At 44.2% G+C, this 106,863-nt stretch overlaps 1 protein-coding gene across 1 annotated transcript; it reads left to right on the top strand.

The window, feature by feature from the left end:
* Window positions 1-36,586: 36,586 nt before the first annotated feature.
* Window positions 36,587-99,862, top strand: LOC310771155 (tudor domain-containing protein 1-like; the record flags this gene model as incomplete). Its single annotated transcript, XM_083663818.1, has 29 exons — window positions 36,587-36,739; window positions 40,432-40,521; window positions 40,652-40,834; window positions 40,980-41,123; window positions 41,388-41,556; window positions 41,696-41,779; window positions 44,444-44,620; window positions 45,441-45,548; window positions 47,055-47,225; window positions 47,758-48,003; window positions 50,654-50,887; window positions 54,881-55,012; window positions 56,133-56,240; window positions 56,360-56,572; window positions 57,939-58,055; window positions 58,162-58,290; window positions 66,565-66,732; window positions 68,133-68,403; window positions 70,140-70,206; window positions 70,421-70,520; window positions 72,220-72,287; window positions 85,515-85,643; window positions 85,988-86,078; window positions 96,078-96,232; window positions 96,335-96,412; window positions 96,517-96,606; window positions 96,692-96,784; window positions 99,514-99,582; window positions 99,740-99,862. 29 exons carry the CDS (start codon window positions 36,587-36,589, stop codon window positions 99,860-99,862), a joined length of 3,960 nt encoding a protein of 1,319 aa, XP_083519944.1.
* Between the last annotated feature and the right edge of the window lie 7,001 nt (window positions 99,863-106,863).

Genomic DNA, 106,863 nt, shown 5'->3' with positions numbered 1-106,863 from the left:
AGGTCACTGACCTAACGAACGCCATTTTCTCGCTCATTAACATGTTGCGGAATTTCTTCACATTTTGCTCAAACATCAAAGTCTGGACAGACATGGATGTCGACTGCTCACTTGTTGGTGGAGGCATATATGTGAGGTGCGGTCGTTCTAGTTACCACTGGGTCAGTACATCAAAGGACGTGTTTCAGCGACCGTTGCATATCTGTTCCATCTGTTGGTGCTGTGACCTTTGACCTCCTGATTGGTTGCCGGTAATCAGTGGTGGGTGCCTGAGGTAGGGTCAAGAAGACAGAGGTCCCAGTGAGGCCAGCACCATGGGCAGATCTTTGTCTGAACAGAGATGGAAAGTTTTTCAATCATGTCTAGATAGTTGTCTGCACACTGCCTGTGGACGTCAGATGAGAGGGGGGGTGACACCACTTTATCCAGCGTGAGACCCTGCCCCTCTAAGGGTCTCTGCACGCCCCTGAGCAAAAGCAATAGTAATGTAACGAGTAACATAGCTAATTACTTTTGATACCAAGTACAGTAATAAGTGAAGTAATTGTATTACTTTTTAAAGGAGTAATCTCTCTCTCTGTGTGTGTGTCTCTCTCTCATTCTGCATCTCTTTCTCTCCTGTGTTTGAAAAATGTCTTCAAATGTGCTTATCATGACAGAAATTATCTAGATTGACAACGTATTCACGAACGATAGAGTGAGTCAAATAATTAACAGATACTAGACAAACAATTGCACTGATTCTGCACATCAACAATTGCATAAAAGCAATTCAGTACATAGAGTTGAAGTCAATGTATAACGATACAGGGACACTGGGAGGGATGGGGGAGCACTTCTGACAAGACAACATTTGCCTGAGGTATAGGTCAAGACAGAGGTCCCAGTGAGGCCAGCACCATGGGCAGATCTTGTCTGAACAGAGATGGAAAGTTTTTCAATCTGTCTGCACACTGCCTGTGGGTGTCAGATGAGAGGGGGCGTGACACCACTTTATCCTGCTGTGGGACACAGCGAGTAAAGACCTGACCGCCCTGGAACTCTGCTGTCTGTCAGTTGATCCACCACCTCTGCTGATCTTGGGAGAGTTGTAGAGTAGCACACGCTTCCTCCGACACATGCGCAGTTGCCAGCCGCTTCTTTTCACCTGACAGTGAGGCGCATGGGAAGATCACGCTATTCCCCCCAGTTCCCCTCCCCCCGAACAGGCTAGCCCCGACCGACTAGAGGAGGCGCCAAGTGCAGCGACCAGGACTCACACCCCAATGGCTTCCCACCCGCAGACACGGCCAATTGTGTCTGTCGGGAACGTCTGAGCCGGAAGTAAGAATTGAACCGGGATCTCTGCGGTGGTGGGTGGGTAGGTGTCGGTGATGCGTCAGAGATTTTCGTGTTCTTTATTTGAATTAAAAGTTAACATTGTTACCAACACGAGGGTCGCATGTTGCCCCCAGCTTGGTCGGGCGTCCATAAAGGCACGATTGGCTGTGTCCGTGGGTTCGAAGCCGGATTATGGGTATTTGTCCTGGTCCTGGTTGGTCAGAGCACATGTTCAAAGCAGAAGGGAACTGGTGGGAATAGCGTGATCCTGAAAAGTCAAATGGAACTGGCAGCACTCACAGGTGAAGTTTCACAAAAAGCTTTAAATCCACATAGAGCAGTAAACAAAACAGACGCGTTTCAGCCTGTGGCCTTCCTCGGTGTAGACTTGAAGCTGTGAGTTCTGCCACTTCCATTTGACTTTTCATGTTTTGTTGGGCCGGCACTCAAAGTATTTAACACTGAGTTGAGCACACAATTTCTTGGACTTAATAGCGTGATCCTCCCACGTGCTACGTCCTGCCAGTGAAGCTCCCTGCTGTCAGGTGACAAGAAGCGGCTGGCAACCAGTGTTGGGGGGGTAACTCATTACAAAAGTAACATATTACATGTAATATATTACTTTTAGCAGTAACTCAGTAATATAACTTATTACTTATAGGATTTCAGTAATATTATACCAGTTACTTTGTCAAGTAACTCAAGTTACAAATTGAGTTACATTTGATAAAATCAAAGCACATATTTAAAAAAAGATAGTTATTTTCTAATCAAACTGTGTGTGTAGCGAAGCTTGTGGGCTTGCTGGGGGCGAAGCTTTTGGGCTTGCCTCGTGAAGTGTGCTGGATCGTAGATGAGGGCTCACGGGCCGTGATCGGTCAGAATCACAGATTAGTCGTGGCAAGGGTTGACATTATGAAGGAGAATAGGGAAGGAAGGGTACAGCGTCACAGAACGCTTTGTTTATATACCCCGTTGGTGATGTCACAACGTCCAAGGAGCTATGACATCATCGGTGACCCCGTAAAGTCCCGTCTGCCATCACAGTCAGCCTAGACGTCTGACATCGCCGATGACCTCACAGGTGAACTCTGACGTCATCATTGATGATGTCACGGCGGTGTCATCGTCATTACGTCGTTGGCGCGCCGGCTCCTGGGCATCGACTGCCCCAAGAACAGGCCTGACGGTGGGCCATTATGGACCCTTTTCTACAGTGTGTTTTTATGCAAACAACCACTATAGATGACAATAACAAAGGAAAATAATATCATTTAGAATTTTGGATTGTTTACACTGATTTCAAGGCGGTTGAAATTATTTTTCGGGATGGTTCCGGGGCGGTAATGTCATTCTGCTGCTGCTGTTGTTTTGGTGAAAGTAATACAAAAGTGAGACTCAGATGTATTTGATATAAGGGTTTACTTTGACTCGGTGTCTTCCTCCCGTTCTCTTCAGTTGACAATAAATCAGTGAAAAGAGTGAAAAGATAACATTATATAATGTCATCTCTGTTGGCGTTATCCGCAAAAAAACACATCTGTTTTGAAGAATGCAGAATAGTAAGCTTACTATCTCTCTGCCTGGCCCCGTTCATTTTTGAAACTCTCCAATGGGATTTTGAACAAGATTCAAGGATCCATCAGTCACATAGCTTCCTCGACACGTAGCCTTACAGTAGGGGTGTCACGGTACATGTATTCGTCCCGTGAATACATGTACCGGACAAGCATGTTTACCAACCGTTTGAACATTTAAATTGAAAGTAGTCGGCCGAAAACAACGAGAGTTTGACAGCATTTATTTGACAACACGCAAATTTAAACCTGGCGCCTTCCCGAAGTGGTACGCAGAAGTAAATGTTGCTTACATGGTGATGTCACGGTGATTTGGTCTATAGCACAGAGGTTTGCAAAGTGGGAGGCGGGCCTCCCCAGGGTGGCTCATTGAATGGAAGTGAAAAATATTGCCGTACGTTTTTACATTAGTTATCAAAAGGAGATCTCCTTTGGTTAAACAGATAGTTCAGAGACAGACAAACCGTAGTTTGGGAGGAATTTTAGAGTCAGAAACAAATAAATGCCTTCAGACAGACCTTTCTTATGCATTTGTTTTAGTCTGAGGTATTCCAAACAGCAATATCAGGCTATCTTGGCTCAATTGTTGAGTGTCTCTGGGGTAAAATAAAATAATAATAGGTACTGTCCAGTAATTAACTAAGCAAGTAAACTGGGGGGGGGGCACAGTCTTAGACTTTGAAACCCCCCATATATATATATATATATATATATATATATATATATATATATATATATATATATATATATATATATATATATATATATATATATATATATATATTGTAGCACAGTATACAAGCAACTGCAATGCTTCACTGAAAGCACATTGAGTGAGGGGCATTTTGTCTGGTGTGTTTCTTTGCATGTGTGTTTTTCTCTGGGTCTGTCCACCCATATCCATACAACTGCTGAAGATAGAGAAGCATGAAACTTAAAGAAGAAAATCAAAGATCAAATTGCAAGTTTACAAAATAATGATAGTTAACTGGTTCTTCTCACTAGTCCAAAACTAGACTCCTCCATCAAGGTTTTGGTGTGTGGTGAGATGCCTGATCAAAAATGTCCTGGTAAACATGCAGGGAGGTTCTTCTTGTCAGGGTTCAGGCAGATACCACACCGCTATATCTCCAAGGAAGAGGAGAGGGAATCAGAGGGCTGAGACAGGACCGGTTAAACACATTTAGAAAAGTATGCATGATGTGATCATGTATGCCTATTGCCTACTTCAACAACATAAACAAACAAAGGAAAGAGGACATTTGACTATCTAATGTCATTGATATCCGCCATATGTTCCTCTGAAACTCCCTTTCAGTTTAATCATTGATCCACTTATGAAAAACTCACCTTTAGAAAGACCTTGAATGGAATGTTTAAGTGTATTACTGAAATGTCATTCTGAGCATGTCGCAAGGGAGCGAGAACCAAACATATATAAGTTCAATTCTAGTTTTTTTGCTTTGTGACAGTCATCATCATGCATATGCGAGCTACAAGGCCAGCTTGGCGAGCTGCAGTGCGGGCGACGCGGCCGAACTAGCGAAGGAATCGAGCGCTAGTAATGCAAATCTCCTATTCCAAATTCCAAACAATAGCCAGGCCATCATCCACTTTTCTCTTGATAGTCTGATGCCGACTCTTCTAGTAAAAAGGCTTATTTTCAGTTGCTTTCATAAGTTTGAGAGGTGTTATTGGCTTAACTAGGAATGAGTAACAAACTGGCACATAAGCACCGCAGGCAGTCACAGTCACACGCAGCCCCAGAAATGGACTCAATCCAAAACAAAGTGAGTTGTTTTTCTCTCTGCTTCTCTAAAGGCAATCACACTTGAAAAATAAATGACCTCAAAATAATCAATATGAAGCTGTGCATTTGAACAACAACCCTGAAGACCCTCCTTCCATCAGCCTGCTTTATTTATCCCATGAACCATCAGGCAGCCTGATGCAATATACTGTATGTTCAAGGGCCATTTCTGATATTTCACTCAGATTATATTTAGAGCATTGTTTACCTTTTAAGCTGTGTTCATACCAAGATATTTATTTTTCTCTCTGTCGCTCGATTCAACCCTTTGGAGTCGCTCTGTTTAAATCGCTCGTCAACAGGCACAATAATTGACGGACACCTGGGGGCTATAACGTTACGCAATGTCATGATATTTGTCCACTACGAGCCACCGTAGTTGTTTACAAGCTAAGCCTATCAGCGTGCTCCTAACGCAAGCTCTATACCGGTAGTACAGACTTCACTTCATGTCAGCTGTCAATGCGGTTTGTTCCAAGCCAGTGTGATCCTTGACTCACTCTCACACGGCAGCCAATCAGCGTTGAACAGCGAGCGACTGATGCCAGTGAAATTTCGCTCGAGTTGAGATATTTCATCTCGGGTGACGAGCGAATTTTCGCCCTATCGCTCTCTCTCTGTCGCTCGGACGCCCAGCGATTTTTCTCCCGGGCGAATATACGCTCAATCGCTCGTTTGCATTGACTTTGTATGTAAACTCGATGCCAGCGAAAAACTTGAATAGGTCGGTGTGAACGCACCAGAAGGCTTAGCGGCGGCTGTAAAAATTCAGCCGCCGCTAAGCCTTCTGGGAAATATCCGATAAAGGGAGGGGAGGGGTGGATGGGAAGAGTCAGCTGTGTGGAGCCCTGAGGATGTTGTACACGCTGTTCTCCGTGTCCACTTGTTGCTGACGGTGGTAATAGAGGAGCATTATATTTTGCTGCAAGATCCCCAACAGGCTCAGTAGCTACTGCCATGATTGTTATTGTTGCTGGTGGAGAGAGGTGGGGCTATGGCGTCATCGTTTCAGGAAAGATGCGTATGGGTTGTAAACACGGAAATGCAAGGGTGGCGTCTTCAGATTTAATCACTCTGGGACCCGGTTTGAAAAATTAGCGTATACTCCCAGAACGTATAGTCCCAGAACGCGGTTCCATCTGGACGAAACGTCTATATGACAAAAAACTTTAGCGGATACACCTAAACTCGTCTCCGTGTGGACATGGCCTCAGTTGTCCTCGTTTTTCTTGTCTTGAAGCCTGATAATAAACCTCTTGGAGAAAGAGACAATCACAAGATAAACTAAATCCTTTCACCATTTTCATCCTCCGTGTCTGTAACGTCCCTCGTCTGTTCAAACAAAGCAATGAAAAGGAGAGCGAGCATGCAATCAGATGCAGATCAGTGCCACCATGTTCAGCTTCTTTTTCTCGCGATATGAGATTTCATCCCAACGATACATATTGTCACGTTTTGATATCGCGATATATCGTGGGACAATATATTGTGACATCCCCATGGGCAATATATCGATATTATATCATTATCGTAATATGAGACTAGATATGGTGGTAGATTTTGGATGTGCTAATAATGGTGATATGGCATACTGTAAGTGTTGTCTTTTCCTGGTTTTAAAGGCTGTATTACAGTAAAGTGATGTCATTTTCTGAACTTACCAGACTGTTTTAGCTGTTCTATTATTTGTCTTTACCTAGTCATTATATCCACATTACTGATGATTATCTATCAAAAAATCTCATTGTGCAAATATTTTGTGAAAGCACCAATAGTCATCCCTACAAGTATTTTTTTTTAGGGTTAGGGTTAGGGTTATTGTGGGCGTTCCTACAGCCTGTATGGGTGTTCCCAGACATGCCGACTGTCTCTATATTGCCCAGCCCTATCTTGTTACAATCAAAGTGCTTGTGACATCTTACATGTAGCTTTGACTTACAACTGAACATTTAGCATTTAACATTTAGCACTTGAAAATGCCTACTGTACGTACAATACAATTGTAGGTAGGTATTTGGAGATAACAGAGAAACTATGATCAGAACAGTCATTCTTCTACTTGTCAATTTTGCCGGGGACCTGATGGAGCCCTGGTGGTCCCCGGACCGCACAGTGAAAACCACTGGTAGAGCTGGGTCAGCTTACTGTGGTGTGGCTGGAGATCCATTCAGTAACCTTCTCAGTAAAAGTGAATAGTGTCATGATTTTCTTCTTCTAATCTTTTTTCATTCTCTCTCTCTCTCACACACACACACACACACGCACACACATGCACACACACACACACACACACACACACACACACACACACACACACACACACAGCTCAGACACAGAGAAAAGACATTGTTCAACACAGAAATGTCTACTGGCTGTGAAACCACATGTCATGACCAGGCTGCTGTGAGGAACAGCTGATTGGCTGGATGTGAAACCACATGTCATGACCAGGCTGCTGTGAGGAATCAGAATCAGAATCAGAATCAGAAAGACTTTAATGATCCCCGGGGGGAAATTGGGACAAGTTGCAGTTGCGCGCACTCAGGCATGAAATATCCACATAACACAACATAGCATAACGCAGTATCACACAGTATCGCCCTAAACGTAAAAAACAGTCAATACAATAAAATAAAATTGAATAAAATAAAATTGAATAAAATAGAATAAAATAAAATAAAGTCAATGGGATAGTAAAAGTAAGTAGAATTGTAGGACAGCATTCAATAAGTAGTTACAGTTACAATCTATGTACAGTACGTGTCAAATTGCAGTTATTGCACTCTGGAATTAAATTAAATCAAATTGCACATTACGTGTGACGTAACTAAGGCACAGCTATCCAATCGGCTGATTGGAACAGCTGATTGGCTGGATGTGTTGGAGAAGCAGGTTTAAATCCCGTTGCAGTAGGTGTTCTTTTAATTTGTGTTGCCTTGTGGAAAAATGCCACTGCCTAACTTTGGAGCGTTATTCAGTCCCTCCAGGACTGTTTTTTTCCAGGGGGTTTTTCTTATCTGAATTTTTTGCGCCAACATTGTGGGAACTGGCAAAAATTGCAAGATGAGGAAAAAAGTTTAAACAAAATCTTCTTCTAACTAATGACAAACCTAATGACAACTTTTCTCAAAAATTGCAATGGAATTTGCTAAGTTTTATGTTATTTTAACACGTTCACTGCCAACGACGTGTTAACACGTTTTCAGAATCCAGCTGTTGACTGCCAACGACGTAACAACACGTCGTCAGAATCGATTTTTTTTTTTTGACGGTGGGATGTGCATCTAACCCTTTTACATCTCTTATATAGGTATTGGACATGTACAACGTGTACAACCCATTCCACCGACCCACTAAGTGGTGACAGTGCTTTCCTGACTAGAGGAAGGCAAGCAAAAAGCAGTGTGACTGAAGCCATTCTCATGAAGGTGGATTGGCGAAGGCGCTTTCGTTTTCGCGCTGATTGCTGGCGGTGCGGGATTGCAGATTTGCATAGTGGATTGCGGGTGGGACACACTTTGAAACACGCAGCATAAATATGACCAGAATCGCAAAAGCTTTATCAAAGCTCTCAACCAAAACTCCAAGAAGCGAGCGAGTCCAACCAGACTTCCTCAAAGAGCGGCCGCACAGACAGGCTCACAGCCGCACAAAGCAGCAAAGCAATGAGACTGGTGACAAGCTTGTGGTGCAGCAGGCCATTTTGCCTTGCAAAATAGCACCAAATTGGAAACAGCCATAAAAGGCTTTTAGAATGGGATTTTCAACCCATTCTTTTTTGTTTCTTTTTCGCTATAATTTAGAGTAATTTAATTTCTATTCAGAAATTTATTTGAGAGGTCGAGAGTATGAGAAAGTGCATTTGCACAGGTAGGAAAGTGCTTGTGACACGGCGCTGCAGCCAAGAAGAACGCCCACGGAGGGAGGAGTTGGAAGCAGAGGGAAGTTTACTGCTGTTATGGAGGAAATTACTGTTCAAAACTATTGTTTAGGTCTTACTGATGCCAAAAATGAATGGTTAAAGTGACTGTTCTATCGAATTTCACAAAAAGCCGTTTATCTCTGAATATTTTTTCTGACGCTGAAACCATGCTGTATTCAACTGCTAATGCTTACATAACTACTAACTCTACAAACTAACTCTTTTAGACAGAGAAAGCACACATTCTATTAGTTCTTTTTAGATGATTGGTGTTCACGAAGTCCTAACAGAAAAGAATCCTCGGCTCTTGTAAAATGAGCCTAGAATCCTCAAAAAAAAAACTGGCAGAACCTACCTACAGCATTGAAAAAAGGCTGGCAGTCAATGTGTTAATACAGTAAAATTGCTTGAACTGGCAAAAATTGCAAGTTGATGAACGTGTTTTTGTGGAGGAATCGTGTGTATTTAGCATAGAATAAGCTAGCATGACATGTTTGGTAGCAATGGCCAGAAACTCACTCTTTTTAGTTAGGACTGGACAATATAGACGGTTTTAACTTGACAACAAAAACATTCTAAATTGAACCCCAGCTCACTTCCTGTTGCAGTGTTTGCTATGGACATAAAAAAAAAAAAAACATTCAAGTGCAGGACTGACCATTCCGTGAAAACCGTCTATACAGCTGAGCGGCGAAAACAAAAGTAACGATGTCGAGTGAATATTTCTGCAGTTTGCCGAATGCTGTGGGGTTGTGCTCTGGTGAAAACTGTCTATACTGTTCATAATTAAGCTCAAATCTATCCAGATCACTGTCCCTACTAGGTGTGCAGCCTAATCAAGGTTACATCAGAACTCTGTGAAGCCAAGTGAAGCATCCCGTGATGTTATACTGTGCTAAATATCATCACGACTGGAATGCCTCTTGTCCAAGCAAATTGCTCTGCCGGAACTAAGTGTTTTTATCAAATAAAAACAGAACAAGGTGAATGTAACTGTGCTGACTGTGGCTCTTCTCTGTAGGGTCCAGATGGAAGACGAAGGTCCGCAAGGCTGAAGGTACGCAATCAAATAACATACAGTCTACAATAACTACTCAGTCTACACACCCTGCCTTGTAACACACAACGTGACCGTGTGTGTGTGTGTGTGTGTTTCGCAGGGTGCGAGCAGACCACCAGGCGGTGGAGTCCCAGGGTCCTCAGGGTCCCAGGTAACTGTACAGGACGTCCTGCCACAGATAAACTGAGATCAACAAACAAACAGTACAAAGCATAAACTGTATGTTTACATGGACTGCAATATTCCGATATTATCCCGATTAAGACAATACTTTAAATAAAACACAGCTACTGTAGGTTAGGTTAGGTTATCTTTTATTTATCCCCATGGGGAAATTCATCCTCTGCATTTGACCCCTCCTCTACTAGGAACCTTCCTAGAACTAGGAGCAGTGGGCAGCCACAGTGCAGCACCCGGGGACCAACTCCAGTTCTTTTTGCCAGTACCTTGGTCAGGGGCACTGACAGGAGTATTAACCCTAACATACATGTCTTTGATGGTGGGAGGAAACCGGTGCACCCGGAGAAAACCCACACAAACACGGGGGGGAACATGTAAACTCCACATAGAAAGGACCTGGGACAGACCGGGGTTCCAACCCGGGACCTTCTTGCTGTGAGGCAACTTTGCAATGTACACACAGGTAGAAAAAGGCTTCTCTGTGCATCTCCCAGCAAAATGCAGCTGAATCAAGTGCTTCACAAGGAGAATTTCGGGTATTGTTTAACACTTGGTTTATGTTAAACTAGTCACCCACAACAGACATTTCTCAGATTGTCAGCAGTCAGGCAGCAGTGATGTCAGAGGGCTGTGGAGTCCCTCAGGGCTGGATGTGGAGCTCTGGAGATCTGGCTGCTCTGGGCAGTTTTGGGCAGTATTTTAGTTACTGTAGTACAGTATAATTTAATTAATTTCCCCACTAACTAGTAGGGGTGGGACAAAATATCGATACTCACGGTATCGCGATATTTCCACTTGTGATACGTTATCGATCCACTGGCACCAAGTATCGATATGTTTATTATTATTATTTTTTCTTTAATAAACAGGCTAAAATATTATGCTGTGTGTGGTAGTTAAAACATAGTTTCAAGTTGACGTTTATTTATGTTTGTAGTTGAAACAAAAACATAAATACTGTAGGCTACATGAATGGAAATGTTTGATCATTAATATCTACTTTCAGAAATTATATAGGTAGGTAGGTTATATAGGTTTTCTTGTTTTGATAATAATAATAAAAAGACTTAATGTGTAACTTTTCCTCCGTGGTATCGAAAATAGTATGAGTGAGTGAGTGAACTCTGAGAGAGTTCATGTCAATTCTGCTAATAAATACATAATACCTGCTTCTTGCCTTTTAGGGGTATTTTTTTCTCTTCAGTTACACAGATATCGTGATGTATCGTAGGTTAAATTTCTTCCAATATATCGATTATCGCAGAATCGCTGTATCGTGATAATATCGTTATCGAGGGCCAAGTATCGTGACCATATCGTATCGTGAGTTACTCCACGATTCCCACCCCTAGTAACTAGTAATGTAAGCAATTACAATTTCCAAAAAGTAATGATATTACAGTTACTAATCTAAGTACGGTAACTTCAAGTTATTGTATTACTTTCTTCAGCACTGGCACAGCGCTAAAATGAAGTGTGGACATAGGTCTGGCTATGCGAGAGTACTCCAGTTGCCAGAATAGTTTTTTTTGTCCTACTGTAGGTAGGCAAATAAATAAAAAGGTATATAGTTTGGCTGATTGTTGACTCCTCCTGTGAGGTTAATTATTGTTCCAATAAAGTGGATTCAGTTCTGAAAGGAGCTGGCTAAACATGTTTTAAAGTAATGTAGTAATATAACAAGTAACCTAACTAATTACTTTTGATACCAAGTAATAAGCAAAGTAATTTGATTACTTTGTATGCCTCCGCCGGCGATAGCCAGGCCGGAGGCATTATGGATCCGGGTTGTCCGTACGCCCGTACGTACGTACGTACGTCCGATGTTCGTTAACGCGATATCTGAGGAACGCCTTGACGGAATTTCATCAAATTTGGCTCAAACATCGACTTAGACTCGAGGATAATCTGATTAGATTTTGGTGGTCAAAGTTCAAAGGTCAAGGTCACTGTGACCTCTCGAACGCCATTTTCAAGCTTGTTAACGCGATATCTCAGGAATGCCTTGACGGAATTTCATCAGATTTGCCTCAAACATCAAGTTCAAGTTCAAGTTTATTCATATGCCCCAGAAGGGCACTTTGGGTTGCAGCAGAGCAAAAAACAAAACAGTCATAAAATCACACAAGACTCGAAATAAAAACATGAAAACAAAGTGCAGACACAAATAGACCATAAAACCATAAAAACCATAAAGGACCATAAAACCATAAAAACAAAATGGAGACACAATGGACCACGACATAGTGCAAAGTAAGTTCAGTTCAAAAGTGCCAGTGTAGTTTAAAGTGCATTAGAGGCCGATAAGTGCAAATACGATAAGTGCAAAATGCAAGGCAGTCTAAGAAGGAGACTTAGCCACACAGCGCTACATATTACAGAAAGTAAGTGCTACAATATAACTATTGTATAGGAGAACACAAATAAATAAAAACATCAAATAGATGTTACATTACTGTATATTCTCTTAAGTAGCATTTAAAGCTCGAATCGAAGCAGGCACAAAGGAATTCCTATATCTATTTTTCTTGGCCAAGGGAGCACGAAGACGAAGGCCAGATGGAAGCAGCTCATATTCAGAGCACAGCGGATGGGCATTGTCTGAGCAGATAGCCCTTGCTTTTTTCAGCAACTGCAAGTTGAAAATGTGGTCTAGGCTCCTAAAATGGATTCCGGCTATTTTAGAAGCCGTTTTCACGATTCTCCCTAGGGAGTTCCTATTCTTGATGTCGAGGCTGCCATACCAGCAAGCAATAGAGAAGGTGATAACAGATTCAATAAAAGCGCTGTAGAACAATTTCATCAAGGTATTGTCTACCTGGAATTTGGCAAGTTTCCGGAGACAAAAAAGGCGCTGCTGACCCTTTTTGCACAGCGACTCTGTGTTTAGATCGAACTTCAACCTGCTATCAATTACAGTGCCCAGATATTTATATTCAGTGACCAGGTCAACTATCTGACCATTAACAATACTACCTTTTGGAACAGGGGGGGAGCGTCTAAAATCAATGCAAATCTCTTTCGTTTTTGAAACATTGAGTTGCAGAAAGGCATCTTCACACCAGGATACAAAGTCATCAATGACTTGGCCATGGCCAATTTCATCATCGTCAAGCAGGCTGACGATAATCGAATCATCAGCATACTTGATAATGAATCTATCGGCATAGCGACTACGACAATCATTGGTATACAAAATGTACAGAAACGCAGATAAAACACAACCCTGAGGCGAGCCAGTCGAAGATAGTTCGACTATGTTCGAATATGTCTGAATACTGGGGTTCCTAAAGAGTCTTGGAATTGCATACATTGGGTATGAATGGAAAGCTGAGACTCTTGTTGATTCAATGAGCACAATTGTATTCTGTGTGATAATGATAGTCCCCATAGTAGCCATTTCATTGTCGTGAGAACATTTTTCGAAACTTGACCTCACTGTATAAAATGCCCTATGCTGTGACCTTTGACCACAGCATAGAACTCATGTGAACTCTACAACCACAAACTAGAGACCAATGGCATTGGCTTTCCTAGGGTCATTTTATCAATAATATTCTATAAATGATAGAATGAAACGATAAGGTACGAGAGGCCGTGGTATATCGCTATTATAACTAGGGATGCCTTTATCGATTAGTTTTCCTGTCGATTACCCTTAAATTCTGAAGACGATTAGTCGATTAGTCTATAAGCAAAAAAAAAAATTAATAATAATAATAATCAGGACGCCATCTAAATTGACCATAATTTAATCTATGTCAAAACATTCAACATGCAATTATTACATGTATTTATTTGCATTATCGTGCACACAGGCAACGACTTTCTCTTCCAGTTTCCAGTCACTGACTGCTTCTCGCAGGTGTGCTGCCAGATTTTCACCGCTATGCCTGTCCTCCATGGGGCGGGTTTGTAGAACACAGCTACAGAGCTGTCCACGTTCGTTGATGAAATGACAGGTTATTGTCACGTATGCTTCTGTTGCAATGGACGTCCAGATGTCTGACGTTATTGCCACACACTGTGCCTCCTCTAACTGCTGTTTAATGTACTCAGTCATTTTGCCATGGCTCACCTCCACTCTGGATGTTATCAAGGTGCGCCCCGGCACGGTGTATGCGGGCTCGACAAAGTTCATCAACTTGCGAAAGCCTTCGCCCTCGACAAAGCACAGTGGTAGCATATCGCGGGCAGTCATCTCAGCGAGGAGTTGTGTGATCGTTTCGGACCGGCGAGGGTCACATCGTCTGCGGGGTTCTGCAGTAAAAGCTGTGATACTGGTCTGCCTGCATCATCTCCTCCACGCAAGTTTACGTCGAGATGCTTGTTCTGAAGGTGGGTCCTCATTGCAGTGGTAGAGTGGTTATATGCAAGCTTGAGAGAACATAGCCGACACACAACCTTGTTGTCTCTTTCTTCATCAAAGTATTGCCAAACTTTGCTAGTTTTCTGTCGCGTGGCCATTGTTGCTCCTCCTTTGTGTACTTCTCAACTCCTGTCCTCTGTGTGCGGGGAGGGGGGCGGAGGGGCAGTTGCCTTCAGTGACCCTGGGAATTCTACTAGCGCATGGATGACTGACGGTGAAAGACGCAAAAAATAAAAATAAAATAGTAAAATAATTGTCGATTAGTAATTTTCACTCCGACTAGTGAGTGTGTCGACGATTAATCGATTATTTTGCGGCACCCCTAATTATAACTATAATGGCTATTGTCCAGTCAATGACAAGGACCACACTTATCCATTTCATATTGAGACTGAGAATTATAAATTCATTAAATTACAAATGGCTCATACAGTATGCCATTTTAATGTAGAAACTACTACACTACTAAATTAAATGTTGTGTGTTTGGGGCAGGGTTGTGGTTTGTTCTACCTCGTGTAGGGGTATTTGGACCTGAACTAATTGTGCCCTTCCCCCCCCTTCCACCACCACCTTTGAAATCAAACTCCCGCCCCTGTGCACAGCACATGGGGAACAGGGCTGAGTCAGGCAAGTGTAAAGGCTTCGGCTGCACGTGGGACTCAGAGACGAGCTATACCTCTTTGGAACGAGGAGACTCTTGGCTTTCGAAAGCCGTCTCGTTTGGAGAGAAAAGATTCACTCGCAAAAACAAATCACCACATAAACGCAGGCATGCAACGTTTTCTTGTTTTTGCTACATGGTGATATTGTTGCTTGGGGTTGGAATTATTTTTCGTTTGAATACAAATGCTTGTCAGAGTCTTGTAGCCACGTTTCTTCCTGACATTTTGGTGTGCTGTATGTCTCCCTGCCTGCTTCCTAAGCTGCTGTAGAGAGTCATTTGTGAGAGATGACAAGGGCTCAGCCCGCCGGCGGGCCCGCTAGGGGGGAAGAGGTTAAAAAAAGAAGAACCAATATGCTAACTGTTGTCAACCCTGTTACTTGTATAATATTCTAAATATAATTTAAAAAATGAAAAGACACATGTAAAATAAACAAATTTTATGCGTTAAGTAAAAAGTACCAGTAATCCACTCAAAGAAATTTGGGTATTATTAGTTTGTTTACATAACTTTTTCTTAAACAGAAGATGCTGTGAAAGTGCCAAATATAAATGGGCATATTCATCCATGGGAAAAAGTAAACTCCTCAATATTCTCACTTTACAAACACACTTAGTGTAACAAGGGAGACTTTATCTTTCATAATATATCAGATTTGTTCTAAATATGGATTTAAAACCTTTTCAAACAGTAATTGTTATGTCGGTAACAGGGTTGACAAAACACAGATATGCATCATGTTTATATGTGAAAAAATAAGATAGCCTGAGATGGCACGGCACATTTTCCTGAGAGGTAAGGATCCACTTAATCCAAAAAGGGGCTTAAATACTTTTAAAACAGTACTTTGAAAATCAAACATCAAGAATGCAAAATGCCAAGTTTTCCGATAAACACCCATGTGGGTGGACAATGCTAACACCATTAGCACCATGTTCTGGGACATGTACAGTAAAATAAAAACTGATTTGGGTGGTCTAACCTAACCTAATCAAAAGCGTCCGCTTGTAAAACAAAACAAAAACAAACAGGGGCCACACGGAGTGAGGTCGGGGGCCGCATGCATCCCGCAGGCTGCCAGTTGCCCACCCCCCGACTCTGAACCTTGTTCTCCTGTGACACACCATTGTTGGCGTGGCTGACGTACATTTGAAAATCATGACCCATCACTAATGTATGTGTATACCTAGAAGCACTATCCACCGGTCACTATTGTTGCCATCAACATGTTTACTCATTATATGACCACAGTGAACAAAGTTGAATAATTGCAAATGCATATACCAACACTAGACACCTTCAAGATTATGTGTGCCAAAAAATTGTTGTCCTATATTTATGTTAACATACTTTAATAACCTTTTGTTTGGGAGCGTTGATGCAGCCAAGCTCTTCGCCTGGTGCAACCAGGAAGTAAACAGCTCTGGTCATGTGACAATTTACACTAAACATGTGACACTGCACATATTTCATTAAGACCCTTTATTCTTTCAATAGGAGCTGTATGAAGGGGTTCACCAGTGGGAGGACAGCTGGAGACTCTTCCAGGAGCTGCAGGTGAGCACTCTTTCCAGCAGAAAAGGAAGCTTTTCCCCAACACCAAGTCAAGGCGAGTGTAGCGAAGCTTGTGGGCTTGCCTCGGGTGATGCGTGAAGTGGCCTGGGCCTGGCCTGGCTGGGTGTAAGGCAGCCAGTGACCAAGAGTGATCGGTCAGAATCGCAACCCATTTGTTGGGAAGCTTGTGGGCTTGCTGGGGGCGAAGCTTTTGGGCTTGCCTCGTGAAGTGTGCTGGATCGTGGATGAGGGCTCACTGGCTGTGATCGGTCAGAATCACGGAGATGGAGATGGGGACCGAGATGTCGGTCCTGGGACGCGGTTGAAATACCACTGGTGTCCTGGCTGGGTGTAATGCAGTCGGTCACCAGGGCCTGGCTGGTTGTAAGATAGCCAGGATTCAGTTCGGGTCCGGATTTGGTTGTGCTAATAGTTGACATTATGAAGGAGAATAGGGAAGGAAGGGAATACGAGATACAGCGTCACAGAACACTTTGTTTATATACCCCGTTGGTGACGTCACAACGTCCAAGGAGCTATGACATCATCGGTGTTATGTCTGACATCGCCGATGACCTCACAGGTGAACTCTGACGTCATCATTGATGTCACGGCGGTGTCATCGTCATTACGTCGTTGGCGCGCCGGTTCGTGGGCATTGACTGCCCCAAGAACAGGCCTGACGGTGGGCCATTATGGACCCTTTTCTACAGCGAGACCTCTCCTGAACTTACCCAATCCACAAGAAGTTGCAGTATTAAATTAGACAGGATATGGTACAGTATAACTGTTATGCTGCCATCTTTTATCTAATTTAATTGCCTCTAGTATTAACATAATATAGCTATTTTCAATTTGCTTAATCAAAATACTGGAAATTGCAAATGGAGAGGACTTGAAAAACATGGACATGCGTCAGTGTGCTCATTGAGTCATCATAATTGCTTAAAGTCGAGGTGAACCCATTCGTCACGTGCATCTGAGTCCGTTTCAGTCTGAAAACAAATTGAGAGGCGGACCATATACGGTGTCGATAATTTGATTGAACTGTAGATTGCTGTTATCAATGAAATCTTGAAAAATGAACTTTTGATGTGAAAAACGAAATTATATTTTCGTGATTTTTTTTTTGGCATACATTAAATGGGTGCACTGCATACCCAGGTATTTGAACTAAAAGAAAAGTCATTTTTGGGTTCAGCTCGACTTTAAATGACTGCATGTTATGAAAAAGTGTTTAACTAAGGTCTGGCTGTCTTTCTCATTCCCAGAACAAAGTAAAAGATCCTAAAAGATTGACAAACAGAGGAGCGAATCTGCTCAAAGAGGAGAAACAGGGGGCTGACCTGCTGAAAAGCTTGCCAAGGGTAAGATGTGATGGCCATCTATCTATTTATTTATTTGTATTCATTTGTTAAAAATATATCTAATAATATCACTTTATATGTTTTGTTTTGTTTTAGCTTCAGAAGAAACTGAAAGCGCAGATCGATGCCTGGGAGAGTGAGCAGGGACGGGAGTTTCGGCTCTTGGGCATTAACGTTATGCAGTATGTAAAGGAGCGGTGGGCTCTGCATCACAGTGAGAAGGAAGAGGAGAAACGAGTTAGGGTAAGCAGCATGTTGTTCTGTTTGATTTAATTGATCCTTTATTTAACCAGGGTAATCACATTGAGATTTCCATCTGTTTTTCAAGACAATTGTTCATCAAGAAGGAAACCTGGGTACTTAGAAGATGACACCGCCTCTATCATCTTGTTTTGCAGTGTAGTAATTTGAGGCATAGTAGCCCACTGGAAATTGGATTTAGAAAAAAAGCGGATGTAGAAAAAAAAAGCATCTTCAAACTGGGTATGTATGTTTTCTGAGACGTGATGCAGCCTCTCTTTTTTTACACATCCCAACAGCACGATAAGAGGAAGAAACAGCAGGAGGAGGACATGCTGTATGGGACAATGGTCCCCAAACGCAGACGCTACGACGCTCCCACGGCCAAGGTTCGCAATCACACTTCCTGTCTTCTTAACATAAACCCAAAGCATGGCTTACGTTTCTGCTAATAATCTTTTTTTTTTGTCTGCCTAAAAATGCCAGAGTGTACGCAAGCACTAAATCCTCCCTCTATCCTCTATCCATCTTTCAGTCCTTCAGCCACATTCTGCATCTACTGAATGTAAACGAGTAACAATGTTGTCCTCCCCAAAAATGATGCAGGCCAGGCGCGCCTTCGGCCAATATGCATCTTAATTAGATGCACCTTAATGAGATGCACCATTAGTTCAAGACCACCTCGTCCAGAACGAAAAAGACTTTTGAAATGATCATTGATTTCAGAACCAAACAATCAGTTAAAGCGACAGCTCACCCTGAAATCCAAAATACATATTTTCCCTCTCACCTGTAGTGCTATTTATCCATCTATATCGTTTTGGGATAGTTGCCTGAGTTTTGGAGATATCGCCCGCAGAGATGTCTGCCTTCTCTTGAATACAATGGAACTGGATGGCACTCGAATGCTCGAAAGCACCAAAAAAATACACTTGAAAAACTCGACAGCATTGTCTCTTTCCAGAAATCATGACCCGGTTACTCAAAATAATGCACAGACTTTGTTGTGAGCAGTTTCATGTAGGAACTATTTTCTTTTGCAGTTTTGCTTATATCTCAGCTTTCAGTCTCAGACGCTGAAACCATGCTGTACTCAACGGCTAATATCTACATAACTACTAACTCTACAAACTAACTCTTTTAGACAGAGAAAGCACACATTCTATTAGTACTTTTGTGAACTTTGTGTTCACAAAGTCCAAGCAGAAAATAATCCTCTGCTCTTGTAAAATGAGCCAGAATCCTCAAAAAAAAAACTCTGGCAGAACCTACCTACAGTAAAAAAAAAAAAAAAAGGCTGGCAGTGAATGTGTTAAGATGACTTCGAATTTAGCTTTTAGAGCTATGAGTTCTCCTTTTTATGCCTCCGCCGGCGAAGCCAGGCCGAAGGCATTATGGATCCGGGTTGTCTGTCCGTCCGTACGTACGTACGTACGGCCGGCCGTCCGTACGGATGTCCGTCCTTCCGTACGGATGTTTGTTAACGCGATATCTGAGGAACGCCTTGACGGAATTTCATCAGATTCGCCTTAAACATTCACTTAGGCTCAAGGATGATCTGATTAGATTTTGGTGGTCAAAGGTCAAAGGTCAAGGTCACTGTGACCTCTCGAACGCCATTTTCAAGCTTGTTAACGCGATATCTGAGGAACGCCTTGACGGAATTTCATCAGATTCGCCTTAAACATTCACTTAGGCTCAAGGATGATCTGATTAGATTTTGGTGGTCAAAGGTCAAAGGTCAAGGTCACTGTGACCTCTCGAACGCCATTTTCAAGCTTGTTAACGCGATATCTGAGGAACGCCTGGACGGAATTTCATCAGATTCGCCTTAAACATTCACTTAGGCTCAAGGATGATCTGATTAGATTTTGGTGGTCAAAGGTCAAAGGTCAAGGTCACTGTGACCTCTCGAACACCATTTTCAAGCTTGTTAACGCGATATCTGAGGAACGCCTGGACGGAATTTCATCAGATTCGCCTTAAACATTCACTTAGGCTCAAGGATGATCTGATTAGATTTTGGTGGTCAAAGGTCAAAGGTCAAGGTCACTGACCTCTCCAACGCCATTTTCAAGCTTGTTAACGCGATATCTGAGGAACGCCTGGACGGAATTTCATCACATTCACCTTAAACATCCAATTAGGCTCAAGGATGATCTGATTAGATTTTGGTGGTCAAAGGTCAAAGGTCAAGGTCACTGTGACCTCTCAAACGCCATTTTCAAGCTTGTTAACGTGATATCTGAGGAACAACTTGACAAAATTTCATCAGATTCGCCTTAAACATTCACTTAGGCCCAAGGATGATCTGATTAGATTTTGGTGGTCCAAGGTCAAAGGTCAAGGTCACCGTGACCTCTCGAACGCCATTTTCAAGCTTGTTAACGCGATATCTGAGGAACAACTTGACGAAATTTCATCAGATTCGCCTTAAACATTCACTTAGGCCCAAGGATGATCTGATTAGATTTTGGTGGTCCACACCCAATTTCCAAGCTATGTAATGCAACATCTCAGGAGCGCCTTGACGGAATTGCTTCCAATTTGCCTCAAATGGCAATTTGGACTCAAGAATGAACTAATGGCGGAGGCATAAGTCCGCGTTGCGGTCGTTCTAGTCTTTAATCTGGTAGAAGCATTTTTCAATCAAAGGTGAAACGACACAGATATGATGGTTTATAGTGAGACTTACCCTGCCCACCCCATTCACTTCAATAGAACTGGCCCCAATGCAAAATTCAAACGCTGTGACGTGAGTGTTGTCTTATCCTTCCTTTTTAGCATCCTTGGTTGTACTGTCTCTCTCCTTAGCTTAGTATTGACCCCTCTGCTCTCTCGTCTCCCTTCCCTCCTCCTCTCCCCTCTCCTCTCCTTCTTTCCTCTCTCCCATCCTCCTCTTCCCTGTCCTCCTTTCCTCTCTCCTCTCCTCCTATGCTCTCCTCTCCCCTGTCCTCCTTTCCTATCTCCTCCTCTCCTTTCCTCTCCTCCTCTTTCCTCAGGTATCAAACACGAGTGGCAGGTGAACGGTCTGGACGACATCCAGGACCGCACCACGTTGGCCGATAAGCTGGGCGGAAACGTGGTCGTTTCTCTGGAGGGCAAGCCGCTGTGAGCGAACCCTCAGCACCACCCCACAGCCCCCAACCCCACGATCCTCCAACCCCCCTAGCCCGCCCGCCGCCCAACCACCGTGCCATCCGGACCCACCGACCGAACCGCAGCTTCACCCCGCAGCTCGCTCTCTTTACCACCTGCAGGAGTAGCTCCTCAGGCCCTTTGTTTTCTTTGTTTTGTTCTTTGCTTTGTTTTGTGTGTGTGTGTGTGCGCATGGAGGGGAACCCACCATAGATATTCTGTTTCAATGTTTACCCCCCCCCCTGGCTGAAAGAAGCATTGATGGAGTGAATGTTCATGTCACATCTCTGCACTATGCACCACCCTCACCTGTCCCTGAGAGAGGATGGGCGGAGGAGAGACCACTTTGGGGGAGAGGAACCCTTTGGGTTGGGGGGGTGGGTGAAGGAGACGCCCCTCCCACCCCTTTCAAAAACACAGTCAGGCAACACCTCAGCCTCTCCCTCCGCCCCCCCGTGTGGTTGGAGGTAGAGGACCTTTTGAGGAGAGCAACCTTCCAGGACGTCACGACCCCAATTGGTGACAAAGGATGGATGTGGAGCACTTCAGCCAGCTCCTCAGGGTTTGTGTTGGAGGGACACGCTTAAACGGACACGACGGAGAGGAGCCCGCGGGTCGTCGGCTCACCTCTTTTCAGGTCCCCGATTGTGGCCCCACCCCCACGGTCACAGCGCCCCCTATCCCCGCGGAGGATCGGATCACAGACCTTTGTCGCGCCCTCCTGTCCGCTCCACGGATCGGAGCTCACGAATCACCGCCCCCCCCCCCCCCCCCCCCTGCTTCGTCTCAGAAAGGCTGCGGCCCGGGTCGTCGATTCTGAGTTAGACTTCGATCACCTTTTCGTTTTTGGAAATGACGGACGCAGGAAGTGTTCACAGGAAGCCTAGGATTAAGCATCACTCTCCAAGTCTTGAACGTTGCAAAGTGTTGCTCAAAAGAAAGGTGTGTTTATAAGAATGCGGCTTTGTTTGTCTGACAAAACAAGCGCTTTCTTCTTTGTCAAAATGTTCTGTCATCTTCTGTGATTTGAGTGGCCAAGGATTAATGTTGCGTTTGTTTTACCGAAACATACTTTTGGCTGTCTTTACTTCTTTTATAGTTAAGAGGGTTAAGTTCTACTACCTACAATAGTGTGTTGACAAGATCGACAGTATAATTGACGAGGAAACATTCGTAGATGGGTAACTTTCTATTACAGGTTTTTTTGGTTTAAGTACACTGTTCATCGCAAATTCATCGGAAACGTTTGTTTGGCAACAGAGGGAGTCGCTTGAGTCTTACCGGGCGCTCACTCGCCCCCCCCCCCCGGGGTGATTTTCGCAAAATCCGTGCAACGAGATTACATACAAAGTCAATGCAAACGCGCGAGTACCTGCGATTTCGCCTCGGGGTGGCGGGCGCGAGCGACGCGAATTTTCGCGGCGCGAAACGACACGATTTTCCGCCTCATCGCTCGTTCGCTCGAGTTGAAATTTTTCGACTTTGGCGAATATTTTGCACATGCGAAGTGAAGCTTTTTTTTTCCCCCACCTTGGTGTGAACGCACGGTTAATATCGCATTGAAATGTACAATGGGGGCATAGATGCTAAATTGACAGTTTATGACAACCGGGAGCGTTTTCAGCTTTCTTCATGAAGCAAATCTGAAGTATTTGGTGGAGATTAGGGTTCCTTCCTAATAGCACTTAGACCTCTGCTGCAGTCAGGCGCTGGAGGAGGCCGGCTCGTTACCGAGGCTTCTCGGATCATAGTTCTGGGCAAACGGAATCAGGATTCACCTTCCATCCTTTTGCCCCAGAGGAGTCGCTCATTGGGTCTTCTTCTTGGTCCCAAATAGAGTCAATGTCAGGAGTCCTCAGCAGCAACATGCAACACTAGGCTTCCACGTGTTTTTCTTTGTTAAATCATTTGAGATGTTCCGTTTAGTTTTCTTTGAGGAAAATCCTGTAATAACATTTGCTGCAGAGAAATAAAGAATAATATTGTTGAATATCTTTGTTTTCTGTGTCCCCCCCCCCCCCCTTTGATTGTGTCTTGTCGTGACATTGTTGATGTCTTTCTCCCACGGGTGTACAACTTGCATCACACCTACAGCAGTCTATTCCTACACCAGAGTTGGGCAAGTTACTTTCAAAATGTAATACACTACATATTACTAGTTACTTTAATTTAAAAGTAATACGTTACTTTACAATGTTTCTGTCTGTGTAGAGTAACTCGTTACTTATTACACTACTTTTGCATTACTTTCACCAAAACAACAGCAGCAGCAGAATGACATCGCTGCGCCGGGAACCATCCCGAAAAATAATTTCAAACCGCCTTGAAGTCAGTGTAAACAATCCAAAATTCTAAATGTTCTTCTTTTCCTTTGTTGTTGTCATCTATAGTGGTTATTTGCATGAAAACAGACAGTTTGATTAGGAAAAGATTATATCTTTATTTAAATATGTGCTTTGATTTTTAAAAATGTAACTAAATTTGTAACTTGAGTTACTTGACAAAGTAACTGGTATAATATTACTGAAATCCTATAAGTAATAAGTTATATTACTGAGTTACTGCTAAAAGTAATAGATTACATGTCATGTGTTACCTTTGTAATCAGTTACCCCCAACACTGCCTACAGCAGTCTATTCCGATGCTATGCTATGCTAACTAGGTTGGCACAGTGCAACAGAGGACGTCCCGGGCGGGGCTCTGGTATCCTTTCCCATTAATCAATGTCTTCTTCTTAACTCTGTTTTTGCTGACTATCAGCCAGGCTTTAAATATGAGCGCAGTACATCACAAGTGTGAGTATAGTAAGGGGATATCGCACAGCCCATACATACACTAATGAGGTGACCCAGCTTATCCTGGTTGCTGCTCCACCCTCTGCCGATCTGGGGAGAGCCAAAAACTGGCTCCATGCTTCCTCTGAGACATGGGCAGTTAGCCAGCCGCTTCTTTTCACCTGACAGGGGAAGCTTCACCGGTAGGACATAGCACGTGGGAGGATCACGCTATTCCAACGAGTTCCCCTCCCTCTGAACAGGCGCCCTTAACGACCAGAGGAGGCACCACATCAGCAACTAGGATATTGCATGTTTTTGGTGAAGGGGGTTCCTATATGAAGGAAAACCCCCGGGAGGGGACGGGGAGAACATGCAAACTCCACACAGAGAGGCCCTTTTGACGACATCCGGACGGGCACGCATTCCTTCAGCGTTCACAGCGTCCCAGGTGGGAATCGAACCCAGGACCTTCGAGCTGTGAGGCGACGGCGCTTACCACTGCACCACCGTACCCCCCGATTAGACACTGTTAATTTGAAAAATGTATGTCTTTCTTTATTTCCAAAACATTTGGAAAAGCCCAGAAATCATAGATTTACCGCAATGTTTCCTCTCAATGTGGAAATTTTGGCTCATACCGATAACCGATATTAACATTGCACATCGGGCCGGTGCCGATACCGATATTATTTACCGATATATTGCGCATCCCTAGTTTTGATGATAAAGCACATGGCTGACTGAGCCTGTCTAGCACGGGTGCAACATAGGGGTGAAACATTTAGAAGGTTCCAAGAGGCAATAGCTGCTGGATAAATATTTGCTAAAATAGTGTTTCTGTTGTGTTGATTTAAACAAATGTCCTTCAAAATAAACAACCATTTATACAGTGAAATTATCACATATCTCTGTGCCTAAAAATATACACAAGTTCTAACACCTGGTATGTAAACAACACTGTCCCCCGTGGTGGCGGGGGCCGCGGCCTTTCTGGTGTGTGGAAAATAATGGACTAGTGCCAAGTGTTTGACATCTGTGCCCCCCTATGGCCCAGTTCAGAATGGTTTAGCCCAGCCTGGCCTCTCTTTTCTGCAAGAGAAGCAACTCTGTCACATCATCAGGGACAGAAAACCATACAGCCACAAGAAAGGGTTACAAATAAGTACAACTGCCACCAGAAAAGATGAAATTGTTATTATTATTGTCCATGCTAGGTTAATTAGGTCAGAGACTATAAAGCTATCCGTGGCTAATGGGCCTCAGCTAAGGCTTCTTTCTCATCAGTATGATGTCCCTGCAGCAGGTTCACCACCACCTGAAGAAACAAGCTGCAGCAGCAACAGATGGAGAACAGCTCATTATGAAAACCCAAGAGATCAGAGATGAAATGTTGTGTCTCGCAGTAACATTTTCATATTAATAATAAGCCACACCTGTCCTGATCATGCATTAACTCATCCTCAAACTTTTTATGTAGGCACACAGTAATAAAAAATTTTTTAATTCTGCCCTCATGTAGGCCTATAGCCTAAAGAGCATCGTAATTGCCCTAATTACCTAATGATGTAATGTTACTTGAGCAATGATGTCATCAGTGATGATGTCATCCTTCCTGGCTGAGCAGACTGGGTGGGTGATGTCATAGTTGTTGCTGTGATGTCATACATGCCAAAGTATAATTAAGCAATTGTTCAGTCTATCTCTCTGCCCACTAGCTCCACTGTCCCTACTCTCTCTCTCCGCTTCTATGTTCAACTGCCACATACTTAACCTGCTGCCTTACTTCTGCCCCAGCCCTGTCATGAACGGGCAGTGTTCTAAGCAGACTGGATTGCATGCAGCATAACGATAGAAAGCTCATCCATAAGAGACTTGAGACTTGACTTGGACTTGTGACTAAACTTGAGGCGTGACTTGGACTAAAGCTAAAAGACTTGTTGAGACTTGACTTGGACTCTAGCTCAAAGACTTGAGACTTGACTTGGACTTGCAAAAAATCTCTGTCAGTGCCCGGCCACGACCCATTGCTGCGCAGCAGCTATAATTTTTATTATAATTATTATAGCCTAATTATAATTATTATTATTATTGTTGTTGTTACTGTTACTATTATTATTATTATTATTATTATTATTATTATTATTATTATTACATCATCGTCATCATACGCGTTTCCTGTTCCGGTTTGACGCTGTACGTCCCTATTGTGATATCCACAATAAACCTTGTGGATATCAACAACAGCGTTGGCTAGTTGTTGATATTTATAAAGATATTGCCCCTCTCAAATAAATTATTTTTGAGGCGGTAGGCAAACTGTGATGGCGTCCATTTCCGAAAAGAAATCTTGACTTGAACACAGCCAAAGAGTCTAGTATAGACAAGAGTATATGTCATTTCTGGGTTTTTTCCATAGGTATTTTCAAATCACTGTTCTGATACATATTTGGGGGGTTAGTCCCCCTTTAAGGTGCCCCGAGGGCTTGGGTGAAAAATATGATAAAAATTAAAAGTCTAAAATGAACTTGTGGGGTGTCTAACTAGGGGTTTTCAGGGGTGCTGAATCCATTCCAAACATTATTTTTGAGTAAAAATGTCTCCCTGACCATATGATATTGGTATATTGGTTATTGTTATGTAAAGCAGAGTGTATAATCACCAGGATTTTCCACGAGGATTTGGGTTTGCACTAATTGAGAGGTGATTCTAGACACCTATAAGAACACATTGGTGAAGAAAGCTATTGGTAGTAAATTTTTTCACAGATGGTCCAAGCATTTTGCTAAAATTCTCTAACTAACAGTACATGTCTCTGGGCGAGGAGTGGTACGAGTCAAACTGTAGCCAGGATTGTATTATTCTAAGATTGGCTGCTCAGTAATAAAGCCTCATTGCCCCACCGCACCATACGCCGGCTGACCAATGGTCAAAGTCCTGGTTTATTGCTTTATTAACTACAAATGAGTGCGCGTGTGATTTCCTAGTTATTTTAAATATTTGTCAGAAAACCTGAAACCCAGAGGCGATAAAAGGATAACATTTGTTTTTTCCTTTTCTTTCACAGATTGATCAGCTGGAACAGTTGATTCAGATGCAACTTTCTGTCATCAAGGAAATGAAGGCAAATGCAACAGCCTTCCATTGTTAAAACCCATCATCGCAATCTTCTTTTTTCGACGCCTTATTTTGACCTCAGCCAAGTTCACTGGGAATGTGCCCTCGAGGTGTTGCCACCCAGCTCTTAATAGTTTTATCTCCTTAGTTCTGATCCTGCATTCCTGTTTAGGGCTTTTAAGTTTTGTTTTTCTTAATTTTTACAAAAGTTACATTTGTATGAGTGAATTTGTGCTCATTCAAAGATTACTGTAGTGTGAAGGGCTCAAAAGACTTTAAAACAGGCCAGTTATTTGTTTATAATTAGGATTTCTTTGTTTCCCTTTCAATATACAGTAGAAGAAAAATAAAGCACATTTGTAATTTGTTGTGTGATTATAGTCTCTCAAAGTGCAATAATAGATGTTCAAACCTGAACAGCTTCTCTTCTGTACATTTGTTTAATAATGCATGCTGTAGTGCCATCTGTTTATTTGTTCACAACATCTGTTCAGGTGTGATTGCGTTGTGTTTTTACATTAAAAGAATGATGCGGTCATGTGATTTGATTTCCAACATTTATTTTCCACTGTTAAATAGCCCAATCTCCTAATCAACCTATGGCAATTATCCATTGTGAACATTTAGCCTACAACATAACATTACATGCCCACACTTTAATGTGCATTACACTTTTAAGCAGGTGTGCGATTTAGATTATTCAGCCTTGTCATCTTTAAATTAATTTGGCTGACTAAAAAGCAGCCGGATGACACGGATGTCACAAGCATCCCTGAAATGCACATTGTTGCAGTGATTAGTTACATGTTCATTGGAGAGTAATTTCAGTGGTTTAAGTCTTCACAATCACCATCTTTTCAAAACTGCTTTACTCACTTTTGGGTCAGGATCAGCCGGAACAACTTCTGGTGCGGCAGGTCCAGCTGGTCCCGGACAGTCTGGCTGGTGGACAGATAGTTCAGAGAACACACAGTGCACCTGAGTGTCTCTGTCACCATCAGGTAATAACTGGAGCAAAAAGGGAAATATTCATACTTTATTAAATAAACATTAAAAAGCGAACACCAGTTTTTTTCACTACATCAGGTAATACCTGTTGATGTCCAGGACCCTCCGAGCCCTCTTGTGGACACCATAGCCCGTCAGCTGCTTCCCACAAGCTGGGCAGGACACCCTCACCTTCTACAGGTGGTAAGGCATCCACACCATCAGCCGATGGGTAAAGAAACGGTCAGGTGTCGGCAGCTGGTGGTAGATGAGGGCTGGAACAGGGGGCTCGTACCAGAGCTTCAGATCTGGCCGCAGTTTGCCGGAGTGAAAGAGCGTGCTAGAAATCCACCTCTGGTCCTGCACAGGGATGTTCTTGCTCATCTCACTCTGCAACCAGAATGGAGCTGTAGCCACAGCAGTGGCTGGCTGATGAATGGAAGACGATAACAACAAAAAAGAATTGGTTTACTGCATAAATAATGGCTACACTAAAGATGACTTACAACAGAGCCAGACCAGTGAATAGACGCTGTACTCACAGAGGCTACTGCCAGGCTGGTGTCTGCAGCAGAGCTGGGGGTCCTCGCAGAGGATGGAGAAGGAGAAGGACTGGGGGTCCTCACAAAGGATGGAGGAGGAGGAGAAGGACTGGGGGTCCTCACAAAGGATGGAGGAGGAGAAGGACTGGGGGTCCTCACAAAGGGTGGAGGAGGAGAAGGGCTGGGGATCCTCACAAAGGGTGGAGGAGGAGAAGGGCTGGGGATCCTCACAGAGGATGGAGGAGAAGGACTGGGGGTCCTCACAAAGGATGGAGGAGGAGAAGGACTGGGGGTCCTCACAAAGGATGGAGGAGGAGAAGGACTGGGGGTCCTCACAAAGGATGGAGGAGAAGGACTGGGGGTCCTCACAAAGGATGGAGGAGGAGAAGGACTGGGGGTCCTCACAAAGGATGGAGGAGGAGGAGAAGGGCTGGGGGTCCTCACAAAGGGTGGAGGAGGAGAAGGGCTGGGGATCCTCACAGAGGATGGAGGAGGAGAAGGGCTGGGGATCCTCACAGAGGATGGAGGAGAAGGACTGGGGGTCCTCACAAAGGATGGAGGAGGAGAAGGACTGGGGGTCCTCACAAAGGATGGAGGAGGAGAAGGACTGGGGGTCCTCACAAAGGATGGAGGAGGAGGAGAAGGCCTGGGGGTCCTCACAAAGGATGGAGGAGGAGAAGGACTGGGGGTCCTCACAAAGGGTGGAGGAGGAGAAGGACTGGGGCTCCTCCTAGCCACTAAATTGGGCTTCAGCAAGGCAGAGTGTGACCCACCAAAGCGTGATTTAGTGAACTGAAAGGAGAAACAGAGAGTTAATTTTACAATTCAACACATACAAAATGATTCATACAAAACATTAATTAGTTACTAAGAACATATTCACCATTGACAAACTTGGAGAGAGCCGCAGGAAAGACTGCGGGGCTGCAGTAGTCGCACCAGGGGCCGAGTCTGAGGCCACGGACTGCGGGGCTGCAGCAGTCACAGCAGGGGCCGAGACGAGTCTGAGGCCACGGACTGCAGGGCTGCACCAGGAGACTGAGTGGCAGGCTGCTAAAACAACACCATTACGACATGTGATGTAACAGACATGCAATGTAAGATTAACAATTATGAGATGGAATTTTTAAATAGATCACCTTAACAGCGTGGAATCCACAATTACAGTCCGTGGACCCTCCAAAGAGGGCGGTCTGTCCACGGGCCTGCATGGGGCAGTGCAGAATCTGAAACGATCAGAATTGTTATTTAGCCTGGAGTCACCCAGTGTACAGTCCATTGTCTGGTTGATATTATCTGCACCATCGTATTGCCATTCATTCATTCATTCATTTCATCAAGTGACCTGCATACTAATGACCGTAATAAGTAATAGGTACATATTTTGTTATACTTTACCTTCTGATAGACTGCAAACCACTTTCCCTGCCTTGGGGCTGGTCTATTGCCAGAAGGCCAAAGCCCAGAGCTGGCAAAAGCCCTCAGCCTCTGCATCCACTCCCCGGCTCCCATGGCCTTGTGGCTCTTAGGTTTAGTGCTCATCTAAAAGATAACATGGAAATAAAAACAATAACAATAGTTACAACTATGTATCACAGCATAAACATGAGTGCATACTTATGAGTACGGTCACATAACATAGTTAACCCAACTACACTTGTGACAGTCCCCTGTTTATTATTTATGTTTCACATTCCCACTGCACCTTCCCTTTGCTTTATGTAGTTTGTTTATATGCTTTGATTCTTATCTTGTCTTCTGTTTTGCTCTCAGGACTCTGGGAGGGCAGATTGGCTGATCAGCTAATTGGAGTGCACCTGGGCCTGCCTGGTGCTCACTCCAGCTTTAAAACTCTGCCCTCCTGGCTGAGGCTGTAGATTTGATTTCATTCCTTTCTTCTCCCCACCCTGCACTCATCTCAACATTTTGGTTTATCCATGCAACACCCTTCACACACTACACTCATCCACACATGCCTTACACCACTGACTTTACTGATTCTGACATGTCATGGTTTATTTAGTTTGGTTTGGTTTGGGTTAATAAATAAATATATTATCTTTTGAAGTTACACCGACGTTTCCCTTGTCTTTTGTTATGCCTCTTGGTTCCCCTAGGCCAGGGTCATAACACTGTGAAATGGGCACTTTTTTATTGTAATCGGTTCTAGCAGTTGCCTGTAAATGACACTGTAGGTGAAAGGTAGTAAATGCCTATCAGTGGCAGTAGGTATGTAAAACTCACGTCCCTGGGTGGGCTTGAACCACCAACCTTTCGGTTAACGCCGGCGGGGGCTCAGGCTCGTCTGGGCAAGTAGTGGGTACATGGTCTTTGTAGTTCTTTTCACTCGTCAACATGGCTGCCGCCGTGGAAGTCACGCGTGATTTCTAACCCCACATAGGATAGGCAATAACCACGCCCTGTGCCCGCCTACGCAGCAGTCAAGCGCCGGGATTGGCCGCTCACGTGAGCCAATGGGACGATGATTACTTGACAAGCTCCTGGTGCGTGACAAGCAGACTGACAAGGCTGCATGCAGCTCAGCGTGCTGCTACAACATGATTTCGGTAAAAGGGTAAATTAACAATGTTTTAACTAATTTTTCTCCATCAAAACTTCTTAGCAAAACTAACACAGTTAGATTGTTCTTATAGCACAACTTTTTTCATCTCGTCTTAATCTGATATTTGAATAAACTCGTTACGGCGCCACTGCTTCTGTGTTCATCAGTGACATGATATACCTACAATAAATAGAGGTTGTTATTTTGAATTTTGATATTTATGCCAGGAAGAATTATCAAATTATACTTCCTAAAAATAATTGGTTTTCTAGCTTGAACCTCTAGCTTGGGACAGACATTGCTCTAGCTGAAAGAATATGGCAGGTGGTCTAGGCCCGCCGCACCCCATTACGCAGAGTACGCAGACTGCGTAGGGCATCATGTGACTGAGGGCACCAAAATTTTTTTTTTTTTTTTTTTTTTTTTTTTTTTTTTTGTGCCCTCAGTCAGGCCACTCACTGAACAGCAGGCCAGGCGCCGCCTACTGGTTTACTAGTGGTTTTATTACTTTATTCAGGGTTAAAGTGGGTGCATCTCATTGTAAAATTGGACTCGGCCCAAATTGGGCTTCAAACGGCCCAAATCTGGCTTCAACCGGCCCAAATCTGGCTTCAACTGGCCCAAATTGGGCTTCAAACGGCCCAAATCTGTCTTCAACCGGCCCAAATCTGGCTTCAACTGGCCCAAATCTGGCTTCAAACGACCCAAATCGGGCTTCAAACGGCCCAAATCTGGCTTCAAACAGCCCAAATCTGGCTTCAAACGGCCCAAATTGGGCTTCAAACGGCCCAAATTGGGCTTCAAACAGCCCAAATCTGGCTTCAAACGGCCCAAATTGGGCTTCAAACAGCCCAAATTTTTCGCCACCGCCCTTCGGACGCCGGCACGCACGTCGGCCCGTATCGGCCTGGCCTGCTTGGTATCTAATGCCCGGCCTGAATTATGATCCCAGTCCGCCCCTGCTTGCATGTACAGTTTAACAATCGCTTGTTTGCTGACATGTACAGTAATTCTAACAATTGTTTGTTTGCCACATGTAATGTAATGTGAGATACACTAGTATCGTTCATAATTAATGATTTTGCAGTCTTTCGTTTGACAGTTATTGAAAGTTTTGCGGGGGGGGGGGGGGCACCACAAAACAATTACGCTTAGGGCACCCAAATGGCCAGCAGCGGCCCTGTGACATGCTGGAGCTGATTTCTCCCTGGCTGGGAACAAGTGGAAGGGTGATAATAGTGACATAGTAAATAATAAAATAATAATAATAGATGGGACTTATATAGCGCTTTTCCAGGGCTCAAAGACGCTTTACAGTAGGCTAAACAAAACTAAACACTGGGGGGGCGGGGGGAGACGTTAGTGAACATATAACGACAGAGATGACACTAAACACTGAGTACTATGTGGGGGGGGGGCGATAGTGGTGGGACAAGACAGTAGACAGAGACAGCACACAAGCAAGGATGGGGGGAGGGAGCAGAGGGACTAAGAGAAGGCGGTGGAAAAGAGATGGGTTTTGAGGCGGGAGTGGAAGACTGTGAGGGACTCTGATGTTCTGATTTCTTGGGGGAGGGCGTTCCAGAGTCTGGGAGCTGCCCGAGAGAGTACTACTAATACAAGGACAAGGTGAATGAGCGCCGCCCGCAGGCAGGATTGATGCGTGCGGTGTGTGCGCCATGGTGGGCTCAAGGTAGGCAGCCGATGGTTCACTGGCCAGCCATTAGATCCACTGTGCTGCCTCACACTGGCATCTACTTGGATTTAGATTGAGATTTTAATCACTTTTAAAGCAATAAATTGCTTTGTCCATTTGACATTATTTTCAATATGTGAGTTCATCTTAGACCAACAGTTAATAATTGATTGGATTCTAAAGACTTTCTCAATTAAAGACAAAAGGTGATTGAATATTTGTGGAAATACCTTTCAAAATGCAAACATGAGTTTTTCCACCTTTATTTTATTCCTTTATTTATTAGCTATTATTATTAGTATTATTATTATTATTATGGTGTTTATAGTTTAAATAAGAAGTAGTAAGATTACAGGATGGAATAAGAAGCAGTAGCAGAAATATGAGGAAAAGGTATGTTGCTATTCATGGTCATAGGTACTTGATTGTCCCCGTGAGGAAACTCCTTTTCGGTGAAATTCAGTTTAATTCCTTTAAATTCATGAAGCATAATTTCTGCTAGACAGTTTTCATGGCAGGTAGGTATTACAACACATTAGAATAAAAACACGTGCTGCACAAACAGCTACTTCTACATAGCAGGAATGGGATGTCATCCTTGACACTGAAGCAATCAATGGAACTCTGAGCATTGTGCAATGGCCAACATGCATTTCATATTTCATCATTAACAAACTGATCAAGACCTGGAAACATACCAACTTCTCTATCCATAAAATGACTATGCAGACCTGTGCAGGAACCTGGGAGAGAAGGAGAGATTCCTGACTCATGTTGAAGAAAGTGGGGAGAGGGAGAGGCACATGACTGACCCCCTCTGGACAAAGGTAGGTAACTCTTGCAATTTAAACTTTCAAATCCCAGTCCATATTTACACAAGGGTATCATCCTCCTCTAGTCTCTTCAGACAGTTATATTGAAACGTAGTTCACCTTGGCAGAGTGATCTTTATGTTTTTGCGGTATTGAATATTGTGAAACGACCAACTACCCCGCCCCCCACCACCACCACAGTATCGTATATCGCAATATTTTGGTGGGAGAGTATTGTGATACACCCTCCACTTAATACTTAGTAAAAAGCACATTTTATTTGATACCAGCAGTAAGTCCATTTGGAAAAGTTTCTACTGTAACTACTATCTGGATTTAGGGATTTTCTTCCATTTGTCTTTGGAGAAGACAAAAACTGTATGAAAACTGTATAATTTGAAAGGGAGTGTTGACTTTTGATGTCCACAATATACAGCATTATGTTGTTAAACGACACCTAGTCCCCTTCCCCTACCTTATCTGCTCAGTGCTCTAGTCGTGTGCGTTGCAGCAGTGAATCCACTCATCGATCACCTCCCTCTCTTTCAGTCTGTCTCCCTCATCATCATGCATCGAGCCAGCCGCTCAGTGGGCGAGAGGGGACAGAAAGCACAGACAGTCATCTGCCCATCCTCACCCTCCCTTTTCACTGTGTCTCCTCAGACCCTCCATCCAAGATTTCCTTTTCAATAGAGACTTGAGAACAAACAACATTACTAAAAAGGCCAAAGAAAACACACAATACAATAATACTGTGCAATTGTGTCCCATTCCAGCAGTCGGATAGTTAGCTCTGACCTCTTAACCTTGTGGGGTAGCTGGATTCGCACATGTGAAACAAACCATCTGGCAGCATCAGGTTACTGACCTCTACCCAACGGAGAATGTTGGCTCGTGCAACTTGAACACCTTGGAAGTCCAGTTTTTTGTATCAATGCTCATGTTGTTACTTTAACCGAAATATGACCTGGTTCTCTGTGAGCATGGAGGCAATTGAAGGCTTATAAAAACTTTCATCCCCATTGTATAATTTCAAAACCGGCATTGTCTTCCTGAAAAATAAAGCATTTTTTAAAATCACGCCCACAGCGTCCCAGGCGAGAATCGAACTCAGGACCTTCTAGCTGTGAGGCGACAGCGCTACCGACTGCGCCGCCGTACCCACTAAGTCTCTGTTCACTCAGCTTTTTTATTTGGAGAATAGAGTTTACTCCTACAAAAGCGCTCGCTCTCGTCTTCTTTGTACAAGATCATGACATACAGCACTCATTTATTGATGAGAAAAATGTCTTGTTTGCCCTGACCCTTCACATCTGAGCAGATAGTCAAGTCAAGTCAAGTCAAGTTTATTTATATAGCCCTAATTCACAAGCATGTCTCAGAGGGCTTCACAGAAAGTATGTCTAGCTGATTCTAGCTAACACACAGTAACAAGAATATACAGAATAAAGATAACATTTGAACATTTGAAGAAAGCAGGAGAGTGGAGGAGGGAGGGAGAGGGAGGAGGGAGGAGAGGGGGGAGGTGGGGAGAAAATAGGAAATGTGGAGGAGGAGAGAACAGAGGAGGAGAGATGAGGGTGCAGGGGAGGGAGAGCCAGGGTAGGGGTAGGGTCTAGGGTTGGGGGAGGGGAGGGAGTAGGATACGGGCCCGGATTAGGGCGAGGGTGGGGAGAAATGGGAAATGTGGAGGAGGAGAGAACAGAGAAGGAGAGGGTGCAGGGGAGGGAGAGCAGGGGGAATGTGAGAGGGAGGAGAGGGCAGAGAGGAGGAGAGAACAGAGAAGGAGAGGTGGGAGGGCGCAGGGGAAGGAGAGCAGCGGGAATGTGAGAGAGGGGAGAGGACAGAGAGGAGGAGAGAACAGAGAAGGAGAGGTGGAAGGGTACAGGGGAGGTAGAGTAGAGGTAGGGTCTAGGGTGGAGGGAGGGAGTAGGATACGGGCCCGGATTAGGGCGAGGGTGGGGAGAAAATGGGAAATGTGGAGGTGTACTTGTTGTTGTGAGCAGTGAGTAGCTGGACGTCGGTGTGGAGGTGGGACTGCGCCTGGCTGGTCATGGCAGCACAACACAAGTGCTCTTTGGCCACCAAAGAGCTGCGGGCAGTAAGGTGGGGCACAGACCCGAGCCAGGGTGCCACTGAGCATGGCATTTAGGCAGGTCCCACTGCTGTATGGGTGTTGTTGTATTGAAAGGAAATGTTCACTTTTTTATTCAACTGTTGTGTTTGTACTGTTTGCTTGTAGAGGTTCAACAGGAGAAAGCTCTAGTAGTGAATTACGTGGGAATTAATTGATACATTTAGAACACAAGGTCCAGGTTGAACAAACCATTATCCACACTGTTTTCAAGCATCACTACTGTATGCATATAAAATAATGTTGGCTAAAACATTATCTTCATGTGTTGCATTTATGTTTGCCTTAGTTCTTCCCTTCCTCGTCATGTTTTCGGTTTGCAACTTTTGCGACCCTCTGCTGCCCCCTAGACGCGCCCTTGCGCAATGGCTCTGCTTTGACCTTTGACAACGTATTGCAATGCGCACGCGCAAATCATAACCTCGACGCCATCAACACATTCACAGGTAAAAAAATCATGGTAAAAAAATTGCTATACTGTACAATTAGCTAGAATAAGAATACATAAAATGTCAATATTGTTATTATTTTAAAGTAGTTTTTATCTGTATTTGGTTGTATTTTCGTTGCGACCCATAGTTTATTTGAATTTGCTCTCTTAATTCTGCCTTTATTTAGCCAACATCAGCAGGAGGAGGCTAATTTTGTAGCGTTATTAGCTAATGGCTAGCATAACATTGACGTAGGTTAGCTAGCTACTGCTGGTATCGTTAACATCTCTTGTCATTTTAGCGGTCTTATCAGCGTCCACCGTCCGCCATGAATCGTTCATTTTCCCCATCCATGGTTCGACCCAACCCGCCTCTGAGGAGGCCTTCCTCCATGCCCGGGCCCGTGGTAGGCGGTGTGCCTGTCCGCATGGCTCCCCCGGCACGCTTTGGGGGCCCACGCCCAGCACTGCTGCCGACTCCGGTAGCTAACTCGGCACATGGTAACGTACCTGCTTCAATGCCTCCTTTATCGAACATGCTTCTCTGTTAATGTTGTCAATTTATACGAACGCAACTCCAAACAGTTAAGGATAACGATTTAATATGTAACGTTATTTCGGTCCGACATAATTCAGTCGACTCTTGCGTCTTGACATGTCTGTAGGATACACTTAGTGTTTAGTCAGTTTGGCCTGCACACACAAGTGTCATAATGGCCTGTCTGTCACTGCTTTTTTTATGTATTTTGTTGAACCAGAGTTGAACGAACTAATAACGTTTTACACCTGTCGACTCCCGAGTGTAAATGTATCAGGTGGACTTGGTCACTAATCAACGTGAGAAGAAACCACAAGCGAACGTTAAGATACAGCAATGCAATTTCACCACTGCAATGCCCAAACCTCAATATGTTTGTCTGGGATGATTAAACTTAAAGATCAAGATTAATTTGAATAGCCATTGTGAGTAAGCATATTACAAAATAAGTAATGTGACTTAGTGCTATGCAGCGCAGCAATGAAATCAATAGCAGAAGATGGAGCAAACAGAAAACAATCAGTCCTTTAAAGTGACATATAATAGGGGGGCGGGTAGGATAATTTCCATGTCAGTTAATTGGTAAAGTCAATAACATTCCTTAACTGTATATGTACTGTATTCATGTAATGCATATACAAATGTCAACGGGCTACATGCACAACTCCACTACTTCCTGAAATTAGTCCAGCTTCTTTATTTCCTGTCATCACTATTGGATGAAGTGATTAATGTCAGGTGTGCTGCAGTCACAACAATGATCAGGCACACCTGATTAATCAGTTCATCCAATAGTGTAGGACAGGAAATAAAGAAGCTGGACTAATTTCAGGAAGTAAAGGAGTTGTGCATGTAGTCTATTAGATGGTAATCTGCATGAGAAATAAAGAAGAAGAGAAACATCTGTTATAATGATCATCCGCTTATAGTGATCAATTTGTCCCCCGTCCCAAGGTGATCACTATAAGAGGAGTGCACTGTATCAATAATATGGCAATTAATAAATGAATAGAATCTCCCAAAATGTTGCCGCATCCCTTTTAAAGAATCAGTGGATGGTAATGGCCTTGATGGCCAGTGTGCACTGGTGCATGTTTTTGTTGTCATAAGTCTGCGCCAAAGCATCATCTAACCTATTTGTGGGGAGGAATGACACTATGGAGATATGCTGGACCTTGAAGTGAACTCCCAGATAATCTGCTCCACCAGCCACCTGTCAACTACTAAGTGACATAAAAAAAATTTAAACCAAGGTTTTTTTTATTCAAGGTTTTCCATTTCGTAATACAAACATTTATATCAAACTGTATCAAATCCCCTGAACCCCCCACCCCACCCCACCCCACCCCACCCCACCCCACCCCACCCCACCAGACATGTAGAAAGAAAGAACACAAAAAAAAAAAAAACATTTATACACTAATGCCTACCCCACACTACAGGATAATTTGCAAGATTATGGCCAAGATTCCCCCCTCCCGATTTTCTCGGGGGTGCTCCCGATTTGAGCCTCGTCGGGCAGATAATCTTCCCAAATGATCCTGTAGTGTGTGGGGTTCAAAGATTCACAATCGGGAAGACTGCCTCTTCCCGATTGTGAATCGGGCATATCTAACATGTTAGATATTTACAACCCGACAGGCGATTGCATCTTGAGCAGAGAGCCAGTAGTAGCTGCGTTTCCATTACAGTTTTTCGCAAAATAATCTGGTCCGCCCGCAGCCCCGCACAGAAACAAAGAACGAGGAAATTGTCATCGAGGTGAAATACCCGTGCGTCTTTGAACGGGACGGAAAACTAATGCTATACTGCAAAGCATGTAGCCTACAACAAGCGCTTAGGTCTCATATGCTTCCCGCATCGGCGAGTGTCCGCACGGAAAAGTGAGTCAAATCAGCAGACGCGCCCCTCCACAAGGCACCTGTGCAGACGGTTTTCGCCTGGCCGTGCACAGTAGGCCTACACCCCGAATGGACGCGGCTGTCCGCGCAAATATTAGTTAAACAAATCCTTTCAGTGCAAATGCATTATAAAAACAAAAAATAAGATTTGTTTAGAAAACGAAATGACACAAATGTATTATTATTATTATTATCATTATTACTACTACTACACCCGGTGCGCACACTGAATAGGCATTTTAAAAGTTAACGTCAGCCCTGCTTCCAAGGTGAATCTTCGGCATAATCTTCTAGTGTGTGGGGTTGCGTTTGAACAGACGCGATTGTGTGTGTGTCCCAAGATTGAAATGTTAAAAAATCGGCTCTCTCTGTCCTGTAGTGTGTGGGCTCTCAAGATTTTTATAATCTTCAAGGATTTGAAAATCCTGTAGTGTGGGGTAGGCATAAGGCGTTACATTTTTTAAGTGACATAATTTGACCTGAAATAAATATATTTTCTTCTTTGCAGGTGATACACATTCGTTGATCGGCAAGGATACATCTTTAGTATGTATCAAACTTATGTTTACAATGCTTTAAATTGGACAAAATCAATCACAATGTCCTCCTCAGTTCTCCTCAGAAAGTCTCTCTCTTCGGTGCCACGTTTGTATCAAGTTTTATTCTGTCATCTTCTCAGTTGATGGGATCCATGCCTACACCACTCCCAGTCCCTGGCAAATCTTGCAACTACTCTGGAACGCAAGGTAAATGTCATCATCGTCCTAAAAATAACAACAAAACGATTTTCAGGAACCCATTTTTTCAGAATGTTCAAGACTCCTGCAGTCCAGGAAAGATCAGTCGTCGTATGGTGTGATTGGCCATCACAAAGATAGTCATGCATGTGCCATGGAGTGTGAAGTCCAGGTTTTTATTACAATTCAGAACTAGACCAGGTGATTTCACTGATTAACCCCCTCCATGGCATGTGTTTCCCTTACTCTGGCTCATTATTAAGTGCTAAGAACTCTGGTGTGTGTGTGTGTGTGTGTGTGATGGACAGGATGAGCCCTAATGAGATACTAGATTGTGTTGAGATTGGACGTGCGAGCATTTGTAGATCTGCTGTTGCTCTGCCCCAATCTAAAGCACACCCACCAATTATCTAAAAAGCACTAGCGCGCTAGTTCATTAGCAGAGATAACATTGGTCGTTGGCCAAACTGATTTCTGAAATGGATCGGTTTGCGTGCCTCTTGTTACTTTCAAATTTACATTTGTTTCTGTAAGCAATTTCTAAATGACCAGTATTGTCTGACAGGGAATTTCCGATGTGTGTGCTGCAGACTACACAGACACGTGTGCACACCCACCGCTGCAGATCCTGTCAAGTAAGTTGGTGCGGTCCTGAAGACCAGGGATTTTCTGTTGTTACATTTATTATTCCTCATTTTGTGCTTTCACCAAAAAAGTGCACTCACACACTTCTCTTAACCTAAAGGGAAACCACAGCTTCGCCAGTGATGGGAGACGGAACAAGCCTGCTAGAGCCAAAGGTAATGCCATTATTTGGGACTGGTGGTTTCCTTAAGAAAAAAAAAAGCTTCAAGCTCTGTTAAAGTACAAGGGCTGTACTTGGTACCGTGTTGTCAAGATTTGTACCACCTGGCTTGTACGTACGTCAGTTTATATGCTCAGGTATGTTTCATATACTCTGAAACAAACATATATGAAAGATGTGTATCTCACTGTAGCAGGTGAACCACAGTGATGCGTCCGGCCTCCAGAGGGTCTATCTGAAGGACTTGGAGATGAATAAATTCACTAAAGGAACAGACATCCAGGTAATCTGAGCCCAGTTTACTTCCACTCTAAACTGTTTCAATTAATCTCGGAATGAAATATCAACCAGCAAAGTCTATTTGTTATAGTTGTGTATATTTTGTGTGTGTTCTCTCCCCCCGGCCTCCCCAGGCATCTGTGGTAGAGCTCCACAGTCCTGGCAGGTTCTTCCTTCTTGTCGAGAGCCCTGAGCTGTTGGAGACACTGCAGAGCATCAGCATGGACCTGCAGAAGACCTACAGTGGCTGCTCCTCAGTGACTGCATACACGCCAAACCTGGAGGAGGTCTGCGCCGTTCAGTTCTCCCGTGATTTGGTGAGCAGAGGCCATGGCCAGCAATCTGACAAGATACTCTGTCTATTACTAGTATGCACATTGGCTCAGTCAGCCAGGCTGTCACTCGCTGGCTTTGCTCTCTTACACTCAGGCTGTCTCTTTCTCTACCCTTTTCTGTGTGTAGAACTGGTACCGAGGTCTGGTTCAATCAGTTGCTGCTGACCAGAAGACCGCCAACATCCTCTACATTGACTTTGGCAATGAGGAGGATGCCCCCATGGAGAGGATCAAGCCCCTGGCTGCCAACATCCAGCTCGTCCCTCCCTGTGTGAGTTGCACTTAACACCGTTCACATGATGGCGTGGAGGTTTTTTCCTGTCTACCTCAAGCTTCCATTGGGAACTTTGAGGGTGTCAAATTATTATTATTTTGCCCTTTGATTTTTTTTTTTTACACTGATAAAAATCCATAACGCTCAATCTCCTGCCTCCGAGCATGATGCATCTTCAACAAATACCAGTGAGTTAAACATTTAAAATCTGTAGCTTCTGGCATAATGACGCTAGCTAGCACTTCCATCTATGTCCTCCAGGCGTTGGAGTGCTGTGTGGCTGGCGTGGTGCCGGTGAGTGACAAGTGGTCAGGCGAGGGCTGTATCGCGGTGAGACAGGTGCTGGTCGGCAAGAGTGTGACGGTTAGTATGGTGGACATACTGGAGCACGGCCGCATCCATGCTGTGGATATCCTGCTCTCCTCCATGGGTAAGTAATACAGGCTCAGGTTACAGTACGTCATGTGAATGTGGAAAAAGTTGGTGATTTCCTGAAAAACTATTTCAATATTCAACTAACTGTTACTACTTCCCACCTCCTCCTCCTCCACCCTCCCTCTTTTTTTTAGGCAAGCAGCTGAGCACATTCCTCATTGATCACGGTTATGCAGCCAAGGAAGCAACCAATGTCAAACGGACTGAGCAAGATATAAGTGAGCCAACTTCATAAGCACATGCTGACATTAATCACATGCTCACATTAATCACATGCTCACATTAATCACATGCTCATATTAATCACATGCTCACATTAATCACATGCTCACATTAATCACATGCTCACATTAATCACATGCTCACATTAATCACATGCTCATATTAATCACATGCTCACATTAATCACATGCTCATATTAATCACATGCTCACATTAATCACATGCTCATATTAATCACATGCTCACATTAACCCATTGATACCTGATGCAGCATTTGCGTGTATATCCCTCATTTGTGTGTGTATCCCTTTAAGACTGCGAACCGCGTCACGCGGTTCGCAGTCTTAAAGGGATACACACACAAATGCTGCATCATTTATCAATGGGTTAATCACATGCTCACATTAATCACATGCTCACATTAAGCACATAGTCACATTAGCAAATGTTTGCACACCAGGGGCCGGTTGCACCAACTGGTCTTACACTGGTCTTAAGCTAAGTTGGTCGTAACTTTACGACCTAACAGCTACGCCGGTTGCACCAAGACAGCTTAAGCCTTATTTTCACTACGACCAGGCGTAACTCCTACGCCTGGTCAGGAGGAGGCGTAGAGCCTGCCTGTAACAGAGATCTCCGCGGAGACCTTTTTGACCGTCATCGTCGTAACACCGCCAGTTCGCCGTCTTCGAAAGCACGACGTTAGATTATAACTAACTAGTTGTGTGGCTTAGCCTTCCAAAATGTTGCCGTTAATTTTTTAGAATGTAATACATAGAATTGGGAACGTTACATTCAATTTCATTCAGACTGTCTTTCTGGCTCAATCGCCGCCATTTCTCCCCCGGAGCGAGGGAGGGTGAGAGGAGGGAGGGTGTTTTACAGTAGTGGCTGAGAGAGCGTAGTGGCACAGTGCTCCAAGCAGGTCGCGAGGCACATTTTCTGCAACATCATCCAATCAGGGGGCATTCCCTGGCAATTCACATGGACGCGCATTGCTACGACCAGCATAGGCATAGTTAAGACCAGACGTAAGCCGTGTTGGCGCAACAGGCGTAAATCCATGGTCTTAACTAAGACCGACGTAGGAGTTACGACCAGGCATAGTTAAGACCAGTTGGTGCAACCGGCCCCAGGGCTGCATGCTTACGGGGGAAAAAAGAAGATAATCTTGTTCATTCTGTTTAAAGCTGCATTTAGCCATGTTTTTGTGTTCAAATAAGTGTTAAATGGCTCTATATTCTGACAGTAATATAGAGCCATAACCATAAATAGCAACCGTAACTCGATCTGACCTTCCGTTTCCAAGAAAAAGTCAACTTTTCTCTGATTGGATAGTTTGTAGGTCGGCGCCAATTTTTATCCAATCAGAGGAAAGTTGAAATTTTCTGAGAAACGGAAGGTCCAATCGCGATGGCAATAAAGGACTATATGTATTTTTTCACCACAAATCCAATGCCACCTGCCAACTGCGAGTCTCCATGAGTTACGGTTGTGGAGATACGTCCGCCCTGCCTGCAGGAGTACATGAGAGAGATAAGAAGACAGTGGGGTGTTGGGGGTTTCAAGTCACTGACCAAACGAACTATTTCAGTGATTGCTGTCAGAATATAGAGCCATTTAACACAAAAACATCGCTGAATGCAGCTTTAATGTTGGTCATATTACTTTAAGGTGTAGCAACGGAGCAAAGTCTAAGACAAAGTTGGCATATGCTACTATGCTATATATTCTATGCTGCATTTACTTAGTTAGCTCTGTTTTTGTTATGCCTCCACCGGCCATAGCATTATGGATTCGGGTCTTCCGATGTTCGTTAACGTGATATCTGAAGAACGCCTTGACAGAATTTAATCAAATTTGCCTCAAACGTCGACTTGGACTCAAGGATGAACTGATTCGATTTTGGTAGTCAAAGGACAAAGTGTAAGGTCACTGTGACCTCACAAATGCTATTTTCAAGCTCGTTAATGTGATATCTTAAGAACGCCTTGACGGAATTTCTTCCAATTTGCCTCAAGTCCACTTGGACTCAAGGATGAACTGATTAGATTTTGGTGGTCAAAGTTCAAGGTTACTGTGACATCACGACCGCTCGTTTCATGCTCGTTAGCGTGATATCTCAGGAAAACCTTGACAGAATTTAATCTAATTTGCCTCAAACGTCCACTTGGACTCAAAGATGAACTGATTACATTTTGGTGGTCAAAGGTCAAGGTCACGGTGACCTCGCGAACGCCATTTTCAAGCTCGGTAACGCCATATCTCCGTAACACCTTGACGGAATTTCTTCACATTTGGCTCAAACTTCAAAGTCTGGACAGACTTGGATGTCGACTGCTCCCTTGTTGTCGGAGGCATATATCGGCGGTGCGGTCGTTCTAGTTATTCACATGCTCAAGTCACACAGAAAGGAGACAAATAACACTGTGTGCTGCCCTCTTGATGTGATTGATTACAGTGCATTAATGGGAGCACGTGACTTGTACGATTGTGGAAAATTAAAATGGCATTATGTGAATCTGATTATACATGATTAATTATGCAGCCCCACTTCACACGCCAACGTGAAGAGGTGATGAGCAATTTGGATGACTGTTCTTGAGGCACATCATTTTTTTTCATAATAGTGAGGGAATGAATTTGGGAAATGTTTGCAGATGCCTTGGAGAGTGCCTCGTTGGAAAACTTCAAGCGCCTCAACAATGGGAAGGACAACAATGCGTGGGCCCAGCCACCGGAGCCGCTGACCCAGGCACTGGGTGACTCCTTCTCTGTGGTGGTCACCCACCTCCAGTCACCTCATGACATCATCTGCCAGAAGGTGGAGAATGCCAGTGAGTAGCTAAACCTCTCAACCGGAGCGCATCGTGCACCTTCAAATTGGATCATATTAATAATAACTGTTTTTGCACAGTTAATATAAGGTCGCTTTCACATATAAGTTGGTGGACTCTGTGCGATGGGGGGGGGGTGAAGTTGTGTTGCATTTTTCATTTGGTCTGGTTCACTTTCACACATGCAATTTGTAAAACGCACCAAACTTTCTGAACAATGTCACGTGGTCGAAACCGCCACTCGTCTATTGGACAGAATAGAGAAGGGAAATCTCTCCTCTCTTCAGCTGGCTTCTTGCCTGACTGAGGGGCTGACTGAACAACACAAGTGAATCCATGAAACACAACCCATATGGTGCAACACCACCTGCAATATTGGGATTTCTGGTTTTACTTTGGTGTTACTATCAAATCAATATTTTACAAGAATGCCCAATATGAGCAGCAGTGCACACATGTACACTGCAGTGTTTGTTTTGCTTCCTCCTACCGCCTTCTACTCATGCACTGGCGCTTCCTATATTTGCTATTGTGTTTAGTTCGGTTTGCTTTCACACCACAAATGAACCGCGCCAGGGTTCACTTGGAAGCGAACCGAGACCTTCGTTTTCAAGCGGACCAGAGTTCACTTGTTTGTTCCGCACCAGAGTTCATTTGAGCTTTCACACCACCCCCATATGAGGTGGAATATCCAAGGAAACAAACTCTGGCGCGCGTTTAAAGCGGACCAAACGGCTTATATGTGAAAGCGACCTCACAGTTTAATTTGTGATCCTGACTGGACTTGAGGACTACATTTTGAAGAGCTTGTGGTTTGCAGGTGTGATCCAGGAGCTGCAGCAGAAGTTGAGGGAGCACTGCTGTCAGGTCCAAACCAGCCAGAACTTCAGACCAGCACCTGGCACTGTTTGCTGTGCTCAGTTCTCGGGTACAACACATTTAGATATATCATATGGCTGTGTGTCTTTGTCCCGCTGCAACAGACATGTAAGAGACACCACAGTAACCCACTACTTGTGTCGAGAATATGGTATGTTACACAATGTCACTGGCTAAACTGGCTATTGTTACGTATATATTTGTGGGGGACATTTCAATTGAATCTAAATCATGCAAATATCTCTGTAATATTAGGGAATATCAAATCTTTATGAAAGGCATCAATGCTGTATTAACTCATTCCCTGCCAGTTTCAAAGGAGAAGTCGCCAGCCAGCGTCAGGGTTTCTGATCATTTTCACTCATTTTCCAAGACTCACAGGATTCTTTTTGTAAACACTGAATATCTTAAAAGAAAGAAGGGATCATCTACTTTCAAAGAAAAAAAGTTTGATTCTACCTTCATCCGTTCTTTAGTTATTGACACTTGAATGTAGGTAGTGTTCACTGGTAGTGTTCACTAGGTAGTGTTCACTGAAAACATCTGTCTGTCCCCAAAAAGATGAGAAAAACTTATTTTTGTAAATGAAGTCATCTTCACAGGTCCTCCTGAACCGAATAAATATCTTTGATGGCGGATACTGGCCGGTGTTGCACTCAACTATGAACCCCATAATGATTTGGTTTCCCTTTCCGGCCAAACATGCCCGAGGTCACCGCTTTTACCGTAGCACCGGTGCGAGGGAGAAATTCACCCCACTCTAGAGTTCTCCTTTTCAGCCCGAGCTCGACGGGAACCGACCCAGCCTGACGGGCTTGGGCGGGGCTGACAATTTATGATAATTGGTCGGGTCGGGCTCGGGCTGTGCAAAAAAAGAAAAGAAAAAGGAAACTGTCCTTCCAGTAAACTAGATTGATACTCTTTGTATTCTCCTTCTCTGCCATGCTACACATGCACACACACACACACACACACACACACACACACACACACACACACACACACACACACATGCACACACACACACACGCACACACACACACACACACACACACACACACATGCACATACACAGCTTAGAATTCTGAGGTTCAGTCTGAGCCCGATGAGACCCGACCAAGCCCGACGGGCTCGGGCCGACAACTTTTGTTGTCCTTTAATCATTTTTCTTACTTCTTTATCTCTGAACATTGAGATGGCACTTACACTGCATTCAAACACTAAGACAAATTCCTCTTTAATGTAATTTGTATATTGTGACAATAAAAGGGATTCTGAGTGATGTCATCAGTGATGCAAAGTTGAGCAATGCCAGTAGAGCAGGCGAGGCCACGCAGCAGCCGAGCTGTGTCACTCACAATTCTGACTCAAACGCAGAACTCAAATACACTTTTCACGTCTGGCCCTAATCCTCTAACGTGTGTTGTGGTGCAAAAAATAAATAAAATTGGAAATGTCAGGCGACACTACTTGGTTGTGAAGCACTGCACTAGAGGCTTACAGCAGACCTGCTTCATGAATCTATGCTGACCTCTGACCTGTGTATTTCTTCCAGAGGACAACCAGTGGTACAGAGCTAAAGTGCTGGCCTATTCCTCAGAGGAACGTGTTTGTGTCGGCTACATTGATTTTGGAAACTCTGAGGAGGTGGAGCTCAGTCGCCTACGGCCCCTGAGTGGCCCTCTGCTGGCCCTGCCCATGCAGACCTTCCCCTGTGCTCTTGCAGGTAATATCCCCATTACTGTCCTTTCAATGTCCTTTCAATGGTTAGAGGTTGTATTGGACAGTAGTGTAGTATAATGTAATGGTTAGAGGTTGTATTGGACAGTACTGTAGTATAATTTAATGGTTAGAGGTTGTATTGGACAGTACTGTAGTATAATTTAATGGTTAGAGGTTGTATTGGACAGTACTGTAGTATAATTTAATGGTTAGAGGTTGTATTGGAGAGTACTGTAGTATCATTTTCTCCTGAACGTCTGAACTTTAGCTTTCCTTGCATTACTGTATCTGCTTTAAACTCCTGCCTAAGTTGATTAAAACTGACTTAATATACTCAGATGGTGGAAACTGTTTACGTTTGAGTCTCCCTTTATGAGATCATTGGAGCTATAGATTGTAACAGCAAAAGACCCTTTCTGTGTGCTCTGTGTGTGCGCGCGCGTGTGTGTGTGTGTGTGTTTCAAACACTCACACTCTGTCTCACACACGTGCTCACAGTGATTCCCCCTCTGTCCCCTCCGTGGGGCCCTTTCCAGGTGTGCAGCCAGTTGGGGAGTCCTGGTCAGAGGAGTGCCTGCTGGCTCTGCAGGGGAGGGTTTCCAACCGCATTCTGCGCGTGGAGATCCTGGGAGGGCGTGAGGACAAGGCTTTGGTGGCCATGCTGGATGAGGGCAGTGACCCTCAGGCTAATGTGGCCGAGCTTCTTCTCTCTGCCGGCTACGCCTCGCCCGCCACTGACAGCGACCAGCAGCCACCTGCTGCTGCTACTGGAGAAGCACAGGGTAAACATGCCAAACTGACTTTCTGCTTAAAGGAGAACTTACCTCCAAAACACTTTTTTTCAGCTTTTAACCAATATATATGACTTTGGGGGTGATGTGTGAAGAATTCTGGTCAGAATTTCCACATTTGACACCAAACTGTTGCCATTTGACCATTTGTATCATTTTTCAGCAGCATATCTGGCATAAGCGCCCTCTAAAGGTCGAACACTGCTTTTTTTTTTCTTCTCAAATGAATGGGATATTTGGTACAACCTGACGTCAGGTTGTCCCCAAAGACTATGGGATTTCAAGACAATTACTCCCCTACCCCCCCTGTACCCTTTCGGCTCCTCAGAACTCAAAGCCTATTCCTATTGAAGTTTGCTCTTAAAATACTGGACCAAACGTTGTCAAAGTTGGCACATGTCTTAATTATAGTTAGTTTCCCGCTGAATGTGTCACTACTTTATTACCGTAAATTCCGGACTATAAGGCGCACCGGTCTATAAGCCGCACCTTCAAAGTTGACTATTTTTTTCTTATATAAGCCGCACCGGTCTATAAGCCGCGGGTGTTTTGATGTTTAATTACCATATGTAAGGGTTCGTGCACAGAGGGGATTGTCGGAAAAGAGATGGCTGTTTGGGGAAGCTCCCATTTATTAACATTTCAACAAAACAAGTTGCATATTTGCATAACGTATTCAAGTGTTACCATTTAGTGCAATAGTAGCTACAGAACATGTACTGTGCTGTGTAAATTTAGGGGTCCTTGGCATGAAAAAGGTTGAAAACCACTGATCTACATTATAGCCTACAGTAGTACCATAACAAAAAACAAAGCTTACAGCGCTTGACGAGGCAATATCAATGGCTAAATTAAATGTGTTTTTTTTAAAGTGCAAAATAAAGTGCCTGTAACACGACAGTAAGCGCGTAAGCCTAAAGTTGCAGTAACACGGCTGCTTAAAATATACGGTAATCAGCCTACCAGAAAAGTCATTAATCCTCGTCTTCATCTTTTAGGCTAAGGTGCAGTACACGGCTGTAACCAGAAAAGTCAAGTCATTAATCCTCATCTTCGTCTTCTTCCTGCGTACTAAAACCACCAAAGTCCTCATCTTCAGTGTCGGAAACGAACAGGCTCAGGGTGGCTTCGTCAGCCACTCTCCTCTCTCCTTCGTTGTCGCTCTCAAAACCAACGAACTCCTCTTCGTCACTGTCGGAATCGAACAGCCTCTGAAGGCCCTCAGCTGGCGGCGTCCTCCTCTTCATCACGCAGCAGTCCAGCCTTTCGGAACCCGTTGTTGATCGTGGATGTTTTGACACTCCTCCACGCTGTCAGGATCCACTGGCAAACTTGAGCCTTCAGTCGGATCTGAACGGCACCTCGGCCGTCTGCTCTCTGTGTCAACACCCTGATGCCAAGGTTACGTGCTGCTGCTCGATTTCCTTCTTTCCTTCTTCTTCTCGCCGCCATCGTCGTAACACAGCCAGTTCTCCATCTTTTGAAGCATGATGTTAGATTACAACGAGCTAGTTGTGTGGCTTAGCCTTCCAAAATGTTGCTGTTAGTTTTTTAGAATGTAATACATAGAATTGGGAATGTTACATTCAATTTCATTCAGACTGTCTTTCAGGCTCAATCGCTGCCTTTTTCCCCCCGGAGCGAGGGAGGAGGGAGGGTGTTTTACCGTAGTGGCTGAGAGAGCGTAGTGGCACAGTGCTCCAATCAGGTCGCGAGACACATTTTTTGCAACATCATCCAATCAGGGTCTCGCTCTCGTAATGTCTGTCTTGCTCTCGTTCTGCCTCATACCAACATCCATAGATTTTGGAGGTTCCCGAGTGGCCGTTTGCTGAAAAAATCCATAGATAAGACGCACCGTTATATAAGCCGCAGGGGCCAAAAAAGGCCAAAAAACGGGAAAAAAGCCGCGGCTTATAGTCCGGAATTTACGGTAATATCTTACCTGGATAAGCTCGAATGATGATGTATATATTATCAGTCCGAGTTGGAAGCAGCTGTCTCCAGCCCAGGCAGGCGGGAGCGGGCGGGAGAGAGTCGTACTGTAAACCTCATGCACTAGCTCCAAGCTCCGGGGGCGCGCGCAGCAGCAGCTGGGCTCTCTCGGTGTGTCTGTGTGTGTGTGTGCTCCTCCACGTTGACTCGTGTGTGTTTTGCTGCGCGGATTGGGTTTGACCGTTTGATCAAGCAAGTAGCTCCTGTGCTCTTAAAATACTGAACACCACGTTGTCATATTTGACATATGTCTTCATTGTAGACAGTTTATCGCTGAATGTGTCATTACATTATAAATATCTTACCTGAATAAGCTCAAATGCTGTTAGAGGATTATCACACCGAGTCTGGAGCCCTTTCTGCCAGCCAGGCAGCAGCTCGTAGGCACCCTGCCTTTTAGAGCGCGAGCACGAGCTGCTGTGTGCTCAGGCAGCGGGGACGCGCGGGCCGAGCTCTTCACATGGAGGTCTGACACTGCCCTGCGCTGCAGTAACTTTTAACAAGAATCACGAAAAGCCCCAAAACGCAAATTAAAAACGGATTTCATTGCACGGTTTATCGCTAGTTGTACGAGGGAATGACGTGGAGAAATCTCGCATTGTGTTACCCCAGAGCGGGGGGTTTCTCCTATTGTGCGGTGAGCCAGTTGGGGAGTCCTGGTCAGAGGAGTGCCTGCTGGCTCTGCAGGGGAGGGTTTCCAACCGCATTCTGCGCGTGGAGATCCTGGGAGGGCGTGAGGACAAGGCTTTGGTGGCCATGCTGGATGAGGGCAGTGACCCTCAGGCTAATGTGGCCGAGCTTCTTCTCTCTGCCGGCTACGCCTCGCCCGCCACTGACAGCGACCAGCAGCCACCTGCTGCTGCTACTGGAGAAGCACAGGGTAAACATGCCAAACTGACTTTCTGCTTAAAGGAGAACTTACCTCCAAAACACTTTTTTTCAGCTTTTAACCAATATATATGACTTTGGGGGTGATGTGTGAAGAATTCTGGTCAGAATTTCCACATTTGACACCAAACTGTTGCCATTTGACCATTTGTATCATTTTTCAGCAGCATATCTGGCATAAGCGCCCTCTAAAGGTCGAACACTGCTTTTTTTTTTCTTCTCAAATGAATGGGATATTTGGTACAACCTGACGTCAGGTTGTCCCCAAAGACTATGGGATTTCAAGACAATTACTCCCCTACCCCCCCTGTACCCTTTCGGCTCCTCAGAACTCAAAGCCTATTCCTATTGAAGTTTGCTCTTAAAATACTGGACCAAACGTTGTCAAAGTTGGCACATGTCTTAATTATAGTTAGTTTCCCGCTGAATGTGTCACTACTTTATTACCGTAAATTCCGGACTATAAGGCGCACCGGTCTATAAGCCGCACCTTCAAAGTTGACTATTTTTTTCTTATATAAGCCGCACCGGTCTATAAGCCGCGGGTGTTTTGATGTTTAATTACCATTTGTAAGGGTTCGTGCACAGAGGGGATTGTCGGAAAAGAGATGGCTGTTTGGGGAAGCTCCCATTTATTAACATTTCAACAAAACAAGTTGCATATTTGCATAACGTATTCAAGTGTTACCATTTAGTGCAATAGTAGCTACAGAACATGTACTGTGCTGTGTAAATTTAGGGGTCCTTGGCATGAAAAAGGTTGAAAACCACTGATCTACATTATAGCCTACAGTAGTACCATAACAAAAAACAAAGCTTACAGCGCTTGACGAGGCAATATCAATGGCTAAATTAAATGTGTTTTTTTTAAAGTGCAAAATAAAGTGCCTGTAACACGACAGTAAGCGCGTAAGCCTAAAGTTGCAGTAACACGGCTGCTTAAAATATACGGTAATCAGCCTACCAGAAAAGTCATTAATCCTCGTCTTCATCTTTTAGGCTAAGGTGCAGTACACGGCTGTAACCAGAAAAGTCAAGTCATTAATCCTCATCTTCGTCTTCTTCCTGCGTACTAAAACCACCAAAGTCCTCATCTTCAGTGTCGGAAACGAACAGGCTCAGGGTGGCTTCGTCAGCCACTCTCCTCTCTCCTTCGTTGTCGCTCTCAAAACCAACGAACTCCTCTTCGTCACTGTCGGAATCGAACAGCCTCTGAAGGCCCTCAGCTGGCGGCGTCCTCCTCTTCATCACGCAGCAGTCCAGCCTTTCGGAACCCGTTGTTGATCGTGGATGTTTTGACACTCCTCCACGCTGTCAGGATCCACTGGCAAACTTGAGCCTTCAGTCGGATCTGAACGGCACCTCGGCCGTCTGCTCTCTGTGTCAACACCCTGATGCCAAGGTTACGTGCTGCTACTCGATTTCCTTCTTTCCTTCTTCTTCTCGCCGCCATCGTCGTAACACAGCCAGTTCTCCATCTTTTGAAGCATGATGTTAGATTACAACGAGCTAGTTGTGTGGCTTAGCCTTCCAAAATGTTGCTGTTAGTTTTTTAGAATGTAATACATAGAATTGGGAATGTTACATTCAATTTCATTCAGACTGTCTTTCTGGCTCAATCGCTGCCTTTTTCCCCCCGGAGCGAGGGAGGAGGGAGGGTGTTTTACCGTAGTGGCTGAGAGAGCGTAGTGGCACAGTGCTCCAATCAGGTCGCGAGACACATTTTTTGCAACATCATCCAATCAGGGTCTCGCTCTCGTAATGTCTGTCTTGCTCTCGTTCTGCCTCATACCAACATCCATAGATTTTGGAGGTTCCCGAGTGGCCGTTTGCTGAAAAAATCCATAGATAAGACGCACCGTTATATAAGCCGCAGGGGCCAAAAAAGGCCAAAAAACGGGAAAAAAGCCGCGGCTTATAGTCCGGAATTTACGGTAATATCTTACCTGGATAAGCTCGAATGATGATGTATATATTATCAGTCCGAGTTGGAAGCAGCTGTCTCCAGCCCAGGCAGGCGGGAGCGGGCGGGAGAGAGTCGTACTGTAAACCTCATGCACTAGCTCCAAGCTCCGGGGGCGCGCGCAGCAGCAGCTGGGCTCTCTCGGTGTGTCTGTGTGTGTGTGTGCTCCTCCACGTTGACTCGTGTGTGTTTTGCTGCGCGGATTGGGTTTGACCGTTTGATCAAGCAAGTAGCTCCTGTGCTCTTAAAATACTGAACACCACGTTGTCATATTTGACATATGTCTTCATTGTAGACAGTTTATCGCTGAATGTGTCATTACATTATAAATATCTTACCTGAATAAGCTCAAATGCTGTTAGAGGATTATCACACCGAGTCTGGAGCCCTTTCTGCCAGCCAGGCAGCAGCTCGTAGGCACCCTGCCTTTTAGAGCGCGAGCACGAGCTGCTGTGTGCTCAGGCAGCGGGGATGCGCGGGCCGAGCTCTTCACATGGAGGTCTGACACTGCCCTGCGCTGCAGTAACTTTTAACAAGAATCACGAAAAGCCCCAAAACGCAAATTAAAAACGGATTTCATTGCACGGTTTATCGCTAGTTGTACGAGGGAATGACGTGGAGAAATCTCGCATTGTGTTACCCCAGAGCGGGGGGTTTCTCCTATTGTGCGGTGTGCTGCTGTAACGAGCCCATGTCACTTTGCTCTCGTAACGTAGTTTGACACTCTGCCATAGAGATACATGCAGAAAAATAATTAAATTTCTAGTTCGCCACTGAATTACCAAATTGATATAACTTTCAACCATTTTCAGATTTTCTGTTTCCATACAGGCCACCAGCGTTGGCTAGTTGTTGATATTTATAAAGATATTGCCCCTCTCAAATAAATTATTTTTGAGGCAGTAGGCAAACTGTAATGGCATCGATTTCCGAAAAAAAATCTTGACTTGAACACAGCCAAAGAGTCTAGTATAGACAAGAGTATATGTCATTTCTTGGTTTTTTCCATAGGTATTTTCAAATCACTGTTCTAATACATATCTAGGGGGTAAATCCTCCTTTAAGCTGTGTTCACACCCAGATATTTATTTTTCTCTCTGTTGCTCGATTCAACCCTTTGGAATCGCTCTGTCGCTGTGTTTAAATCGCTCGTCAACAGGCACAAGAATTGACGGACATCTGGGGGCTATAACGTTACGCAATGTCATGATGTTTGTCCACTACGAGCCACCGTAGTTGTTTACAAGCTACGCCTATCAGCGTGCTCCTAACGCGAGCTCTATACCGGTAGTACAGCTCTATACCTGTCAATCAGCTGTCAATGCGGTTTGTTGCCACACAATAAACCAGCGGTTTGTTCCAAGCCAGTGTGATCCTTGACTCACTCTCACACGGCAGCCAATCAGCATTGAACAGCGAGCGACTGATGCCAGCGTAATTTCGCTCGAGTTGGGATATTTCATCTCGGCCGCTCGCTCCCATCTGAATGCTTAATTGAGTCGCGTTGCGCGAATTGCGGGACTTTATTACAAATCTAACAAAACAAAAAAAACTCTTTATCAATTAAAAAGTCCTTGTCTCCCAACTTCCGTGTGTAAATGCATGAAGGCTCGAGTCCGAGTCATGAGTGCCTCAAGTCCAAATCGAGTCACGAGTCCTGAAAATTGGCCTGGAGTCCTGAGTACTACAACACTGATATACAGTATATATCGGATTTGGTTTCTTACACAAGGGCACCTCACCAAGGCTTGACATTCTAACCTTAGGCCACCCTGTTTGCATGAAATGTTCACTGCAATGTCCAACATTTCTGCCATTCATATTTGTAAATCATATTTACAGCTGTCTTTGCCACTGCTTTTAACTGATATTTCCCCCCATAGATTCATAATTACTAACACTGTACTTAGTTCCAGCACCTGAAACTGCTAAATAATGAAGCACATCCAGTCCAAGTTGAGCACATGATTAGACCTGTATGAAATGCATTTTGTCTGTTGACACATGAAATGCCCTCTGCAGTGCCTGGACAAGTAAGTGAGGCCCTGGCGTGGTCCTGTACTGAGCTTCCCTGTGATGGCCAGACAGTGGCGCTGCTGGTCAGTGTCGTGGAGAGTCCTGGATCCTTTTACTGCCGCATCCAAAATCCTAAAGGTACAGTTGTGCCCTCAGCCTACATACACCAGGTTTCTGTTGGCAGTAATATGAATAGTATCAAATTTAAGTTAAATATTAGCTAGTCTTGAGTACCACAGAGTACTTGTTCCAATATTACAATGTTGGATCAGGTTCTTTATGCTTTATTATTTTATTATTATTTATTTATTTTCTGTTTGCACTGTGTGTTCATCTGATCAAGTCCTAGAAATGTTGTTGTGTAATATATAGATCATTTTAACTTGATCAAATGACACTTTGACTTTTCATTTATTTTAATTGTTTTCCCCACTGCTACTACCACCTCCACTCTGCTCTCCTCAACTGACTGAAGTAACTTGGAAACATTAGTGTATAAGCTGTTTTGCTGTAGCAACTGATAGGATTATCAGTTCATCTAGATGTCTACATAACACCTAGTCTCGGCTCCCAGACGTTTGGTGAGCTGCGCCACCAAACGTCTGGGAATTTCACTGTCAGAAACTGTCTGTCCGAGCCCGGCGAGAACGGCCGGCAGCAGACACGCCTACATTTATTATTAGAATTTTATTTGGTAGCGGCAATGCCATTTATCATAGTCCTAACACAGAGCATGAAGCTGATATGCTCCAAACAAAATTTATAGCTGTTGTTTATTTTACAATAATGTTTCCTACCCGGAAGTGGTCCGCTTGCTACTGTGAGTCATCAGCAGGCTCTGTAACGTTAGCCTCGGGAGTCTGGCTTATCGCTGGGGAAAAGACCTCTAGCCGCCGGGGCCGGATGAAACACGTCCTATTAACAGGTTATGTTTGTTTCTAAGTGATTAATATGTTTCTCCGCAAACGCGGCGATGTTTTGCGAGACACTGGTTCTGCATGAGCGTCACTGCGCCCAGAAAGCAGGCCCGCCCACAACACTCATGATTGGTTCTCCGATGCAAGGCTTCCAACAGCGCCACCTAACGTTATGCAAAGATTTAAATAGTAATATTCTCAGTCTTACAGGAGTGAAACGGATTAAGACTGAGGGCTGAGTCTACATAACACCTAATAATAACCTTTTTTAATAGTGCTGCCTTGATGCTGATTATCGTGCATAAATAACTCTGTGATTGTACCTTGTGTGTGTCTATCAGAGGATCAGATTTTGATGGAGCTGGGGGCTGAACTGAAGCAGCACTGTGAGGCAGATGCCCCACCATTCCAGCCTAAAGTGGGAGAACCCTGCTGTGCCATGTTTCCCGGTGAGACTACCTACTGACCCACTGCTTGAGGACACCAAACCAAACAGACATCAGTCCTTATCATTATAGTTTGGCACATGAATCTCATTTCAAACATGCAACACATTTCCTGTTTTCAGCTGCCCTCATCACGGAGCACCTGGCCAAAGCTCCCGGAGAGACCGAGCAGCCGCCTGCTGCCGCTCCCAAAGAGAGCCGTGACAGCACTGTCTCCAACGTGAAGAACCCAGAGAAAATGATGGAAAAGGAGCAGGTCCCACCATCTAATCGGACAGGAGACAGCGCCAAGGATGCTCCAGTTGAAGAGCCGACTGTGGCAACACCATCAGCAGGTAAGCTAGGAAGTCTTAAAGATGAGACTCATGCCATCAGTGTCTCCAGTATGTGACAGATGCAAGGGTGCAGAGGGCTCCTTATCACATCTTTTTTGGTTCTGCCCGCATTTAAATGAGTTCTGGCACAAAATATTTCAGTGGTTTTCCTGGGTCTATGAAAAAGACATTCTTCCTGATCCAGAGTTAGCACTTTTTGGTTGTTCAGAAGCCGCTTTAAGCTACCCAGTAGAAGAACAAGCAGCACTGATGCTGGGCATGGTGGCTGCCAAAAAAATGATTTTGACAAACTGGAAGTCCCCTGCACCCCCCTGTTTTCAGAAATGGCTTAACGAAATGATCATAAATATACAGATGGAGAGAATACGTTATTATTAGAGATGGGAATAGATAATTTTTTTTAATCTAGATTAATCCTGGTCATTAATCTAGATTAATCTAGATTAAAATGGGTCATTTGAAGTCTGTCGAAGCCATTCAAAATATGTGTGTGCAACATAAATAATGACTAGAAGTAAGTCCTTGTGAACAGGTTTCTGTTTATTCGGTTGTTCACGCCCCCCCACAGCAGCCAGGATGGGGGAGGCAGACATAAATGTCCGCGCTTACATACCTGTTCCATTCTAAAGTGATAATCATCATGGCCTGCTCAATATAAGTGGACCCTGCTACCAGACAACTTTGAGAATAATAATATATATAATAATAATAATACAGTGGAGCTGCTCAGTGGCCAGCAGATCAGACTGTGGTTGTACTGGACAGCTTCCAGGTATGAATGTGTGTGAATGTGAACAGGGCGCTCCTGAAAAAGAGAGCATTGCTCTCAGTGAGACTCCCCCTGTATAAATAAAGGTTAAAAAAAAATAAAAAATAGATTAAATAGATTAACGGCGATATTTTTTTTTATCGCGCGTTAAGAGTCTCGCGTTAACGCAGCCGTTAATGGCGTTAACTATCCCATCTCTAGTTATTATAAATCTAAAGGGCCAAATAAATTCTTGAAAATATGGGGTCCATTTGTTGATTATCTGAAAAGATAAATAACCACCTTGTAATGTCACAACTCATGTAACCACCTCCGTTCTGTATACCTGAGATTGTAACATTCTGAAACATACCGCAAATTCAATTAGTAATATGTCTGGTAACTTTTTATTTTATTTTTTGTCTTGTTTTTTGTTTGTTTTTCTTGTCCTTGTTATTGCTGTCGTGGCTGTCATGTTACTGTTGTTTAAATTTTATGGTTGTTTGTCTTAAGTATTAATATAAAACTGAAAATAAATGGGTTGGTGAGTGATCATTTTCCTGAGCCCAGTTGTATCTGAAGCCTGATTTTAAATGATTTGTTGTTATTTGATTTCAGCAGCTTCTTTCCCAGTGGACTGGAAGACAGTGGAGCTGCCTCACCACGAGACCTTCCAGCCTTGGATTGCAGCCGTCATTAGTCCTTCCCTCTTCTACGTCCTGAGCTCGAGCCAGGGTCAGAACACTCGCTTAATTCTCTCTGTGTCTCTCAAAAAGACACAACGTCGCAGTGATCACTTTCCCATGTTCTCCTCTTATGGTTGCTCTGTGTTGTCGTGTAGTGGACATGGAGAAGCTTCGGAATGTGATGATGGAGCTGGCTGTCTACTGCAACGCCAACCAGGCCTCCAACTCCGCCTCCTCTGGCCAGAGACCAGCGCTCGGAGCTGCCTGCTGCGCACAGTTCTCTTGTGAGGAATACACACTCACCCTTCATTAAATACACACTCACCCTTCATTCAATACACACTCACCCTTCATTAAATACACACTCACCCTTCATTAAATACACACTCACCCTTCATTAAATACACACTCACCCTTCATTAAATACACACTCACCCTTCATTAAATACACACTCACCCTTCATTCAATCTCTCATGATCCTATCTCATTACTTTCCACATTGTCTTTCTGCCAGATTGACATACCTGTGCAAACTGCTCTGATGGTCAATATGGTTAGTTATTAGCCTGGTAAACCAGCCGGTCACGTAAACACACTGCTCTGATGGTCAATATGGTTAGTTATTAGCCTGGTAAACCAGCTGGTCACGTAAACAAACTGCTCTGATGGTCAATATGGTTAGTTATTAGCCTGGTAAACCAGCCGGTCACGTAAACACACTGCTCTGATGGTCAATATGGTTAGTTATTAGCCTGGTAAACCAGCTGGTCACGTAAACACACTGCTCTGATGGTCAATATGGTTAGTTATTAGCCTGGTAAACCAGCTGGTCATGTAAACAAACTGCTCTGATGGTCAATATGGTTAGTTATTAGCCTGGTAAACCAGCTGGTCATGTAAACACACTGCTCTGATGGTCAATATGGTTAGTTATTAGCCTGGTAAACCAGCCGGTCACGTAAACACACTGCTCTGATGGTCAATATGGTTAGTTATTAGCCTGGTAAACCAGCTGGTCATGTAAACACACTGCTCTGATGGTCAATATGGTTAGTTATTAGCCTGGTAAACCAGCCGGTCACGTAAACACACTGCTCTGATGGTCAATATGGTTAGTTATTAGCCTGGTAAACCAGCTGGTCACGTAAACACACTGCTCTGATGGTCAATATGGTTAGTTATTAGCCTGGTAAACCAGCTGGTCACGTAAACACACTGCTCTGATGGTCAATATGGTTAGTTATTAGCCTGGTAAACCAGCCGGTCACGTAAACAAACTGCTCTGATGGTCAATATGGTTAGTTATTAGCCTGGTAAACCAGCTGGTCACGTACACACACTGCTCTGATGGTCAATATGGTTAGTTATTAGCCTGGTAAACCAGCTGGTCATGTAAACACACTGCTCTGATGGTCAATATGGTTAGTTATTAGCCTGGTAAACCAGCCGGTCACGTAAACACACTGCTCTGATGGTCAATATGGTTAGTTATTAGCCTGGTAAACCAGCTGGTCACGTAAACACACTGCTCCGATGGTCAATATGGTTAGTTATTAGCCTGGTAAACCAGCCGGTCACGTAAACAAACTGCTCTGATGGTCAATATGGTTAGTTATTAGCCTGGTAAACCAGCTGGTCATGTAAACACACTGCTCTGATGGTCAATATGGTTAGTTATTAGCCTGGTAAACCAGCTGGTCACGTAAACACACTGCTCTGATGGTCAATATGGTTAGTTATTAGCCTGGTAAACCAGCTGGTCACGTAAACACACTGCTCCGATGGTCAATATGGTTAGTTATTAGCCTGGTAAACCAGCCGGTCACGTAAACAAACTGCTCTGATGGTCAATATGGTTAGTTATTAGCCTGGTAAACCAGCCGGTCACGTAAACACACTGCTCTGATGGTCAATATGGTTAGTTATTAGCCTGGTAAACCAGCCGGTCACGTAAACACACTGCTCTGATGGTCAATATGGTTAGTTATTAGCCTGGTAAACCAGCCGGTCACGTAAACACACTGCTCTGATGGTCAATATGGTTAGTTATTAGCCTGGTAAACCAGCCGGTCACGTAAACACACTGCTCTGATGGTCAATATGGTTAGTTATTAGCCTGGTAAACCAGCCGGTCACGTAAACACACTGCTCTGATGGTCAATATGGTTAGTTATTAGCCTGGTAAACCAGCTGGTCATGTAAACACACTGCTCCGATGGTCAATATGGTTAGTTATTAGCCTGGTAAACCAGCTGGTCATGTAAACACACTGCTCTGATGGTCAATATGGTTAGTTTTTAGCCTGTGCAATAGAGAGCTGCAGTAACGAGTCCGGAAATCATCGATGCTAACAGCCCTGGTTCTTCACAGTTTTCGCCTATGGGAGTTTTGAATGGGTTTTTGGCGCGATGCTTCTAATAATCTCTCTGAGCAACGCTGGCTTAATCAAACGCGAACCAGTGTTTAGTAATATCATCTTCACACACGAGGACCACTTTTATGAGTTTTGAAGCTTTTACCTGCCGTTAAAAGGACGGCTAGCTAGCAAACGGCTAAATGAGACTACACTGTTATGTCGATGGGGATATATACATCAATAACGTCACCACTCAAAGGACGAACACGGAAATTCTCTTCCCTCACCTGGTTCAGCCCGTTCAGCCCGGGGTAATCAGTGCACACATCAACAACAGTCCAGGTTGAGTGGTGACGTGACGTGGAAGCCTATGCGACAGTGTGTAGTTCTGGATTAGCTTAGCTCGAGCATTTTACTTCTAGGGCTCGCATTTACGCTACAAAACTAATGAAAGTGGTCCTCATGTGTGAAGATTATCCGACGGAACTCTGGTTCGCGTTTGATTAATCTTGCGTTGCCCAGAGACCTTATTTGAAGCATCGCGGCAAAAACCCATTCAAAAATCCCATAGACAGAAACAGTGAAGAACCAGGAAGTTCGGGACTTCCGCGTTCTGACTACAAAAATACATCATCCCTGCGGCTCTCTATAGCAGCAGAAAGGCTAAATGACAATATAAGGCTACTAGCTGGTTCAAAACAGACACACACACACACCTGCCACCATTAGGCTGTGAAAAAGAGGACCCCTTTGTAAATGTTTTTTTTCCCCTCGCCAAAATGTAGCCTACATTTGGAGTGTTATTTAGCTATCTTCCTGACAAGCTAGCATGACATGGTTGGTACAAATCGATTCATTAGGTCGTCTAGTTTCATAGGATACCAGAAACTTCACTCTGGCTTTAGAACTGAGCCTGCTGCTGTCTCTAAAAGAAAATGTTCAAAATTGTGATATTTCCCAAATAGTGCAACATTTCCGAACATCGGCTCAATATGGCTACTCAGGGTTCATGTGTATTTTGTAAAAACAGTAAAAATATATATATATATTGCAATTCTCTGGCAGACATGTAGCTTTAGCTAATCGCTCCCTGCTAACATGAGCTCCTGTTGCCAAATCTCAAGATGTTGTTGCTGAGACAGAGACAGGTCTCGAGCAAATTAAAATTTCTCCTAATCCGTCTGTCTGAAAAATGCTATTTTAGTGTCAGAATGTTCAGAAGATATGTGGCTTGTGGAAAATGGGATCAAAACAAGTGACGTATCTCTCCGTTCACCACCATTCATATATTTGTAAGACACTGGTGCGCATAGGGTCTGACCAGAAGGGGAGGGACTTTAGCTCTCTATATTCCATTGATCTGTTTATCAATTAGTATTGAACTTTTCACCTTGAGGCAGTATAGGTGGTGTTGGTTGTTAACCACCCTGCTCCCTCAGCTGGTCAAGTTCCTGCCCCAACACTTTTAACTCGTACCACTTTCCTGTCAGGCTAACAGACGTACCCTGAATGTTCAAATAGAAGGGACACTTAGCCTTTCCATGAAGTACACTAATGAGGTGAATCCAGTTAAAAGCCAGTATCCTTATTAATTAGGTAAAAGGGATACACCACTTTTTTCGAAGTTTTGGAAGTTTATCGCCATAGAATGGAGGCTAATGGTACAGCTGTTAAAAATCTGCCAAAACACACATCTCACGGCACCAAAATACATGTTGTGCTTCGGGTACTCACCACACGATGAAATATTAATCCAAAATGCACATAATCTGTCTTTTTGGAAGGAAAAGAGGTCGGCGGCCATGTTTGGAAAGTAGTGCCGGCTACCTGCATCCCTAAACGTAACATATTTAGTGTTTTATTTGTTGGTACTACAGTACCTCTACTAGGGATGTTCATCAGTTATCGAAAATCGATAATTGATCGTTAACACATTGAGTGCCAAGGACGTCTGTGCACGTCCTAAAAAAAGTAACGAGGAGTGCCAAGGACGTCTGTGGACGTCCTAAAATCATAATTCATATTATTCCATAATTCTGCTGTTTAAGGTCGTACCCAGCCAGTGAGCATGAATCCCTTCAAGGGATCACACGGCGCCACCTTAAACATCTACACGGGAGCTGCGCCACCCACCTCAGATCCTTTACTTTGTGCAGGAGAAAGCGGAAAAAGCCGTGATCAAAGGGGAAACCGATGCATGCTGCAGCCAGAGCCATATTGATTGCTCTGTCTGCAGCTGACAGTTGGCTGCATCCGCACCCACAACTGAGCTCTTCTGCTTCTGTCTATCTGTCTGCATATAGTTTCTCCACACGATTCCCTGCCAGAAAGGCAGCACCCGAAGCCGAACGGCCAAACCTTTTCCTTCAGTCCCGTAACTCCCGTTTGCCATTTCCTTGTTGCGCTGGGATCCACCCGGGGCAAAAACGGAGGAAGCGAAAACAGACTGTGTGCGTGTGGGGAGGAGCCCGCAGCTCAGGGGGGGGGGGGGGGGGGAGAGGGGGGTGCGGCACGCAGGCTGCACAGAACCACACCACGCCACCACATCAGAAAACACCAGCCAGAGTCAGTGAATGTGCTTGAAATTAGAGTGCAAAAAGTATTCATAAAAGTGACTTTATCTTGAAAAGTAAAAAAAAAAAAGCAGAAAACCCTTGAAAGTGCTCTTCTTTCAGAGGCTGTCATTTCATAATGGAACTGTCTAGAAACAAAATTTCTTCTTTGAAAGAAGCAGGAGTGTCCAATGTTTCATTAGAGTCCAGCCCTGTCAATATAGCCCTAATAGAAAAGATTCTATAGCTGTTTTCAACTGAATGGAAGTGAATCTGGCACAGGCTCCAGACAATTTTACTGAAGCGCTGTGGCACTCAATGTGTTAAGGAATGGAATCGATCATGTGGAATTCTTATCGATTTTGTTATTATTAAAAAAAAATATATATAATAATATTTTTTCGGACTAGGTTTGGGTGGAATTCGTTCCTCCTCGCCCCACTCCATTGCACAGCCGACTAACGTGAGGTGGAGCTTCATATAGTCTCTAGTTTTCTGGCTGGGCACGGGCCTTTGTGCCAACAAAACTGTTTTAAACATGGGGAATTCACACCGGCATGCGCCGGGGACAGCAGAGTGTTGTAGAGGAGACACATTGAAATAAAGAGTTAATTGAGGAGAACACGTTGTCTTTCGTATTTTCTGCCATTGGCATTCATTTTGTAAAAAAATATATATATATATATATATATATATATATATATATATTAACTCATTGAGTGCCAGCCACTTTTGGAGAACGGACGCTCCCAGTGCCAGAGTTTCAGAGGGTTTTCAGTGATTTCTCGAGGCCCACAGAATATTGTGTGATATTACTATGTAAACACCGAACACGCACAAAGAACGATGAGACTCTCTTCTATCATCTGCAAAAAAAAGTTTATTGATATCATTTTCCGTTCTTTAGTTATCAGCCGGAGAAGATAGGTTGATTTCAGCAAAAACACATGTTTCAATTTAGAATCTGAGATATTCAGCCTTTTGTGAAAGGAAGCATTTCAAGCACATCATTGACTCTGAAGCTAATATCTTCTGATGTAATGACACCTCAAAAATAATTTCCTTCAATAAAACAGTGAAAACAAAGGAATTTTGTTTGGCCAAATAATATTTTTTAGCTGCAACCAGCAGCGCTGGCCCCTGCGTGCGCAGACCCTACACCTTCTTGCTGGTCTTGATTTACTGCTGGTGGGCATCAGATATTCTAGCTTGTTTGCCTGTCTCTGCATCGAGCCTGCTGCCTGGGTCTGTGTTTACTGTCAATGGTTGTATGCTGTAGTGCCCTGCGTGCCCCACCCCCCTCCTCCCCCCCTCCTGTCTCTGGGGCTCTGCTGCGAGTGCGTTTGCTCTGCGTTTACTCTGCACTGAAAAGTGCGCTGCACCCCGCTTTTTCACAGCCTGTCGCCGGCTCCCAGCTGAGAATAATCTAACTTTTCAGAAAGACGCTGGTGTCGGCAACTAAATCATATGGAGGGGCTATCGCAGCGGAGACGGAGGGGCTCAATTGTGGCAGCAGATTGACTGCTGTTCACAGGCACAGCTAACGTTATGCTTCATGCATATCGATGCGATTTCCGTTTCCACATGACTTCTTCTCTCTTTTTTCCTCGCCTTTCTCTAATCTGGAGAGCACTGTCGCCACCTAATGGGTCCCTAAAATAGCTTTTACACATTCAACATCCACCATACTTTCACAGGAGATGGATCTGGCTTTGATCCACGTCCCACCGTCAAAAAACGCAATTGACGAACATACTCGTCCTTGGCACTCTACGTTACTAAACGAATTGACGAACATACTCGTCCTTGGCACTCAATGAGTTAAAAAAATATTATTATTAATATGATCAATAATCGATAATTGATCGTTAATTTTCCCCGATTTTCGATTATGGAAATTTTTCTAAATGAACATCCCTAACCTCTACAAGTTAATAACAGACTGAGGTGAAACCACGGGAGTCCAGAGTTGCTACAAATATACATTGTGAGGTGGATTAGTTTTCACACCATGGTTTATGAGGAAATTGCATGCAGGGTTTAATAAACATTGTCAGCGGGGGGAAACCCCTTCTTCAAACAGTCATCCCCATCGCTCAATATGATTACAGGTAAGAGTCCCTATGAGGAGAGACCAGCTGATCTCCCCCTCCCCCCCCCTCGCTCTGTCTTTTTCTCTGTCCCTTTGCCCCCCATATCTCTCTCTCTCTCTCTCTCTCTCTCTCTCTCTCTCTCTCTCTCTCTCTCTCTCTCTCTCTCTCTGTGTCTGTCTCTCCATCCCCCATTTTTATGTTTGGTCTCTTCTTCGTTGGTCCCCACCTGCAGTCGTTGCCCCCGCAGACCCAAGCCAGTAATTTGATGTCTGCTAGTAGATATAATGACACGGTGTGCATGCAGCCGAGCATAGGAGCGGCTCTTCCTTTAAACACAGTCTACACAGACTGGAGACCCCGGCTCGCATTCCGCAGCCCAGCTAACAACAGGGTCGCTTTTAATGGACTTTTCCATGCTGTCCTTTCACAACGGAGGCTAGTAAAGCCTCACTGATTTCCAATGGCAGCTGTGTCGGTGGAGTCGTACCTCCGAAGGTTGGGTTCAAGACTTTTTAGAAGCCTATCCTAATGAACATTAATGACATTGACAGCATCCAAGGTGTTTTCACCTCTGTTTTTCTTCTCGTACATTTCTTAGTTGTGCAAGTGCATGTTGTTATCGGCCCACATTTCCTCCAAAATAGCATGGGAATACATTTCAAAGGGTTCTGGGACTTATTCTTACTATAGCTTCGGAAACAAAAGGGTGCATGCAAATTTGAGGGAAGCAGTTTCTTTTTCTTTCACACAGGTACACACAGGAAAGCACTGTGTAATTAAGAATAGGAGATGGGCTTCTAAATGTTGTGAACTTGTCTTTTAAATAAGCTTTCACGTGAATTGGGGGCGGGGGGGTTCTAGTCACCAAGTGCTCTGCCCAGCAAAGAATACTCACTCTGGAGACTCAGAAGAAAGCACTTTACACAGTGCTAGGCAGAAGAAAGCACTTTACACAGTGCTAGGCAGAAGAAAGCACTTTACACAGTGCTAGGCAGAAGAAAGCACTTTACACAGTGCTGCTAGGCAGAAGAAAGCACTTTACACAGTGCTAGGCAGAAGAAAGCACTTTACACAGTGCTAGGCAGAAGAAAGCACTTTACACAGTGCTGCTAGGCAGAAGAAAGCACTTTACACAGTGCTGCTAGGCAGAAGAAAGCACTTTACACAGTGCTGCTAGGCAGAAGAAAGCACTTTACACAGTGCTAGGCAGAAGAAAGCACTTTACACAGTGCTAGGCAGAAGAAAGCACTTTACACAGTGCTAGGCAGAAGAAAGCTCTTTACACAGTGCTAGGCAGAGTTAAGTAGAGACATGTTTATTATTCCAGAGGGGCAACTTGTCTTGCAGCTAACTAATAAAAAGCATGCGTTAAACATTTATTTTTATTTTTAAATTGTATGACATACATACATACCTACATGAAGGTAGACCAACATTCATGTATAATGTATTTCTAAGTAACCATAACTCTTTCTGCTCAAAGGGCTGCCAAAATACAAAAAACGGAAACTAGTGATGTTACTTGTTAATTCCAGTAACGTTTGTTGTTTCCCCAGCTGATGGTAACTGGTACCGTGCAGTGGTCCTGGAGGCCGGTGAGAATGAGCTCACTGTCATCTACGCTGACTATGGTAACACTGAGACGGTGCCGTACTCCAGAATCCTGCCCATCCCCCTGGACCTGCTGCAGCTCCCTTTACAGATCACCCGCTGTGCCCTCATGGGTAAGGCAATAAGACTTTTGCTCATTTTTCATATTTGAACCAAATTTTAATCGCAAAAACAAAGCCTAGAACTAGGGATGCGCGATATATCGGCAATCATATCGGTATCGGCCGATGTTAGTCATTTTTTAACGTATCGGTATCGGTCAGATGTTGCAATGTTAATATCGGTTATCATTATCAGCCAAATTCTTCACATTGATATGAAATAATGCAGTAAATCTATGATTTATGGGCTTTTCCAAAGGCTTTGCGAATAAAGAAATGCATAACTTCTTCAAATTCAGTGTTAACATGCGTTTTTCAGTATGTACAAAATGCGATGATCATAAAAATGTGGGTTTTATACAGATCATATCGACATCGGTAAATATCGGTTATCGGCCATAACGGCAATGTTAATATCGGTTATCGGCATCGGCCAAAATTTTCATATCGGCGCATCCCTACCTAGAACATCTGTTTCAGTATTTTTATTTCCAAGAAGATGCTAAAAGAAAACATGCACAGGATTAATGTGAATGAGTACATTTTCACCGCAACATTGTCATTTTGTTTGGTGTTACATTAGCACAAAAGCAGTTGTAAAGCAGCTGTTGCCCTGCAGTTAGGAATCACGTTTTAGATGTGGGATATCTGTTAGTTTTGCATGTGGGAACTGCCTCCTATGGCAGTAGGCACTGATCTTTATCCCATCTGTAATGATCAGTCAAGCCTTAAGTAAAGGAAGTTTTCCTCTCAATTATTTTATTTAAACGTTAAAAAAATTACAATAAATGACAGCCATCTAACGCAATGGTTTCATTAACGAATGGAGATGTTGACCATAGAGCAGGGCAAAATCCAAAGAGGCAATGGCACATTGTTGTAATCATGATTAAAATAGATTTAGGAAAAACACACAATGTGTGGACCAAAACAGCTCAGCAGGCACAATAGAATATCAAAAATTGAAAAAAATACAGCCTGACGAAAACCCAACGGTTGAAACGCGTTGCGGTATTTATCTTGCCCGTATCACCTTCATGAAGATGTACTCTGTTTTGTTAAACTCTTTGTAGTACACAGGTACAATTACTTCCAATTAAATTTTGTCATTTAAATTCCTAACAGCTCCTTTCTTCAATTTTCAAAATAGATTTAGTCAACATGCATACCTGAATTCATACACTCTAGTCTGCATTGAACATCTGTTGCCCTGAAACTGGTGTCTGAAAATAGCATTCAGACTATTCTTGACTGCAGTTATCATTAATTGCAAAGATAAATAATTACAAGTTGAAGGTTTTTACATTAAAATTGTAATATCCAGCTCTTCTGTAATCCAAACTGGACTACAAATTGTCCTTGTAGTTGCTTTATTAAACATGTACCCATGTACCCCCCCCCCCCCCCCCCAGGTAAAGAGCACTTCCCTGCGGTGTGGCCAATGGAGGTACTGCTGCTGTTTCAAAGGTTGCTGTCGGAAGGCGTCCTGGCCTCCGTCCAGACCTTTGACGGCTCCACTAACCTGCTCTCAGTCAACCAGCGCACAGAGGGAGGTGGAGGGCACATCAATGCCATGATCCTGGATGGGCTGCAGGCCCAGGCCGAGAGTCTTCCTAGCCCAGCCCCGACCCTCCAGGCTGACCACACTGACAACAACACATCTAGTGGAGCGTTAACGAGCAGGTGTTATGTTGGATCGGTGAAACGCTGTTCAGAGACAATAATATGGTCTCTGAGTCTGAAGTGTGCGTGAAAGAGATACATGTAAGCTGTGACACTTGTGAAGAATTGCCCCTAGCTACTAGACGTGCTTTGGGCACTATACCATCAGGGGTTTCTTTCAGTGTACACACCCATCTGGTGGATACCTTCTTTTGGCCAATATCTTTTACCTCATCAAACACCCCATTTTTCTCCCAGTTACTAATTTCGTCAAGTTTTGCATTGTTAAATGAAACATCCTCTGTGACTAACACATCATTTTCATGTATAACAGAGCATAGTACATCATTGTCAAGTTTTGCATTTTCAAATGAAACATTTTCATGCACAGCAGACTCAGAGCATAGTACATCATTGTTCAGTGGCACAATCTGAAGATTGTTTACCTGAGTAAGATCAGCTGACCTCTCTGTACCTGCAATATCAGGGGGTTCTGAGTACTGTAGGTTGTACCAGTTCTTGTGTCTGCCTGTTGCCTTTCCTGCTCGTCCCATCACTTTTGCTGTGTGAGGAATACCAGTGTCGTTGTCCACATAGCTAATTTGTTGTCCTGTTTTTAGCATTATAGAGCCTCCTACTCTTATGCCTATTGGCTGTGGCTGATCATCCTGATGATCGCCACCATCAGCGTTAGCTATAGCATTGTTGAGGAGCCCTGCAACATAACCAGCATCATTATCATCCTCTATGTCACTATAAGTTACCTCCATCACTGTCATTTTGCGGTGGGGGCTCTGGGCCCTCAGCACTAGCCCCGCCCCCTTCACTGTGATCACAATTAGCTCTCCTCAGCCTAGAGTGGTGAACCCTGACATATGTCCCACCATGACGTACAAATATCACTACCCCGTCTTGTCCTATCACGACTCCAGGACCTTTCCATTCAACACAGTCTGTTCTCTTGTAAAAGACTTTGTCTCCGGTTTCATACTTCTCATCTGTTGGACGGAGCTGCTTTCTTAGAGCTCTCCTTATTCTCTCTGAGCACTCTGACTCTGTGAATGCTTTCCTTGCTGTGTGTAACGCTGTTATATGTTGTCCTACCCATGCACTCATCGTGGTTCCTTCTAAAGCCGGTGGCTTATCGACTAGTACAGAGGGAAGATTTGGATTCTGTCCAAATACCAGTTGGTATGGGCTGAAGCCGTGCACATTCTGCATTGTATTTTTCGCCATGAGTGCCCAATCCAGGGCCGTTCTCCAGTCGCATCCGTTGTCGAGTTTAACTTTCAACAATATCTCCGTGAGCGTTTGGTTATGGCGCTCCAGCAAGCCATTGCTCCAGCAGAGGTGAAGGCAGCACCTATAAAGAATACCTGAGCCCAGGTAACAGGGCACAGCGACACCCCATGGACAAATAAAAATATGACAGCATAGAAACTAGGGCTGTGGCGATTCACTTAACTCCCGATTCGATACTATCACGATTCTTGGGTGCCAATTCGATTTATATTGCGATTCTTAAGTATTGCGATTCTACGATTGAAGTATACGAAGTTGAATCATACGCTTGTAGATACTGTATATTATATCATGAGTAGGGCTGGGCGATATAGTTAAAAAGTATATCGATATAACATCTTTCATATCAGTCGATATCGATAATTATTGATCATGTGTGCTGGTTAGGTGTGTGTGTGTGTGTGTGTGTGTAGTGTGTAGTGTTTATGTCTTGACTTGTGTTATCTTATCCTCAGCAGCCCACAGCCAGACATGGAGAGGTCAGGCACTTCACAGCAGTCTGACCCTGTAGGAGCGCTCCGGGTGAGCTGACAAAACAAGGAGAACTACTGTGCTTTACTTTCAATATTATATTTGAGACTGTCATTGTTCAGTTAATCTTTCAGTGTCATGTTATTAAGCATGTCTGTCTATTGTGCATGCACCTGTATGTACCTGTGTCTAATTATTTTGTGTGTTTCTCTGCTGTGTGTGTGCGTGCTTGCGTCTATGTGGATATGCATGTGTCCTCTGCCAGGCGTGGTGCCTGCCAGTCTACCACACCCAGGAGTCTGGTCCACTACACCGCAAAGTGTTCACCGTGACCTGCAGTCACGGTGAACACTTTGTAGAAACAGGTACAGTGCACAATATTTCTTTTACAATTTCTGTTTTCAGTGATACGCAGATCTTTGTTTAAACATGCTTAGTGGAAATAATACAATTATTATTTTATAACAGCAAAAACATCAACAAGTCTCAGGAGCCTCTAATGGACAGAAATATAAAAATCACATTTAACAATGGAACGAGTAAGCTAGCTATCTATGTACAGCACAGATGGTATATGATGGTGGAATATCATGATGCAGAATAATACTGCTTGCTTTTTCTTATCTGTTTGAGAATGAAATGTTATGATACTGATAGCTTGCATGTAGCAAAGCCCCTGTGGTTTGTTCTTGAAATGACAAAAAATGAAAACCAAGTCATGATGTCTCATTTAGATGAGCTCATAGAACAACGAAATCACGTTGAGAGTGACAGAAGAGAGATGGTGGAAAAGTTGTGGGCTAGCGAGGGAACAAGGTATAATAAGACCTACCAAGCCATTAACCCAGATATGTCTGTTCACCTGCTCTATACCAGCAATGCACCATTGATTGACCATCAATGGTCAATCAAGAAGATGCTAAAGATGCTGAGAATAACGTTCACCCGGTTCAGGTTATCTGCTCACAGATTAGGCATAGAAACAGGGAGATGGAGCCGTACACCACCTGAACAACATATGTGCTGCTGTAGGACTGGCGTGCAGAATGAGGAACACATACTTGTGTGTCCTCTCACACAGCAGATTGGGACAAGTTATGGGCACGACTCTACCCAGCTGAGCTCAATATTTAGTAACACTGATAGAGGAAAGTTGAACATGTTACAGGCTTGCCTAGCAGTGTTCGAGCACCAGCAAGTTCTGGCTGACTGATGTCGGTGTCTGTATTGTAATGTTTATGTTGTAATATATTGTATTTGTGATTTAATTGTTGTATTGATGATGGAGTATTTCTATCTTGTAATTTATTGATTATTTTTATTTTTATTCTTTGGACCCCAATATTTTAATATTGTGTCAATAAAGTAACTAACTAACTAACTAGCACCATCCTCAAGCGTTGTGCAGTTGTAAATGTGAGGGGGGTTAAAACGGAGTAGAGGCCAGGGCCTCCGGGTAGTTTAGCGGCACGCTCGCGCCCCCGTGTTACCTCCGGCTTGGTCAGGCGTCCATACAGGCACAATTGGCTCGGTTTGCGGGTGGGAAGCCGGATTAGGGGTATGTGTCCTGGTCGCTGAACTAGTGCCTCCTCTGGTCGGTCGGGGCGCCTGTTCGGGGCGGAAGGGAACTGGTGGGAATAGCCTGATCCTCCCACGTGCTACGTCCTGCCGGTGAAACTCCCTGCTGTGTCGAAGGAAGCATGGTGCAAGTCTACGGCTCTCCCCAGATCGGCAGAGGGGGTGGGGCAGCGACCGGGGCAGCAGGGGGAAATTGCCCAAGTACAATTAGGGAGAAAATGGGGGGGAAATCTGAAGAAAAAAAACACCAAACAAACAAAACTCTGAGTACAGGCCTGAAAGTGAGTTTTTGAAAGTCACAAATCTCAGTGCCTGGTAAAGCAATTGTTGAATCACTGTTACTGGTGTATAATGTTAATTTTGTGATATAGGACAATAGATTTGTACTTAATGTACCTTTTGGTATTCTTATTTGATATTTTAGCCTTACCTAATGAATCAATTTGTATCTGTGGACTCCACTCCTAATTTCCTGTTCCTCTTTAGGAAGTGGATCATCCAAAGCGGGCGCGAAGAGGGCCGCAGCAGCGAAGATGCTGTCGCGTCTGACCATGGTGAGAAACACAATCTCTCTGTGCACTCAGACACCAGCTGACAAAGCTCTTGTGATGATCCTGAAGTATCTGGATCATCATTAGAGCACCATCACTTGCTAGAGGAGAGGAATGCACAATTCTAACATTTGAGTTCTAAAGCTTGTGGCATACTCTTCGCGCCCAGCCAAGCGCATAGGGCGCGCGGCGATTATGACGTCATCGCACGGGGCGTGTCGGGGGGGCGAGGCCTGAGCGCAGCGCGGCGCGTCCATGGAGATTTTTCTATCAGCGCGTCGGGTTTTGCTGCCTGTGCCTGTGAGATCTCCGTGGTATGCTATCAGCGGATATCTGCTGTGATTGAGTCCTCACTGTCGTAAAGTCGCCTTTGAAGCATGGCGTTCGATTATAACGAACTAGTTGTGTGGCTTAGCCTTCCCAAATGTTGAGGGTCGTTTTTATGCCTCCGCCGGCGATAGCCAGGCCGGAGGCATTATGGATCCGGGTTGTCCGTACGTACGTACGTACGTCCTTCCGTCCGTCCGTACGATGTTTGTTATCTGAGGAACGCCTGGACGGAATTTCATCAAATTTGCCTCAAACATCGACTTAGACTCAAGGATGATCTGATTAGATTTTGGTGGTCAAAGGTCAAGGTCACTGTGACCTCTCGAACGCCATTTTCAAGCTTGTTAACGCGATATCTGAGGAACGCCTGGACGGAATTTCATCAAATTTGCCTCAAACATCGACTTAGACTCAAGGATGATCTGATTAGATTTTGGTGGTCAAAGGTCAAGGTCACTGTGACCTCTCGAACGCCATTTTCAAGCTTGTTAACGCGATATCTGAGGAACGCCTGGACGGAATTTCATCAAATTTGCCTCAAACATCGACTTAGACTCAAGGATGATCTGATTAGATTTTGGTGGTCAAAGGTCAAGGTCACTGTGACCTCTCGAATGATCTCGGGGGAGCCTCACTAGCCTCAACCTCAAAATCCAAGATGGCAGGTCCACGCTTCAACATTAGTGAACATTGTAGTAATGCCGCATTCCATTTAAACTGTGAGCGTGGGATTCCACAGTTGAGGGACATCACACCCGAGTTGTCGGCGTTCCATTCAAACAATCAGGAAAGCAGCCAGGGTTAGCTCTAGCCAGGGTTAGCTCTAGCCAGGGTTAGCTCTAGCCAGGCTAGCTCTAGCCAGGGTTAGCTCTAGCCAGGCTAGCCATTGTTAGCAATAACAGTTGATAACAATGCATTTTGTGGTATTTTGTGCATACAGCAGCAACATGTCCACACAGGTAGAAGTTAGATAGTACTGTGTCTGTGTGTACAGCTGATTTAATGAGACACAAACAAGACAGAAGTGCTAATAAACAGTATTTACTATCAGGCGCGGACTGCATAATCGGGCACGTCGGGCAAATGCCCGGTGGCCTGGCCTGGCCTGAAAAAATATATATATATATATATATTTTTTTTTGGTGCCCGCAGTCAGGCCACTCACTGAACAGCAGGCCAGGCGCCGCCTACTGGTTTACTAGTGGTTTTATTACTTTATTCAGGGTTAAAGTGGGTGCATCTCATTGTAAAATTGGACTGGGCCCAAATTGGGCTTCAAACGGCCCAAATCTGGCTTCAAACGGCCCAAATTGGGCTTTAAACGGCCCAAATCTGGCTTCAAACGGCCCAAATTGGGCTTCAAACGGCCCAAATCTGACTTCAAACAACCCAAATTGGGCTTCAAACGGCCCAAATTGGGCTTCAAACGGCCCAAATTGGGCTTCAAACTGCCCAATTTTTTCGCCGCCGCCCTTCGGACGCCGGCACGCGCGTCGGCCCATATCGGCCTGGCCTGCTTGGTATCTAATGCCCGGCCTGAATTATGATCCCAGTCCGCCCCTGTTTACTATGATTATAACTAGGCTGTGTAGTGGATATTTGCATTGACACATGCAGGGAAAACAGTGAAGCAAGTGTACACCATGTCTAAGTAACGTCACAGCGATGACAAGTGTTGGTCCTAGACCTAGAACGTCCTTATCTCAGGAAACAGAAGGTCTCCACAGAACAACAGGGGGGCCTCTGTGACTTCCTGAGTATGGGAAGTGATGGAACTTTACATGCGAAGCTCAGTATAAAATGTCTTGTGTGTGACGTGTTTTCACAATAAACTAGATCTATCTTCACTGTAGCCAGTGTTGTCTTGTGTGTCGAAGTTTTCAGCTTCTACTGTACATGTTGAAGCGCGCAGCAGCCATCTTGAATTTTTGAGGCTGAGGCTGGCGAGGCTCCCCCGAGTTCGGCGGAGAAAATCCGAGGACAGCTCCCAGTTTAAATGGAACGCAGCATAAATGTTTATTAGCACTTCTGTCTCATTTGTGTCTCATTAAATCATTGTACACACAATACTGTCTAACTCATATCTGGAGACATGTTGCAGAATGGGTCAGGTCCCATTGGTGGACAGATCTCTCTCACCCAGTGCAAGTGCAATGGCAAAATCTAGCACTCAAAATCTCCCTTTTTTTCATTTTTATTACCACTGGGTCAGTACATCAAAGGACGTGTTTCAGCGACCGTTGCATATCTGTTCCATCTGTTGGTGCTGTGACCTTTGACCTCCTGATTGGTTGCCGGTAATCAGTGGTGGGTGCCTGAGGTAGGGTCAAGAAGACAGAGGTCCCAGTGAGGCCAGCACCATGGGCAGATCTTTGTCTGAACAGAGATGGAAAGTTTTTCAATCATGTCTAGATAGTTGTCTGCACACTGCCTGTGGACGTCAGATGAGAGGGGGGGTGACACCACTTTATCCAGCGTGAGACCCTGCCCCTCTAAGGGTCTCTGCACGCCCCTGAGCAAAAGCAATAGTAATGTAACGAGTAACATAGCTAATTACTTTTGATACCAAGTACAGTAATAAGTGAAGTAATTGTATTACTTTTTAAAGGAGTAATCTCTCTCTCTCTCTGTGTGTGTGTCTCTCTCTCATTCTGCATCTCTTTCTCTCCTGTGTTTGAAAAATGTCTTCAAATGTGCTTATCATGACAGAAATTATCTAGATTGACAACGTATTCACGAACGATAGAGTGAGTCAAATAATTAACAGATACTAGACAAACAATTGCACTGATTCTGCACATCAACAATTGCATAAAAGCAATTCAGTACATAGAGTTGAAGTCAATGTATAACAATACAGGGACACTGGGAGGGATGGGGGAGCACTTCTGACAAGACAACATTTGCCTGAGGTATAGGTCAAGACAGAGGTCCCAGTGAGGCCAGCACCATGGGCAGATCTTGTCTGAACAGAGATGGAAAGTTTTTCAATCTGTCTGCACACTGCCTGTGGACGTCAGATGAGAGGGGACGTGACACCACTTTATCCTGCTGTGGGACACAGCGAGTAAAGACCTGACCGCCCTGGAACTCTGCTGTCTGTCAGTTGATCCACCACCTCTGCTGATCTTGGGAGAGTTGTAGAGTAGCACACGCTTCCTCCGACACATGCGCAGTTGCCAGCCGCTTCTTTTCACCTGACAGTGAGGCGCATGGGAAGATCACGCTATTCCCCCCAGTTCCCCTCCCCCCGAACAGGCTAGCCCCGACCGACTAGAGGAGGCGCCAAGTGCTGCGACCAGGACTCACACCCCAATGGCTTTCCACCCGCAGACACGGCCAATTGTGTCTGTCGGGAACGTCTGAGCCGGAAGTAAGAATTGAACCGGGATCTCTGCGGTGGTGGGTGGGTAGGTGTCGGTGATGCGTCAGAGATTTTCGTGTTCTTTATTTGAATTAAAAGTTAACATTGTTACCAACACGAGGGTCGCATGTTGCCCCCAGCTTGGTCGGGCGTCCATAAAGGCACGATTGGCTGTGTCTGTGGGTTCGAAGCCGGATTATGGGTATTTGTCCTGGTCCTGGTTGGTCAGAGCACATGTTCAAAGCAGAAGGGAACTGGTGGGAATAGCGTGATCCTGAAAAGTCAAATGGAACTGGCAGCACTCACAGGTGAAGTTTCACAAAAAGCTTTAAATCCACATAGAGCAGTAAACAAAACAGACGCGTTTCAGCCTGTGGCCTTCCTCGGTGTAGACTTGAAGCTGTGAGTTCTGCCAGTTCCATTTGACTTTTCATGTTTTGTTGGGCCGGCACTCAAAGTATTTAACACTGAGTTGAGCACACAATTTCTTGGACTTAATAGCGTGATCCTCCCACGTGCTACGTCCTGCCAGTGAAGCTCCCTGCTGTCAGGTGACAAGAAGCGGCTGGCAACCAGTGTTGGGGGGGTAACTCATTACAAAAGTAACATATTACATGTAATATATTACTTTTAGCAGTAACTCAGTAATATAACTTATTACTTATAGGATTTCAGTAATATTATACCAGTTACTTTGTCAGGTAACTCAAGTTACAAATTGAGTTACATTTGATAAAATCAAAGCACATATTTAAAAAAAGATAGTTATTTTCTAATCAAACTGTGTGTGTAGCGAAGCTTGTGGGCTTGCTGGGGGCGAAGCTTTTGGGCTTGCCTCGTGAAGTGTGCTGGATCGTAGATGAGGGCTCACGGGCTGTGATCGGTCAGAATCACAGATTAGTCGTGGCAAGGGTTGACATTATGAAGGAGAATAGGGAAGGAAGGGTACAGCGTCACAGAACGCTTTGTTTATATACCCCGTTGGTGATGTCACAACGTCCAAGGAGCTATGACATCATCGGTGACCCCGTAAAGTCCCGTCTGCCATCACAGTCAGCCTAGACGTCTGACATCGCCGATGACCTCACAGGTGAACTCTGACGTCATCATTGATGATGTCACGGCGGTGTCATTGTCATTACGTCGTTGGCGCGCCGGCTCCTGGGCATCGACTGCCCCAAGAACAGGCCTGACGGTGGGCCATTATGGACCCTTTTCTACAGTGTGTTTTTATGCAAACAACCACTATAGATGACAATAACAAAGGAAAATAATAACATTTAGAATTTTGGATTGTTTACACTGATTTCAAGGCGGTTGAAATTATTTTTCGGGATGGTTCCGGGGCGGTAATGTCATTCTGCTGCTGCTGTTGTTTTGGTGAAAGTAATACAAAAGTAGTGTAATAAGTAACGAGTTACTCTACACAGAAAGTAATATTGTAAAGTAACTTATTACTTTCAAATGAAAGTAACTAGTAATATGTAGTATATTACATTTTGAAAGTAACTTGCCCAACACTGCTGGCAACTGCGCATGTGTCGGAGGAAACATGTTGCTAGTCTACGGCTCTCAGATCAGCAGAGGGTGGAGCAGTGACCAGGGCAGCAGGGGGAAATTGGCCCAAGTACAAAGAATAATAATTTTGGAAAGTTAACATTGCCTGTAAGGTAGGGGTGTCACGGTACACAAAAGTCACGGTTCGGTACGTACCTCGGTTTTGGGGTCACGGTTCGGTACGAATACGGCACGGTACGAAAACGGGGAAAAAAAGCAACAAATCCCAAATTCTGTTTTTTTCCCTTTGAATATGTCTGAATTCTGCTTTTTACGCTATTTTCATCAGAAATAGTGTCTAATATGTGGGAATGAATAAATGTCCACTATTTAATAAGATCTAGGCAATCCACACAAAAAGGTTTTACTCTAGAGCAGTGATTTTCAAAGTGTGGGGTGCGCCTCCCTCTCAGATGTCTGTATTCCAGCTGTTTGACAGGGCAAAGGCATTTCCCCCCACTTTAAATCTTTATTGTACACAAGTTTGTAAACAGAGCGCATGTGAGTAGCCTAATACTCCCACCAACCCCTCCCCCTGTTGTATTTGTTTTATGTAGCATTTGCGTTTGATGTAAGCACTAATTTGGAATCCTATCTAAAAGCGGCCACTAGGCGGCAGTGTTTCTTTAGTCAACGTCAAAATACCTACATGTTCAGAAGAAGAATAAAACGGCAGAAGAAGAAAAACTTCTAAACCCTGTTGAAAGATACCCCCACTGTCTGACAGACAACGGGGTGGGTTTCACTTTTCCAGTAAGTACGGGAAAGAAGGGTTTGAGACTTTGTGCGCATTTCACAAAGTTTTCTGAGCTCCCATAGTAAAAGCCCAGCTGGCTGCTGCAGTGGAGCTCGTTGTACTGGTCAGCTCTCAGTGCCAATGTGCTGACCTGTGTGATTGTGACCAGGGTGGAGCTGGAAAAGAGCCTGAAAGCCAAGTTAAAGGTCCCATTCCGTGCAAAAGCTGTTTTTACTTGTAAATGCATATATACTGCTGTCATCCCTCCCTGTAGTGGTCACAACCTCAGAACTGCCAGAGTTAGATTTGTCCCTATCCAGCTTCCCCCTGCAGTCTCCTTCAAGCCACGCCCCCTAATGCTCTGTTCCCCCAGCAGTGGCGTGCCTGACCAAGTTGGTGCCCTAGGCAAGATTTTTGCTGGTGCCCCCGCCTCCCCCCTCCCCCAAAGAAAATATAATAAAAATTATATCGCAGCTAATTCCACCACTGCAGTGCAGGCTCAGAATGGCCCTTCCCCAGTGGCGCTGGAAGTACTTTTAGGTAGGGGGTGCTGTAAGGAAGGGACTCTCGGTGCTGCCCGCAAGGGCAGCGCCGAAGAAAATTTGACGTTTTTTGGACTTTCATCCATATTTAGAAGAATATTTAATTTTGAATTAACATTAGGATTATACTGTTATGATGTCATTATTCAGTATCTTCTCCTTTTCTCACTCACTTTCATGTAAGCACCTGCTCTCCCTTTAGTCGTTTTACACTACAACAGACAGCAACACAGGCATAAACACTGAACTTATTATTATTATGGAAAACCAGATTATGATGAAAATAAAACACTTTTGAAGAGAGAGCGTATGAAATAAGATTAGAGCTGGGAAGCACAAACTATTTTTTAATGCATCTTGTTGGTGGTGGTATAAACACGACAGCCAAATCCAACAATTTCGAAAATCCCATTTCTTGCCACCAGGGGGTGCTGCAGCACCCTCAGCACCCACCTTCCAGCTCCCTTCCCCCACTCTGGGAAAAAGCTCCGAGCAGGTAGAAGGGACGCGGCCGCGCAGGGGGTGGGGTGGTATGGATTAGGGACCATGGTGAAAGTGCTGCAGCCCAGGCAGCCAGAAAGCCAGAATTAGAAAAATGATTTCACTATTATTTAAAGACTTAAGACGTTGTTGTGCTTATTTTTTGTCTACTATTGTAAAATAATAGTAGGCCTATTATCATGAAAAAGTTTTTTTTTTTTTACCCTCTCTGGCGCCCCTAACGGCTCAAGCGCCCCTAGCATTTGCCTAGTTCGCCTAATGGACGGCACGCCACTGTCCCCCAGACGGGTTAATGTGACGTCACGCGGGTCCTTAAGCATACTGCGCGCAGTCTCTCTCACACAAGCTACCTGCGCCATTTTGTCTATAGCCACAAAATTAACACTTCTAGCTGGAGTGACGCCAACTGTACGTGATCCAGCAACTGCGGAGGTGCATTCGGTAAGTCTAGGCATTTTGAGATGTCCTCTTCAGCGTAGCAACCGTTAAGTTAGCGATAGCTCGTTGCTAACGTTAGTTGTGGACACAACCTAGCGTGCTGGTCCACAGACGCTAATCTGATTGGCCTGGGGCGGGCTCTCCCTCAGCGGCCAATGGGAACTGTTCGTTCTGAATATATTATAGAAACAGACCATTCTTGGTCTTGGACGCGACGAGATGAGGAAGTGACAACTCCGTCAGAACAAACGGGGTTGCTATATTTTCGACAAATTAATCCAGAATCATGTTTTATGGACCAGAGACACACGTTTTTAAGAGGTTACAGCTGCACAAATTGGGACCTTTAAATATTCGCAGATAAACAAATAAAAGTGAATAATCTGAGAGGTTATGTGTAAATCGTCCCAGCTGATTCCCAGGCTTTGTACTTTGTACAACAAAAGGATTGAGACTCAGATGTATTTGATATAAGGGTTTACTTTGACTCGGTGTCTTCCTCCCTTTCTCTTCAGTTGACAATAAATCAGTGAAAAGAGTGAAAAGATAACATTATATAATGTCATCTCTGTTGGCGTTATCCGCAAAAAAACACATCTGTTTTGAAGAATGCAGAATAGTAAGCTTACTATCTCTCTGCCTGGCCCCGTTCATTTTTGAAACTCTCCAATGGGATTTTGAACAAGATTCAAGGATCCATCAGTCACATAGCTTCCTCGACACGTAGCCTTACAGTAGGGGTGTCACGGTACATGTATTCGTCCCGTGAATACATGTACCGGACAAGCATGTTTACCAACCGTTTGAACATTTAAATTGAAAGTAGTCGGCCGAAAACAACGAGAGTTTGACAGCATTTATTTGACAACACGCAAATTTAAACCTGGCGCCTTCCCGAAGTGGTACGCAGAAGTAAATGTTGCTTACATGGTGATGTCACGGTGATTTGGTCTATAGCACAGAGGTTTGCAAAGTGGGAGGCGGGCCTCCCCAGGGTGGCTCATTGAATGGAAGTGAAAAATATTGCCGTACGTTTTTACATTAGTTATCAAAAGGAGATCTCCTTTGGTTAAACAGATAGTTCAGAGACAAACAGTAGTTTGGGAGGAATTTTAGAGTCAGAAACAAATAAATGCCTTCAGACAGACCTTTCTTATGCATTTGTTTTAGTCTGAGGTATTCCAAACAGCAATATCAGGCTATCTTGGCTCAATTGTTGAGTGTCTCTGGGGTAAAATAAAATAATAATAGGTACTGTCCAGTAATTAACTAAGCAAGTAAACTGGGGGGGGGGGGGCACAGTCTCAGACTTTGAAACCCCCCATATATATATATCAGAGGAGGTTTTTCCAGTGAGGCATAGGAGGATGGTCCTCCTCTATTAGATTGGGGATTTTATATAAAAAAAATATATATTAAAAAAATATATTTTTTATTTTTATTTTTATATTTTTCATTTTTCATATTTTTTTTTATAATAAAATATCAATCAAATGTGTTTTTTCTTATGTGCAGACGCTCATTTTTTCATTCATTATATAGCTCCATGCAGACGAGTCACTCTGGCCCTGGTCCCAGCATGGGGGAGGGGATTAAAAAACACCCGCCCTGTGGGCTTGATTTATTTGGTAATTTATCTAATGAAAAAATAAGATTGGTTGAAAAAGACTTGCAATTCACAGAAAACAGTGAGAGTGATGTGTTTTCCAACGAATCAGATTGAGGAGGAGGGGAGCTCTCCCTTAGCCCGTGAAACCAGGTGAAACCCTAATTGGTTGTTGTTTGATAGATAGATTGCTTGACATTGATTGACATTCTGTATTGTCCAATGCTGATGAATACGTCTGAAAATCGGCAACGTTGTTCCACTGCCTGGTCTGTCGTCTCTCACGCTGAATCAAGGAGGTGAAATCCACTGCTTGACCTGACAGGAAGGATTTACTGAGACAGTAGCAGCATATCATATTTCCCTCTTATTTTTATTTACTTTTTTATCAATCAGTAAGTGTTCACAAGCCAGACAGTCGTTGATATTGGATTACCACCAAAACGAGTTTCGAGTTGCGGGGAGACGAGCTGCGCGATACGGGCTTTTTGCAATGTCAGAAAACTGGAATATTTGCAACGTCTCGACTGCAGCGTTTCCCCTACAGACAGCACGGATATTCAAGTAAGTCAATTGATTTCAAGTTATCCGAACCTTCTATTAAATTCGGCGTGGAAATGGTTCACCGAGCAGCGCTATTTTTGTCGTATTGAAGTTTCATCCTGTAATTTCTTATACTAAAACCCGCAAACTTTAGATTCACACATTTTTTAACTGAATTTGGCCTGTAAATCGATAGCTGACAGCGGGCTCAATTTTAAAGCTTGAGTGGTGATCTTTATATCATATGAAAGTAGAAGAAATAAGGAATCGATTGGGATGAAGCATGTCAACCTAGGATGTCGGGAAGGGGGGGTAAATAACGCTCCAAAGTTGATAACTAAATGAGTAGTGCAGCACTGTTCACAGGAAGACACACTCTCGTTCCAGATGCAATTAAGTGTAATTTAACGCTATTTGACAACAGTTTCGGCCATAGACTTTGTCAAGTATCATACAAACAGTGCAAGACAGCCATTATAAAGACAGGTTAGCTGATTGAATGGACAACACCTGTCTTGTGAAAGCACACCTGAGTGTGAGACATCATAGGATGAATCAAAACATTGATGTCACAGGTAGGCTGTATACCATAATATATCATGAATCTATGTGAATAAATAGATTTATATAAATAGTAATCACAGCCTAATGCATAGAGATAAATCCTGAAACCTTCTCGCAACAGTTCTAGCCTAAGCCAGTGGTTTTCAAAGTGGGGTCCCCAGCAAAAAGGGGGGATAATCTATTTTCACTATAATTCCATGCCATCCATAAGTAACACAATCTAAGATAGTGTAGAAGTGAGTAACTAGGCTAATTATAACCATAACAGCACAAATAATTGACAAAAATCTCGAAATAAATATACAGTATTTACTCTGAGAAATGAAATAATGAGAAAAGGAACAATTATTGATGGTTAAAACTGAATAATGACATCACAACAGTCTAATCCTAATGCTAATTTAAAATGAGATTTGGGCGTTTTGGGCAAAAACTGCTTGTGGGTGAGAGTATCAGCAGCAGAGCACACGTCATATTTTCCCTGGGACCGCCTCAGGTGCCAGGTGCTGTTCCGTCCTGTAGTCCTCTCACTGGGTGCTAATGCAATGCTCCTCACTGGGTGGAAAGCTAAGAGGCTTGACAGCATGGGAAACATGGCAAATACACTCTCTGTCGCTCGATTCAACCCTTTGGAGTCGCTCTGTTTAAATCGCTCGACACCTGGGGGCTATAACGTTACGCAATGTCATGATATTTGTCCACTACGAGCCACCGTAGTTGTTTACAAGCTAAGCCTATCAGCGTGCTCCTAACGCAAGCTCTATACCGGTAGTACAGACTTCACTTCATGTCAGCTGTCAATGCGGTTTGTTCCAAGCCAGTGTGATCCTTGACTCACTCTCACACGGCAGCCAATCAGCGTTGAACAGCGAGCGACTGATGCCAGTGAAATTTCGCTCGAGTTGAGATATTTCATCTCGGGTGACGAGCGAATTTTCGCCCTATCGCTCTCTCTCTGTCGCTCGGACGCCCAGCGATTTTTCTCCCGGGCGAATATACGCTCAATCGCTCGTTTGCATTGACTTTGTATGTAAACTCGATGCCAGCGAAAAACGTTAATAGGTTGGTGTGAACGCAGCTTCAGCGTTGTTTTGAATGCAAGCTGCTACAATGTGTAAGATTGTTTATGATGTACATGCAAGCCCAGTGAATGTTTGGCTTTCTCCTTTCTGTTCTTTTTTCCTAACTAGAATAGTTCTCACTATTTGCTGACTGTCCTATTGATAGTGGACAGACTGGACACTTTACCATTAATAGTAGACATTGTATCCCCCCCTTTTTTTTAAGAATAATAATGTTTCCTGTAGGAAATTCCTTATTCAAGCTTGTGGTCAGGGTCTAATTGCGTGTGTGTGTGTGTGTGTGTGTGTGTGTGTGTGTGTGTGTGTGTGTGTGTGGTGTTGGGAAATTAGTGCTTCATAATTGTGCTGATGGATTTTTTTTTTTTTTTGCCGGACTTGCTGACGGCCAGATTTAAATTTGTCGGACTTTGATTGATTTGACGTGTGTGTGTGTGTGGGGTGTGGGGGTGTTAGTGTTTTATAGCCAAGGCAGCTATAAAGCTTGGCTATAAAACACTGGGAAATGCTGAGCAATTAGGTTGACACTGATTAGTTGAATTTCAGAGAAGGCAGCGAAAGAAGACCTACTTAGATTAAATAAATACCATCATTATTATTTCAGGTTTACCTTGCCATAGGCATACTGTACCAGTTCTCCTTTGTTTCAAACATATTGAGGGCTGGAGCCAGAGGTTGGGTTAGACTTTCTCATTGTCTGTTTGTCCATCCCCTGTTTATTTTTTTGGTCTTTTTCACCATTATTTGACAGGACAGTAGGTAGACAGTGAAGATATATATATATTTTTTACATCATAATTACCACTTATACTGTACACGTGTTGTTGTTTTTTAACACAGGTAAACAGCGTGTGGTAAACGCCATTGACACATTCACATTGCCTCCCAACACGTTATGGCTGCTCCCCCGGAGCGGGCAGATGAACTCACTTTGGCTGGACACTAAACCAGTAGATTGACGCAACATTGTATATAATACATAAACTGTGGCAAAGCCACAATATGCTCAATGTAATCAATGTAACGTTATAGAAATTCACGGCTGTGAAGAACAGACCCACACTCATGTAATCTGTCAGACGTATGCGGGATCCGACAGAAATAGACCAGGTGCGTAATTTTCCCATACCGCATGTATCGGCCATCAATTAACATGGGCGAGACTCGATCCGGCGGTTTTGCCGGATCCGCAACGCAGCCGCAATGCATCTCGTGTACATTGCCTGTAAGCCTTTGTGGTACATGCTACCAGGTGAGGCACCGGGGCATCCGACTCGTCGTTTGTAATTTGGACGACAGAGTCGTAAACATTCCGTCATTTGACATTTTAAAATGATAATGAGACTATTTAATATAATTTTATTAACAAAAACATTGGCCACAATAACATTTAATATACAGAAGAACAAATTTAGATTACAGTAAAACGTCTATTAATAGCCCCGGCGTTTAATTGCTTCAATCACAGCCAGCGTATATTTGGGACATATATATATATTTGGGACTATATGGGACGGCCGTTTGATTCTTTTCGCACAAAATTCTTGCTCAGCAAAGATTGATCATAGTTTAAAAAAAAAAAAAAAATCTGTTTGTGACGGAAAATATTTGGTTAATGCAATCTCTTCCTGGAACAATGCTCATTTGCCTTCCCCTTCCTCTGCTGTCTAAACCTTTTGAAATGTCATCCTGTCTAGCTGGTCAGGCCAGGTGTGGTCCAGGCTGACATGTCATCCTGTCTAGCTGGTCAGGCCAGGTGTGGTCCAGGCTGACATGTCATCCTGTCTAGCTGGTCAGGCCAGGTGTGGTCCAGGCTGAAATGTCACCCTGTGTAGCTGGTCAGGCCAGGTGTGGTCCAGGCTGAAATGTCATCCTGTCTAGCTGGTCAGGCCAGGTGTGGTCCAGGCTGAAATGTTGTCTGACGCGTTGCTTAGTGCTTACTTACCCTTTGTGTGCTTTTGTGTCTGCAGTTGGAGGGCAGGGTGGAGGAGCTGCTGAAAGAGCTGAGAGAGTCGCGGGACAAACTAGTTCACCAGGACCAGTCAGCCAAGGGTGCCATCCAGCAGATTCAGAAGGAGATGGCCTACCGCCTGGAGCAGGTATAACTAGGGCCTTGACTGTCAGGTCACTATAGTTTTACCCCAGCTTGGCCCTCATTTGTATAGCCTGTGCTGGGCTTTAGATGTTGCTGTAGTACATGTACAGAACTGTACTGTATGTTGGTAGCCCAAGGCGGTGGTATGTTCATGTTTCCTTACACATTGGACACATTTAATTTTCAACTGTTGTTGTCGTGTTGTTGATAGATTCAGGTCAAAATCCTGACATTTTTGTGTCAAGTATTTGAATTTGTCATATATGATCATTTTATGCATAGTGGCTGCTCTCCCCAGGTTGAAATCCCAGTTCTAGATTCAAATTTCCCTCTTCTTCCTATTGACAGAACCGTTATCCACTGAGACGTGTCTCCAAAAGTTCGAGACCAAACAACCCCCCCGCACCTTCCCCCGCCAACGCTCCTTTGTTAGACCCACGTGGGCTCTCAGCCAATAAGCAGTGTGCACAGTGCAGCATTTGTTGAACAAATATGGCAGCTTTGTCCCGCCCCCTGGGCGTCTGGGTTCTGTCTGTCTGTCTGTCTGTCTGTCTGTCTGTTGTCTCATGCAGAGAGAGCTGCCCTCTCGCTGTGCTGCGTGTTTGACTGTGTGACTTTATTTCTGCTTTAGAATGTAACGTTAACTGCTGTGAAGCAATCACAAAACCCCCCCTGCTCCCCTGCTGCCCCCCCCCCTGCTCTCCTGCTGCCCTCCCCCCCTGCTCCCCCCCCCTGCTCTCCTGCTGCCCGCTCCCCTGCTCCCCCCCCCTGCTCTCCTGCTGCCCGCTCCCCTGCTCCCCCTCCCCCTGCTCCCCTGCCCCCCCCCCCCCCCCCTGCTCCCCTCCCCCCTGCTCACCTGCTCCCCTCCCCCCTGCTCTCCTGCTCCCCTCCCCCCTGCTCTCCTGCTCCCCCCCCCCTGCTCTCCTGCTACCCTCCCCCCTGCTGCCCGCTCCCCTGGTGCCCTCCCCGCCGGCCGGCCCTCCTTTTCAGTCAGAACCTGCTCCCCCCCATCGACTTATAAAGATGGACGCCATTCCATGGTTCCATTAGTGAAGCCGCTGCATGTTAGATCACCGCCCTGACGGCTGAATCCAGTATTAGGTCACAAGGCCCGCCTCCCCATGTTAGTGGATGGGAAAATTACAACCGAAATAATCACAGTATACGTCAGATAATTTTTTTCCAAAGGTGGTTTGTATCATTTTAGATAGTCATTATCATGCTAATGCCTGTGCAAGTGGTCATTTTTCTGATCAGTTTGTTTTTAAGTAGTTATTTGACATATAAAAAGGGATAAAAATGGATGATTGACAGCTGTGGCAGCCAGTCTCAAGCCGTCATTGGCTGGACAGGCTCTTCACAGTATAGAACTAGCGTTGGTTTGACATAGACAGGATACAGTGCTGCTTTGTGCTTTCATCATGTAACGCTGCCTGGAGGTCTGGGTGGCTCTGTGTGGACCCGGGACAGAGGCTCTTAGCACGGGTAGTGGCTCCCTGGAGGTCGGGGTGGCTGTGCTGGCTACCAGACATATCAATGGACCGCAATAAAAAGAACATTGTTTTGAGAAAGGCACGCGAGGAATTAACGTTGGTTGGGGACTGAAGTAAGTTCAGAAAATATGTGTTTTAGTAGTTACTCCAGCTACGTTAGCAATAGCGTTAGCCACTTTCGCTAGTCGGCTGTTTTTCATTATTTATCGGCTTAATATTACTATAACTTAACAACCGATAACGATAGCTGGAATAACACAATAATATACACATATTTTCAGAACTTACCAGGTTGTCCAACTGCCAGGAAATGTGTTTTATAAGATGGGGCCTAGTACGCAAGCACCAGCCATGAGCTAATCGCTAACCCGTTAGCGTCACATAAACAGAGGTTTTATTTCTGGTATTAAAGCAACAAACATTTTTATATGGATATCTCAGAGAAATGCTTTGACTGTGGGGCTGTTCCTTCTTCACAAGCTCCTTTCTTAGCTGTTGTAAGGATATCCGGTAGTTAACAGAGACGAGACTAGGCAGCTAGGCTAACGTTACCACTGAGCTATATTAAATGGAACGTTACAGCAGGCTGCCCTACCCACACTATACCAGTAAACAACGTAGCGTAAAGCGTCAAGGTTAGATTTGTAAAACCAACATTTGCTCCAAAAGGAATTAAATCATAAAGTTAATCAAAATGCCACGGAAACATTGGCTAGCTTAATCAACACAGCAGTGGATCGGATAATTTCCCCAGTGAGGCCGAGAGGAGCCTCCACTTCCGGTCCGGGCTGAGAGCACAGCAGCCCGGAGGAGAAATCTCCGACAACCAAAATCAGATTTTCGTACAGGTGTCATTTTGATAAACTGATCTCATAGTGGGACTCTTCCTGGTTACTTTTGGCGAGACACAAAATATTACAACTTAAAGTGTTATATTTACAGAGCTAGACTGTGTATAAATACACAACGCACTGTGCGCATTCTAGAAACAGCAGCTCTACATAAGAAAGTTCAGAGGGGCGGGGAGCTCTCAGAGGTTGTAAATCAACGGAGCTACTGCGCAGAATCTGGTTCACTGATCTGGCAGGATTTTGGCTTCAATAGACCATACAGGGAGGAGATAGGGACACTCTCTCCATTCATATTATATCTCAATGCTCCCCCCCCCCCCCTAAATTGACAAAGTGGGTGGAGTTAGGCTCAGAAAGGTGGAGAAGTTGCCCTTTCCAGTCTCTGAATTTGGTAGAAAATCATATTCCTATATTGATGGAATGCAAACTGAATTTCAGTTCCAGGCCAGGATCCTCCTGAACTTTGTTTGCTTACATGATTTCACAGTTGATCCAATAAAACATGAGATTGCAAGCATGCAATCAAGTTGAGAAACATTGAAGATCGGAGATGTTTGGCAGCAGCTTTTGTGAAGATGATGAAATGATTCTGAACTTGGGGAATACAATACACCTTGTTTAAAATATCACTGTCAAGTGTTATCCCATTCATTTGAATATATTCTTAATTCAAGTATAAGGCTGCCACTTTTTTAGGCCCCACTACAAACTAAATTGAAATGGTTGTGTGAGAGTAAAATGATTGATTGACTGCTTATTGATTGGTTGTTGATCATTGTTGACTCTGTTTAATTATGATCTATAGCTGACACTCATAGCTGACATCTCACGAGCAACTCATTTATTGATGGATCAACAAGGCATTTCATTTATTTTGCCATTACAGTTGAAACAATATACATTTCTCTTATATTTGCAGCTGCAGTATACTGTATGTATATTTATATGTATACAGCATATGTAGTCAGAATCATTGGCTCACAAATACGTTTGCATTGTATTCATCTGGGGCCGGTTGCACCAACTGGTCTTACACTGGTCTTAAGCTAAGTTGGTCGTAACTTTACGACCTAACAGCTACGCCGATTGCACCAAGACGGCTTAAGCCTTATTTTCACTATGCCCAGGCGTAACTCCTATGCCTGGTCAGGAGGAGGCGTAGAGCCTGCCTGTAACAGAGATCTCCGCGGAGACCTTTTTGACTCCTTACCGTCATCGTCGTAACACAGCCAGTTCTCCGTCTTTTGAAGCACGATGTTAAGATTATAACTAACTAGTTGTGTGGCTTAGCCTTCCCAAATGTTGCTGTTAATTCTTTTAGAATTTAATACATAGAATTGGGAACGTTACATTCAATTTCATTCAGACTGTCTGTCTGGCTCAATCGCCGCCATTTTTCCCCCGGAGCGAGGGAGGGTGGGAGGAGTGTAGTGTAGTGATGCACATACAGTAGTGGCCACTGTAAAAAAACAAAGCAAGTTATTTTCACGGGGGTCAGTGAAATAGCAGGGCGCGAGGCACATTTGTGGGCCAATCAGAGCGCATTCCCCGACAATTCACATGAACGCGCATTGCTACGACTAGCGTAGTTAAGACCAGACGTAAGCCGTGTTGGTGCAACAGGCGTAAATCCACTCTAAAGACTGGTCTTAACTAAGACCGACGTAGGAGTTACGACCAGGCATAGTTAAGACCACTTGGTGCAACCGGCCCCTGGTGATAAGAAATACTTTTTGACTACGCAGCTAAAATAAGATATGCACAGCGGTCTGTACCTTAGAAGAAGTTTTTCTCAAAGCTAGGAGCAGAACGTTCAAGGTCTTTGCACACTCAACTCTTGTTATTGCAGATCTAATCACTTGTTCGCTGAATAGTGGAGACAAGCACATTTTTCCACTGGTAGTTTGTAGTTTGCACAGCAGGCTGAAAACATGGAGGATACCACACTCCTTACAGTTTTGTCACACTTCACAATTTTCAATTTCACTGTTCAATGAGCTTTAGAAAGTCGATTTAGCAGTCGGCCATCCACCCCCCAACCCCCCGTTAGGCCTGCCTTAATATATTGTATTAAGCAACTAAGCTTGTATTGTACCCTTGTGTTACGATTGTGACCCAGCCGGAATCAGCTGTTCCTCCCGAGGTTTGAAACAAGTGGTCATATGATGGTAGGACAACTCGATAGGCCCCGAGGCAACTCTTTTGTGAATAGACACAGCAGACACAGAGTGACACGCACCACCTCTCTGATACTCAGTCATGAAGTCTCACACTCTGCCCAAACACCAGCGTGAACACCAGAGGGAACAGAACAGTGCAGGCTCAGCACTGGAACACGCAGGTGTTATCTGATAGAGCCATGGCACAAGAGCATCTCGTTGCCATGAGGAATGATCACACACAGATGTGAAGAGCAATGGGGGAAACCAGTGAATGAGCTATCAATGAAGCAGGTGTGCAGGTCCATTATTACCTCTGTCCAGAGTGCTGGGCTGAGCTTACCATACTGTAGATGTAGATGGGCAGAGTATATTCAGCCAGTGAAAAAGTGAACTCTGTCTACAATGTTCTTCTACTGTACTAATAGGCACTCGACAAATGCATAATTTCTTTTATAGATCATTAGGGCAACATTTTTATGTTTTTGTTCGGCACAAAAAAATACTTGGCAGTAAATGCGCCTCAAATCCTACTCTTAACCTTAAGCTGACTGGTCTATTACCGGACAGTAGCAGTGAGACATCCCCACGCTCCACTTAACTCATTGAGTGCCAGCCACTTTTGGAGAACGGACGCTCCCAGTGCCAGAGTTTCAGAGCGTTTTCAGTGATTTCTCGAGGCCCACAGAATATTGTGTGATATTACTATGTAAACACCGAACACGCACAAAGAACGATGAGACTCTATTGTATCAGCAGCAAAAAAAAGTTTATTGATATAATTTTCCGTTCTTTAGTTATCAGCCGGAGAAGATAGGTCAAAAACAGCAAAAAAAAAGGCGTTTCCATCTAGGAGCTGAGATATTGAGCCTTTTGTGAAATGAAGCATTTCAAGCAAATCACTGACTCTGAAACTAATATTTTCTGACCTGAAACATCTGAACAGTAATTTCCTTCAATAAACAGCACCCACACCCCCCTCAACTCCAAACTCCTCCTCCGTGGGAGTGTCTCTGGTGGCTCTGCTCGCTGTGCTGGCTGCTGCGTGTGTCAGGCGAGTCTCTGCCTCCTGCTATGGCAGGCTCTGCTGCCTCACGGATCCACGTTCAGATGGCGGCCGCTCGTCGGGGGAGTCTGGATGGGGCTCGCGTTCGTCTGCGTTTCTGGGGTTTCGGTTGTGAGCTGGGATGAAGCTGCGTCCGATTATAGGCTTTCTGCTGCGCGTTTCAAAGTGCGCTGCACCCAGTCTATTTTCGGAGCACTCAGCCTTGTGCGCCGGCTCCCAGCGCGACACTGTATAAGCCAAACCATTGGCTTTGGTTTTATTTTCTGGCGGCTAATCGTGTGGAGAAGCTATGCAGCAGAGACAGAGACATTTGTGGGAGCGGATTGACTGCTGTTCGCAGCTAACGTTGGCTCCAGGCAGCCAGAGCAATCTGTGCCGGTCTGGCTCATGCATCGGTTTCTCTTTGATCACAGGGCTTTTTCTGCTTTTTTTTCCTCAACTTTCTCTAATCTGGAGAGCACTGTCGCCACCTAATGGGTCGGTAAAATAGGTTATACACATTCAACATGCCCCAAAATTTTACAGGAGATGGATCTGGCTTTGATCCACGTCCCACCGTCAAAAAACGCAATTGACGACTTTAGTCGTCATTGGCACTCAACGTTACTATCCGAATTGACGACTAAAGTCGTCATTGGCACTCAATGAGTTAATCCACAGTATAAGTATTGAGCAGGTTTCACAATAACAATACAAATGACATTTTTGGTATCAATACATATATTTCTGTCTCTTACCAAAACAGCTGCATCTGCCTAAGTACTGGCCATGTTTGCAGTCATGGCTACTGATGATTTACTGGCTGCTAAGCCTCGTGTCAGTGGGCAGTGTAAGTGGATGGACTTATCGGAATGGTTAAAATCGTCAGAACTAAAAAAAAGAAAATCCAATATAGACCATGCGATGTTAAGTATTTGGAAGAAATTCTAAAGATTTCCCATTTTTGCTGTTGCACACTCACTCCAAGGCGCTGTCTCATGCTAGAAGCCTGCTCCCCACCTTGTATCTCAGTGCTCAAGCATTCACAAATCCATTAGCCATGCCTGAGTAGCACAGCACCTTTTACTCCACAACCACACAGGAAACATCGCTATGGAACGGAACGTTGCCCGATGCATCACCACCATATTATATACCTCATTGGACGGCAGTGAGGAGAAAGCTATATGCAAAACAGACACTTTAATTAAGCTAAAGCCTTACTAGATGAGAAGGCCTCGATCCTACAAACTCTTAGTTAACAGCTAAGCGCCCTAACCAGCGAGCATTCATCTATCTTCCGCCGCCACGGGCGGTTAATGTAAGTCCCGGCAGACGCCTAGTCTGCGTTTTTAGATTTGCAATCTAACGTGTTAACACCCCAAGACTTGATAAGGAGAGGGCTTAAACCTCTGTCTATGGGGCTACAATCCACCGCTTTACTCGGCCACCTTACCTGTGGCAATCACCCGCTGATTTTTCTCAACCAACCACAAAGACATTGGTACCCTATATCTAGTATTCGGTGCCTGAGCCGGAATAGTCGGCACCGCCCTAAGCCTTTTAATCCGAGCAGAACTAAGCCAACCCGGAGCTCTTCTAGGAGACGATCAAATCTACAACGTCATTGTTACTGCACACGCTTTTGTAATAATCTTTTTTATAGTAATACCACTTATAATCGGAGGGTTCGGAAATTGACTCATCCCCCTTATGATTGGGGCCCCTGACATGGCCTTCCCCCGAATAAATAACATAAGCTTCTGACTTCTCCCACCCTCCTTTCTCCTTCTCTTATCCTCTTCAGGGGTAGAAGCCGGGGCAGGGACAGGATGAACCGTGTATCCCCCTCATGGGGGATACACGTGGTTACGTAGATACACATGGGTTTAAATGGAACGCAGCATAAATGTTTATTAGCACTTCTGTCTCATTTGTGTCTCATTAAATCATTGTACACACAATACTGTCTAACTCATATCTGGAGACATGTTGCAGAATGGGTCAGGTCCCATTGGTGGACAGATCTCTCTCACCCAGTGCAAGTGCAATGGCAAAATCTAGCACTCAAAATCTCCCTTTTTTTCATTTTTATTATGCCTCCGCCGGCGAAGCCAGGCCGAAGGCATTATGGATCCGGGTTGTCCGTCCGTACGTACGTACGTACGGCCGGCCGTCCGTCCGTCCGTACGGATGTTTGTTAACGCCATATCTGAGGAACGCCTTGATGGAATTTCATCAGATTCGCCTTAAACATTCACTTAGGCCCAAGGATGATCTGATTAGATTTTGGTGGTCCAAGGTCAAAGTTCAAGGTCACTGTGACCTCTCGAATGCCATTTTCAAGCTTGTTAACGCGATATCTGAGGAACGCCTTGATGGAATTTCATCAGATTCGCCTTAAACATTCACTTAGGCCCAAGGATGATCTGATTAGATTTTGGTGGTCCAAGGTCAAAGGTCAAGGTCACTGTGACCTCTCGAACGCCATTTTCAAGCTTGTTAACGCGATATCTGAGGAACGCCTTGATGGAATTTCATCAGATTCGCCTTAAACATTCACTTAGGCCCAAGGATGATCTGATTAGATTTTGGTGGTCCAAGGTCAAAGGTCAAGGTCACTGTGACCTCTCGAACGCCATTTTCAAGCTTGTTAACGCGATATCTGAGGAACAACTTGACGAAATTTCATCAGATTCGCCTTAAACATTCACTTAGGCCCAAGGATGATCTGATTAGATTTTGATGGTCAAAGGTCAAGGTCACTGTGACCTCTCGAACGCCATTTTCAAGCTTGTTAACGCGATATCTGAGGAACAACTTGACAAAATTTCATCAGATTCGCCTTAAACATTCACTTAGGCCCAAGGATGATCTGATTAGATTTTGGTGGTCCAAGGTCAAAGGTCAAGCTCACTGACCTCTCGAACGCCATTTTCAAGCTTGTTAACGCGATATCTGAGGAACAACTTGACAAAATTTCATCAGATTCGCCTTAAACATTCACTTAGGCCCAAGGATGATCTGATTAGATTTTGGTGGTCCAAGGTCAAAGGTCAAGGTCACTGTGACCTCTCGAACGCCATTTTCAAGCTTGTTAACGCGATATCTGAGGAACAACTTGACAAAATTTCATCAGATTCGCCTTAAACATTCACTTAGGCCCAAGGATGATCTGATTAGATTTTGGTGGTCCAAGGTCAAAGGTCAAGGTCACTGTGACCTCTCGAACGCCATTTTCAAGCTTGTTAACGCCATATCTGAGGAACAACTTGACAAAATTTCATCAGATTCCCCTTAAACATTCACTTAGGCCCAAGGATGATCTGATTACATTTTGGTGGTCAAAGGTCAAAGGTCAAGGTGAGCTCTCGAACGCCATTTTCAAGCTTGTTAACGCGATATCTCAGGAATGCCTTGACGGAATTTAATCAAACTTGTCTCAAACATCGACTTGGACTCAAGGATGAACTGATTACATTTTGGTGGTCAAAGTTCAAGCTCACTGTGACCTCTCACACACCCAATTTCCAAGCTCTGTAACGCAACATCACAGGAGCGCCTTGACGGAATCTCTTCCAATTTGCCTCAAATGGCGATTTGGACTCCAGAATTAACTAATGCGGAGGCATAAGTCCGCGTTGCGGTCGTTCTAGTCTTTCTTTCTTTGTCTTTTTTTAGGCAAATGTTTTTGGACAAATACAATCTACCAAATGGACCGTACTTGACTAGAAAGTAGGGATGCACCGATATGAAAATGTTGGCCGATACGATAACCAATATTAACATTGCTGTTATGGCCAATAACCGATAGTTACAGATGTCGATATGATCTCTATAAACACACACACACACACACATATATTTCTACGATAATAAAATGTGTACATAGTGAAAAACACATGTAAACACTGAATTTGCAAAAGTAATACATTTCCTTATTTCCAAAACATTTGTAAAAGCCCATAAATGATAGATTTACCACATTGTTTCCTCTCAATGTGAACATTTTGGCTGATACCGATAACAAACAGATATTAACATTGCAGCATCGGACTGATGCCAATGTGTTAAAAAATGACTATCATCGGCTGATACCGCTATGATATAATGATATATCGTGCACCCCTACTAGAAAACTTGAATAATACACCAACAAACTATAATCGGTTATTTTCTATACATTCTGGAACATGGTGCAAATGGTGTTAGCATTCTCCATCCACATACTGTTTAACATTAGCATTTGAGCTAACACTATTGTAACAAACATTACCAACGTGATTAATAAGGCATATTTGGGTGATGTACCCCCAGCCTGCCAGCTTTCAAACCATGTCAGGCTAATTTGAATTCAATCTAGCTAAAAGCAAAGAAACGTGCAGTGCATTGTTTGGAGGGTGGTAGGAAGTGAAATGCTTCTGCATTTTCTTTTCAAAATCACCTGCCAAATCCCACTTTAACCCCTATGCACGCAAATATATCTGATTACTAAGGGGCATGTTGGCAATCTGGCTTTTGGATATTTTGCCTACATTTTTTGTGTGTGGATGGATTATTAATTCTCCGTATGCCCAAATTCACATGCTCTGTTAATTAAATAAAAAAAATACATAGGGAGATACATCCTGTTAGTTGCGTGTGTTGATCAGAGTTGTGATTAAAGGGTTGGGTGGGCAGTGGGCACTGGAAGATTTTCAGATTTCAAAGTGGGCCACCGCCATGCTTCAATTTGGGAACCCCTGGTATAGGGTATTTGGGAGTGAGAATGCATCCTAAAGCCCTGATGCTATCATTTCAGATTGGGATAATGGAGCGTAGAGAGAGGGAGAGCCAGATTCTGGTCATGTCTGCTCAGATGACCACTACACGTTGTCCTCATTCGTACAGCCAGTGTTCAATCTCCTCTACTCTCCTTTTCCCCCGCCACTCTGCCCCCTCCCATCACCGTGCAGGAAAACCAGACGACACTGGAGTCATTCCAGGCTGAGTGTCGAGATGTTCTGCACAGACTTCTGCCCCATGTGCCTCTACCCAATGAGCAGGTATATTTGCTCTTCTAAGCGGTACCCTCATTACTCCTTCCCTCTGGTGCTGCTCTTGTCCCTGTTCCACTGATGTGTCTCTTCACCTTTCCTGTCTAACAGAACCATAAGGAATGGCTACACAGGTTTGAGGCGGCAGTAGCACAGTCCAGTTCCACCCCTGCATCAGGGGACTCTGAGGTAATTAAAGTGGAAACTTGATCGTTATTCCTCTGCTACTGAGATTTAGGGCGAAGGTAGACTCACCATGGATTTACCACACTACCATACTTTTCTCTTATCAGGGACTGGCTGCGAAGCTGAAGGAGTCAGAGGAAACCCAAAGGATTATGCAGAAAGACTGTGAGACATACAAGAAGGTTTTGGCAGAGACGGTGAGATGAGGTTTTTGTGTCAAGTTCATGGTTGTGTGGTGGTAATGTTTGTGGAACTAAGCTGTCATACCTGCCGTGTCCACAGGAGGGCATGCTGCAGCGCCTCCAGAGCAGTGTGGAGCAGGAGGCGTCTCGCTGGAAGGTGAAGCTGGACGTATCGCAGGGAGAGCTGAAAGAGGTATTGCATTCAGGTTAAGCTGCAAAACGACTCCCACACTGAATACCAAATCACTGTAGGTGTATAAATCATTGCATCTTGTGCCCTTTTCGTTGCATCATTCTTCTTTGTCCTAAATACTGGAACATGTCGCCTCCCAACTCAAAGCCCACCTCATGTCCAACGACCTGTTCCAACCATTTCAATCCATCCTCCTCGACCTCACTGCAGCTTTTGACACCATCAACCCGTCACCACATCATTATCCTCTACGGCCTTGAATCCTCCCTCAACATCACTGGTACTGCCCTCTCCTGGCTAAGGTCATACTGTATCTCACAAACAGACCACAGTTCATCAAAATCAACAACTGCACCGCTCCTCTGTCCCAAGACATCCCCCAGGGCTCGTGCTTGGTCAACACATCCACAACCGCTGACGGCCAAATTCCACTGAGTTCGCTCCGTCTGCGCTGCGGTACGGCTTCGGAGCCGATACGTTTCCACTCTAATCAATGTGTCAACTCCGACCTACTCCGCTGCGTTGCGTGTCTACTCCGTCCCAGCTCCGACGATTCGGAGCTCCGAAGCAGATACGCAAGGCTTCTATTTTTCACGGATGTCGGAGCAAAGCCGCAGCAAGTTGGGCGGAGCTAGGCCTGGAGTCAACAGGTCTAGAGGTGCTTACAGCATTCAATATCAAGCCAGAGGACAAACATGTATGAGGAAAAGTTAATCATTGAAGTGGAAAACCACAAAATAATATATGACACGACACATCCTTTTCACAAATTCAAAATTCATCTACCAGAGCCTCTACCAGAGGAGACTGTAAAATTCCACATAGGAGAAGTACTGTAGCTTTGGCCAGTCAGCCTTCTCCTACAGAGCAGCACATACCTGGAACACTATACCCGTAGAACTGAGAAACATCTTTCATCACAACGCTCTGAAGAAGGCTCTTTGCCGAAACGCGTAAGCGTTTTGTTTTTGTGTGATGTGAGCCAATAAATCAAGTGAAATGTGAGTATTTTGTCCTCCTTGACTTTGAAAACTGAGATGTGCTACCCTTTCAGCCTTTTTTGAACAGATTTTGGATTTTGGGTTTGGCACTCCACTGAGAAACCCATTGTTGAAGCGCAACCTTCTTTTTCTAAACAATCTTTCATCACATCTTTCAACTCCTTCTCCAACTCCATAAAACATTGTCTATTGAACAATCAAACATGCATCCATACTCCAGGATAGCATTTCTCGTTGTTTGTCATTGTTTGTCTGCTTTGTACGGCATGCGGTTTTGTCTGTGCTTTTGTCCGTGCTTTACAGTAAACCAGGGGCTGCATAATTGTGCTTATATGCTTTTGTCTGTTTTTATGTGCTTATGTGCTGTTGCTCTGGCATGTATTGTATAGAATATGCTAATGTAATCTTGCATTTTCTTTTTTATATGTGCTCATGCATGTTCTTTTTATATGCTATTAATGTGCTTGTGCTTTTCTTCTTTTATATGCTTTTGTCTACTTATGTCTTCTGTACTATTGCATGTGTTTGTTAATGTTTCACATATAACATCAACCTGCCAGGGACTGCAGATGAAAATTAGCCTGTATGGCTAAATCTGGCACATTTACATGATGGACTCACGTGCTCATGCTAATTAATGTGCATTGTCCCTTTTCTTAAATAAATAAACAAACAAACAAACAAGGACAACACCAAGCAAGTCCACCCCTCCTCTGCTTCTCCAGTTGGGAACAATGATCTTCTGCCTGTTTGTTGTTGTATTTATCCCACATACAAAGTGTCTCGCGCAATTTCACCGCGAGAACTTGTCGGTCTCGTCACTCCAGCTGTCTGGCGGAGCGGAGCCGTGACGTGACGTGCTCTGCACGCAGCCGTTGAGTGTTGGCGGAGCACGGAGCAAAACCGGAGCACAGCCGCAACGCAACGCAAATGCACTCAGTGGAATCCCGGCGTGAGTCTTCTTCGACAGAATCCTCTCCTTCAAACACCACGTAAAACAAATCAACAGAACTGCCTTTTTCCACCTAAAAAAACATAGCTGGCTAGTCTCCGCCCATCACTCTCCTCCTCTGCTGCCGAAACGCTGATCCATGGTCTCATCACATTCACAATTGACTACTGCAACAGCATTCTTTATGTCCAAAATAAACTCCAGTACCTCCAGAACTCACTGCCGCTATGATGCCAAGTCTGTCTCCACCACACTCAGGACCAAGCGCCGGACCTTGGATGCCCAGAGAATTCTACGTAGTTGCCCCCTCTCTCTGGAACTCCCCAAACACACGGGGGGCATGGTGGTGCAGTGGTAGCGCTGTCGCCTCACAGCAAGAAGGTCCTGTGTTCGATTCCCGCCTGGGACGCTGTGGGCGCTGAGGGTGTGTCTCCATCCCCGAGTCCTCAGTGCCTACTGCCCAGATGGGCTCTTCAAAAGGGCCTTTCTGTGCGGAGTTTGCATGTTCTCCCCGTGCTCCCCTGGGGTTTCCTCCGGATAGGAACCCCCCGCTAAAAACATGCACAAAAAACACTGAGACTGCACACAGCCGTCCATGTTCAAATCACTAATCAAAACTCACCTTTTCAGAACTGCTTTTAGTGTGATTGTTGCATGTTGTGTTTTTAGTGTGTATGTTATTTCCTATGATAGATATATGTAAATATGTTATATGTAAAGTGTCTTGAGTACCCTGAAAAGTGCTCTATAAATAAAATGTATTATTATTATCCTAGATGAACCTGAAAGTTACAGCACTGGAGCAGGAGATTGAGAGACTAAGTGATGGAGCAGACTTGGAAAACGTCAGTGAAACGCACTTCTTCTAAGACTTACACTCTCATATCTTGATTTAGAATAATAATAGTTATTAATTTTATCATTGCAGCTATTTATTTTTTTAATTGGAACATGTGTACATCTCATAAGTGTGCATCTCTGAATCTCTGTTGTGCTCCATAGTTGAGAAGAGACAAGCAGCACTTGGAGTCTGAGTTGGAGAGGGCAGAGCATGAGAGCGCCACCTATGTGACGGAGGTCAGAGAGGTGAGCAGAAACAGGGCGTCCTCACTGTGTTACTCATGATCCCCGGTCATGTCATACTGTTCATCTTACTGTGGCATAGGGACGAGCTCTGTTGGGTGGGTGTCTGTTATGTTTGTCATATGTGTTTCAATGGGTGGTTATGACATGCTCTACAATACATTGTTTAATTGGGGCATATGTAGTTCACACAACAATGAATATTTCACTATTGTTGAATTGATGGTGCACATGCATCTCTAGTTATGGTTTTGCGTTGTCCGTCCGATGTTCGTGAATGCGATATCTCAGGAACGCCTTGACGGAATTTCTTCCAATTTGGCTCAAACGTCAACTTGGACTGAAGGATGAACTGATTAGATTTTGGTTATCAAAGGTCAAGCTCACTGTGACCTCTCGAACACATTTTCAAGCTCATTAACGCAATATCTCTGCAACATTGTTTGTTGTTTATTAAACATCTTGAGGAATTTCATCAAATTTGCCTCAAACGTCCACTTGGACTCCAGGATGAACTGATTACATTTTGGTGGTCAAAGTTCAAGGTCACTGACCTAACGAACGCCATTTTCTCGCTCATTAACATGTTGCGGAATTTCTTCACATTTTGCTCAAACATCAAAGTCTGGACAGACATGGATGTCGACTGCTCACTTGTTGGTGGAGGCATATATGTGAGGTGCGGTCGTTCTAGTTACCACTGGGTCAGTACATCAAAGGACGTGTTTCAGCGACCGTTGCATATCTGTTCCATCTGTTGGTGCTGTGACCTTTGACCTCCTGATTGGTTGCCGGTAATCAGTGGTGGGTGCCTGAGGTAGGGTCAAGAAGACAGAGGTCCCAGTGAGGCCAGCACCATGGGCAGATCTTTGTCTGAACAGAGATGGAAAGTTTTTCAATCATGTCTAGATAGTTGTCTGCACACTGCCTGTGGACGTCAGATGAGAGGCGGGGTGACACCACTTTATCCAGCGTGAGACCCTGCCCCTCTAAGGGTCTCTGCACGCCCCTGAGCAAAAGCAATAGTAATGTAACGAGTAACATAGCTAATTACTTTTGATACCAAGTACAGTAATAAGTGAAGTAATTGTATTACTTTTTAAAGGAGTAATCTCTCTCTCTGTGTGTGTGTCTCTCTCTCATTCTGCATCTCTTTCTCTCCTGTGTTTGAAAAATGTCTTCAAATGTGCTTATCATGACAGAAATTATCTAGATTGACAACGTATTCACGAACGATAGAGTGAGTCAAATAATTAACAGATACTAGACAAACAATTGCACTGATTCTGCACATCAACAATTGCATAAAAGCAATTCAGTACATAGAGTTGAAGTCAATGTATAACGATACAGGGACACTGGGAGGGATGGGGGAGCACTTCTGACAAGACAACATTTGCCTGAGGTATAGGTCAAGACAGAGGTCCCAGTGAGGCCAGCACCATGGGCAGATCTTGTCTGAACAGAGATGGAAAGTTTTTCAATCTGTCTGCACACTGCCTGTGGGTGTCAGATGAGAGGGGGCGTGACACCACTTTATCCTGCTGTGGGACACAGCGAGTAAAGACCTGACCGCCCTGGAACTCTGCTGTCTGTCAGTTGATCCACCACCTCTGCTGATCTTGGGAGAGTTGTAGAGTAGCACACGCTTCCTCCGACACATGCGCAGTTGCCAGCCGCTTCTTTTCACCTGACAGTGAGGCGCATGGGAAGATCACGCTATTCCCCCCAGTTCCCCTCCCCCCGAACAGGCTAGCCCCGACCGACTAGAGGAGGCGCCAAGTGCAGCGACCAGGACTCACACCCCAATGGCTTCCCACCCGCAGACACGGCCAATTGTGTCTGTCGGGAACGTCTGAGCCGGAAGTAAGAATTGAACCGGGATCTCTGCGGTGGTGGGTGGGTAGGTGTCGGTGATGCGTCAGAGATTTTCGTGTTCTTTATTTGAATTAAAAGTTAACATTGTTACCAACACGAGGGTCGCATGTTGCCCCCAGCTTGGTCGGGCGTCCATAAAGGCACGATTGGCTGTGTCCGTGGGTTCGAAGCCGGATTATGGGTATTTGTCCTGGTCCTGGTTGGTCAGAGCACATGTTCAAAGCAGAAGGGAACTGGTGGGAATAGCGTGATCCTGAAAAGTCAAATGGAACTGGCAGCACTCACAGGTGAAGTTTCACAAAAAGCTTTAAATCCACATAGAGCAGTAAACAAAACAGACGCGTTTCAGCCTGTGGCCTTCCTCGGTGTAGACTTGAAGCTGTGAGTTCTGCCAGTTCCATTTGACTTTTCATGTTTTGTTGGGCCGGCACTCAAAGTATTTAACACTGAGTTGAGCACACAATTTCTTGGACTTAATAGCGTGATCCTCCCACGTGCTACGTCCTGCCAGTGAAGCTCCCTGCTGTCAGGTGACAAGAAGCGGCTGGCAACCAGTGTTGGGGGGGTAACTCATTACAAAAGTAACATATTACATGTAATATATTACTTTTAGCAGTAACTCAGTAATATAACTTATTACTTATAGGATTTCAGTAATATTATACCAGTTACTTTGTCAAGTAACTCAAGTTACAAATTGAGTTACATTTGATAAAATCAAAGCACATATTTAAAAAAAGATAGTTATTTTCTAATCAAACTGTGTGTGTAGCGAAGCTTGTGGGCTTGCTGGGGGCGAAGCTTTTGGGCTTGCCTCGTGAAGTGTGCTGGATCGTAGATGAGGGCTCACGGGCCGTGATCGGTCAGAATCACAGATTAGTCGTGGCAAGGGTTGACATTATGAAGGAGAATAGGGAAGGAAGGGTACAGCGTCACAGAACGCTTTGTTTATATACCCCGTTGGTGATGTCACAACGTCCAAGGAGCTATGACATCATCGGTGACCCCGTAAAGTCCCGTCTGCCATCACAGTCAGCCTAGACGTCTGACATCGCCGATGACCTCACAGGTGAACTCTGACATCATCATTGATGATGTCACGGCGGTGTCATCGTCATTACGTCGTTGGCGCGCCGGCTCGTGGGCATCGACTGCCCCAAGAACAGGCCTGACGGTGGGCCATTATGGACCCTTTTCTACAGTGTGTTTTTATGCAAACAACCACTATAGATGACAATAACAAAGGAAAATAATAACATTTAGAATTTTGGATTGTTTACACTGATTTCAAGGCGGTTGAAATTATTTTTCGGGATGGTTCCGGGGCGGTAATGTCATTCTGCTGCTGCTGTTGTTTTGGTGAAAGTAATACAAAAGTAGTGTAATAAGTAACGAGTTACTCTACACAGAAAGTAATATTGTAAAGTAACTTATTACTTTCAAATGAAAGTAACTAGTAATATGTAGTATATTACATTTTGAAAGTAACTTGCCCAACACTGCTGGCAACTGCGCATGTGTCGGAGGAAACATGTTGCTAGTCTACGGCTCTCAGATCAGCAGAGGGTGGAGCAGTGACCAGGGCAGCAGGGGGAAATTGGCCCAAGTACAAAGAATAATAATTTTGGAAAGTTAACATTGCCTGTAAGGTAGGGGTGTCACGGTACACAAAAGTCACGGTTCGGTACGTACCTCGGTTTTGGGGTCACGGTTCGGTACGAATACGGCACGGTACGAAAACGGGGGAAAAAAGCAACAAATCCCAAATTCTGTTTTTTTCCCTTTGAATATGTCTGAATTCTGCTTTTTACGCTATTTTTACCATCAGAAATAGTGTCTAATATGTGGGAATGAATAAATGTCCACTATTTAATAAGATCTAGGCAATCCACACAAAAAGGTTTTACTCTAGAGCAGTGATTTTCAAAGTGTGGGGTGCGCCTCCCTCTCAGATGTCTGTATTCCAGCTGTTTGACAGGGCAAAGGCATTTCCCCCCACTTTAAATCTTTATTGTACACAAGTTTGTAAACAGAGCGCATGTGAGTAGCCTAATACTCCCACCAACCCCTCCCCCTGTTGTATTTGTTTTATGTAGCATTTGCGTTTGATGTAAGCACTAATTTGGAATCCTATCTAAAAGCGGCCACTAGGCGGCAGTGTTTCTTTAGTCAACGTCAAAATACCTACATGTTCAGAAGAAGAATAAAACGGCAGAAGAAGAAAAACTTCTAAACCCTGTTGAAAGATACCCCCACTGTCTGACAGACAACGGGGTGGGTTTCACTTTTCCAGTAAGTACGGGAAAGAAGGGTTTGAGACTTTGTGCGCATTTCACAAAGTTTTCTGAGCTCCCATAGTAAAAGCCCAGCTGGCTGCTGCAGTGGAGCTCGTTGTACTGGTCAGCTCTCAGTGCCAATGTGCTGACCTGTGTGATTGTGACCAGGGTGGAGCTGGAAAAGAGCCTGAAAGCCAAGTTAAAGGTCCCATTCCGTGCAAAAGCTGTTTTTACTTGTAAATGCATATATACTGCTGTCATCCCTCCCTGTAGTGGTCACAACCTCAGAACTGCCAGAGTTAGATTTGTCCCTATCCAGCTTCCCCCTGCAGTCTCCTTCAAGCCACGCCCCCTAATGCTCTGTTCCCCCAGCAGTGGCGTGCCTGACCAAGTTGGTGCCCTAGGCAAGATTTTTGCTGAGCTCCGAGCAGGTAGAAGGGACGCGGCCGCGCAGGGGGTGGGGTGGTATGGATTAGGGACCATGGTGAAAGTGCTGCAGCCCAGGCAGCCAGAAAGCCAGAATTAGAAAAATGATTTCACTATTATTTAAAGACTTAAGACGTTGTTGTGCTTATTTTTTGTCTACTATTGTAAAATAATAGTAGGCCTATTATCATGAAAAAGTTTTTTTTTTTTTACCCTCTCTGGCGCCCCTAACGGCTCAAGCGCCCCTAGCATTTGCCTAGTTCGCCTAATGGACGGCACGCCACTGTCCCCCAGACGGGTTAATGTGACGTCACGCGGGTCCTTAAGCATACTGCGCGCAGTCTCTCTCACACAAGCTACCTGCGCCATTTTGTCTATAGCCACAAAATTAACACTTCTAGCTGGAGTGACGCCAACTGTACGTGATCCAGCAACTGCGGAGGTGCATTCGGTAAGTCTAGGCATTTTGAGATGTCCTCTTCAGCGTAGCAACCGTTAAGTTAGCGATAGCTCGTTGCTAACGTTAGTTGTGGACACAACCTAGCGTGCTGGTCCACAGACGCTAATCTGATTGGCCTGGGGCGGGCTCTCCCTCAGCGGCCAATGGGAACTGTTCGTTCTGAATATATTATAGAAACAGACCATTCTTGGTCTTGGACGCGACGAGATGAGGAAGTGACAACTCCGTCAGAACAAACGGGGTTGCTATATTTTCGACAAATTAATCCAGAATCATGTTTTATGGACCAGAGACACACGTTTTTAAGAGGTTACAGCTGCACAAATTGGGACCTTTAAATATTCGCAGATAAACAAATAAAAGTGAATAATCTGAGAGGTTATGTGTAAATCGTCCCAGCTGATTCCCAGGCTTTGTACTTTGTACAACAAAAGGATTGAGACTCAGATGTATTTGATATAACGGTTTACTTTGACTCGGTGTCTTCCTCCCGTTCTCTTCAGTTGACAATAAATCAGTGAAAAGAGTGAAAAGATAACATTATATAATGTCATCTCTGTTGGCGTTATCCGCAAAAAAACACATCTGTTTTGAAGAATGCAGAATAGTAAGCTTACTATCTCTCTGCCTGGCCCCGTTCATTTTTGAAACTCTCCAATGGGATTTTGAACAAGATTCAAGGATCCATCAGTCACATAGCTTCCTCGACACGTAGCCTTACAGTAGGGGTGTCACGGTACATGTATTCGTCCCGTGAATACATGTACCGGACAAGCATGTTTACCAACCGTTTGAACATTTAAATTGAAAGTAGTCGGCCGAAAACAACGAGAGTTTGACAGCATTTATTTGACAACACGCAAATTTAAACCTGGCGCCTTCCCGAAGTGGTACGCAGAAGTAAATGTTGCTTACATGGTGATGTCACGGTGATTTGGTCTATAGCACAGAGGTTTGCAAAGTGGGAGGCGGGCCTCCCCAGGGTGGCTCATTGAATGGAAGTGAAAAATATTGCCGTACGTTTTTACATTAGTTATCAAAAGGAGATCTCCTTTGGTTAAACAGATAGTTCAGAGACAAACAGTAGTTTGGGAGGAATTTTAGAGTCAGAAACAAATAAATGCCTTCAGACAGACCTTTCTTATGCATTTGTTTTAGTCTGAGGTATTCCAAACAGCAATATCAGGCTATCTTGGCTCAATTGTTGAGTGTCTCTGGGGTAAAATAAAATAATAATAGGTACTGTCCAGTAATTAACTAAGCAAGTAAACTGGGGGGGGGGGGGCACAGTCTCAGACTTTGAAACCCCCCATATATATATATCAGAGGAGGTTTTTCCAGTGAGGCATAGGAGGATGGTCCTCCTCTATTAGATTGGGGATTTTATATAAAAAAAATATATATTAAAAAAATATATTTTTTATTTTTATTTTTATATTTTTCATTTTTCATATTTTTTTTTATAATAAAATATCAATCAAATGTGTTTTTTCTTATGTGCAGACGCTCATTTTTTCATTCATTATATAGCTCCATGCAGACGAGTCACTCTGGCCCTGGTCCCAGCATGGGGGAGGGGATTAAAAAACACCCGCCCTGTGGGCTTGATTTATTTGGTAATTTATCTAATGAAAAAATAAGATTGGTTGAAAAAGACTTGCAATTCACAGAAAACAGTGAGAGTGATGTGTTTTCCAACGAATCAGATTGAGGAGGAGGGGAGCTCTCCCTTAGCCCGTGAAACCAGGTGAAACCCTAATTGGTTGTTGTTTGATAGATAGATTGCTTGACATTGATTGACATTCTGTATTGTCCAATGCTGATGAATACGTCTGAAAATCGGCAACGTTGTTCCACTGCCTGGTCTGTCGTCTCTCACGCTGAATCAAGGAGGTGAAATCCACTGCTTGACCTGACAGGAAGGATTTACTGAGACAGTAGCAGCATATCATATTTCCCTCTTATTTTTATTTACTTTTTTATCAATCAGTAAGTGTTCACAA

The sequence above is a fragment of the Poromitra crassiceps genome, assembly GCF_964638095.1.
Source record: "Poromitra crassiceps genome assembly, contig: HAP1_SCAFFOLD_381, whole genome shotgun sequence".
Classification (NCBI taxonomy): domain Eukaryota; kingdom Metazoa; phylum Chordata; class Actinopteri; order Beryciformes; family Melamphaidae; genus Poromitra; species Poromitra crassiceps.
The sequence above is the reverse complement of the archived record's forward strand: the minus strand, read 5'-3'. Positions and strand labels throughout refer to the sequence as shown.